We start from the raw sequence: 103,486 nt of genomic DNA on the forward strand, positions 1-103,486 counted from the left end.
ATGGAGAGTAAGGAAACTGGTAGGGAGTCTTACGTAGCTATGACCATAGGGGGGAGTTGAAATAGTAAGGAAATAGATCTGAGACCTCTTTTACATTGCCAGGAAACTGGCAAGAGTACCTTATCTCAAATTAATTTTTCCACTTATTTATCAATCATCTTTTGAGCGGAAGACAACCTTTTGGGACAATAGGGAAAATAAAGTTATAAATAATGATTTAGACAGTGCACAATCTCAGAGTGCTCTCCATTAAAATACACTACATTTTCCTCTGTCTCCCAAACATGAGGTATAATCTCATTGACTCTACAGCGAAAACTAAAAATATATGTGGGATTGGTTATTACTCACAAAAACAGAACACTTTCATAGATTAAAATATGTGTACTTCAAAAAGGTACAAAAACACACAAACAGCGCCCACATGCTTACAAAAGTTGGAAGGAAAATCAGCTTAATTGATTTTGAAGCGCAAACTGTTTGTTCTGAATGAAATGCATTTTAAATAGTGTGACCTACTCAAACATACAGACCAACAAAATCCCCAAACAACTGCTCACAATTACATTCTAACAATGCATGCCCATTTGTTCAAATAATTACCCTCTCAAAATCTACACAAAATGTTCCCCAATTGTTTTGACAGAATTGACCCCCCACCCACCCATATTTGTCACTGTGACTCTCAATTGAGTCATGTTTTTATTGAAATCAAACCATACAATAGGGTGCTTTACTTTACTTTTGATCAGACATACAGAAAACAGTGTACATACAGTAGACATCACACCAGAAATTCAATACCACACACACTGGTTAAAGTCCTAAAATGTATCCTCTATTCTGTGTCATTTGAAAGCCTCTTACTGAATTATACAGCGCACGTCATTAGTGCAGTACCACTCCCGTTACAGATATTGCTTTAAAACGTCCAGTGTGACTCACTCAATCATTTGCCTTGGAAAGAAAATATTTGATGTGAAAACATAGCTGTACATTACATTGCACTGCTGTGGTGGGTTGCATTGTCATTGCGGTTAAAAGAATCACTGATTCTCAGGCGTTGTCGAATCAAGATTCTGCATTTCATGTCTTACAAGAGCCCTGTCCCGTCAAAGAGACGGCGTCAAAGAGACTGTGAGATGTCTTTACTGATGTCTACTGAAGAAAGTTGAGAATATCGCAAAAAAAAGAAAACAGATCAACTAATAGTGGCATAATATATATATATATATATATATATATATTTTTTTTTTATTATAAATTGGAACACTGAGTATTACCCCCCAAACAGCTAATCATTACTGTCTTCATCTATCTCAGCGTTTCCCAAACTCGGTCCTCGGGACCCCATGGTGTGAACGTTTTGGTTTTATGCCCTAACACTATACAGCTGATTCAAATGATGATTAGTTGATTGTTTGAATCAACTGTGTAGTGCTAGGGCAAAAACCAAAACGTGCACCCCTTGGGGTCCCGAGGACCAAGTTTGGAAAACCCTGATCTATCAAACTAAATTTCAAGGAAAAAATGAGTGATGGATATCCCGTTTATTTGAGATTTTCCAAGAGATTACATTTCTATAGGCAAGCTATCGGTTAAATACATATCTAATTACATAACTAATCATTTCCTGACACCAAGGCTGAGTTTAGACAGGCAGCCCAATTCTGATTTTCTTTCTCACTAATTGGTCTTTTGACCAATCAGATCATCTCTGAAAAAGATCTGATGTGAAAAGATCTGATTTGATTGGTCAAAAGACCAATTAGTGGAAAAAATATCAGAAATGAGCTGACTGTGTGAACACAACCTCACCTGTCCAGTCAACAACCACTCTAATCTGTCGGTGTTAATGTGTTTGATAAAACATGACACACGGTGCTTTAGTTGGGACTCAGAAACAGTGACATTTCCTTGTTAGCGTAGACTTCACCAGTGTATAACACGCAATGCCATCTCCAGTGTAGATACTGAAACTCACCAGTGGTTACCCCCTTTACAAGCACAGTGTCCATTCAGACCCTCTTCCTGACATTCAGATTCATTGATGTCCTTCAGTCTTGATTCATATGGATTCATATGTCCTTCAATTCGGCTCCAGATATTCCAAGCATCTGAAAATCAGTTTAGCCACAAAGATCCTCAACACAGTCACAAGAGGCTGTGTGTGGAGAAGCTGTTGTCAGTTTCCTTCCATATAAGGCTTGAATTTTCTCTTTGTTCTGGATGATCCTTGCTTAAAAATGTGGGCAATCTTACCTCAACACTAATGCAAGCTGGTGACCTGTGGGAAAAAGTTCAAGCAGACAAAACAAATATGAAGACAAGTTAATATGTCTCATCAACATTATCACCTTGAAGTACCTCGGAGTCAAAACAGTAACTCTTGTTGTAATCAGACATTTCCTTACATGTTGCAAGGGTAAGAAGTTGAGAGCAATTGTGTTTTGACTGCTTGAAACGAAAGCAACAGGTACCTTTCAGTGTATATCTGTAATTGGCAGGACAGTCAGAGAGCTGTGGTAGTTACCTGGGTCAACAGAGTTTCATGACAAGATGTGTACGAAGAGAATGGCCAGGCCAATGTTGAGCAGAATCACCATGGTTATCATGATGGTGTTCGGACCCTGGAAAAGAGAGAGGTACAGTAGATACATTTAATGTTTTATTTAACCTTTATTTATACAGGTTTGTCATGTTGAGATAAATCTGTTCAAGATAGTAGCAGTCAAGACAGCAGCAGATGTTGTTAGAACAATTAATATACCAGTAAAGTACTTTTAAACTTCTATAGATCTATAAAACAACAGCAATATGAATGGGATGAATATAAAATCCCATTGATCCTTATGGTAACATTTTACATTTAAGTTGCATCTATTCCTGTGTAGCAATTATGTAATGACTCTAGTAACAACCATTTTTAAATATGGTGACGGGGAGAGAAGCTGCTGCATTATAAGAAACACCATCTGTCTACATCAGCTGTGGCCGACTGGTAGGTTCTCATTTGCAGTATGCCTCTTTCAACACAGGGGGCCTGAGCTATGGAAAAACCTCCCCTAGAGTACATGCCTTATAGGGCAGACTACTTAGGGCTCACGTACCAGACAAACCCCTAGTCTGCACGGCATCTAAAACCTCCATAATAATTCAGAACAAACAACTGTTGCTATGTAACAGTCACCTACGTATATTTCCATATTTTCATATATCGGAATTGGTCATCTGGATGACAAAATATGAATTTTCTTAGCTATACTTAGAGCTACTGATGGTAGCTGTTGGTTGCTAGAGAAAAATGTACACTACCGGTCAAAAGTTTTAGAACACCTTCTCATTCAAGGGTTTTTCTTTATTTTCAATATTTTCTACATTGTAGAATAATAGTGAAGACATCAGAACTATGAAATAACACATATGGAATCATGTAGTAACCAAAAAAAGTGTTAAACAAATCAAAATATATTTTATATTTGAGATTCTTCAAATAGCCACCGTTTGCCTTGATGACAGCTTTGCACACTCTTGACATTCTCTCAACCAGCTTCACCTGGAATGCTTTTCCAACAGTCTTGAAGGAGTTCCCACATATGCTGAGCACTTGATGGCTGCTTTTCCTTCACTCTGCGGTCCGACTCATCCCAAACCATCTCAATTTGGTTGAGGTTGGGGGATTGTGGAGGCCAGGTCATCTGATGCAGCACTCCATCACTCTCCTTCTTGGTCAAATAGCCCTTACACAGCCTGGAGGTGTGTTGGGTCATTGTCCTGTTGAAAAACAAATGATAGTCCCACTAAGCCCAAACCAGATGGGATGGCGTATCGCTGCAGAATGCTGTGGTAGCCATGCTGGTTAAGTGTGCCTTGAATTCTAGGCCTCCCGAGTAGCGCAGTGGTCTAATGTACTGCATCACAGTGCTAGCTGTGCCACTAGAGATCCTGGTTAGAGTCCAGGCTATTTCACAGCCGGCCGCGACCGGGCGACCCATGGGGCGGCGCACAATTGGCCCAGCATTGTCCAGGGTAGGGGAGGGTTTGGCCGGCAGGGATGTTCTTGGCGCAGTGCACGCTGACTCGGTCGCCAGGTGTACGATGTTTCCTCCGACACATTGGTGCGGCTGGCTTCCGGGTTAAGCAGTGTGGCTCGGTTGGGTTGTGTTTCGGAGGACGCACGACTCTCGACCTTCGCCTCTCCCGTGTCCGTATGGGAGTTGCAGCGATGGGACAAGACTGTAACTACCAATTGGATACCATGGAATTGGGAGAAAAAAGGGGTAAAATACCAACAACAACAAAACAAAAAAGTGTGCCTTGAATTCTAAATAAATCACAGACAGTATCACCAGCAAGGCACCCCCACACCATACAACCTCCTCCTCCATGCTTTACGGTGGGAAATATACATGCGGAGATCATCCGTTCACTCACACTGCGTCTCACAAAGACACGGCGGATGGAACCAAAAATCTCATATTTGGAATTCCAGGACAAATTTCCACTGGTCTAATGTCCATTGCTTGTGTTTCTTGGCCCAAGCAAGTCTCTTCTTCTTATTGGTGTTCTTTAGTAGTGGTTTCTTTCCAGCAATTCGACCATGAAGGCCTGATTCACACAGTCTCCTCTGAACAGTTGATGTTGAGATGTGTCTTTTACTTGAACTCCGTGAAGCTTTTATTTAGGCTGCAATTTCTGAGGCAGGTAACTCTAATGAACTTATCCTCTGCAGCAGAGGTAACTCTGGGTCTTCCATTCCTGTGGCGGTCACAACACAACTGATTGGCTCAAACGCATTAAGAAGGAAATAAATTTCACATATTATCTTTTAAGAAGGCACACATGTTAATTGAAATGCATTCCAGGTGACTACCTCATGAAGCTGGTTGAGAGAATGCCAAGAGTGCGCAAAGCTGTCATCAAAGCAAAGGGTGGCTATTTGAAGAATCTCAAATATAAAATATTTTGATTTGTTTAACACTTTGTTGGTTACTACATGATTCCATATGTGTTATTTCATAGTTTCTACAATGTAGAAAATAGTAAAAATAAAGACAAACCCTTGAATTAGTGTTCTAAAACTTTTGACCGGTAGTGTATGTCATGTAATCTGTTCATAATTTAATTGTACGCTCCCAACCAGAAATGGGAGAATTGCCTTGAGTGTGGTCGTCAAAAAGGAAATGCTGTTGAGAATATGTACAAACATAACTAGAGGGGTAATTATTAACATAATGAAGGAAAGGAGGAGGGGATGTTACTGAGATAGGGAGTCTGGTTAGTGTGGTTAAAAGGACCAACACCAACGGCAGTAAACAGTCTCCAGAGTAACATCTTGTTACAAATTTGCACTTAAGAGGAGAGAGAGGACCTACTGTATGTTTTGAGTCTACTTTTAGAACTCAGGTCATGGGAGAATGTACTACAGAACATGTAAGAACAGTCTTCATTTGACTGAATCTTTTGTCAAAACATTACATAAGATATTGAGTGTTTGAATTGCCTTACCTGCTCAAATTCATTTAGCGCTGTAACTTCACTTGTACATGGGCTCTTTACCATGTTCTTCATCAGCTTGGCCTCCGCTTTGGGTTCAACCTTAGGTGCTGGTTTGGGTGCAGGTGTGTCAGGTTTTGAAGCCGGACTGGCCTCTCGTTTTGGCGATGGCTTGGGTGACGGCGATGGCTTGGGTGACACTTTATTGACAGACTGAGCGCTGGACTCTGGTTTGCTCTCAGATACGGCGGACACTGGTCGTTCATTGACCGACTCTGTTCTTTGTTTGGGCTCTGCCGCATTAAGCTCGGGGTTGACGGCAGCTTTGGAAGACACTTTGGTGGCGGGATGAGGGGGTGGTTCTTCTTCTTCTGAGTAGGCGACACTGGTTCTTACCGAGGGAGCAGCGTCGGGCACTTTAGCCTCAGAGGCCGTCTTCTCCAGGGGCTTGATCTCCAGGTCGGAGCCCTGCTCTACCTTGTTGCTCAGGCGGCTGGAGGCACGGGAGTTCCCCCGGCTGCTAAGGATGGGGGCAGAAGTGGGGCACTCTTCAGGGGGAGCAGTGGGAGGGGCGGGAGTGGTGGTGGCCACATTGGACGAGGGGGTGGTGGGTCGGCTGTTGGTTCTGCTATTGGGACGGCTGCTCCCCCTACTTCCACCACCTTTGTCCCCGTTCCAGCCAGCAGGGCCGAGCAGATGGGGATCCTCTTTGCTGACGCTGCCCTGTTTGGAGTGCCTGGATGCTGGAGGGGTGACGGCTGGGCTGGGGGAGGGCGTGCGGGCTGGAGTGGAGCCAGGCCTGTCGTGCAGCATTGGGCTTTCAGCAGGTGTCAGTGGCTGCTCTGCTAACAGTGGCTCATGCATTATAGGGTCTGTGTGCTCATTGGCCTCTGAGATCTCCTGTAGTGCTCTCTTCTTCATGTACTCTGGGCCTGTGGAACAACATGAATAAATATTATGTTTGATGAGATTCTAATCTCAACAACAAGGTAACACCCTGACTAGACCGGACATTTTGCGTGCGTGAGCGTTGCAAAATAAATGTACACATACATGTTATTCAATCATATTATCAAAACTGCTCGCGGGCAATTGCGTATCCAGGAGCTAAAATAGAACTTGGTTCTATTTGAGACGCTTGACAAGCTGCAAGTCCCACCTCTTCCATCTACTCATTGGTTTTAAAGAGCATACTAACCCACGTGGGTGATTGAAAGATGAACAAGGAGAGATTAATTAAAGAAAAACTAACTACGTTTCCTCTTTTATCTGTGGATTAATTGTCGGAGTAGAAAACACAAGATTTTGTATGACTCAAAATGGGTCACAATTCTACAAAGATCCAGCAAAAAAAAAGGACTATATACATTTCAGGTAAAATAACAACCCAATAAATTAGTTAGCAATAGCAAGCTAGCTAAATATCCACAAATGTTTAATGTGTGTTTCGACCTGTCCCCAAATTAATATAGTTGGTTCACAGTTGTTTTTGGTATTTTAATCTTCTTGCCATGAACAAGTCTGGTAGGGACAGACAAAATCAACATGCGCACGATGGTGCACGCGCAGTGCTGGTTTGGCCAAGGTGTAAGACTAGATCAGACTAGATAAAGATCAGACTAATTTGTTTAGCTAATCAAAAATGTATTACTGTGAGATATTTTGGAGGTTATTAGCTAAGAAGTGCAGACAGTGAAGGATAGAGTTTCCGGGGTATCACCAAGGTCTCTATTTGAGGGGTACCACCAAGGTCTCTATTTGAGGGGTTTCACCAAGGTCTCTATTTGAGGGGTATCACCAAGGTCTCTATTTGAGGGGTATCACCAATGTCTCTATTTGAGGGGTATCACCAAGGTCTCTATTTGAGGGGTATCACTGAGGTCTATATTTGAGGGGTTTCACCAAGGTCTCTATTTGTATTTGGAGCCACTGTCTGCTTGTAACACAGTCCTGTTCCAGTCACCCCAGGAACGTCTTGCTAGAAAACCTAATGTGGGGTGATTACGGCTGAACTGAGAAAACAGACCAACTACTGATCCCATTAAAGATCCCATTAAGATTGATTATTCATAGTTCTCATTTTCACAGTCTGATTAAAAAACATGGTACTTTAGGCTGTAAATATCACAGAGTGGACTTTTAAACTTAACAGCTGAATTGCAATATGCCAAACCAAACAAGTTGAGTCTGTAATATAGGCCTAATGAAATATGAACTGCTAGCTGGTTCTTGATGTACAACCTATAACAATTCTGCATGGTAGGATTTGAAATACTGACTTGACCCAGAGCCTTCTATTTACAGGCTCTGATGTAACCACTTGCTATCTGACCTAAAGTGCAGGCAAGCAAACATAGACACAGACAAAAATACTAATAGATGGAGTGAGAAAAGATCGATCACATACTGTTGTTTAGCCCCCAATTTTTCATTCAAGAAGATCCAGGAAGATTCTTGCAGTGTCAGCTTTGTGTGAGTGATAGTTAATTGTGGAATGCACAGTGGGGTATGCCCATTTGTACCATAAGACAGACATTTCAGGCAGACACTCAACAGTCAGTGACAACTTGTTATCAGTGTCTTTTTAGATCTGCTAAGCACTCCACAGGGTCCTGGCTGGGTAGTGAGTGACTGAGAGGGGAAAGAAATGCAGGGGCACACTGAAGGAGGCTTTGGGGCCTGACTGCGTGGGCAAGGGCCCCTGACAGACCTGTAAGGAAACTGATATGATCTCTCTACCCAAGTAAGACGGTCCTTTTTTTAGACATTCAAAGGTGACTACCCTTGTGGAGAGCCTACTTCAGCCAAGCAAAGAGCAGTAGCAACAGCAGAAAGACAGATCTATCTATCGGTCTGTACAGCAAGACGCAAGATACCTTGTAATATCGTTCAATTCACTTTTCAATACTGTTCTTGAAAGTATTGCATTACTGTACTTCCAAGTCTTGTACAGCACGTGGCTATTGGAAGCTATGTGAAAAAGCCTGGACATCCAGGTTCTTGTGTACTGTATCTCTTGTCAGTATCATGCCCTGGGTCCTACAGTTGAGAAGTCCACTTCACATACCTGGCTGATAGAAGGAAGGGGACAGTTCCCTGGCCACCACCCTGGCGACGCTGGACTCCTGGTTGGAGGCCTGGGAAGCCTGATCAGCAGCATCTGACTTGGCCTTAGCATGGGTCGTCCTGCAGGGAAACAAACAAAGCCTAATTTACTCAATATCCACAAACCCAACCTTACAATGAGTTACTTGACTTATTCCTTCTCCTCCTGATATACTATATACAGTGCATTCGGAAAGTATTCAGACCCCTTGACTTTTTCCACATTTTGTTACGTTACAGACTTATTCTAAAATTGATTTAATAAAAATGTTTCCTCATCAATCTACACACACTACCCCATAATGACAAAGCGAAAACAGGTTTTAAAGAAATGTTTGCAAATGTATTACAAATAAAAAACAGAAATGCCTTATTTACATAAGTATTCAGACCCTTTGCTATGAGACTCGAAATTGAGCTCAGGTGTATCCTGTTTCCATTGATCATCCTTGAGATGTTTCTACAACTTGATTGGAGTCCACCTGTTGTAAATTCAATTGCTTGGACATTATTTGGAAAGGCACACACCTGTCTATATAAGGTCACACAGTTGACAGTGCATATCAGAGCAAAAACCAAGCCATGAGGTCGAAGGAATTGTCCGTAGTGCTCCGAGACAGGATTGTGTCGAGGCACAGATCTGGGGAAGGGTACCAAAAAATGTCTGCAGCATTGAAGGTCCCCGAGAACACAGTGGCCTCCATCATTCTTAAATGGAAGAAGTTTGGAACCAACAAGACTCTTCCTAGTGCTGGCCGCCCGGCCAAACTGAGCAATCGGGGGAGAAGGGCCTTGGTCAGGGCCTCTGACAGAGCTCCAGAGTTCCTCTGTGGAGATGGAATAACCTTCCAGAAGGACAACCATCTCTGTAGCACTCCACCAATCAGGCCTTTATGGTAGAGCGGCCAGATGGAAGCCACTCCTCAGCTTGGAGTTTGCCAAAAGGCACCTAAAGGACTCTAAGACCATGAGAAACAAGATTCTCTGGTCTGATGAAACCAAGGTTGAACTCTTTGACCTGAATGCCAAGCATCACGTGTAGAGGAAACCTGTCACCATCCCTACGGTGAAGCATGGTGGTGGTGGCAGCATCATGCTGTGGGGATGTTTTTCAGCAGCAGGGACTGGGAGACTAGTCAGGATCGAGGTAAAGATGAATGGAGCAAAGTACAGAGAGATCCTTGATGAAAACCTGCTCCAAAGCACTCAGGACCTCAGACTGGAGCAAAGGTTCACCTTCCAACAGGACAACGACCCTAAGCACACAGCCAAGACAACGCAGGAGTGGCTTCGGGACAAGTCTCTGAATGTCCTTGAGTGGCCCAGCCAGAGCCCGGACTTGAACCCGATCAAACATCTCTGGGGAGACCTGAAAATACCTGTGCAGCGATGCTCTCCATCCAACCTGACAGAGCTTGAGAAGATCTGCAGAGATGAATGGGAGAAACTCCCCAAATACAGGTGTGCCAAGCTTGTAGCATCATACCCAAGAAGACTCTAGGCTGTAATTGCTGCCAAAGGTGCTTCAACAAAGTATTGAGTAAAGGGTCTGAATACTTACACTACCAGTCAATGTTTGGACACACCTACTCATTCAAGGGTTTTTCTTTATTTTTACATTGTAGAATAATAGTGAAGACATCAAAACTATGAAATAACACATTTAGAATCATGTAGTAACCAAAAAAGTGTTAAACACATCAAAATATATTTTATATTTGAGATTCTTAAAATATCCACCATTTGCCTTGATGATAGCTTTGCACACTCTTGGAATTCTCTCAACCAGCTTCATGAGATAGTCACCTGGAATGCATTTCAATTAAGAGGTGTGCCTTCTTAAAAGTTAATTTGTGGAATTTCTTTCCTTCTTAATGCGTTTGAGACAATCAGTTGTGTTGTGACAAGGTAGGGGGGTATACAGAAGATAGCCCTATTTGGTAAAAGACCAAGTCCATATTATGGCAAGAACTGCTCAAATAAGCAAAGAGAAACGACAGTCCATCATTACTTTAAGACATGAAGGTCAGTCAATATGGAACATTTCAAGAACCATCAAGCGCTATGATGAAACTGGCTCTCTTGAGGACCGCCACAGGATTGGAAGACCCAGAGTTACCTTTGCTGCAGAGGATAAGTTCATTAGAGTTACCAGCCCAAATAATTAAATTGCAGCCCAAATAAATGCTTCACAGAGTTCAAGTAACAGACACATCTCAACATCAACTGTTCAGAGGAGACTGTGTGAATCAGGCCTTCATGGTCGAATTGCTGGAAAGAAACCACTACTAAAGGACACCAATAAGAAGAAGAGACTTGCTTCGGCCAAGAAACACGAGCATTAGACCGGTGGAAATGTGTATTTTTGTCTGGAGTCCAAATTGGAGATTTTTGCTTCCAACCGCCGTGTCTTTGTGAGATGCGGTGTGGGTGAACGGATGATCTCCGCATGTTTATTTCCCACCGTAAAGCATGGAGGAGGAGGTGTTATGGTGTGGGGGTGCTTTTCTGGTGACACTGTCTGTGATTTATTTAGAATTCAAGGCACACTTAACCAGCATGGCTACCACAGCATTCTGCAGTGATACGCCATCCAATCTGGTTTGGGCTTAGTGGGACTATCATTTGTTTTTCAATAGGACAATGACCCAACACACCTCCAGGCTGTGTAAGGGCTATTTTACCAAGAAGGAGAGTGATGGAGTGCTGCATCAGATGACCTGGCTCCACAATCCCCCAACCTCAACCCAATTGAGATGGTTTGGTGTGAGTCGGACCACAGAGTGAAGGAAGAGCAGCCAACAAGTGCTCAGCATATGTAGGAACACCTTCAAGACTGTTGGAAAAGCATTCCAGGTGAAACTGGTTGAGAGAATGCCAAGAGTGTGCAAAGCTGTCATCAAGGCAAAGGGTGACTATTTGAAGAACCTCAAATACAAAATATATTTTGATTTGTTTAATACTTTGTTGGTTACTACATGATTCCATATGTGTTATTTCATAGTTTTGATGTCTTCACTATTATTCTACAATGTAGAAAATAGTAAAAATAAAGAAAAACCCTTGAATGAGTAGGTGTGTCCAAACTTTTGACTGGTACTGTATGTAAATTAGATATTTCAATTTTTTTATTTTTAATAAATTTGCAACATTTCTAAAAACCTGTTTTTGCTTTGTAATTATGGGTTATTGTGTGTAGATTGATGAGGGAAAAAACAATTCAATCCATTTTAGAATAAGGCTGTAACGTAACAAAATGTGGAAAAAGTCAAGGGGTCTGAATACTTTCCGAATGAACTGTATATATATACCTTTTTTAAACTTCACATAAATGTTTGGGGTGAAAAAAACATATTACAAAGAAAAATAAATTGAAAAAATATTTGTATTAATTTTTTATTGTATTGGCCATTAGGACTCAGTTGATGGTAATTATGAAACATTTAGCATTACAGTAAATGGGGACAGTGAGTATAAAACAATAGTTAGCGCATCCTGATGTCCACTACAGAGGACATTTATTAACAAGCTCTTATTAAGCCCTTTTTAATGTGAAAAAAGTATTACACTGCTCTGAAAACTCACCAAACTATTGCTGAGATATTTACCTATTAGAAACAATTTGACTCACAAAAAAAAAATTACACAAGGTGCCACCCCCACACATGAGATATCAATGAAAAGCCCAGAATGTCCTCTCAAAAGGTACACAGTGGCACGTGTGGCTTTAGATATACGGACCAAAAACGAATGTCCACTAGAGAGGACAAAAATGTATTGCTGGGTCTCAGGAGGTTAATTAAAGCTCCTAGCGGAGCAAAGGACCTCAACAGTGCATCTTCAGTGAACCCTGTCTGTTAAACTTTCCAATGGCATGCTAAATCTGTAGCTACTTATGTCATCGTGATCAAATATTCAAATATTCAAATAAACAGATCTGACCTAAAAGTTGAAACATTGTTAATCAGATTCTGATCGTTGATCATGACAATATTTGTCTGTGAAAATGATTGGGAAATTCTGCTACACTTTCACTAGGTTTTAGGTGATCACTGTTGTCATTGCAAACCCAAGCACCCCATAGACCTCATTCCCCTCCTATTTATTTGGAAAGATACTTTGGCACTTTGTCTGGATTATATAAATCATAGAGAACATCCCCAACACTGTTCCTATGCCTTATAGCCAGCTAGCCCTCTAGTCCAAGAGATGAATACTGGTACGAACCAAAAGCACAAACCAACTCAGGGGTTGTGCTGTAAAAACCAACGTTACTGTAACAAGCCAAAACCAGACTCAGATGGACCAAAATACTACATAGATTATTGTTTACTAATCATTTAAAAGGCTATAGGGCTGTTGTGTGGAGTTGAGTTGGTTACATGGTTTATTATTAGTATTAGCTGGAGAGGGTGTCCTATTCTGCCGTTGGAGAGCTGGAACAGAAATAAATTACTCTTTTAACACGTCGACCCAGACAACGAGATACTGCCAGGGGGTTTGCAGGGGCCCTGTTATCCTGTACTGTATGTTATATTCACAGATTTATTATTATATTAATTTATGTTAATTAATTAAGTTATTTATTAATTAGAATACTGTATAAGAGGCAAATGTAATAAATTAGTATTCACAGTCTGCTGGTACTGCATTAAACAAGTTTACCTATTTGCTGTGTACTACTTTAAAAATAAATAAAATGCATGTACAGAGGTTTGTGAAACTTTTAGAATATACAGTATATCGTGTCTGCACAATGTGTCTGTGTGGCATAATGGCTACATAATATTGCATTAAATAAATGTATATCAAATGTTGGACCTTGACAGCACTTCAAGATGTATACTGTATTTAAACATACTTTACAGAGACTCCTCCTCCTGCCCAACACTTTCTCTTCTATTCTTCTCTGGTTACCTCACAGGGTTATTATAAACCCTAGTGAAGGAGTGAGTGTGTTATTATAAACCCCTTGTGAAGGAGTGAGTGTGTTATTATAAACCCTAGTGAAGGAGTGAGTGTGTTATTATAAACCCTAGTGAAGGAGTGAGTGTGTTATTATAAACCCTAGTGAAGGAGTGAGTGTGTTATTATAAACCCTAGTGAAGGAGTGAGTGTGTTATTATAAACCCCTTGTGAAGGAGTGAGTGTGTTATTATAAACCCTAGTGAAGGAGTGAGTGTGTTATTATAAACCCTAGTGAAGGAGTGAGTGTGTTATTATAAACCCTAGTAAAGGAGTGAGTGTGTTATTATAAACCCTAGTGAAGGAGTGAGTGTGTTATTATAAACCCTAGTGAAGGAGTGAGTGTGTTATTATAAACCCCTCGTGAAGAAGTGTGATATTATAAATCCTAGTGAAGGAGTGAGTGTGTTATTATAAACCCCTCGTGAAGGAGTGTGTTATTATAAACCCTAGTGAAGGAGTGAGTGTGTTATTATAAACCCTAGTGAAGGAGTGAGTGTGTTATTATAAACCCTAGTGAAGGATTGAGTGTGTTATTATAAATCCTAGTGAAGGAGTGAGTATGTTATTATAAATCCTAGTGAAGGAGTGAGTGTGTTATTATAAACCCTAGTGAAGGAGTGAGTGTGTTATTATAAACCCTAGTGAAGGAGTGAGTGTGTTATTATAAACCCTAGTGAAGGAGTGAGTGTGTTATTATAATCCCTCGTGAAGGAGTGAGTGTGTTATTATAAACCCCTCGTGAAGGAGTGAGTGTGTTATTATAAACCCCTAGTGAAGGAGTGAGTGTGTTATTATAAACCCTAGTGAAGGAGTGAGTGTGTTATTATAAACCCTAGTGAAGGAGTGAGTGTGTTATTATAAACCCTAGTGAAGGAGTGAGTGTGTTATTATAAACCCTAGTGAAGGAGTGAGTGTGTTATTATAAACCCTAGTGAAGGAGTGAGTGTGTTATTATAAACCCTCGTGAAGGAGTGAGTGTGTTATTATAAACCCCTCGTGAAGGATTGAGTGTGTTATTATAAATCCTAGTGAAGGAGTGAGTATGTTATTATAAATCCTAGTGAAGGAGTGAGTGTGTTATTATAAACCCCAGTGAAGGAGTGAGTGTGTTATTATAAACCCTAGTGAAGGAGTGAGTGTGTTATTATAAACCCTAGTGAAGGAGTGAGTGTGTTATTATAAACCCCTCGTGAAGGAGTGAGTGTGTTATTATAAACCCCTCGTGAAGGAGTGAGTGTGTTATTATAAACCCCTAGTGAAGGAGTGAGTGTGTTATTATAAACCCTAGTGAAGGAGTGAGTGTGTTATTATAAACCCTAGTGAAGGAGTGAGTGTGTTATTATAAACCCTAGTGAAGGAGTGAGTGTGTTATTATAAACCCTAGTGAAGGAGTGAGTGTGTTATTATAAACCCTCGTGAAGGAGTGAGTGTGTTATTATAAACCCCTCGTGAAGAAGTGTGATATTATAAACCCTAGTGAAGGAGTGAGTGTGTTATTATAAACCCCTAGTGAAGGAGTGAGTGTGTTATTATAAACCCTAGTGAAGGAGTGAGTGTGTTATTATAAACCCTCGTGAAGGAGTGAACCTGAGTGTGTTATTATAAATCCTAGTGAAGGAGTGAGTGTGTTATTATAAACCCTAGTGAAGGAGTGAGTGTGTTATTATAAACCCTCGTGAAGGAGTGAGTGTGTTATTATAAACCCTAGTGAAGGAGTGAGTGTGTTATTATAAACCCTAGTGAAGGAGTGAGTGTGTTATTATAAACCCCTCGTGAAGGAGTGAGTGTGTTATTATAAACCCTCGTGAAGGAGTGAGTGTGTTATTATAAACCCCTAGTGAAGGAGTGAGTGTGTTATTATAAACCCTAGTGAAGGAGTGAGTGTGTTATTATAAACCCTAGTGAAGGAGTGAGTGTGTTATTATAAACCCTCGTGAAGGAGTGAGTGTGTTATTATAAACCCTAGTGAAGGAGTGAGTGTGTTATTATAAACCCTAGTGAAGGAGTGAGTGTGTTATTATAAACCCTAGTGAAGAAGTGAGTGTGTAATTATAAACCCTAGTGAAGGAGTGAGTGTGTTATTATAAACCCTAGTGAAGGAGTGAGTGTGTTATTATAAACCCTAGTGAAGGAGTGAGTGTGTTATTATAAACCCTCGTGAAGGAGTGAGTGTGTTATTATAAACCCCTCGTGAAGGAGTGAGTGTGTTATTATAAACCCTAGTGAAGGAGTGAGTGTGTTATTATAAACCCTAGTGAAGGAGTGAGTGTGTTATTATAAACCCTAGTGAAGGAGTGAGTGTGTTATTATAAACCCTAGTGAAGGAGTGAGTGTGTTATTATAAACCCTAGTGAAGGAGTGAGTGTGTTATTATAAACCCTAGTGAAGAAGTGAGGGTGTTATTATAAACCCTAGTGAAGGACTGAGTGTGTTCAGGGTTCAATGCTACATATCTCTACCCCAGGCCCAGGCTCAGGCTGGGGCTGAGTCTTACTGATTGTGATTACTCTGTGAATACTTTACATATTGTAACGTTACACTGGGGCTTTAAATAGATCCATCCACTTGAAGACTTTGAGGGGAAGGCAGCACTGTAGAGATCCAACCTGGACTCAGGGGTAGATGTAACATAGTAAAAGTACATCCGGGACACTACAATTAGTGTGATATGTTACGTTTCATATGGTATGTGTTAATTTGTGGATGTCCATCATCCATTTCGTATGATATGTTTATTACGAATTACAATTCGTATGATACTTTATGTTACAAATTGCAATTTGTACAATGTGTTACGAATTTGCGAAACGTATGATATTTTACGAATTCCAATTTGTTGTGGCTGATGTTAGCTAGATGGCTAACATTAGCTAGGTGGCTAACATTAGCAAGGCTAGGGGTTAGGGGTTAAGGTTACAGTTATGATTAGGGTTAGGTTAACGGGTTAAGGTTAGGGGAAGGGTTAGCTAACATGGCAAGTAGTTGCAAAGTTGCTAAAATGCAAAAGTTGTCCTTGATGAGATTCGAACACGCAACCTTTGGGTTGCTAGACATTTGCGTTATACGCTCACCCATCCACCCCGACCAACCACCCTACTTTTGTTTTTGCCTTAAGTAACCATACCAAACGTAACATATCATACTAATTTGAGTGTCCTGGTTTTAGTTTACTATGTTACATCTAGTCTATGAGACCAGGTTGAGAGATCCTATTAAATCACTAGAGGGACTATGTCATAAACCCTCAAAGTTCCAGAATGGTCCGAAGATTCTAGTATTCTAATTCCTAATTCTATGGGAAGCACTTCCCCAACGGAACAATTAGGCTGAGGAGGCTGTCTGCTCTTAAGTCAACAATCCCACTTTTAAGGGCTTCTTCACTGCTTCTTATACAGTAGTCTCAGACAGGCTGAGATTTTGATAAAATGGCAAACAGAGAGGCAGGGAGTCTGCTCGATTGAACAGCTGACAAGCCCATCTGCCGTTTACAAGCTTAAGAACTAGGATATGACGTAGCTTAATATAAGACAAACTCTTGAACACTAAAACTCAAAATGAATACTCAAACAAATACAATTCTTCACACAAACCATTCTTTTTTTTTGTGTGGGTAGATCAGCTTTAATATTGCAGACAGATTGTAACTTCCATCAATGTAATTGTCTGCATCACTTCCAATCCCCCATATACACAATCTGTTAGCAGTGTTTAGAATGCAAGGCTTGGTCTCGAGACTCACTAGAATGGCAGAGACTAGAATGGCAGTTATAAAAGTATAGCAGTTATAACAGTATGGTGAGTGTAGTGGGACTTCAATGAACAAACAGTATGTGCCTAAAATGTCAACATTTCACAGATATGACGGGCTCCTTCAAGGAACACATAACAAACATGATCTGGTATGTAGTGTTTAGAGATTCCTAAAATGGCCGTTCTGTTGCGTTGCCAGGCAGTGCCGTGCCGTGCCGTGGGAGGAGTGTCACGACAGATGGTGCTTCTTGACTACCTGCAGTACTCCTCACAGTCCTCTTAGATTGCTTGTAAAGTAAACCATCAGTGTAGGCCCTGGTCCCAGATCTGTTTGTGTGAAGTGAACCGTCGAGGAGAGGGCCACCAATGCTAGTATATTGTTTCTGGAATACAGATGGTAGCCTGGTCCCAGATCGGTTGGTGCTGTATATGTAACGATTCCGGCAGTCTGAGTCGGTTCCGTCTGTGTATTAGTTTTTCTGCTCGGGATCTCCAGTTTCCCAAGGGTTCTGGAACGCTCCCTGCCTGGTTGCCGGGCTACGTTGCTAGGCGGGAGCTCTCCTGATTTCCACACCTGCATTCCATCAGCAATCTGCACACCTGGCCCTGATCATCACCTTCATAAGCTCTGACCTGACATCCATTCCCTGCCGGATCGTTAGCCATGAACAGTATGTTTGTCCGTGTATCAGCCTTGGAACTTCTAGCGTTAGTTTTGTTGTTTTGCACCTTTTTGACTTGCTGTATACTTACCTCCGTTTTGTTCTATCTGCAGTCACTCACCCGGAACCTTCACCCAACCTCTGCCTGATGGTCGGCGGCTGCCGAGCCATTACTGGACCTACCACTGCACCCTCAACAACCCATCCACGCCACCCGCTCTGTTCCCTGGATTATTCAGCCTCACTCGTGGATCTATTAAATAAACACTCACCTTTGTTTCAACTTACCTTGTCCTGGTCTGCTTCTGGGTTCTGGCTTAGTAAACCGTGACAGAACGATCCGGCCAGTAATGAACCCAGCGGACCTGGACTCTGTTCGCCATGCCATTACCCATCAGGAGAAGATGTTGGGCCATCATAGCACGGTACTACAGGAGATCGCGTTGTCAGTTCGGAACCTTTCTACCGGTCTGACGGAGGTCCAGAACCAGCGCAAGTTTCCGGTGGAGGATCCACTACCGGTTTCACCCATCTCGCCTGCCGCTTCTGGAGCCGTGTCCTTCCGTGAGCCCAAGGTTCCGACGCCGGATAAATATGAGGGGGAGCTGGGAAGATGCCGTTCCTTCCTTATGCAGTGTGGGTTAGTGTTCGATCTACAGCCCTACTCTTATGCCACAGACAAGGCTAGGATAGCCTTTGTGATTGAGTTGCTGCGTGGTCGAGCGCTGGAGTGGGCTTCAGCCGTTTGGGGAACGACAGGATCCCTGCATGGCTTCATACCAGGGGTTCACGGCCGAGATGAGGAAGCTCTTCGACCATTCCGTCCGAGGGAGGGACGCAGCTAGGCGCCTGTTTTCGCTTCGCCAAGGAACTCGCAGCGTGGCCGACTTCGTGATCGAGTTCAAGACGTTGGCTGTGGAGAGTGGGTGGAATGAGGAGTCTCTGCAAGCGGCCTTTTACCAGGGTCTGTCGGAGCAGCTCAAGGATGAGTTGATCTCCTATCCGAGCCTAGTGACCTGGACAGCTTGGTAGCCTTGTCTATTCGGGTGGATAATCGAGTCCGAGAGCGAAGGAGGGAGAAGCAATGGGTCCCGTCCAACCGATCAGCTTCTCAGGTTCCAGTCGGGTCAGGGATTGGACCAGAATACGTCGATCATCGTCCACCACACAGGATTAGTGGAGAGGTCCTGTCTCCCGATTCTGAACCCATGCAAGTGGGGCGGCACGGGTTAACCAAGGAGGAGCGCCAACACAGACGTAGGACTAACTGTTGCCTCTACTGTGGTGGTTCGGGACATTACCTCGCCACTTGTTCCCGGCGGTCGTCAAACTGCGCGGCTCGCTAAAGTTGGGAGGACTTTTAGCGAGCCAGTTTCGACCTCTCAATACCTCTGTCAGACCCCGTTTCCCGGCTACCCTTATGAACAGGAATCAGAGCTTAGCGATTAACGCTTTATCGATTCAGGTGCCGATGGAAGCTTTCTTGATGCCGAGTTGGTGGAACAGCTGGGGCTTTCCAAGGAGCAATTGCCGGAAGCCATTGAAGCTACCACTCTGGACGGCAGTAGTCTGGCACGTATCACGATGAGGACTGAACCGGTTAAGATGCTGTTGTCGGGGAATCATTCTGAGATGATTTCATTCTTCATTCTGCCGTCTTCCCATGTTCCTCTGGTCCTTGGATACCCCTGGCTGAAGGAACACAATCCCACGTTCGATTGGGTGACGGGCAAGGTAACGAGTTGGAGCCTTGATTGTCATGCTAACTGTCTCAAGACTGCCTGTCCCCATTCGGTTCCCAGTCAGGTGATTGAGGCTAAACCCCCAGATTTGTCCCTGGTTCCCGAGACATATCACGATTTGGGGGAAGTGTTCAGTAAGCAGAAGGCTCTGTCACTCCCTCCCCCACCGACCATATGATTGTGCCATCAACCTGTTCCCTGGAGCTGTCTACCCCAAGGGAAGGTTATACAGTATCTCCCGACCTGAACGTGAGGCTTTGGAGACCTACATCAAGGAGTCCCTAGCTGCTGGTCTCGTTCGTCCCTCGTCATCACCCCTGGGGGCAGGATTCTTCTTTGTGGGTAAGAAGGATGGCTCTCTTCGACCGTGTATTGATTATCGGGGGTTGAATGACATCACGGTCAAGAACAAGTATCCCCTGCCCTTGATGAGTTCTGCCTTCGACTCCTTACAGGGTGCTACGGTGTTCACCAAGCTAGACCTACGCAATGCGTATCACATGGTCCGGATCAGAGAGGGGGACGAGTGGTTGACGGGTTTCAATACACCCGATGGGTCACTTCGAGTATCAGGTGATGCCGTTTGGACTGACCAATGCTCCAGCGGTATTCCAGAGTATGGTGAACGACGTCCTGAGAGATATGATCGGTCTCTTTGTGTTTGTTTACCTGGATGACATTCTGATCTTCTCGAAGGAACCTTCCGACCACGTCCAGCATGTCCGGCAGGTTCTGCAGCGATTGTTGGAGAATCGCCTGTTCGTGAAGGCCGAGAAGTGCGAGTTCCACGCCCACACGACATCCTTTCTCGGGTACATCATCTCCAGGGGAGAGATTAGGATGGACCAGGAGAAGGTTAGAGCGGTTCTGGAATGGGCCCAGCCCGGTACGAGATTGCAGCTCCAGAGATTTTTGGGGTTTGCGAATTTCTACCGCAGATTCATCCGGGATTACAGCCGTGTGGCCGCTCCGTTAACTGCCTTGACTTCCAGTATCAGGACCTTCAAGTGGAATCCGGAGGCGGATCGAGCGTTTCTGGATTTGAAGAGGCGATTCACCAACGCACCGATTCTCTCTCAACCGGACACGGCCCGTCAGTTCGTCGTTGAAGTGGCCGCGTCTGATGTGGGAGTTGGCGCCATCCTGTCGCAGCGATGCTCCACGGACAGTAAACTCCATCCCTGCGCCTACTACTCTCGTCCCTTTCGCCTGCGGAGAGGAACTACGATGTGGGTAACCGGGAGCTTCTCGCGGTGAAACTTGCCTTGGAGGAGTGGCGCCACTGGTTGGAGGGGGGCGGAGCAACCGTTTATTGTCTGGACTGACCACAAGAATCTTGCTTACGTGCAATCGGCTAGACGTCTCAACTCCCGTCCAGGCCAGGTGGGCGTTGTTTTTCGGACGATTCAATTTTTTCCCTGACGTTCCGACCTGGATCTAAGAACGGCAAGGCGGACGCCTTGTCCCGGATGTTCTCCAAGACGGAAGAGAGTGGGTCCAAGACCGAGACAATTCTCCCCCGGAACTGCGTCGTGGGAGCAGTTATGTGGAAGATTGAGGAGGAGGTGATGGCGGCCCTTCGGACGCAGCCCGGTCCCGGTAACGGTCCACCCGGTCGGTTGTTTGTGCCTGAGTCGGTTCGTCCTGCTGTCCTCAAATGGTCCCACGCCAGCAAGATGGCTTGTCACCCTGGCGTGGCTCGGACGATGGCGTTTCTTCGCAGACGTTTTTGGTGGCCTGCCATGGCCGAGGATACTCGGGGTTTTGTTGCTGCCTGTCCAGTGTGTGCGCAGAATAAGAGTACCAATCGGCCCAGCTCTGGACTACTTCACCCCCCTTCCTATTCCCCGGCGACCATGGTCGCATCTGGCCCTGGACTTTGTCACTGGGTTGCCCGCTTCTGAGGGGAACACGGTCGTTCTGACTATCGTGGACAGATTCAGCAAGTTCGCCCACTTTGTGCCAATTGCCAAGCTTCCCTCTGCCTCGGAGACGTCCGAGATCCTGGTTAGGGGAGGTTTTCAGGGTCCACGGTTTGCCCAGTGATATCGTTTCCGACCGTGGCCCTCAGTTTACCTCTGCTGTCTGGAAGTCCTTCTGTTTGGCCATTGGAGCTACAGTCAGTCTCACATCTGGTTTTCACCCCCAATCTAATGGTCAGGCGGAGAGAGCCAACCAGAAGATGGAATCCACGCTACGCTGCCTTGTCTCTTCCAACCCCACCTCCTGGGTCTCTCAGTTGCCTTGGGTTGAGTATGCCCACAATACTCTCCCTACATCTGCCACTGGGATGTCTCCCTTCCAGTGCCTGTATGGCTACCAACCTCCCTTGTTCCCTTCTCAGGAGAAGGAGCTCTCAGTGCCCTCTGTTCAGGCCCATATTCGTCGTTGCCACCGGACCTGGCATCGGGCCAGAAAGGCACTCCTTAGAGTTTCGGACCGGTATCAGCTCCAGGCGAATCGTCGCCGGATCCCCGCTCCCACCTATACCATCGGAGATAGGGTCTGGTTGGCCACACGGGATCTTCCTTTACGGACTGAGTCTAGGAAGTTGTTACCGAAGTTCATTGGTCCGTTTGTGGTGGAGAAGGTGATCAATCCGGTGGCAGTTCGACTCAAACTTCCGAGGACGCTCAGAGTCCATCCCACCTTTCATGTCTCCTGCCTCAAGCCTGTTTTCCTCAGTCCTCTGTTGCCCCCTCCGCCTCCTCCTCCTCCTCCTCGGATGATCGGAGGTGGTCCTGCCTACACGGTGCGACGCATCATGGATTCCAGACGGCGGGGCCGGGGTTTCCAGTATCTCGTGGACTGGGAGGGGTATGGTCCTGAAGAGAGGAGTTGGATTCCGCGGCGACAGATCCTAGATGCTGACCTCATTCGTGACTTCTACCGCCTCCATCCTGGCGCTCCGGGAGTCCGCCCGGTGGCGTTCGTCGGAGGGGGGTACTGTAACGATTCCGGCAGTCTGAGTCGGTTCCGTCTGTGTATTAGTTTTTCTGCTCGGGATCTCCAGTTTCCCGAGGGTTCTGGAACGCTCCCTGCCTGGTTGCCGGGCTACGTTGCTAGGCGGGAGCTCTCCTGATTTCCACACCTGCATTCCATCAGCAATCTGCACACCTGGCCCTGATCATCACCTTCATAAGCTCTGACCTGACATCCATTCCCTGCCGGATCGTTAGCCATGAACAGTATGTTTGTCCGTGTATCAGCCTTGGAACTTCTAGCGTTAGTTTTGTTGTTTTGCACCTTTTTGACTTGCTGTATACTTACCTCCGTTTTGTTCTATCTGCAGTCACTCACCCGGAACCTTCACCCAACCTCTGCCTGATGGTCGGCGGCTGCCGAGCCATTACTGGACCTACCACTGCACCCTCAACAACCCATCCACGCCACCCGCTCTGTTCCCTGGATTATTCAGCCTCACTCGTGGATCTATTAAATAAACACTCACCTTTGTTTCAACTTACCTTGTCCTGGTCTGCTTCTGGGTTCTGGCTTAGTAAACCGTGACAGTATAGCCAACTCCTATGGTTCGGTAATAACCATAGGAGTTGGCAAGAAAGATAGCACAAACAGATCTGGGACCAGCCTACACTGATGGTTTTACGTAGCCTGGTCACAGATATTTTTGGGCTGTATAGCCAACTCCTATTGCACGACAATGACCATAGGAGTTGGTAAGACAGCGCAAACAGATCTGGGCCCAGGCTACAGAATCATCAGTTTTATCACACATAGTGATCCTCTACTCATTGGTTAACTTCAAAAGGTTTGTTGAACAAAGTCTGATATATGAAGCTGCGACCTAAATACCTATGCACTTTTAGACTCCCCCAAAGGATACCCCCCATATTCTGAGGGCAAGAAGCCAGCGAATGCAAGACACTCAGTCAGTTGTCACAAACTTGTCATAGACAGAAATATTCCTCAGCACCACCCCCCTCTCCTCAGACGATCCCGCAGGTGAAGAAGCCAGATGTGGAGGTCCTGGGCTGGCGTGGTTACACGTGGTCTGCGGTTGTGAGGCCTGTTGGACGTACTGCCAAATTCTCTGAAACGACGTTGGAGGCTGCTTATGGTAGAGAAATTAACATTCAATTCTCTGGCAAAAGCTCTGTTGGCCATTCCTGCAGTCAGCATGCCAATTGCACGCTCCCTCAAAACTTGAGACATCTGTAGCATTGTGTTGTGTGGCCTTTTATTGTCCCCAGCACAAGGTGCACCTGTGTAATGATCATGCTGTTTAATCAGCTTCTTGATATGCCACACCTGTCAGGTGGATTAATTATCTTGGGAAAGGAGATATGCTCACTAACAGGGATGTAAACACATTTGTGCACAACATTTGAGAGAAATAAGCTTTTTGTTCGTTTGGAAAATCTCTGGGATCAAAGGTTAGATTAGAAAGTGTTATCCCAAACACTCATATTTACGAATCTTATGATTGGCTGCATTGAGGCAAAACCCCTGGGCACAGGCGTCATTTCAATGTCCCGTTTTGATTTACATTTGGTTGAGTTGTCAACTAACGTGAGTTTAACGTGAAATCAACATTAAATGTCACCATGTCATTAGATTAAGGTTAAAAGACGAAATTCCCTTACATTGATGAGTTTTTACAAATCCAATCAGTTTTCCACTTTGATTCAACGTCATCACGCTGAATTATTTTTGATTAAATGACGTAGAAACAATGTTGATTCAACTGGTTTTTGACCAGTGGGAATTAACATATCAGCACTACCGTCTGTAAGTCTAGGAGTGGTAAATGTATACGCCAACATCTTACCTCCACATACTTATGAGCTTGGTCATATTTAGAACCAAGAAACCATTCGACACCCCTGCTGACGCAAGGAGGGCTGCTGTAGTATCCATGATGTGTTGCCTGTCCGCTAGGCTACTGACTGCTGTGGTGTCCATGATGTGTTGCCTGTCCGCTAGGCTACTGACTGCTGTGGTGTCCATGATGTGTTGCCAGTCCGCTAGGCTACTGACTGCTGTGGTGTCCATGATGTGTTGCCTGTCCGCTAGGCTACTGACTGCTGTGGTGTCCATGATGTGTTGCCAGTCCGCTAGGCTACTGACTGCTGTGGTGTCCATGATGTGTTGCCTGTCCGCTAGGCTACTGACTGCTGTGGTGTCCATGAGGTGTTGCCTGTCCGCTAGGCTACTGACTGCTGTGGTGTCCATGATGTGTTGCCTGTCCGCTAGGCTACTGACTGCTGTGGTGTCCATGATGTGTTGCCTGTCCGCTAGGCTACTGACTGCTGTGGTGTCCATGATGTGTTGCCTGTCCGCTAGGCTACTGACTGCTGTGGTGTCCATGATGTGTTGCCTGTCCGCTAGGCTACTGACTGCTGTGGTATCCATGATGAGTTGCTAGGCTACTGACTGCCCTAGTATCCATGATGTGTTGCTAGGCTACTGACTGCCCTAGTATCCATGATGTGTTGCTAGGCTACTGACTGCCCTAGTATCCATGATGTGTCGCCTGTACGCTAGGCTACTAACTGCCCTAGTATCCATGATGTGTTGCTAGGCTACAGACTGCCCTTGTATGCATGATGTGTTGCCTGTACGCTAGGCTACTAACTGCCCTAGTATCCATGATGTGTTGCCTGTCCGCTAGGCTACTAACTGCTGTGGTGTCCATGATGTGTTGCTAGCAGACCTGGGTTTAAACACTATTTGAAATCGTTCAAATACTTTTATTGTTTGCTTTAGCCTGCCTTCAATGCCAGATAGGTGAGGTTTGTATTGTGCCAGGCAAGCTCATTTAAGCCCAGCTACAGTCCTTTAAATTATTTCAAATACTATTTAAACCCAGGTCTGGTTTCTTGTCCACTAGCTACCAGTCAGTAAGTGCTAAAACCTGTTTGAGAGCCTTGTCACTGCATGGGGATTGGTTAGCAAACTGTTTCAACAGGCAACAAAGTTGTCTTCAGGTTTAGTCAAGGTTTCTAACACAATAAACGTATTACATTTTTAGGTCTTAAGAAGCAAGCCTGTGGTCATTTAAGTAAGCAAGACTTGGTTGTTTTAGTTCATTGATGAGCTGTTTTACAGCAGTACTACTTCTACAGTAAACTATGGCGTGACGTTACTAGTCTACCGTGTCAGACAGAGTGTAGACTATTTAGCAGAGAAAATATCCTTTGGCTGTGGCTGACTGTGACTGGGCAGGAAAGTTGATGGAAGACGGGAGAGCAACAGCAATCAGCTGTTGCCTGCATTCCCTTGTGATTGTGATACAGCAACAGTATGTGCCTGCCCTTATTTAGTCAGCCAGTCAGGGCTCCGGTTCGTACTGAGTACTGACACTAGGCCTCTCTCTCTCTCTGTGCGTCACTTACACCCAGACAGTCCCAGACAGCCGTGGCCTCTTCTGCCTTCAGATACTCTGAAGAGACTCAGCCCACATCAGACACACACACACACACACACACACGCACACACACACACACAAGACCAGGGATAACTCAAAATATTAACTGAAAGTCAGGGCAGGGAGGCATTGGGGGCAGAGAGGGAGCATTAGCTAACCTAACCTGAGGGCAGCTGGGTGTCTCAATAAACCAACCTCGTCTCAGAGCATTTCATATTATTCTCTGCGTAAATCCCAGACACCCATTTAGTATATGTTACATTTCGTATGGTACGTATTAATTTGTGGATGTCCATCATCCATTTCGTATGATATGTTACGGATTGAAATTTGTACAATATGTTATGAATTGCAATTTGTTCTATATGTTATGAATTGCAATTCGTACAATATGTTACGAATTTGAAAAACGTACAATATGTTACAAATTTGCACAACATATGTATGATATGTTACGAATTCCAATTTGTTTTGGCTAATGTTAGCTAGGTGGCTAATGCTAACATTAGCTTGCTGGCTAACATTAGCAAGGTTAGGGTTAAGGTTAGGGTTAATGTTAGGAGTTAGGTTAAAGGGTTACAGTTAGGGTTAGGGGAAGGGTTAGCTAAAAGGGTTAAGGTTAGGATTAGGGTTAGCTAACATGGTAAGTAGTTGCAACATAGCTAAAAAGTAGTAAGTAGTTGAAAAGTTGCTAATAAGCTAAAATACTAAAGTTGTCCGTTTTTGCCTTAAGTAACCTTCTGTCTTATGTAACCATACCAAACGTAACATATCTTACTAATTTGAGTGTCCGGATTTACATTTACTATGTTACGTCTACTCTATGAGACCAGGTTTAATAAACAGGTTGTATTTATAAACCCCTGACTTAATCACAATGTCTGCTGGTTGTTTGGCCCTGGCACCTTGGCTGTTGCCTGAGCAGTGGACAGGGAGCACTGCTGCTCTGCTGTCAGGGACATGGTTCACATCATGCAAAAGGATACCATCCTGGCTAGCTGCCCTGCCCTGTCCTCCACCCCACAACAACAGAGCAGAGGGCTTCAATGGAAAACTCCTCTGGATATACGGGTGATTCAATCACTTCCCGGTTGTGTGTACTTTTCTATTTCTCTAATAAAAGTGACAATCTTCTCATGACTGTTTACAGAGTAGCAATATGATTAACTAGCTAAAAATATTTTGCATCAATATTGCATTACTGGCTGTTGGAGGTTCCAGATACCACTAAAATGAGCTGGATGTATGGGACAATCAGATTTGACCTCATCCATTGATGAAAAAGTGAAGAGACCAGACAGGTTATAACCACTGTGGTGTCCTTAATCCACTAAGTGTCGGTTTTCACAGTATGTCCTCAAAAGGCTTCTGGTTGTTTCAGATGTCTATTCATGGAGTCTTCGGGACTAGGCCTGTCTGTAGAAGATGTATCTGAACCTTAAAACAATACAAAACACGTTTGTCCCATAATTCTTGTAATACGGCTTGTCTCTATGGTAAAATATTTAGATTTCCATCTGCCTAGGAGTCAGCACAGGATCTGCAGTTCATCAGCCAGAGCCTAAGTATGTGTCTCAAATGGCAACCTATTCCCGATATAGTGCACTACTTTTGACCAGAGCCCTATGGGCCCTGGTCAAAAGTAGTGCACTATAAAGGCAATAGGGTGCCATTTGGGATGTAGACCTACTGTTGTAAACACAGGGCTTATTTCAGGTGCTGCTGTGGCTTACAGTAGATCTAAAAGCTGCTGCCTTCTATGGTGAGGCACGAAAGAAACCTCTGTCATCTTGAAAGTCAGTGACTGGGTTTCTCTGTGTCGGTAGCCTAAGCATGTAAGGACAAATTAGGTCTAGGCGGCCTACAGTAAACAAAGAACAAAATCATATTCTGATATGCTTGGTCAGATATCAAAACTTAATTGTAAAGAGATGCCTCAGAGATTTCCTTCCCTATCAGCTTAAACAAATAGGGGAGTCTCAACCAACACCCTCTCTCAAAAGTGTACTGTATCGATCTAAATTGAAGTGCACTGCAGATAAGTTCCCTTACTGCCAAGTAGTGGTGGCTCATAGTGGAAGGCAATAGAATATAAAATATATACTTTTATTGTCAATTTTATGACAGAAAACGATTGATTTCCTGTCACAATACCTAACGTCACACACGATGCAAACGACAGAGGTAAGAGGGATGTCAGGGAATTAAACATACTTTTTAGAGAAAGGCCCACGTCACCATTACACCAAGGTCCTTGATATTCGGGATCCTTGGTACATCCCCACCCTAAACCCTAACCTTAACCCTTACCCTAACCATAACCCTTACCTAACCATTTTAAATGTCAACTTCAATGGGGTAGGGACGTCCCAAAGATCCCAAATAGCAGGGACATTGGTGTAATGGTGACGTGGGCCTTTCTCTAAAAAGTCTGTTTGATTCCCTGACATTCCCCTTACCTTGCCAAGGGGGCTGCACAATAAACTGAAACCATTTCATTGCTTCCCCTGTGGAATTTGACAGTCATTTCTGTGTGACATGGCTGACTTTGACCCATACACTGCAGGAAGAGAATGGCCTTCATGGTCATTGTTTGAGGCACCGTGCTGTCAACAAACAGTGGTGCCAATGTATCAATGAACAGCCTTCTACTACAACTGTTGCCCACTGTATAGCACACAAGAAAAGCAGGAAAAATAGCTGCAGAAGAATTTCAAACAAGACTAGATCAGACAGGGTGGCACGCAGACATTGTCCTTTTCTCTCCAGTCTGTTACAAGCTGTATATAATGACTCCACACAGAAGAAGGAACCTTTTCCTCTCTGTCCTCTTTGGCTCCTATTGTGACCGCAGCCAGAGAAGTCACGGGAGCAACACCTGCAACTGCTGATTCTGATCTAACTCAATGGCGTCTTTATTTTCCATCATCAACCTCTTTTTACCATTCAGTGCCATACAGTAGCCCTCTTGTCCATGTACTGCTATGCAGAGGTAGGCATCCGTGTCTAAAACATTGAACATTGACATTGAAGCAGACCCTTGCTCTTGTGGGTGCATTTATTGGTGAATTGTTAAAGAGAATAGTGGAAGGAGAGGCACAGGGGAAGTTGTTATAGAGAACAAATGTGGTGTACTTGAAGGATTTAAAAATGTTTTTTGAAAGTAGGTAAGTGATAGTTTATACATAGACAGTAAATAGGTTGAAATAGTGTGATTGTTATTTTGGTGCTACTAAAGTGTTACTGAAAATGTGTCTGATCATGATCACCTAGTCTATCCCAGTGATGAATATGTATGTGTATGGTCTATTCCATACCTGGAGGCAGCGATCTCTGCTTTCTGTTTGGCGATGGCCGCCGCCCGCTGAGCTCCCTCCACACTGCGCTCCACCTTCTGCCTGATCTTGGTGCCCTTCAGTTGGATAACCCTCTTCTTCATGGCCTTCACCAGCATGTTGTTCATATACTTTCCTTCCTCCTTCCCTCCTTCCGCAAAGGTGGTGCATCCATAGCCGTGTCGCTGGTTGTCTAGCCATTCACCTTCATACTTTAGCCCACTGGAACGTTCGCTTATTCCATAGCCTGAACGCTTGTCGTTCTTCCACTCCCCCATGTAAACCTCTGTGGTGGTGGCGTCGATGTCGGCCTCCACAGGGGGGAAATCCTCTGCCCCGGCCAGGCTCTCGTCTCCCAGACTGATGGTGGAGTTGGCATCGCTGGCCACATCGCTGGCCGCCGAACTCAACGCTGACTCGCTCCTCGCTCCCAGGAAGCTTAGCTTGCTCCTCACACTGGATAAGGAAGTACGGGAGTCAGACTTCTTCAGTTTCCCCAGGAGAGACCCCCTTCGGAACAGGCCCTTCTTCTTGGGCTTGACAGCATCTGGGTCCACCTGGAGCGTGAGGGCGAAGCCGCCCCGGGAGGGTCCCAGCTGGGTGGGTGTGGAGACTCGGGCCTCCTGGCCGGCGGCGTTGGTGGCAATGATGACGGGGACGTCCTGCTGAAGCAGGGTGCCATTACTTTGCTCGCTGCGGAGGGAGGTGAGGGAGGTGCGGAGAGGGGAGCGAACGACCGCCGCCATGCCGTAAGGCACGCTCTGACGTACTCCATACCCGTGTCGCATGCCGCCAGTAAACTGGCCCTGAAATGTGCCTGGAAAGACAAGAGAGGGAATTGATAGATATGTTAGCATCTGGAGAAATAGGCAATAAGCTTCACCGGCCTCTGATTTGATTGAAAATGTTTGGGCTGGCTCTTTAACTCACACCAAATGATCACTCTTATATAATTGCAAGCACTTCAACAGTGAGACAAGATGAGTGGTTTTGTTTTGAAAGTAGAATAAAGTAACCAGAACTTGGCACAGTCAGCCTATATGGTTTGATACAGAAGGTATCATACACTGAACTAAAATATAAACACAACATGTAAAGTGTTGGTCCCATGTTACATGAGCTGAAATAAAAAATCCCAGAAATGTTCCATATGCACAAAAAGCTTATTTCTCTCAAATTTTGTGCACACATTTGTTTCCATCCCTGTCAGTGAGCATTTCTCCTTTGCCAAGATAATCCACCCACCTGACAGGTGTGGCATATCAAGAAGCTGAATAAACAGAATGATCATTACACAGGTGCACATTGTGCTGGGGACAATAAAAGGCCACTCTAAAATGTGCAGTTTTGTCACACAACACAATGCCACAGATGTCTCAAGTTTTGAGGGAGCGTGCAATTGGCATGCTGACTGCAGGAATGTCCACCAGAGCTGTTGCCAGACAATTGAATGTTCATTTCTACCAAAAGCCGCCTCCAACATTGTTTTAGAGAATTTGGCAGTACCTCCAAGTGGCCTCACAACCGCAGACCACGTGTGGGCGAGCGGCTTGCTGATGTCAACGTTGTGAACAAAGTGCCCCATGGTGTCGGTGGGGTTATGGTATGGGCAGGCATTAGCTACAGACAATGAACACAACTGCATTTTATCTATGGCAATTTGAATGCACAGAGATACCGTGATGAGATCCTGAGGCCCATTGTCGTGCCATTCATCTGCCGCCATCACCTCATGTTTTATCAAGATAATGCACGGCCCCATGTCACAAGGATCTGTACACAATTCCTGGAAGCTGAAAATGTCCCAGTTCTTCTATGGACTGCATACTCACCAGACATAACACACATTGAGCATGTTTGGAATGCTCTGGATCAACATGTATGACAGCCTGTTCCAGTTCCCGCCAATATCCAGCAACTTCGCACAGCCATTGAAGAGGAGTGGGACACAGGCCACAGGCCACAGACCACAAGCAACAGACTGATGAACTCTATGCGAAGGAGATGTGTCGCGCTGCATGAGGCAAATGGTGGTCACACTGGATACTGACTGGTTTCCTGATCCACGCCCTTACCTTTTCTTAAAGGTATCTGTGACCAACAAATCCATAGATTAGGGCCTAATGAATTTATTTCAATTGACTGATTTCCTTTTATGAACTGTAACTCAGCAAAATCTTTGAAATTGTTGCATGTTGCGTTTATATTTTTGTTCAGTATAGTTGGAAAGACTGTAGTTCAACTAAAGTTATTAATGTGACCCAAACTAATCATGGGTCTCTCATGCAAAATCAGACACTTGTCTGGATGCCATTGGCTGTAGCTGGACCGTCAGGCCAAGAGGACACAGCAGTCTGCTGGGCTATTATTACTTCCTGACACATGGTGTCAGAACCTCCCTATCAACCACTCAAAAGGGCCCAAATCTGATGAGTCAGCTACTGAGGGCACCAGGGTCTTTAAACAGACAGCACTGCCACCGATAGTATTGGTGTGATCTCTCAGCAGGTTCAAGTGTACAGTGACAGTATGAGAAAATATAGCTTGGTCCTAGATCTCTACTGTATGTATGTTTGCCAACTCCTCTGACTATTCATTCATTCAACAGTAGAGCAATCAGTGTTTCTCCTCCTGTTCCTTTCATTTCTCTCACCGGTTCTTTGGGGCCCCATAAAATGTCTCAGAGTAGGAGTGCTGATCCAGGATCAGTTTTTCCTTTTAGATCATTACATGGACAGCGGGGGACCTGATCCTAGATCAGCACTTTTACTCTAGGCCCATGACATCTTGTGTGTGTGCGTGTGAGTGTGTGTTTGCGCGCGCGTTCATTCGTTCGTGTGACAGCAATTAAAACAATATCTTCCACGTAAAAACACAGCTTAACATTCCACATCATAGCACACACTTTCGTATTGACACACACCGCTAATGTGCCATCCACTGCCACTATCGTTTGGCAAGAGGTCCTTAGGAATGGGCAAGATCCTAATGGACCATCTGCAGCAACACTTGGGTTCCTCTCCTTGTTTCACTGCTGCAAGCTTGAGTCACTCATTCGCTCATAAAACACCCAAATGGAACATTAGTATTGTACTGTAGTGTATAGCCCATTGTGCTTTGTAGATAATCCTCTCATATCCCTGCTCTTATATTCTCAGATGCATCTGGATATATCAGCATAAACCAAAAATGCATACCTGTCCTATGTAATTAATTACCTCTACCCTTTACCTTCTTCAAATGTTAAATGTCAGGTAAGACAGATGTCAATGATGCTAATGGATGTGCAAAGATGTCATAACAGTGTTATTACATATTACAAATGCAAGATTCCCATGATGTGTATAGGAAGTACATGATTAAGTGAGGCTGAACAAGCCCTGGCTCCACCAGATTCAGGACAACATATACATAAAGGAATAAAAAACATACCACCATCAGCATAGGTCTCTGTGCCATATCCATCTTGCAATCCATTATTCCACGTTCCTTCATACTTTGCCCCACTACCAACACTCAGCCTCAAGCCATATCTCCCCTTGAAGCCATGAGTCCATTCTCCCTTGTAAACCCAATGTCCTTTAGTCTCAACTCCTAGACCATGGCGCTTCCCTTGCGACCAGAAGCCTTCATAGGCGTTTCCGCTGGGCCAGGTGTAGACTCCAACCACCTCAAACCCGTAATTCCAGGACCCGGAGAACTCGCCCTGTCCTTTAGGTCCGGTGCAGATCCCATGCCCATGGGCTTTGCCACCTTCCCAGCCACCACAATAAGCTCCACCATCATCAAATTCAAAACGACCTCCACTCATACCTTCCCTTCTGTGACTGCAGACAAAAAATATAGTTTTAAAGGCAGAGTCAAATCAATGACTTAAAAAAAATCTTGGTCAAGATAAAATATCAGAATGGATCCGCCTTCACCTGTCATCAAAAACGATTTAGGAGATCCTTGGCACTGTGCTTAGAATCTGTTCTTTGTATTTTTCTTGAATATTTTTGGGGTCTTTTCCATGTAGCCTTGCACTCTATAGACACGTCAAAGCAATTTGTTTCAGGCGCGCATTTTAGCCTACTTTATGATCTCTCATTCCCTTGGATTACTTCAGTACTCTTCTTCTGTTGATCGCCGTTCGATTTCAGAGTCATGAACTTCAGTCTGTGCTGACTTAGTAAGATTTGTTACGGTTGTTTTTTCCCCCAGAGGTAAAACTAATATGCGATTATTTAGTTGAACTGTTTTTTGGATGTCTTCTTTTTTTCTGGTTGAGCCAGGGATCTTTCCAAGGTGGCCATAGAAAAGCCCCTTTCCCCTGTCCATGCCTCCCGTCACTGGCGCTGCTATCACCAAACAGTTGGTGCTGTCGGAAATGTTTTAGCAGACCTAACAAGGCGACCAGATCCACACACACACTGTTCCAAAAATACAACCCAATCCTTACTCTGCTGCGAGGAGTCATGCCAGATCACTTGCCACTTCGGGGTTGGTCGTGCATATGGTCTATCTACAGTCACAGACTCTAGTCTAGTGCATTTAAAATAGGCCCCAATCTTCTACTTAACGCGTCAACCAATTGTGCACCATCAACAACGTGTGGTGAAAGTAAAATGTCAAAATATTTAAAATTTGGCTATATAGCTTAGTAATTGCTAAATAGTAGGTAGCACTGCTAGAATACGCTAAGTATTTCCTTTACTGGGACCAATAGACAACGAATTGGATGGGAAATAAGTAAGCTATAAATAATCAACCAAATTGCACTAAAACTAAGCTGCAACCACACTCTTATTCCTTATTCATTTGACCCATCTTAAAACTTGAATTTCTGCCATTTACAGTAGCCGAATTTCTCTTGAAACATTTCATATTCTGCACACCCCTTCGTTCATTATGCACTTGATTTGCGCACTTAGCTTTACGCCGCCTTGCGGCTTGCTTGGGATATCTTTTGGCAATATGGTACAGCGACTCGGATCCTGATTGCTCAGCCCAAACATGTTATGTCGCCCCCTCTACTGTCACGGATCAATCATTGCAATATTTGCTGTTCAAAAACACACACAGAAAACATAACAATTGCTTTATACATGCGCATTCATTCTGGTTTTTTGTGTATGTGGAATTAACACATGAATTGCAAGAAATTCAATGGAGCTATATGGGCTATCATCTGTGCGACTGGGATGTATCGTATTTTCACATAAACAAATTTTCCTTTGGGTGCGTTTTAATACAACTATCAACGTCGGACACTATTATTTATTTGTTCAAAAATATTTTGAAAAACAAAGGTCTTTCATTAACAGCTCTCCGACACCCTGTTCTCATAGAGAGCACTTTGACCTTCTTGTCAAATGCTCCCTCCTCCCATCACTGGCAAGGGGGTTCCACAGCGCATGTTTGTGCCTGTGTGATGTAGCCTACACATTGATTTAATCGTAAGCGTATTTACATGTTTGAGTTAAGGGTAAGCGTTCTATGGATTACGCGGTAAAATTTTTGCAAGCGACCTTTATCGAAAGAGATCTAGATTTCAGCACGGGCACTGTCCGAAACTGATTCTGCCACGTCGCGTTGAATCGATGATGCTCAGTTCGTGGTGCTGAAATCCTTTGCGCTTTCGGTCTTTTCCTTTCCTGTCTGTCCCTCCCTCCCTCCATCCATCCATCTCTCCTCTCTCCCTCCCTTGGTTCTCTCTCATACGCACAAAACCCTCTGTCATGGCGTCTTCCAACAATGTTACCCCCACCAACTGTAGCTGGTGGCCCATCTCAGCCATGGATGAAGACGGCGAAATTACAGACGGGGAGAAAAGCGAAGAGCCAGCTATAGAGTCGAAACCTAATTTCTCTAAAGACAAGCTTGTTTTGTATCACTGGACGCAGTCTTTCATCTCTCAAAAGGTAACACACAGACAGCATGCAAACGAAATGGAGGTGTACCCGGTCTCTCTCTTACATGTCATATCTGCTATAGGAGCTCAATGTGTTATTCTATAAGAATTATTTGAAATATAATGTTATAGGCCTACACGTTTGTGTTAGAAATTATTTAATTCTGGCAATATTTCCCATATGAGACGTTATGAATCGTCTGCAGCATGTGTGGACATTTTCCTTGACATTGGTTTATACGAGTTAGATAGGCTATAGCTGGATTGGTGATCAATATTATGTAACAATGGATGATTCGGCGAGAAAAAGATGGTGTCTAATTCTATTAAGACGTCTGTTTTGACAGTTTTCCCCTCATGGATGAGAAATCAGGCTACACCTCATATGTGGTCCGACGTGACAAATCTAAATAATTGATGTAAAATGAGGTATCTCTGTGAAAAGGCAACATTTCAACCCTCCCTGTGTCTTTCTCTCAATGCAGCGCTTTTAAGTTATTCTGAAATATATTAATAGACTTGGCCATTTTTATTCAAATAGTATGTAGAACCCACATGAGTATTTATGATACAGAGATCTTTCCCTTCAGATGTGTAGAGCATGATCTTCTTCATGTTGTCTGCAGACCACCATAGCGCAATGCCTTGACATCTCGGCGTTTTGAGTTAGTGCCACTTAAACCATACAGCCTTGGAGCGTCTGTGAGAGATCTTGCATTATAACAGCTTACATTCTCCTGTCATTATTATTAACAGCTCTCCAGATTAGGAGTTAACTGTAAACCTAACCAACAGGCAGATGACAAAGTCTGAGGTTATTGCATCTAACATTTTCTGTGAAAAAAATTATGTCCACCTCATTTGATCTTATTCTATCCTCTTTGCAAGCACTTTTCTATTTTTTCAATGTATATGTAATAGATAGGCCTACAGTATAGATAGGTATACAGTATGTTCTGATACTTGGGCTTAACGCTTACATTTCAAGCACTGAAAGACATGGAAATTGGCAATGAAAGGTGTAGACCGAATCTATATTACGCATTTTGAATGTAGAGACAGAATTCTTTACCTTTCCCTACATGCAGATATAGTGAAACCAGGATCGACACCTAGCATCAATATGACATAATATGGTAAATTACTAATCATTGTGAAATATCATGCAATGCAGACAACATGTTGCTCTGCACCTGATTAGACATCCACTCTTCACAGCTGTTGGACTGTGCTCAGCTAGCTTTGCTCCACGCCCCATGTGGCAAAGATGTGGGATTTAGTCTGTCAACCATTAGGATATTGGCTACGAGCCTCTCTGGAAGCTACTGCTGATCTGTGCCTGTTGTCACTCAACAGTATGTTATGATTTAACTGGATAGAACCCAAATGCAGACAAGTACACCAAGCCAGAGAAGTTTTAACAGGTTTATTATAATGTTCAATAGTCCAGGTTTCCAATAAATGGGGAAGAGCAAGTCCAGGTTACAGTGAGGGTACAGATCCAGGTCAGGGCAGGTGTGGTACCGTAATGTCCTAGTGTCCGTGGGGAGTCCAAAGGAGAGGTCCGATAGTGGAGAGCAGGATGGTGGTGGCAGGAGTGAAGCGGAGGCAGGAGTCAGGTTCCAAATATATGGGTTGTCTTGACTATGATCTGACGATGAGTGGCAAGTATGACCGGGTCTTAAAGGGCTGAGGTGATTATGGTGAATGAGCTGCAGCTGGAACCCTGACTCCGCACACCAGACTTCACTCCTGCAATCAAGGACAAACAGAGGGGGAGGGGAAGAGCAGAGAGAGAGCTACCTAGCAGCAGTAGGCCTAACAGTACCCCCTCTCACGGACGCCACCTGGCGGCTGACAGGGTCTATCGGGATGTAACCGATGAAATTCACGGACCAGAGCAGGATCCACAATGAAGCTCCTGGGCACCCAGGAACGTTCCTCAGGACCATAACCCTCCCAATCCACCAGGTAATGGAAACCACGACCCCGGCGGCGAACATCCAGAAGTCGCCGGACAGTGTAGACAGGACCCCCACCCACGATCCGGGGCGGAGGAGGGGACGAGAGGGCGGGCACAGAGGGCTGACAGACACAGGCTTGATCTGGGATACATGAAAAGTGGAATGAACCCGTAGGGAGGCAGGAAGCTGTAGCTTAACCGCGCAGGGGTTAACAATAGACAGTATCTTGAACGGTCCTATAAAACGCGGCGCCATCTTCTTAGATTCTACTTTCAATGGAAGATCACGTGACTTAAGCCATACCTCTTGACCAGGAGAGTAACCGGGAGCCTGGGACCGGTGACGGTTGGCTTGCCTCTGCATGTATGACGAAGCTCGGGACAGAGCTACCCCTGGCCTTCCTCCAGACCTTGAAGCAGCGGCGCATGTGGGACTGCACCGAGGGTACCGCCAGTTCCCTCTCTTGAGAAGGGAACAGGGGAGGTTGATAACCCAGAGCACACAGAAAGGGAGACAAACCAGAGGAAGCGTTAGTCAAGGTGTTATGAGCATATTCCACCCAGGGGAGCATGGAGCTCCAAGACCCAGGGTTAGACCCTGAGGACACAGCGGAGAGCGGTCTCCATCTCCTGGTTCGCTCTCCGGCTTGCCCGTTGGTCTGGGGGTGATATCCAGAGGACAGGCTGGATGTGATGCCCAAAGCTTTACAGAAAGCTTTCCATACCTGGGAGACAAACTGGGGACCCCTGTCGGAGACAATATCAGTGGGCAGACCATGAGAGCGGAACACATGTTCAACCAAAATATCAGCCGTCTCTCTGGCAGTGGGCAGTTTAGGTAGGGCCAAAAAATGAGCAAACTTAGAAAAACGATCAATCACAGTAAGAATGACAGTCTTTCCAGACGAGGGGGAAGTCCAGTGACAAAATCCAAAGCAATGTGGGACCAGGGCCGACTGGGTATTGGCAGAGGTCGTAGATGACCAGCGCTGGCCTGGGTGGAGTTCTTACTTCGTGCACAGACCGTACAAGCAGCAATGAAGGCTCGAGTGTCCGCCTCCATCCTGGGCCACCAGAACTTCCGTCGCACAAAGTCAAGGGTCCGAGTAACTCCAGGGTGACAGGTAAGGGGAGACGAGTGAGCCCACTGAAGTACCTGGGAGCGAACAGACTCAGGGACAAACAACCGGTTAGGAGGACCGCTCCCAGGGTCAGCTTGATGATGTTGAGCCTGTCTAACAATCCCTTCGATGTCACATGTAGTGGCCGCAATACTGCAGGTAGGAGGCAAGATGGGTTCAGGGTTACTACCAGTATCAACAGCAGAATGAACACGAGACAGGGCGTCAGGCTTGACGTTGCGTGACCCAGGACGGTAAGACAGAGAAAAATTGAATCTCCCAAAAATAGTGCCCACCTGGCTTGACGGGGATTGAGCTGCTTAGCTGACTGGATGTATGCCAGATTCTTGTGATCCGTCCAAACGATGAAGGGTTGTTCCGCCCCTCCAACCAATGCCGCCACTCCTCGAGAGCCAGCTTAACGGCGAGCAGTTCACGATTGCCAACATCATAATTCCTCTCTGCCTGAGAAAGCTTCCGTGAAAGAAAAGCACAGGGATGCAGTTTGTTATCTTCAGGAAAACGTTGCGACAAAACCGCACCTACCCCAGTGTCGGATGCATCCACCTCCACGACAAACTGGCGGTCTGGGTCCGGCTGCATCAGAATGGGAGCCGAGGCGAAGCGATGTTTCAGTTCTTCGAACGCTGATTCGGCCCCTTCATTCCAAGCGAACGGTAGTGAGATGGAGGTGAGACGGTGAGTGGTGCCGCAATGCGGCTGTAGTCCTGATGAACCTCCTGTAGAAGTTCATAAACCCCAGGAATCGTTGAAGTTGTTTTGCGGGTGGAGGGGGCTGGCCAGTCCGTGACTGCAGAGATCTTAGCTGGGTCCATCCGCAACTCCCCCTGAGCGATTATGTAACCCAAAAAGAGGTCTCAGACACATGAAATTCACATTTCTCCATCTTCACAAATAGTTTGTTCTCCAACAACATTTGCAACACCTGGCGCACATGTAGTTCATGTTCCTGGGAGGACTCTGAGAAAATCAGGATATCATCCAGATAGACAAAAACAAAACGATTCAACATGTCCCGAAGGACATCATTCACGAGTGCCTGAAAAACAGCAGGGGCATTAGACAAACCAAAAGGCATGACCAGATACTCAAAATGTCCCAAGGGTGTGTTGAAGGCAGTCTTCCATTCATCACCTTTACGAATGCGCACCAGGTGATACGCATTTCGTAGATCAAGTTTCGTAAAGATGGTAGCACCATGAAGGAGGGGAAAAGCAGAATTAATCAAAGGCAGAGAATACTTGTTCTTAATGGTGATATTGTTAAGTCCACGGTAATCAATACAGGGTCTGAGGGTCTTATCCTTCTTAGCAACAAAAAAAGAATCCTGCTCCTACAGGTGACGAGGAAGGACGCATAATACCTGCCGCCAAGGAGTCCCGAATGTAGTTCTCCATAGCCTCCGTCTCCGGCCGGGAGAGATTGTACAGGCGACTGCTGGGGAGCGGGGCTCCTGGCTGGAGGTCAATGGCGCAGTCATAAGGCCGGTGAGGAGGAAGAGAAGTAGCTCTGTGTTTGCAGAAAACGGATGCCAGGTCATGATACGCGTCAGGAACAGCAGAAAGATCCATGGACTCCAGTGGAGGTTGAGGCACAGTACTGGCAGGAGTCTGAGCAGAACACAAACAATTCACATGACAAAAAGTGCTCCATGAAACTATGCTACCTGTCACCCAATCAATGTGTGGATTGTGTCTTATGAGCCAGGGGATACCAAGGACCAGGGGGTCTGTGGGCAGTCGATAATATGGAATTGAATGTTCTCCTGATGATTTCCCGACACTCTAAGACACACAGGAACAGTCTGATGGGTAATACGGGTCAACAATTGTCCATTTAGACCCTTAGCCTGCAGCGGACAGTCCATAGGAACAGTCTCCAAATCCATCTGTTGAGCCCACTCTCTATCCAAAAAGCTTTGCAGTCGGCACCAGAGTCAATCAGCGCACTAACCGAGAAATTCTGAGACTGCCACTGGAGGGATGCCTGGAGCAGAATGCGGGGAGAAGAGGAAGAATCCGCTGCTCGGCTCACCAAAACTTCTCCCATTAATGATGAGCCGGGCCTTTTCCCGGACGAACTGGGCAGGAAGGAACTAAATGACCAGCTTCTCCACAATACAGGCAGACCCGAGCCTGAATACGACGTGCACGCTCCTCTGAGGACAACCGTGCACGACCCACCTCCATGGCTTCGGGTTCAGTGCTCCTCGTATCGACTTCCGGGAAGACACGGCTTTCTCCGTAGGGAAGATGCAGGAGGAGTTTGTTGATGACAGACACTCCTCTCCCGGCGGCGCTCCCGAATCCGATTATCCAACCTGATAGTGAGTGAAATAAGATTATCCAGCGTAGGCGATTCATCATATGACACCAATTCATCCTTTAAAGTCTCAGACAAAGCATTGATGAACACTCCTTGTAATGCCTCGTCATTCCAACCACTCACTGCTGCTAAAGTCCGAAACTCCACTGCCATCTCCGCCACACCCTACGAACCCCCCTGCCGAAGAGAAAACAACCGTTTCGCAGCCTCCTTGCCTCGTACGGGGTGGTCAAAAACCTTCCTCATCTCCGTGGTGAAGGCCACGTAAACGTTGCAAATGTCCGACTGACTCTCCCAGACCGCGGATCCCCAGGCACGAGCGGAACCGCTAGTAGAGTTGATAAGGTAGGCAATACGGGCTCTTTCTGAGGCGTAGGTGAGGGGCTGTTGTTCAAACACTAACGAGCATTGAGTCAAAACTTCGCCACAGGTTCCCATGTTCCCGTCATAGCGCTCTGGAGCAGGAACAAAAGGCTCTCTGATCTGGGCTGAAGGGGTAGTAAGGGCAGACACTTGATTGGTGAGTAATTGAACCTGATTAAGCAGCACCTGACTGTCCTCAGCAATCGTCTTAAACAGGGTATCATGTCGGCCAAGTAAAATGCCCTGATTGGCTATGGCAGTCCAAATTTGAGTGCACTCTGGGGTGGTATCCGAGCTACTGTCTGCTGGGTTCATGTTGGTCAGATCATACTGTTATGATTTAACTGGATAGAACCCAAATGCAGACAAGTACACCAAGCCAGAGAAGTTTTAACAGGTTTATTATAATGTTCAATAGTCCAGGTTTCCAATAAATGGGGAAGAGCAAGTCCAGGTTACAGTGAGGGTACAGATCCAGGTCAGGGCAGGTGTGGTACCGTAATGTCCTAGTGTCCGTGGGGAGTCCAAAGGAGAGGTCCGATAGTGGAGAGCAGGATGGTGGTGGCAGGAGTGAAGCGGAGGCAGGAGTCAGGTTCCAAATATATGGTTGTCTTGACTATGATCTGACGATGAGTGGCAAGTATGACCGGGTCTTAAAGGGCTGAGGTGATTATGGTGAATGAGCTGCAGCTGGAACCCTGACTCCCGCACACCAGACTTCACTCCTGCAATCAAGGACAAACAGAGGGGAGGGGAAGAGCAGAGAGAGAGCTACCTAGCAGCAGTAGGCCTAACACAGTACCAGTAAAACATCAGGCTCATTATCGTGGTTCCACTCAATACAGGATTTAGAGAGGTTGCATTCCTTTAGGTTAAACAATGCGACGCCTTAATACAGTAGCCTATAACTGTCATTAAGCAAAGTCTACTCTGTCTTCTCATTGAGGTTGGTTTTAATGATGGTTATGGATATTCATGTTGAGATAATGAACAAGGAATGTTAGGATCACCTGGTTCCTCTGTCCTCTCAGCAGCTGTATATGTGGCCTACAGGAAAATACAGTATATATTATGCATACACTCTTAGAAAAAAGGGTTACAAAAGGGTTCTTCTGCTGTCCCCATAGGATAACCCTTTTTGGTTCCAGGTAGAACCCTTTGGGGTTATATGTAGAACCCTTTCCACAGAGGGTTCTACATGGAAATGTCTGCCCTGCTAGAGCTGCCCCAGTCAACTGTAAGTGCTGTTATTGTGAAGTGAAAGTGTCTAGCAGCAACAACGGGTCAGCCGCGAACGCCGAGTGCTGAAGCGCATAGCGCGTAAATATCGTCTGTCCTCGGTTGCAACACTCACTACCGAGTTCCAAACTGCCTCTGGAAGCAACGTCAGCACATTAACTGTTCGTCGGGAGCTTTATGAAATAGGTTTCCATGGACGAGCAGCCTCACACAAGCCTAAGATCACCATGCGCAATGCCAAGTGTCGGTTGGAGTGGTGTAAAGCTCGCCGCCATTGGCTCTGGAGCAGTGGAAACGCATTCTCTGGAGTGATGAATCACGCTTCACCATCTGGCAGTCCAACGGTCGAATCTGGGTTTTGCGGATGCCAGGAGAACGCTACCTGCCCCAATGCATAGTACCAACTGTAAAGTTTGATGGAGGAGGAATAATGGTCTGGGGCTGTTTTTCATGGTTCGGGCTAGGCCCCTTAGTTCCAGTGAAGGGAAATCTTAACGCTACAGCATACAATGACATTTGAGACGATTCTGTGCTTCCAACTTTGTGGCAACAGTTTGGGGAAGGCCCTTTTCAGCATGACAATGCCCCTTGCAGAAAGCGAGGTCCATACAGAAATGGGTTTGTCGAGATCAGTGTGGAAGAACATGACTGGCCTGCACAGAGCCCTGACCTCAACCCCATTGAACACCTTTGGGATGAATTGGAACGCAGACTGCGAGCCAGGCCTAATCGCCCAACATCAGCGCCCGACCTCACTAATGCTCTTGTGGCTGAACGGAAGCAGGTCCCTGCAGCAATGTTCCAACATCAAGTGGAAAGCCTTCCCAGAAGAGTGGAGGCTGTTATAGCAGCAAAGGGGGGACCAACTCCATATTAATGCCCATGATTTTGGAATGAGATGTTCGACGAGCAGGTGTCCACATACTTTTGGTCATGTAGTGCATGTCCCTGCACAATTCACATGATCCATATATGGATTTTTATCAAACTAAGGAGGACTAATGCGGATGTCCAACATGCTGCAAATATAGATGAGACCGACAGAAAATGGCTGTGTCATTGCACTACCCTGTACAAACATGTTTTTCTTGCTGTCTTTAGAAAAGCATCAAGATATCTAAACTACGTCTGAATAGTTATTTTGATAACTGATCCCATCTGTCATACAGTTAATGATGGATTGTGCACACGAGGAATGATATACTGTTGTGGGAGTTTGATAACTTAATGTAACAGCATATTTGGAAGTCATTGAAGATCGATACTCCGCTGTCTGTCATTCTAAACTGCTACAGCAGGTTGGAGATTTACACCTTCGTTCACGACAGTATTACCCAGAGCCTGTAGGTCTCAACACTCAGGTGTCAGTGGGTCAAGCTCAGGTGTCAGTGAGTCAAACTCAGGTGTCAGTGAGTCCAACTCAGGTGTCAGTGAGTCCAACTCAGGTGTCAGTGAGTCCAACTCAGGTGTCAGTGAGTCCAACTCAGGTGTCAGTGAGTCCAACCCAGGTGTCAGTGAGTCCAACCCAGGTGTCAGTGAGTCCAACCCAGGTGTCAGTGAGTCCAACGTAGGAGTCAGTGAGTCCAACCCAGGTGTCAGTGAGTCCAACCCAGGTGTCAGTGAGTCCAACCCAGGTGTCAGTGAGTCCAACCCAGGTGTCAGTGAGTCCAACTCAGGTGTCAGTGAGTCCAACTCAGATGTCAGTGAGTCAAACCCAGGTGTCAGTAGTTCCCTGAGTCAGATATAGAGATCTCTATAACTATCTGTGACTCTGGTGGTTCCAACTAAAATGTCAGAGGTTGTCAGTGGATCCTTGCCAGTTTATGTCAGTTTATGATGAGGAGTTAATGTTAGGGTGCCATTAATTGTCTGGTTAGCAGTGTTAGATTGGTACAATTGCTGCAACCTGAGATTATGTCATTGATTAAGACATAAATATTTTTCATTGTTGAATCACTTGGTCTGGTTGATTGTATGCCCTAATCATTCTCTACAGTCATCTACTCCAGTCACTGTTTAAGTTTAGGTTTCATGCTAATACATAAATAATCAGTGATGGGAATTGTTGCAGTATTCTTGGTAAAATAATAATTCTACAGTAAAATGAGCGAGCTACAAGGTCTTCCTGTTCTGTCTTGCGCACCAGACTTCCTCCCTCTGTGCACAATAGCAAGGTTATCCTGTACTAGACAGGAGTGGTAAAAATTCCTACACTAACTGTTTACGCAGTCGGTGCACTCACACTTTGTGATGTTTTGTTACAAGTTGTCTGGCCATTTGTCTGGCCCTTTACAACAAAACTCCCATGTTTCTCGCTCCATAGCTCCCTCACCTCCATAGTGTGATCTACTGTACACAGTGCTTGACTTTGACTGAAATAGATGCCAGCACTCAATTTGGGTGCCGGTACTGTTTACATTTAGGTTCAGGCGCTCCACAATACTTTTGAGCTAATATTCTATGAGAGGAACAGGAACTCAAACTGTAGAAAATGTGTGGTGCCGATACTCAGCTCCGGTGAGCTCCTGCCCAAGTCAAGCACTGACTGTACATTCATTAATCTTATTTCTGCAAATAACCCTCCATGGATCTCCATGGAACTTGGCAGGGCTTTTAATAGACACTGAAAATGGATACTGTCTGCCTCACAGAAGCCATTTTTGGTTCATATTGAGCTCAACAAAATATAATTTTGCATGACTATTACTTTTTCTAAGGCCTTTTAATGGCCTGTTTTATGCCTGTCTGTGCTTGGGTTCCCTGCTCTAGGGTGTGCTGTTTGTTAGAAATAGAGATATCATTGTTTTCTTTTTAAATTGTTCTTCAACAAAACATTGTAGCCTACAAGTAGCAGCAATAAGCCAAAGTGCGAAAAGCAAAATACAATTTGCTTTTGAATATTAACCCTTGTAGACCTGAAGGGGTTTCTCTATCAGAATAACTTCTAGCACATATATTTGTTCTAAGATTGTAATAACATAGACCATTAGAGTACTGATTGCACTAAAACACAAAAACACATATAAACAAGAGTCAAACTATGAGACGAATATGTAACTTGTGTCTCTGTTCCCTGTGTTTCTCTGCGTTTTTCTTCCTCAAGGTGCGCCTGGTGATCAATGAGAAGGGTCTGCTGTGTGAAGAGAGGGACGTGAGTCTCCCTATAGCTGAGCACAAGGAGCCCTGGTTCATGAGGCTCAACCTGGGGGAGGAGGTGCCTGTCTTCATCCACGGAGACACCATCGTCTCAGACTACAACCAGATCATAGAGTACCTAGAGGCTAACTTTGGGGGAGGTATTGACTTTTAGGCTACTTGATTTCTTTCCATTATGTTAGTGACTGCACATGCTCTTTTTAAGGTTAATTTAGGAGAGGTATTGCCTTTCAGACTACTCATCTCTTTTCATCCATGATGTTACAGTAGTGACTGAATAGCAGACAGTATCCAATCAGATAATAGAGTATACACTCTTAGAGATTTTTTTTTTGCTATCTAGAACCTAAAAGGGTTATTCGGCTGTCCTCATAGGAGAACTCTTTGAAGAATCCTTTTTGGTTCCAGGTAGAACTCTTTTGGGTTCCATGTAGAACCCTGGCCAAGTCTACTTTGGATGAGGTACTGCTGCAGTATTTAGCAGGTTATTGAATATGTATAGAGACTGAATTTGGGGGAGGTATTGCTTTTGACATTACTATTGATCTATTGTCATTTTAAGTTTGCTATTACAACCAGATCATTGAGTCCATAGAGACTAACTTTTTTTTTTTGGGGGGGTATTGCTTTACAGACTACTCATCTCTTTCGGTGTCCATGATGTTTAGTGAGTGACTGCATAGTAAAACAGTATACCGTCTTCACGGTTACTTTGGGAGAAGTATTGCTTTTCAGACTAACTTGATCTCTTTTGTTTATTATGATAGTCAGTGAGGGACTGCATAGGAAACAGTATGCACATTTGAAGAATACTGATCTCTATCAATAATTTATTTCAATCAATCATCATATTAGGTGCAGTTGTGAACAAAAGCCATGTCAGAGATAAATCTAATTGGCATATCATATGGTTCACTGCAGCTCAAGGATCAATGATCGCCCATGAAGTTAGTGACTGGCTGGAGGCTGCATAGCAAAGAGGATGAATATTTGAAGGTTTCTATTAAGCCTAAGGTTTCTAAACATTGGTAAGGTGTTGCTGTTTTTCATCAGGGAAGTGTAATTCAACCCAGAGTCTATGAACTATATACTGTGTTTTTCTCAGTATGTCGTTTGTCCTATCATGGTCGTATGGGTCATTTTAGGTGCTGGTGGTTGTGGGTCGTTATGTAAGGTCCTGAGAGGATGCCCCAGGAAGGCTGGAGGGGATATTGAACATGGCCAATGGATGAAGGACTTCCTCTCAGTTTGCTTATTTGACAAGTTCACACAGTGGTATACCTCCCCGTTTCACTTAGTTGGAAAATGCTCTCTCCCTACTGAACACGACTCAGACCTCATGCTCATTCTAAAGAGGATGTTGTGTCATTCAGCTGCTTGATTTAGGAGAGGTATTGCCTTTCAGACTACTCATCTCTTTTCATCCACGATGTTACAGTAGTGACTGAATAGCAGACAGTATCCAATCAGATAATAGAGTATACACTCTTAGATAATTTTTTTGTTGCTATCTAGAACCTAAAAGGGTTATTCGGCTGTCCTCATAGGAGAACTCTTTGAAGAATCATTTTTGGTTCCAGGTAGAACACTTTTGGGTTCCATGTAGAACCCTGGCCAAGTCTACTTTGGATGAGGTACTGCTGCAGGTCTGAGTCGCCTTAAGCTCTCCGTATGCTCTCCTTATGCTTTCTCAGGGAGAATCTTGTTTTGATATTTTGTCAGCTGTATCCCATTTGCTTGATACACTCTTCGAAAAAAAGGTGCTATCTAGAACCTAAAAGGGTTCTTTGGTTGTCCCCATAGGAGAACCCTTTGAAGAACCCTTTTTGGTTCCAGGAAGAACCCTTTTTGGGTTCCATGTAGAACCCTTTCCACAGAGGGTTCTACATGAAACCTAAAAGGGTTCTATCTGGAACCAAAAAGGGCTCTTCCTAGAACCAAAAAGGGTTCTCCTATGGGGACAGCCGAAGAACCCTTTTGGAACCCTTTTATCTAAGAGTGTAAATGTGATTGAGCAGTAACACAGTCAGAGACCATCGGGTTCTCTCCTGTGTGACATTTCATTGTGCACCATCACCATGTTGGTGCAAGGTGCAGCAGTATTGTGTACCCAAGCCAAGGCCATGCCCCTGTTTGTGCTAAGGACTGATTTAAGGAGCCTGCTCTGATACTCACACCCCTGTGCTGCTTAGCGCTGCAGCAGAGCGCACCAGCAGATCTCCAGAGCCAGGCCACGTACGGCCACAGCCATGCCCAAGTCGATGTGTTGGGCCTGGACTGATTAGTCAGCAGTCTGGCCCTCTGCCAGGTGCAGCTCCGGGCCTTCGGCTCCACCCTAGAGCCATGTGATCGGAGAAACAGCACAGACTGGAATATCCCTGGGCCCTTCCTGTGTCCCCACTCCCCATCATCAGTCATCATCAGTAAGCCCTCTCTAGCCCATAGCCTACCTTTATGGTGTCCTAATCTAAAGTCAAAACACAGAGCTATCTGTTAATATTGTGAAACATTTGCTTCTATTTCTGTCTATTGGCCTATGGAGCCCATTCTCAGAAACAGTTTTGTAGCTGAGTGTACTCCATTCACAGGAAAATACCCCTAATGCACCATTGTTATCCTTTGTGATATGTTAAGTGGACTGTTGCACATCAAGTAAAGGCTGAAGTTGGTATACAGTGCTATGTCTTTATGTTACAGGCCTAATATGTTAGAATGCTGTATACTCCTATATGTGTAATTATGTCACAGTGCTGTACGAACCTCTGTCTGTTTGTACCTGGTGTCTTTGTAGAAACGGTGGCCCAGTTGATTCCCGATGCTGGCTCTCCTCTCTACGAGCGTGTGCAGCAGTACCGTGAGTTGCTGGACGGCCTGCCCATGGACGCTTACACACACGGCTGTATCCTGCACCCAGAGCTCACCACCGACTCCATGATCCCAAAGTACGCCACCGCTGAAATACGTAGTAAGTCATGTCAGAATTCAGTGTTTTACAGTGGGAATACCCCATTCACAAGAAAATATTGACGTAGTATATGCAGGACATGAAAACACACATGTAAGTCGCATATACATTGTAAATAACATTCAATATAATATGATATTGCATATCATTATTCAATATACATTTGATTGATAGTATCTGCAATTTCCCATTAAAATGCACTACTATTCAGCGTTCTCACAACATTTTCGTATTAACATGTTGTCTCTCAACCAAATTATGCTGTCCAATTTGACCTTAATCCTTATCACAGCAAATGTCATGGAAGCAATGTCATTAATTCCTTGTAGGAGATATAAGGTAATTGAGTCTGCAGGCACTGCATTGCTCCTTCATGGACGTGCATGTATAAATCAAGAAAAAGGCTGGTCCGGCCAAAACCCTGCAGTGGAATAAATTAACCAGTGAGCCCCCTGCCCAGTGTGATGTCTGTTAAATCAAATTGATGCTTTATTTGTTGTTTATTTGTTTGTGGCAGTTCACCAATGATGTTTATATTTTAATCAGAGTCATTAATGTGTTTTTATGAACAACACTTTATTGATTTATCTCTCACATTTTATAACTGAAATTGGTTGTCGCTGGGAAATTAAGATTTAGCAGGAAAACAGAATAGTCTATGGGGCCTCTGCGCATTTGTAAATTGTGTATTTCTAACACATTATATTCTTGTCAGATAGGAACGTATACACTAGTTACAGTATCATTTGTTGTTATTGAACATCCACTCTCTGTTTTTGGTACTGCTTTAGACCACAGAAGGGTTTAAAAGGAGTATTTCCTCCAATAGTCACTGACTATTGTCTCTTACCTCAGAGCAGTATTTCATCCAGGAGTCAGTGATGTCTCTGTTTCTCTGTCCTTAGGACACTTAGCCAACGCTGCGTCTGAGCTGATGAAGCTGGACCACGAGGAACCCACGCTGACAGAGCCATACCTCTCCAAGCAGAAAAAACTCATGGTGAGACTGGTAGCATGGCACCACACAGAACGAGAAGCCTAAAAAGAGAGAAACAGTGATTGATATAATGCAATACCAACAATTGACCTTTCCAGTCGCCCTATATACCATTTGTGTGTGTGTGTGCGTGCGTTTCTGTGTGTTAAGAGGCATATTTCATTAATGGCCTCACAAGATTGTTAAGATGAGCTGATAATGGTCCTACTCATATTGTCACACCAACATCAAGTATATGAGTTATTGAGTAAGTTATTACTAAGCAGAGCAATTCCAACGTGGTTGTTGTTTACGTTTTAGTGTGATGTAGGATAGATATAGCAAAATTACCCTAATTGCTTGTGTCAGGGTCGGTGCTAGTTCTGTATCGACCCATCATGCATCAACATGGATAGCTGCCACTGCCAGGGCCAATCTACTGGCTAAAACAAATGGTTTACTTTTAACGGCTTGGCTCGGCCTATCTTTAGTCAGTACCTGTATTTTCGACTATTATTAGTTCCACTGTTACAAATAGGTTTATTTTACTCTGTTATTGTATTTCAAGGGGACATAGAGATGCTTGCTTACGCCAGACAATGACATGCTACAGCTCTCTGTGGTGCTGATCTGAGACCAGTCTCTTGGCAGATGTTGTCCACCATGTTGTTTTCTGTGGTCTTCCAAGAGGTCTTCACCTATGAGCGGATAGCGACAATACGAGACTGCATAGACAGACATATATGCACATATGTGACATGGGCTTGTTCTTGTGCTTACAGGCAAAAATATTGGACCACGACAATGTGACCTACCTAAAGAAGATCCTTGGCGAGTTGGCCATGGTACTAGATCAGGTGGAGGCCGAGTTGGAAAAGAGGAAAATCGAGTATGAAGGTGAGTGCAGATTATTATTGATGTTTATATCGTACAGTTCATTAACATTATCAAACATGGTGGCCTTGTCCGAATACCCATTCTACCGCACTACATACCTAAACGGCATACTCATTTAGACCATTTGATCTAGTAGAATTCATTCCTCTTTTCCGACTCACGTGTTTGACAACAGCTGATAATCAGATAAATTGACGCGCTATACCAAAATGAATGAATGGTGGGAGTCAACGCAATCGCGCATTAGATGACGCATTCGGGGTGTACTATAAAACGTTATTTTTTCCTATACTATTTAGTACTCTATTATGGGTATTTGGACATGACCACTCTGTTTCATCTTCCTAGCCTGGTCCCAGATCTGTTTGTCCTATCTTATATGACCATAGGAGTTGCAGTTGGCAAGATAGCACAAACAGATCTGGGACCAGGCTACTTTGTACCACACCGCTACAGTAGCATGTTTTATTTTGGCAGGTCAAAAGTGTGAGTTGTGGCTATGTGGACCTGAATTTACACTAGCTGATGTCTGCCTGGGAGCCTTGTTGCACAGGCTTAAGTTCTTGGGACTCTCAAAGAAATACTGGGAGGACGGCAGCCGACCCAACCTCCAGTCCTTTTTCGAGCGGGTGCAAAAACGCTACGCTTTCCGCAAGGTTCTGGGCGACATCCACACAACCCTCCTGTCAGCAGTTCTTCCCAATGCATTTCGAATGGTAAAAAAGAAGCCGCCATCTTTCTTCGGGGCCTCTTTCCTCATGGGCTCTCTGGGAGGGATGGGGTACTTTGCCTATTGGTTTTTAAAAAAGAAATACGTGTAGTGAACGCCCCCCTCCTTGTCTTAAATGTCTGTGTATTTGTGTGATGTTTCAATTTTTCTGTAATGTTTTACGACAGCAGGAAAATATGAATCTATATAGGGAACACTATTACAAAGAATATAAGAACATTCCATACACAAAGGAATTCTTAACAGCACATTTTTCTGGTATTCCAATGCCTTCATCTATCAACCTACAGTATTACTTTCTAATTAGCTCATTTTGGAGGCATGCATTATCCAGTTATATTAATTAAGGGAACAAACTTATTTGTGTTTTTAATGATCATTATGGTCATATTGCCTACACACCAGACAATGTTTTGACATTGCATCGCCATACCCAAAGTGGGGCTGATCCATACCCTGCATGTCACTATAGTTTTATTAAGTTGTTTTGGCATTCACCTATTGCCCTTCACGCCTCTGTTGGCCATTGGTTTATTTTATGAAATCCTTGTGATACTTCCTGTGCTGCCAGATGAGAAGATAGGATAGCGAGACGTCCAGTCGGTCCCAATTCATTCCCTTTCCTTTTTCCCTTGACCAGAACTCTTGTTTGCGGATCTGTGAGGTCCTCCACTGTTTCTACCAATCCAGACCCTTCAGATATGCAAACATCGAAGGGATCTGGCCAAAGGAAAGGGGTAAGGAGTGAATTGGGACTGTATACAGACACTCCCTTGAAAGCACTATGAAAGCATATGCACTCCATCAATTCATCAAAATGTGATTGTCATTTCACACACCTCAGCACCACTGTCTTGAGCTGATCATAAAGTGATCTCTGACTTTCAAGTCAGAAAGGATGGGTATGACAGAGAAATACTAAAAGGGTCAATTGAGCCCTCCGCAATATTGAGCGAGGAATCAGTCAGTGGCTTTTGACAGTGTCCCTATAGAGTGACTATGAAATTATACATTGTTCAGTTAAAAAGTCACATAAATAGCTGACATGGTTGTTGGCTTGATTCCAGGAACATTGAGCTCCACCAGTTTTAGTTCAATAATCCAAGCTTTTTGGGGGGGGTTTGTTCCAAGACTAGTATGACTAGCCATTCAAACTAAATCCTTACAATCTAAACCTCTTAGAAAACTGTGACTAGGGTTGCAGAATTCCGGGAACTTTCAACACATTCCCTGGTTTTTCCAGAAAATTCCAGTTGGAGGATTCCCGGAATTAGGAGAGAATAAACAGGAAATCCGGAATCCTCCAACTAGGATTTCTGGAAAACCAGGGAATTTATTGAAAGTTCCTGGAATTTTGCAAACCTAACTGTGACCCAAATTCTCTGGAGTCTTACTGACCTATACAATGTTCCCCTCTGTTCAGGAGTGCTAGCATGTACAAAGCTGACCGTGGAACGTTAATAGGGTTTACATTGTATAACTACAATGATTTATTGCCATTTAAATAAGGTCTGGGTAAAAACATGAATCAACATACAGTAACTTGACGCTCAATGCATAACTACAAGACAACATACAAGACAGGAAGTTCTGGTTTCCCACTGAAATAGAAGCTCTTTCTCAATAGTCTTTCCTCATGTCCTCCTCCCATCCTTTTCAAAATGGCAGAGGGAAGCGAGGTGACAGGAGAGCATTAAAGGAGAAGATAAGAGGAACCTTGGATCTTCAGCTCCATCTCATTGTGAAGTCATGGGCAGCACAGACTTTGACAAAGAACATTTTTCTTCAGTGTGGTTTCAGGAAAAGGAAAGATTTTTGAGTGAACAGAGTAACCGTGCGTATGGTTGTTAACAGACTGCATAGCTGATTACTGCTGGGATGGGGCTGTGGAGGATTCTTAACCAAAAAAGACAATGATCAATGTTTCATTAACAGCGTGTCAGCTGTGTGGGACATCTATATTTGAGTCCTAAATGGCACCCTATTCCCTATGTAGCGCACTACTTTTGATGAGGGACCATAGGGCTTTGGTCTAAAGTAGTGCACAATGTAGGTAATAAGGTGTCATTTTGGATTCACAAAAAGGTTTCAGTTTGAATACTTGTCAAGACACACCTGGGACCGGTTTCTGGACACATATTAAACCTAGTCCTGGACTAAGAAGCATGCTCCATGGAGAATCTCCATTGACATTACTTTTTAGTCCAGGACTAGGATTAATCTTTGTCTGGGAAACCGGTCCTACAAGTTTGTCTGAAAACAGGAAGTTGAGAAGTCACAGTTAATCTCATCACCTTGTGTTGGTGAGAAGAAAATATTCACAACAGAAGAACTGTAAAAACCAACCGTTTGGAGTTGGCTTCATGTTGAGCTTTCAAATCAAATCAAATCAAGATCTATGTAATGGAAAGAACATTTGACTCCAGTAGTCGCCTGTGTAAGAACAATAACATAAAATGGCACAGGTTTGAACATCTTAAGTTTGAGCTTTTTCTTTAGTTGGAAGTAAGCAAGTTAACACATTTTACATTTAGCATAGTACTCAACTAATACACTGGCTTTCATTATTAGCCATACAGTAATTCAACTCAAGTGTGTCTACAATCCACTTTATTTTGTGTTTTTTTTCCTGGGACTTTCACTGATACATAAACTGTAACACTGTCTGGGTGTAATGTCAGAGACCAATTGAGAAATCACATTTCCATAACCAGCCTATCATTGTAAGTGTTTGTCTAGGTTTCATTATAACAAGCACCATTGTTACCAATAATTCACTGCCTCTTAAAACTGAGTCCCTGCAAATTAGGTATTTATTCCATATGGCTCACAGAAATCTCAAGACAAGGAATTCAACAAGTTGAGTAATCCTAGTAGTTATTTGTGGCCATTATATTTCACAATAGTATTTTTTATTTTTATATTTATAAATATGCATTTATTTAGTGCTTTTTATGATGTTTGTTCATAAGCCTTAATTCATTCAGTTGCCATCAATGAAAAATAAATTATGAAAATGAAAAATGTAACTTGCAGTTTACAGAATTATTTCAACATGATTGAATGTAATGCATTTTCTCTATTTTATACTATATGGATTTTCTCAATGCCAAACAAAACAGAAAAAAATCTCCTGGTTATTAAGTTTTATAGTGCAGAGTCGGGCAACCTACTAAAAATACTATTAATTTTACTTGCACATCATGCTCAATATTCCCTAGGTAGAGCCAAGAATAAACACACCTACAGCTTGTAGTAGCCGTAATATGATTTGAATCCTTTGGTTCCGGAAATAATTGCATGTTGTCCTTGATGATTTGTAAACAAATGAAAATAAACGATTAGGATATAATTTTGGCTGACTGTATGTAAACCTCAATATTGATTGAGAGCCGCTGGACATTCAAGACATTTGGCATTTGCATTTTAGTCATTTAGCAGACGCTCTTATCCAGAGCGACTTACAGTTAGTGCATTCATCTTAAGATAGCTAGGTGGGACAACCACATAAGAACTGATCTAATTTTTATTTGGAGGGTTGTGTTACAATAAAATTAGTTGGCAAAGCACAAAATAATTCAACATACCTTACACTATTTCATTGTAAACATTCTCAAGTGTTCCCCACTACATTTGCCACTAAAATGGATTACTTTATATATTTCTCTCCATTGCTCAAAAAAATAAAGGGAACACTAAAATAACACATCCTAGATCTGAATGAATGAAATACTTTTTTCTTTACATAGTTGAATGTGCTGACAACAAAATCACACAAATATTATCAATGGAAATCAAATGTATCAACCCATGGAGGTCTGGATTTGGAGTCACCCTCAAAATTAAAGTGGAAAACCACACTACAGGCTGATCCAACTTTGATGTAATGTCCTTAAAACAAGTAAAAATGAGGCTCAGTAGTGTGTGTGTGTGGCCTCCACGTGCCTGTATGACCTCCCTACAACGCCTGGGCATGCTCCTGATGAGGTGGCGGATGGTCTCCTGAGGGATCTCCTCCCAGACCTGGACTAAAGCATCCGCCAACTCCTGGACAGTCTGTGGTGCGACGTGGCGTTGGTGGATGGAGCGAGACATGATGTCCCAGATGTGCTCAATTGGATTCAGGTCTGGGGAACGGGCGGGCCAGTCCATAGCATCAATGCCTTCCTCTTGCAGGAACTGCTGACACACTCCAGCCACATGAGGTCTAGCATTGTCTTGCATTAGGAGGAACCCAGGGCCAACCGCACCAGCATATGGTCACACAAGGGGTCTGAGGATCTCATCTCGGTACCTAATGGCAGTCAGGCTACCTCTGGCGAGCACATGGAGGGCTGTGCGGTCACCCAAAGAAATGCCACCCCACACCATGACTGACCCACCGCCAAACCGGTCATGCTGGAGGATGTTGCAGGCAGCAGAACGTTCTCCACGGTGTCTCCAGACTCTGTCACGTGCTCAGTGTGAACCTGCTTTCATCTGTGAAGAGCACAGGGCGCCAGTGGCGAATTTGCCAATCTTGGTGTTCTCTGGCAAATGCCAAATGTCCTGCACGGTGTTGGGCTGTAAGCACAACCCCCACCTGTGGACGTCAGGCCCTCATACCACCCTCATGGAGTCTGTTTCTGACCGTTTGAGTAGACACATGCACATTTGTGGCCTGCTGGAGGTCATTTTGCAGGGCTCTGACAGTGCTCCTCCTGCTCCTCCTTGCACAAAGGCGGAGGTAGCAGTCCTGCTGCTGGGTTGTTGGCCTCCTCCACGTCTCCTGATGTACTGGCCTGTCTCCTGGTAGCGCCTCCATGCTCTGGACACTACGCTGACAGAGACAGCAAACCTTCTTGCCACAGCTCGCATTGATGTGCCATCCTGGATGAGCTGCACTACCTGAGCCACTTGTGTGGGTTGTAGACTCCGTCTCATGCTACCACTAGAGTGAAAGCACCGCCAGCATTCAAAAGTGACCAAAACATCAGCCAGGAAGCATAGGAACTGAGAAGTGGTCTGTGGTCACCACCTGCAAAACCAGTCCTTTATTGGGGGTGTCTTGCTAATTGCCTATAATTTCCACCTGTTATCTATTCCATTTGCACAACAGCATGTGAAATGTATTGTCAACCAGTGTTGCTTCCTAAGTGGACAGTTTGATTTCACAGAAGTGTGATTGACTTGGAGTTACATTGTGTTGTTTAAGTGTTCCCTTTATTTTTTTGAGCAGTGTATATTTCCACACAAATCAAATAATGAGAATCGAAGAAAAAAAACTGAAAATGAACTAACACTAAAATGACAGCTCTCTCTAACCATACACTACCAGTCAAAAGTTTTAGAACACCTACTCAATCAAGGGTTTTTCTTAATTTTTACTATTTTCTACATTGTAGAATAGTGAAGACATCAAAACTATGTAATAACACATATGGAATCATGTAGTAACCAAATAAGTGTTAAACAAATCAAAATATATTTTATATTTGAGATTCTTCATATAGCCACCCTTTGCCTTGATGACAGCTTTGCACACTCTTGGCATTTTTGGTTACAACACGATTTCATGTGTTATTTCATACTTTTGATGTCTTCACTATTATTCTACAATGTAAAAAATAGTAAAAATAATGAAAATCCCTTGAATGAGTAGGTGTTCTAAAACGTTTGACCAGTAGTCTACATACACATATTGCAAAGGCTTTCACAACACAATTGGCTTTTTTAAAAATTATGCAAACAAAAAAATAACACGACCACCAGAGTTGTGGTGAATTCCTTTTTCTTTAGGTTAGGGTGAATACCTTTTTCTTAAAATCTTTCAGTTTACTGCCTAAATTCAAATGAAATTGACCCCAACCCTGGGGACGACTAGCTAGTGGATAGGCCTAGGCCTATACGTCAACGCCATGCACTGCATTGATCTAAGACTTCAGTGTCATTTTAAGAACACAAGCTGCCTACAGCCACATAGGGAGTCGAGACCCGCAAGTGCAAACCGACCCTGGCCCGCTGTCCAAAATGACCTTTCTGAAGGAAAGAAAACTTTTTAAATGGCAACAACGGTCAACTTGGAACCTGAGAAGAATATCAATGTTTTTAACTTGAGTGTTTTGAAGGTGGCATTCAAACATGTTACAGAGCCAATGCAGTACGAGAGAGTAGGAGGTCTAGCCTAGTGCTAAGTAGTGCTGGTTTTAAGCTAGTTCGCTCTGCTTTTTTGGCTGAAGTGGGAGACCAGGAGATAAGGTCATTGGATACCATATCCGATATGTGACAAACCATGGCAGAATTCCAAAAACTGTCCCGAGAAACTTCTCAGAGAAATCATGAAAATACACAGAGGTACACACAAACATCCATATCCAGATGACTACTATCCAATTAAGGGAAACGTATAATAAATCCAAAACAGTATTCCTGTTCTTCTTCTCCATGTTCACCATAGGTGCCATTTCTTCGGCAATGATGAGTGCAGAGTACGACAGAATGAACGAGTGTCCTGAGATGGCATAGCCATCCCATTGACCCCCAGCCTTCCTGCAACTCCACTTTGAGGTGATTTCATCATGATGAGGGACTTGATCCATGGCTTCAGGTTCAGGAACGTGACATGTACCTGTGGTACCTTCGATGTAGGAAAAAGCCTCGGTGAAGGTGTACCAAATGGCTGTGGCCACCACCAATGAGCTCAGTCGCCGGAGGGCAAAGGTCAACCTCTTGTATGATGTGAAGAGGATGAACGGGGTCAACAGCAGCAAGGTCCAGCCCCAGGACACTTTGACAAAATACCTGGAAGAGATATAGGAAGTGGTCATGTAGGTAGCACTGGTACACACAGTTGAGAACCAGACTGCAGGTGTCGGTAAATACATAGCAACAGGCTATAAACACTCTGGCTGACATGTGTCTAACGTGAGCCTAGAAGAGGAATTTGGTAAGTGGTTGTTGTAGCTAGCTATCTTAGCCCCATGTCGCTCCGTCTTGACAATGTTAAGATGGTGCGTCAGCCCAACACACCATCGCGGGCACACTGCCTGCCCTCCAGGACATCTACAGCACCCGGTGTCACTGGAAGGCCAAGCAGATCAAGGACCTCAGCCACCCGAGCCACACCCTGTTCATCCTGCTACAACCGAGACTGTTAAACAGCTTCTATCCCCAGGCCATTAGACTGTTAAACAACCACCACTAGATGGCCTCCGTCCAGTACCCTGCCCTATACCCGACTTTGCCCCTTAGTCACAGTCACTAGCCGGCTACCACCGGTTACTCTAGCCGGCACCTTAGGGACTGCTGACCTATGTACATATTAATTGAACACTGGTCACTTTAACAATGTTTACATGGTTTTTATATATCTACTGCTGTGCTCAATGTTTTATTATTGTGTGCTTGTTTGACATTTACTGCATAGATTGATAGGAACATACTACCCCATTAATAGATGCTAAATGCTTTAGTTCCTATTAACAATAGTATCTTCTGACCGGGAGAGCCCCTGCACTTAGAGGACTTCACAGGTCCAACAGAACCGAAATTCCAAGATCCAACCCGGGTCCTAAATTCTGACTGCCTCAGATCTGGGTCGGGTCTGATATAATTGCCAAGAGTTTCAGGTATGAGCAATTAAAATTGATTTACCGACTGGACCCGATTGGCCCTGTCCTCTGTTAATTTCATGTGTGTGAGTTGATAAGAACTGCGTGAGCTTGTTATCTGTGTCAGCCATTTGGAACACAATAAAACGTATTGCTCACGTCACGAGAGAGAGAGAGAGAGCGGAGCCTTGGCTACTATTGATAGTGAAGACAGAGGCCTTTTTCATTGAAGTAAAAGAAGGAGAAAGAGTAGAGTGGAATGTCCTCAGGGACAAGTTTTAGTGGACAAAGATAAGAACATTGGTGTGGCCAAATGGACTGTGTGCGCAACTCGCTATTCAGGTTTGATGCAATTTTCTAACTTTATTTATTTTTGTATTAATTAATTAATTATTCTGATTATTATTGTTATTATTCTGATTATTATTATTATTGTTGTTGTTATTATTACGGGCCTATTCAAGAATCTAAACCAGTTCTTTATATATGCAAAAAGTGTGTCACTTTGTTGATACATTTTTGTTGGCTAAATTAAGTTCGAACTGTCTTTAATTTTGTGCTATATTAGTTAGAGATAGGTTAAAAATAGGTCTGTTGTAAAATAAATAGAATTAGCCTATTGCTGTCATTTGTTGGGTAGGTAGGCACTCGCCTTTGTTGGTAATTTTTCCAATATAAGCCTGTTCAAAACTTTTGTGAAGGTTTAAACCAGTTGTTTAAAAATAGGCTATGCAACAAGTGTTTTGTTTTATTCTGTTGAGTCATTTTCTTTGGCCAAATTAAGTTCATGTTGTGTTTGCCACAATATAATACAATTACTAGTAGGCCTATAGGGCTACTCGCACTCAAACCATGAAAAGGAAAAACCAAAGAGGGCGAGATGCAAAACTTAATTTAATGCTGCAATATAATAGCCTGTTCGTATTTTCCCTATAAACAATGACTTGACTTAGGCCTACTTTTGATATTATCCTAATAAAGTTACAAAACTTTTGATGGTTTGGTATCACTAATATTAGGCTTAGTTTTGCAGGCCTATAAAGGCAATGCGCACCAGCGTTCCAAATGTTTTAGGCATACCAGAGTTACTCCTTTACACTTACAATATAATGCTCATCAGCTATAAGTAGCTGGCTAGCTAACTGACAAACACAGACATTTGGCGTTAAGTAGCCTATCGGTTAGAGCGTTTGGCCAGTAACCGAAAGGTCACGGTTTCAAATATCCCCAAGCCAACTAGGGGTGAACGACTCCAGGATTTGGAGTCGACTCTGACTCCTGTGGTTGGAGTCAACTCTTCCTCGACCAAAACGGCTGCGCACATGTACACACCACATCATTATTGAGACTAGGAAGACTAATTTTGCGTTATAGAAAGGACTGTCATGAGTCTGACGCTTCCCATTTGCTCTTCAATTTAGCCTATAAAAGGCCTATTTTGTTTGAATATAGAAGGTGATGTGTAGGAACTAGAATATTGTGGTGATATTTCTGCTGTGCGCAGCCTTGACAGATCCCATAGGATGATGCGGCTCACTCTATGCCGATAAGCCTATTCTTTGCCATGTTATATAGCCTTATTTGGACGGGACTAGTATTAGAGGCGTTGGTTATGTAATTATTATCTAAGCATGTGCGTTATTCCAGAGGACGATTCACACTGGATTTGTTTTTCCAAACTGCCCCATTTTCCATTTAATTTCCATTTTATGACGGAAGCCTGGAGGTTTTTATTCTAAGCCTGAAGGTATTTCAACGTCGTGTGTCTAGATGATAATAGGCTCCACTGATAACGCGTGCTTGGCTGCCAAATGTAGCCTATAGTTGTCCCCGCAATATTTAAAGCTGCAATATGTCACTTTTTGGGCGACCCCGACCAAATTCACATAGAAATCTGAGTTTATAGATCGGTCATTCTCATTGAATGCAAGTCTAAGAAGCGGTAGATCTGTTCTATGTGCGATATTTCTATGCTTTCCGTTCTTAAGTTTAATTTTTGCATCTTTTACTTTCAGTTTTGTACACCAGCTTCAAACAACTGAAAATACAATATTTGTGTTTATGGAAAATATGTTTCACAGCGGTTTAGATGGTACAATGACTCTCTACGTGCTTGTTTTGTCACATAAACTGAAATTAGGCTAACTATTAGAATTTTAGCATGATGACACTAATTCAAATTCTGCATAGTGCAGAATTTGAATTAGTGTCATCATGGTATTTTAGCGATCCATGGTAGAAGTCCTTCCTAATATAAATGCACCCCGATACAGCTGATTTGAGCTGCTGAACAGTATTTGCACTTGAGATGCGTGTATGGATGAGAAACTGAACTTGCCATTTCCAAAAAAATTTACGGGGATGCCCTGCTTTGCGATCTATTGCTTTAGGACACCAACAGCCAGCCAGGGTGTCCATTAGGGCCTAATTAATATGACGCATTTGGCGATGTTCAACTTCAATCCACTGGCACTATGTATTATAGCTTAGCCATACTCATTGATAGCCTAATCTATAGTTTAATATACTTTGGTGAATTTACAAGGCACTGCAAGACAAGACATTGCGAGATACAGATTATCAAGATATATAGCCTATGCTCACGGTTCTGACTGTCTGTCTACCTGCCACTCCTCTCTCTCCCTTCCTGGCTCACCTGCTCTTTCTCTTTTCTATGAAATATGTGTGTGTGTTCAGTCACAGAGTTTCTAAAATCGCAACATTGCAAGACTTCTGGGAACGCTTGCGAAACAGACCAAACGGACCAGGCCGAGGTTTGAGAAGTCAATGACAGAGGTAAAAAAAAAAGTATTCCCTAGTTGTTCATTTTCTTGAAATCTGAAGGCACAACCTAGAGTCGGGCCAATGTCTTAAGTAGTTGAACATGTTATTACTCCAACTTCGTGAAAGTGACAAACTGACACCTTTTCATTTTTGTCAAAAACAACTTTATATCAAAGGAGTGCCTTTGATTTGACAGCCTGCACATGCGCAGTTTGGCGTGAGATGACTGTTAGACCCGATGATGTGTTTCTATGCATGAGCTTAGCTAGCCAACGTTGCCATGACATCGCCTACAGGCATGATCTGGGATTTTTATTGGCGAAGCAGATTTATCCTATCTTCATACTATACTGTCTTTGGTTCAGTCTTCAGTCTGTTGCGTGTAGAATATTTCAGCCTACTCATTGATAGCCCCTACTTTAGTGAATTTGAGAGACATTGCAAGCCGAGAAATTGCGAGATAGGCTATCGCAATGCTGTAGGCTATACATATTTTGATTATCGCACAGTTCTGACTGTCTGCCTGGTGGCCGACCTGCCTACCTATGCCTGGCTGTGCCCCTCTCTCCCTCTCTCTGAATCTTAGGAGTTTCCGTTACTTGATATTCAGATATGGGAGTCGACGGGCAAGGAGATGAGGAATCGATTATTTTGGAGTCGACCCCCCCACTAGAGCCGACAAGGTAAAAAAATCTGTTGATGTGCCATTGGGCAAGGCACTTAAACCAAATATGTTTTATAACTAACCCAAGATAGACCAGAGCCTGTCATTTCCAATGGGAGCAAATGAATCATAGTTGGCAGAACACGTATGGAAGTGGGATGAGCCAAGCACAAGCTAGTGAGATCCTATTGGCGCGTTTTTGCATTTATTTGATTATTTCCATCAGGGAACGCCTACTCTGTGAAGTGCACGTGTGTAATAACTCAATTCGCCCTTGCACTCCTAAACAACGCAATCTTTTTTTACAACTTTGGCAAAGGGTAAATTCTACAAAACGCTGTCCACTCTGTTTGTTACAGATTGTAGTTTGGAAAACAGAAAACTGTATGGAGATAAAATGTTTAATCGGTGAGAAAATTAGTAGAATGTCGGACAAAATCCATCTCGCTCCATCTTTTTTTTTTTGTCATTTAGCAGACGTTCTTATCCAGAGCGACTTACAGTTAGTGAGTGCATACATTTTCATACTGGTCCCCCGTGGGAATCGAACCCACAACCCTGGCGCTGCAAGAGCCATGCTCTACCAACTGAGCTACACGGGACATCTTCTCCCACTGGGCATCCTCTAATCACCATATTTGGTAGTGAGTGGAAACGCCAACCAGATGCTTCACATTTATACATCTGGTGAAATATCTGGCTCATTGTTCTGTGGTAGCACCACGGCCGGCCCGCTTCTTAGGCAGGATTAGGCAGCCGCCTATAGCGGAAGATTGACGAGGGCGGCATTTACCCAACCTCCAACATCAACACATAAAACGCCACATAATTCTGCCCCAAAACAATGACAATTTCTCTCAACCAGTGGCATAAGGGCTTTTTAGGTGAGCGTTGATGCCGCCCTGTGATAAGCAGTGCCCACTTTGTCAAAGGCAGTGGCTCAAAATATTTTGCTTGTCCATTCCCAGCACGCCTCTCCAGGGTGCTGTTGGGGAGACGCTCCACCAACGTTCCGTCAAGTTTTTTGGTTGTTGCATAAATCATGTAGCAGATATAGGATATGGTAGAAAGAGTATGTGGCATTTTCTGTATCAGGCTGGAGATAAAATGTATAACAATGTAATGAAACGGACACTTTTTACATCATGCATGTTTCTCCGATCAAAAAGCCTAACCTAAATGGTGCCCAATCAAATAAAAAATCATGTTAACAACATATCCTAAAATCAGGACAGGTCAAAGTAAAATGGATAATATGGAATGGACAATCACAACAGTTGTCCAGGAGTTTCACCCCATTGTCATGATCAGTGGTTTCAAGTTTGTATCTGTCCATTTTTGACAAGCTGATCATATCAAAAAATATGTAAACACATTGAAAAATAGGCTCATGATAACTCCTGATAAAATTGGGTAGCTGGGTAGTATGAAAAAAGTATTAAAGTGTATGCACTCACTACTGTAAGTCGCTCTGGATAAGAGCGTCTGCTAAATGACTAAAAATTGAGAAAAAATATATAAATAATGTAGCTGATATTCAGAGCTTCAATAGCCAAATTGATTAGTCACAGGAATCAGGACTAATAAAGCCAATGCAATGGCCTGTTTTCCAAACGGTAGGCTTACCACATGGATGGGCATTCATAACATTCAATTTCTGGCAACACTGTAGCCCAGTCCGGTCCGGACCAAATCTGAACCAATCATAAACGTCTATGTTTAGTTCAGATTTTGTCAGGTCCAGCCTTGATTTGGCCCAAACATAGACGTTTATAAATTATGTATTTTCTACTTTCATTCAGTAAGCTATAAAAATAAAGAGAGTCCCACACTCCATATGTATAACCTCCCAGAACCAACATCTGGAAAATAAGTATTTTCGACATCTGGAAAATAAGTATTTTCAACTTTCATTCAGAACCGAAAATGAACCTGATTTCAACGTCCTGGAAAGTATGTATTTTAAAACGAACGGAAAATACATATTTTCACCTTTCATTCATAACCTAAACTGAACCTAACTTCAACCTCTGGAAAATACTGTAATGAAACAGGCAGGGAGCAGGTCTCGAACCCTCAACCTTCTAGCCCGAAGTCCAGTGCGCCATCGACTGTGCCCCAAAAGCATGCTCCCGTGGCAGAGTCGATATCCGCGCTTATAAACCCAGGGTCGTTACAATACGTATTTTAGACGTACTTCCAACGTCATTTTGCTTACTGGGACTATTCTAGTTTTGAGTGGGTGGCAGAATGTCAAGGATCGGCCCTGGGTACTACTATGGCTGACCCTGTAAAAACAACACATTTCACTGCACCTATCCAGTGTATTTGACAATAAAACATACATATACATATATATAATACACACACACACACACAGTGGGGAGAACAAGTATTTGATACACTGCCGATTTTGCAGGTTTTCCTACTTACAAAGCATGTAGAGGTCTGTAATTTTTATCATAGGTACACTTCAACTGTGAGAGACGGAATCTAAAACAAAAATCCAGAAAATCACATTCTATGATTTTTAAGTAATTCATTTGCATTTTATTGCATGACATAAGTATTTGATACATCAGAAAAGCAGAACTTAATATTTGGTACAGAAACCTTTGTTTGCAATTACAGAGATCATACGTTTCCTGTAGGTCTTGACCAGGTTTGCACACACTGCAGCAGGGATTTTGGCCCACTCCTCCATACAGACCTTCTCCAGATCCTTCAGGTTTCGGGGCTGTCGCTGGGCAATACGGACTTTCAGCTCCCTCCAAAGATTTTCTATTGGGTTCAGGTCTGGACACTGGCTAGGCCACTCCAGGACCTTGATGCTTCTTACGGAGCCACTCCTTAGTTGCCCTGGCTGTGTGTTTCGGGTCGTTGTCATGCTGGAAGACCCAGCCACGACCCATCTTCAATGCTCTTACTGAGGGAAGGAGGTTGTTGGCCAAGATCTTGCGATACATGGCCCCATCCATCCTCCCCTCAATACGGTGCAGTCGTCCTGTCCCCTTTGCAGACAAGCATCCCCAAAGAATGATGTTTCCACCTCCATGCTTTACGGTTGGGATGGTGTTCTTGGGGTTGTACTCATCCTTCTTCCTCCAAACACGGCGAGTGGAGTTTAGACCAAAAAGCTATATTTTTGTCTCATCAGACCACATGACCTTCTCCCATTCCTCCTCTGGATCATCCAGATGGTCATTGGCAAACTTCAGACGGGCCTGGACATGCGCTGGCTTGAGCAGGGGGACCTTGCGTGCGCTGCAGGATTTTAATCCATGACGGCATATTGTGTTACTAATGGTTTTCTTTGAGACTGTGGTCCCAGCTCTCTTCAGGTCATTGACCAGGTCCTGCCGTGTAGTTCTGGGCTGATCCCTCACCTTCCTCATGATCATTGATGCCCCACGAGGTGAGATCTTGCATGGAGCCCCAGACCGAGGTTGATTGACCGTCATCTTGAACTTCTTCTATTTTCTAATAATTGGGCCAACAGATGTTGTCTTCTCACCAAGCTGCTTGCCTATTGTCCTGTAGCCCATCCCAGCCTTGTGCAGGTCTACAATTTTATCCCTGATGTCCTTACACAGCTCTCTGGTCTAGGCCATTGTGGAGAGGTTGGAGTCTGTTTGATTGAGTGTTTGGACAGGTGTCTTTTATACAGGTAACGAGTTCAAACAGGTGCAGTTAATACAGGTAATGAGTGGAGAACAGGAGGGCTTCTTAAAGAAAACTAACAGGTCTGTGAGAGCCGGAATTCTTACTGGTTGGTAGGTGATCAAATACTTATGTCATGCAATAAAATGCAAATTAATTACTTAAAAATCATACAATGTGATTTTCTGGATTTTTGTTTTAGATTCCGTCTCTCACAGTTGAAGTGTACCTATGATAAATATTACAGACCTCTACATGCTTTGTAAGTAGGAAAACCTGCAAAATCGGCAGTGTATCAAATACTTGTTCTCCCCACTGTAGGTACACTTAAAAAAATATAGCTTTTTGGTCTAAACTCCACTCGCCGTGTTTGGAGGAAGAAGGATGAGTACAACCCCAAGAACACCATCCCAACCGTAAAGCATGGAGGTGGAAACATCATTCTTTGGGGATGCTTGTCTGCAAAGGGGACAGGACGACTGCACCGTATTGAGGGGAGGATGGATGGGGCCATGTATCGCAAGATCTTGGCCAACAACCTCCTTCCCTCAGTAAGAGCATTGAAGATGGGTCGTGGCTGGGTCTTCCAGCATGACAACGACCCGAAACACACAGCCAGGGCAACTAAGGAGTGGCTCCGTAAGAAGCATCAAGGTCCTGGAGTGGCCTAGCCAGTGTCCAGACCTGAACCCAATAGAAAATCTTTGGAGGGAGCTGAAAGTCCGTATTGCCCAGCGACAGCCCCGAAACCTGAAGGATCTGGAGAAGGTCTGTATGGAGGAGTGGGCCAAAATCCCTGCTGCAGTGTGTGCAAACCTGGTCAAGACCTACAGGAAACGTATGATCTCTGTAATTGCAAACAAAGGTTTCTGTACCAAATATTAAGTTCTGCTTTTCTGATGTATCAAATACTTATGTCATGCAATAAAATGCAAATGAATTACTTAAAAATCATAGAATGTGATTTTCTGGATTTTTGTTTTAGATTCCGTCTCTCACAGTTGAAGTGTACCTATGATAAAAATTACAGACCTCTACATGCTTTGTAAGTAGGAAAACCTGCAAAATCGGCAGTGTATCAAATACTTGTTCTCCCCACTATATATACAGTGGGGAAAAAAAGTATTTAGTCAGCCACCAATTGTGCAAGTTCTCCCACTTAAAAAGATGAGAGAGGCCTGTAATTTTCATCGTAGGTACACGTCAACTATGACAGACGAAATGAGAAAAGAAAATCCAGAAAATCAAATTGTAGGATTTTTTATGAATTTATTTGCAAATTATGGTGGAAAATAAGTATTTGGTCAATAACAACAGTTTCTCAATACTTTGTTATATACCCTTTGTTGGCAATGACACAGGTCAAACGTTTTCTGTAAGTCTTCACAAGGTTTTCACACACTGTTGCTGCTATTTTGGCCCATTCCTCCATGCAGATCTCCTCTAGAGCAGTGATGTTTTGGGGCTGTCGCTGGGCAACACGGACTTTCAATTCCCTCCAAAGATTTTCTATGGGGTTGAGATCTGGGGACTGGCTAGGCCACTCCAGGACCTTGAAATGCTTCTTACGAAGCCACTCCTTCGTTGCCCGGGCGGTGTGTTTGGGATCATTGTCATGCTGAAAGACCCAGCCACGTTTCATCTTCAATGCCCTTGCTGATGGAAGGAGGTTTTCACTCAAAATCTCATGATACATGGCCCCATTCATTCTTTCCTTTATACGGATCAGTCGTCCTGGTCCCTTTGCAGAAAAACAGCCCCAAAGCATGATGTTTCCACCCCGATGCTTCACAGTAGGTATGGTGTTCTTTGGATGCAACTCAGCATTCTTTGTCCTCCAAACACGACGAGTTGAGTTTTTACCAAAAAGTTATATTTTGGTTTCATCTGACCATATGACATTCTCCCAATCCTCTTCTGGATCATCCAAATGCACTCTAGCAAACTTCAGACGGGCCTGGACATGTACTGGCTTAAGCAAGGGGACACGTCTAGCACTGCAGGATTTGAGTCCCTGGCGGCGTAGTGTGTTACTGATGGTAGGCTTTGTTACTTTGGTCCCAGCTCTCTGCAGGTCATTCACTAGGTCCCCCTGTGTGGTTCTGTGATTTTTGCTCACCATTCTTGTGATAATTTTGACCCCACGGGGTGAGATCTTGCGTGGAGCCCCAGATCGAGGGAGATTATCAGTGGTCTTGTATGTCTTCCATTTCCTAATAATTGCTCCCACAGTTGATTTCTTCAAACCAAGCTGCTTACCTATTGCAGATTCAGTCTTCCCAGCCTGGTGCAGGTCTACAATTTTGTTTCTGGTGTTCTTTGACAGCTCTTTGGTCTTGGCCATAGTGGAGTTTGGAGTGTGACTGGTTGAGGTTGTGGACAGGTGTCTTTTATACTGATAACAAGTTCAAACAGGTGCCATTAATACAGGTAACAAGTGGAGGACAGAGGAGCCTCTTAAAGAAGAAGTTACAGGTCTGTGAGAGCCAGAAATATTGCTTGTTTGTAGGTGACCAAATACATATTTTCCACCATAATTTGCAAATAAATTCATTAAAAATCCTACAATGTGATTTTCTGATTTTTTTTTCTCAATTTGTCTGTCATAGTTGACGTGTACCTATGATGAAAATTACAGGCCTCTCTCATCTTTTTAAGTGGGAGAACATGCACAATTGGTGGCTGACTAAATACTTTTTTTCCCCACTGTATATATATATATATATATATACAGTATCTCACAAAAGTGAGTACACCCCTCACATTTTTTTACATATGAGTATATCTTTTCATGTGACAACACTGAAGAAATGACACTTTGCTACAATGTAAAGTAGTGAGTGTACAGCTTGTATAACAGTGTAAATTTGCTGTCCCCTCAAAATAACTCAACACACAGCCATGAATGTCTAAACCGCTGGCAACAAAAGTGAGTACACCCCTAAGTGAAAATGTCCAAATTGGGCCCAATTAGCCATTTTCCCTCCCCGGTGTCACGTGACTCATTAGTGTTACAAGGTCTCAGGTGTGAATGGGGAGCAGTTGTGTTAAATTTGGTGTCATCGCTCTCACACTCCCTCATACTGGTCACTGGAAGTTCAACATGGCACCTCATGGCAAAGAACTCTGTGAGGATCTGAAAAAAAGAATTGTTGCTCTACATAAAGATGGCCTGGCCTATAAGAAGATTGCCAAGACCCTGAAACTGAGCTGCAGCACGGTGGCCAAGACCATACAGCGGTTTAACAGGACAGGTTCCACTCAGAACAGGCCTCGCCATGGTCGACCAAAGAAGTTGAGTGCACGTGCTCAGCGTCATATCCAGAGGTTGTCTTTGGGAAATAGACGTATGAGTGCTGCCAGCATTGCTGCAGAGGTTGAAGGGGTGGGGGGTAAGCCTGTCAGTGCTCAGACCATACGCCGCACACTGCATCAAATTGGTCTGCATGGCTGTCGTCCCAGAAGGAAGCATCTTCTAAAGATGATGCACAAGAAAGCCCGCAAACAGTTTGCTGAAGACAAGCAGACTAAGGACATGGGTTACTGGAACCATGTCCTGTGGTCTGATGAGACCAAAATAAACGTATTTGGTTCAGATGGTGTCAAGCGTGTGTGGTGGCAACCAGGTGAGGAGTACAAAGACAAGTGTGTCTTGCCTACAGTCAAGCATGGTGGTGGAAGTGTCATGGTCTGGGGCTGCATGACTGCTGCCGGCACTGGGGAGCTACAGTTCATTGAGGGAACCATGAATGCCAACATGTACTGTGACATACTGAAGCAGAGCATGATCCCCTCCCTTCAGAGACTGGGCCGCAGGGCAGTATCCCACAGACGACCACTGCCTTGCTAAAGAAGCTGAGGGTAAAGGTGATGGACTGGCCAAGCATGTCTACAGACCTAAACCCTATTGAGCATCTGTGGGGCATCCTCAAACGGAAGGTGGAGGAGTGCAAGGTCTCTAACATCCACCAGCTCCGTGATGTCGTCATGGAGGAGTGGAAGAGGACTCCAGTGGTAACCTGTGAAGCTCTGGTGAACTCCATGCCCAAGAGGGTTAAGGCAGTGCTGGAAAATGTTGGCCACACAAAATATTGACACTATGGGCCCAATTTAGACATTTTCACTTAGGGGTGTACTCACTTTTGTTGCCAGCCGTTTAGACATTAATGGCTGTGTGTTGTGTTAGTGAGGGGACAGCACATTTACACTGTTATACAAGCTGTACACTCACTACTTTACATTGTAACAAAGTGTCATTTCTTCAGTGTTGTCATATGAAAAGATATACTCAAATATTTACAAAAATGTGAGGGGTGTACTCACTTGTGTGAGATACTATGTCTGTGTATATATATATATATATATATATATATATATATATATATATATATATATATATATATATATACACACATACACACTTTTTTAAAATTATTATTTTTACTCATTGCTGTGCTCGAAAGGTTTTACAACTTCGCAAGCTAACTAGCTAGCTAGATAGGCTTCACCCCCAATGATTATCCAGCTGTCTAAATCAAACTGTCGTACGTGTGATTGTGGATAGCTAGCTTGCTAAATGGCTAACCGGTACTTACATATTGACAACATTTCTTCTGTTGCTGAAATATGTCTCCGGAACGATCTGTGTGTGCTTTACAACGGATCCCACTATTGAAATACCCAAGAAAATCAACGGCAATGAAAGACGGATATACCGTATCCTCCAAAGTGCCGCAAACTTGTTCACGATGACATCCACGGCTGCCATGTTGAAATGCGGAGACTTGGAAGAAGAATGGTCTGGGGATTGGTAGCTACATCGTGACATCAGCCCTCTCTAGCCAATGAACTCTGAGCGTTGCATTTCCGTGTTATGACAGGGGGAGCGTTCGTAAATTCAATCTGGAGTGCCAGAAACGCTCTGAGTACCATTTGGGCGTTCGTAAATTCAGAGCGTTGTCAGAATGTCGGTTCGTGCTCTTGGAGCGTTCAGAACGCACACTAGACGCTCTGGCCGAGGAGTAGGTTTGATCCGAGCGTTCTGGCCTCACAACAGCAGTCAAGCACCCATCTAACTGGCTAACGTTGGCTAGCTTGCTAGCTACTTCCAGACATATGAGAGAACACCTCACTCTGACTGTTTTACTTGCCCTAGCAGAGCTGGTTAGGCTGTTTTCATATTATCCAGAGCGTTGGTGACTGTAACTGTGCTGCTGGCAACATTTTAATTACGCTTTTTTGCCGACGTCTACTGACACCGGTCATATTCAACAGGTGTCGCGTCGAGCGTTCGTAAATTCGTCAGTTATTCTGTGCTCTGGCACACGCAGACGAGAGCGCTCACAAATCAAGTAGATAGCCAGAGTGAATTTACGAACACGCCCCCTGGGGATCGGTAGGTACATCGTGACATCAGCCCTCTCTAGCCAATGAACTCTGAGCGTTGCATTTCGGTGGTATGATAGGATGTCTTCTTCTCTGGAATGTTCCACGCGGTTATGCCTAGGTGGAATAGAGCAGCATTGGAAAAAAGTACATGATTGTCACACTTGAGTAAAAGTAAAGGTACCTTAGTAGAAAATGACTTAAGTAATCACCCAGTAAAAAATATTACTTGAGTAAAAGTTTTTGGTTTTAAATATACTTAAGTATCAAAAGTAAATGTATTTGCTAAAATATACTTAAGTATCAAAAGTAAATGTATTTGCTAAAATATACTTAAGTATCAAAAGTAAATGTATTTGCTAAAATATACTTAAGTATCAAAAGTAAAACTATAAATCATTTAAAATTCCTTATATTAAGCAAACCAGATGGCACATTTTTATAATTTTTTATAATTACAGATAGCCAGGGGGATACTCCAACACTCAGACATAATTTACAAACCGAAGCATTTGTGTTTAGTGAGTCTGCCAGATCAGAGGCAGTAGTGATTACCAGGGATGTTCTCTTGATAAGTGTGTGAATTTGACCATTTTCCTGTCCTGCTAAGCATGAACATTTTTACGAGTACTTTTGGGTGTCAGGGAAAATGTGTGGAGTAAGGAATGTAGTGAAGTAAAAGTTTTCAAAAAATATAAATAGTAAAGTAAAGTACAGAAACCCCCCAAAAACGACTTAAGTATTTTTATTTAAGTACTTTCCACCACTGGAATAGTTCTACGACCGGAAGTGACTTTTTCGTAACGGGTTAGGAGAATTTACGCAGCATGTTAGGAGAATTAACATTGCAGGTTAGGAGACTGAGGTTAAGGTTAGGAAAAGCGTTAGGGTTAGCGAAATTGCTCTCCTAACCTGCTACGAAAAGTCACTCCCGGTCGTAGATGTATGCCGGGTTCAAATACTAGTCGGAACTAGGAAACAATGAACTAGGAAACTAGGCTTCCCCCCCCAAAAAAACAAAGAAAAAAACATAAAATAATGTATCTTTTGTCTCTCTGTGTTTTCATAATTTTCCTTCAATTTGCAAGAGGCTGAATGTATCTCACTGGAGAAAGCATCCGAGCGAGCGAAACAGCTCTCCTCTGTCTCTGTATGTGTAGGCCATACACTGTTGCAGCCTGTAGCATTGAATGCAAGAGAAGCCAGTGAGCATTTGGCCACCCTTGATAAAAAAAGTATAAAATAATAGCCAATCAGCATTGAGATCAAATTATTGAGCTCAACTGTGAATGGTCCTGGCGCACCAAAAAAAAGTGTAAAGGGAAGCCAGTTTGGATTTGGCTTCACTCCTATCACATCGCATCAAGAGAAATGTCATTGACAGAAACAACTTGAATTGTTGCATCTTGTTGTGTTGCTGTCCTCCAGTGTCTAGCTAGCTAAAATGGGCCCTTTCCTAAATTAGCCATGGCTGGAGATAGGGGTTTGGACTTGTGGTTTTACTTAATTATCCGTACTGGCCAATGATTATAACGGCGATTCTGATCCAACCATAAATTCATACATTGTGCCCCTGGACTGAGAGGATGGAAGTTCAATATGTAGTTAGATGTAGAAGCCCAATGTTAACTAGCTAATGTTGCCCATGAAAGATTGTCAGTTTAACGAGCAAGCATTTTAGCCAGGTAGCCTAGGACAACAAAAAATAAAAGTGTGTACTGTATGACAGAGTCCTAGACCGTTTCATCAACATGAAAGAGAGGAGGCATTGGCGTCAAAAACTCCTGTTTTCTTTGCAACCTGCGGAAATAGTTGTTTAGTAGTCCAAAAATGTTGGAAACATTAACTCGCTTGACAATGCTGTAGGTCATGTAACAGTTTGTTACACGCAATATGCTTTGTGGACAGAGGTTGCTCTCCGGTTTTGTGATGAAACAAAGATGTGGTTGAATTTATTCTGCCACTGTGTCTTATTATTGTTTTTGGCCTTATACCTTGGCCTTGTCTTGGCCTTATACCTATATATCACGGTCGCAAGGAATATGAACTAACAGGTAATAGAGCAAACAACGAAATGATCACAACACATAGGTTGTAATATGGCTTTTTTTCTGGCTTGACTTCCCCAGTGAATTTACCCATCACTGCTTCTGGTTGCTAACTGGTTGTAGTTATACACATGCAGCGTTCAACTAATCAGCAAGTCGGAAATTTCAGATTTTACTAGTTCCGACTAGCACGTGAACGCAGCAAAATGCCATCCTAGGAACATACAGGGAAGGAACTGCCAAATGCGTCATAATACCCCGGAAGTAAAGCCGCACTGGGAGCCACATTTGAAAAGGAATACATTGAATACATGGAGCTGATGGTATTGGGGAGCTACACTATATATACACAAGTATGTGGACACCCCTTCAAATTTGTGGATTTGGCTATTTCAGCCTCACCCATTGCTGACGGATGTATAAAATCGAGCACACAGCCATGCAATATCCTTAGACAAACATTTGCAGTAGAATGGCCTTACTGAAGAGCTCAGTGACTTTCAATGTGGCACCGTCATAGTATGCCACCTTTCCAACAAGTCAGTTCGTCAAATTTCTGCCCTGCTAGAGCTGCCCCGGTCAACTATAACTGCTGTTATTGTGAAGTGGAAACGTCTAGGAGCAACAATGGCACAGCCGCGAAGTGGTAGGCCACACAAGCTCATAGAATGGGACTGCCGAGTGCTGAAGCGCGAAACGCGTAAAAATCGTCTGGAACTGACTACCGAGTTACAAACTGCCTCTGGAAGCAATGTCAGCACAAAAACTGTTTGTCGAGAGCTTCATGAAATGGGTTTCCATGGCCGAGCACCCGCACACAAGCCTAAGATCACCATGCGCAATGCCAAGCGTCGCCTGGAGTGGAGTAAAGCTCATAACCAAAAGTACAAATCATTCGGAAAGTATTCAGACCCTTTCACTTTTTCCAGGTTTCCTCGAGACGTGACGCTTGGCATTCAGGCCAAAGAGTTCAATCTTGGTTTCATCAGACCAGAGAATCTTGTTTCTCATGATCTGAAAGTCTTTAGGTGCCTTTTGGCAAACTCCAAGCGGGCTGTCATGTGCCTTTTACTGAGGAGTGGCTTCCATCTGTCCACTCTACCATAAAGGCCTTATTGGTGGAGTGCTGCAGAGATGGTTGCCCTTCTGGAAGTTTTTCCCATCTCCACAGACGAACTCTGGAGCTCTGTCAGAGTGATCATTGAGTTCTTGGTCACCTCCCTGACCAAGGCACTTCTCCCCCGATTGCTCAGTTTGGCCAGGCGCCAGCTCTAGGAAGAGTCTTGGTGGTTCCAAACTTCTTCCATTTAAGAATGATGGAGGCTACTGTGTTCTTGGGGACCTTCAATGCTGCCCAGATCTGTGCCTCAACACAATCCTGTCTCGGAGCTCTACGGACAATTCCTTCAACCTCATGGCTTGGTTTTTGCTCTGACCTGCACTGTCAACTGTGGGACCTTAAATAGACAGGCGTGTGCCTTTCCAAATCATGTCCAATCAATTGAATTTACCACAGGTCGACTCCAATCAAGTTGTAGAAACATCTGAAGGATGATCAATGGAAACAGGATGCACCTGAGCTCAATTTGGAATCTCATAGCAAAGGGTCTGAATACTTACGTAAATAAGGTATTTCTGGTTTTTATTTTTAATACATTTGCAACATTTTCGAAAAACCTGTTTTTACTTTGTCATTATGGGGTATTGTGTGTAGATTGTTGAGGATTTGTATTCATGTAATACATTTTAGAATAAGGCTGAAACGTAACAAAATGTGGAAAAAGTTGAGGGGTCTGAATACTTTCCGAATGCACTGTAGGCCTATGTAGCCTATACTGTAGATAGTCTATCTATATTTTAATGCACTCATCACAGTTTTCATTTGAAGCATAATTTTATCCTTCGCTTGTTTGTAACAATTGCAAAGACATTGGCGACTTTGTATTTATAGTCAACTTCGTTGTGAAGCTATCAGCGGTCACAGAGAGATCAACATCTTGGTTCTCTGTTTAGCAGAGATCTTCTGTGTATAAAGTGACTCGGTAGGGAAAAAACTAATCTAACAACGCTCTTAGCTGTTCTTTGTGTGGTCTGAGGCAGTCTTTAGTAACCATGGTTTTGGGAAACAGCTCAATTTAATGATGCTCCTACTAAGGTTCTAACGATGAACTTAGCCTTAAGATGCTTTTGGGAAACCAGGCCCTGATGCTTGACACCGCGACCTCTTTCATCCAAACAGGGCACTCAAGGAAGTCCAGAGTATGATCCCCACCACAGTTGCAACATTTTCTATTCACAGATTCTTCAATAAGATACAGTACTTCTCCCGTCTGCAAACTGAGACGTGGCCATATATTTTGCAATTCCCACACTGTAGTGGTTTGGACACAAATGCTCTCACCGCATACCTCACATATCCAAGCTTCACATTTGTAGGTAGAGTCTCCTCAAACAACAATAGTGATGATAGGCTTTTCTCCTTCTTTCCATTTACCATACGGGTCAGGCGACGTGAACTAACCACTCCTGGGATTTTCTGTATGAGGTACTCGTCATCTAGATCTAATGACACTCCAGATCAGGGGTGTCATGCACCGCAAAAATGTTCCATTCATTGTCACACACTTCACTTGCCACACTTTCAGATTCAAACAACATTTCCATGGACGCTGCCATTTTGGAACCATCGACTCCTCGGTGCTTCTCCAGTCCGGTCTCTCGCAGAAGGCTATCAACCATTGACGGTCATTCGTTCACCGTGACAGAATGTCATCATTGGTCCAGAATTATAAAACGGGTTGTTTGAATCCTTGGATGATGATTGGTTGATAGCAGGGAGTTATTCACAATAATTCCCTCAAAATGCCATGCCATAATGCCATAATTCCATTTCAAGTATCAATGCGCATCCAATGTCCCGCAGCCGAGGCAGGCATTCATAAACTTAATCTCCCCCAGGAAAAAGCTTCAAGAGATTATTTCCCCATGCTTCTTGCCTAGCATTTGTTTTTTGTTTTTTTTCGATCCCTACCGTGCCATGCATATGAACGTGACAAGATTTACAGCTTCTCTGAGCCAGGCGAGCTGAGGAGTATTTCTGTCTGTAATAAGGCCCTATTGTGGGGAAAAACTAATTCTGATTGGCTGGGATTGGCTCCCCAGTGGCTGGACCTGGCTCCCAAGTGGGTTGGCCTATGCCCTCCCAGGCCCACCCATGGCTGCCTGCGCCCCTGCCCAGTCATTAGGGTCTAATTAATTTATTTCAATTGACTGATTTCCTTCTATGAACTGTAACTCAGTAAAATCTTTGAAATCGTTGCATGTTGCATTTATATTTTTGTTCAGTATATAAACGCAGGTAAAACAAACAAAAATGCAGTTTGCTGTCATTTCAACTGCTTGATGTGATTGTGTGTAGTTGCCTAGCTATCCTCCATAACTAACGTTAGCGTTGTATTATTGACTTTATAATCAGCTGGTTTTTGCTTATTTATACATTATTTATTAAATTATTATTTATTGAATCAAATTTTGTCACGTGCCGAATACAAAAGGTATAGACCTTACCGTGAAATGCTTACTTACAAGCCCTTAACCAACAATGAAGTGTTAAGAAAATAGAGTTAAGAAAATATTTACTAAATAAACTAAAGTAAAAAATAAAAAAGTAACACAATAAAATAACAATAACGAGGCTATATACAAGGGGTACTGGTACCGAGTCAATGTGCCGGGGTACAGGTTAGTCGAGGTAATTTGTAACATGGAATGAATAGAATGAACAACTGGGTCAAAACATCTCAAAATAATTAATGACCAGCCTGTTTGGTTAGCAACTTCAGAACCTCATAACTAACAACTGGTGGAAGGATGAAATAAAACAAATTTACACATTAAAATAAATGTTTTAATGAAAACATGTCGTTAATCTTTTTAATGAAAACATGTCGTTAATCTTTTTCTCTAATGTTGGCAACCGCACATCGACACCATGCTGGCTTCATTCCACTTCACATACAGCAGGTTGCCTTCCCTCCTCCACCTTATGGATCCACTCTGGGATTTCATGGTCAGGGCATTTGTCTCGACGTGAGCAGGGTCATCAAGCACCAATTTTCTGCAATAATAAATCCTGGAACAGGTTTGGACTTTGAAATTGTCACAGTAGAGATGGTAACCAGTGCCCAAGTAGGAAGGCTGAATGACACTCATGACAGCGTCGTAGGCGTGTCCGTTGCCAGAGGAGAAGTTTGACTTTTTAGTGTACGCACTGAAGTCAATAGTTTAGCCATTGCTGGAGTCAGCCAACACCAAGAGCTTGAAGCCACACTTGACTAGCTTTGCCTTCATGCACTGAGGCTTTTGAGATTTAGCCGTGGATGCCACCATTTGCTCATCGATGGACAGATTTCTGTAAGGATGGTAATACGCTCAACTTGCAATCTGCATGGCACCCATCAAAGGCTGTCATACTCAGGTGTTCGCCTTTTTGCATCCTTGACACAGTCTTTCTCGGGGTCGGTCATGTGGATGTTCACTAGCAACATTTGGAATCTATTCCTGGACATGACTGTCCCTGGATAGGACAGGGAGAAAACGCGGTTCACTTTCCAGTAGTCTCTCATACGTTTCAACTTGACCACAGACATGTAGAACAGAAGCCCTAGGAATTTGTACAACTCTGGAACAGTGATGCCCGTCCAGGCGTATTTTCTCGCTCTCGCTTGTTTGTTGGTGTTGTCACATAAGATCCTCATGGTCTGTTCACTGAAGAACAGATTGAATAAGCAAAAATGGGTTGAATCAGTGTTGTTTCCATGTAATTTCAACCCCAAAAATCTATGTGATGACGTTGAATCAACGTGGGAAACTAATTGGATTTCCTATTTTTTTCACCCAACTTTTAACCCAAACCCAGTGACATGGTGAAATTGTTTTTGGATTTCACATTGAATTCACATTAGTTGACAACTCAACCAAATGTAAATCAAAACTAGACGTTGAACTGACATCTGTGCCCAGTGGGTAGGGTCCAGCTGCACCCCAGGCGGCCTGGCTGGAATGAACCCCAATTGTTTGGGAACCGCATCAGTGTCCCTTTCTGTCTTCCACACATGCTCAACTGCACTGTTAGCAGAGGAGAAAATGATTATTTTCCTTTTCCCACGCAATTCTAACCTGTGTGGCAAAGAATGATCATAAACAGAAGGATTAGAATTCGGGGCGGAAAGACTTCTGCTCTTCTGTGGAGAGCAAGACCTGGCCTGAGAGGAGGAGGAGGAGGGCTGGCCGTTTACGCACAGAGTCCTTGGGTTCCAGGACAAAAAACGTAAATGAGCCGGGCTGGGCTTCTGTATCCTGGACTTCCTCCTCTGACTATTTCACTTCAAAATATAAAAAAGCCTATCAGCAATCCAATGAGAAGAATAGTTCATTTTTTTCGCTCTAAATGACCCAGTTCCATTAGCTGCCATGGTAGAGGAGTAAGGCTGCACCTCAGGATCCTCGTCTTCATCCTCTGACTTCACAATCACATCACTGAAAAAAGTGCACAATTAGCCCATCACAAACCAAATGACAAGAATAGTTCAATTTTCACTCTGAATGACGCCATTGTGTTCGATTCATAGAATAGTGTATTCTACATGTTAGTACGATTTCAAGCTCACATTTTCAACCTCAACCCCTAAGAGATATGCAGGTGCTCAGATTTTCATGCCACCTAAAGAGGTACCAACCCATTTTGATCATTTTCCTCTTGTAGAATGTTGCAGGTCAAATAGACACTCTCGGGTTCTGACAGATCACTAAATACTTCATTGTTCTGATCCGTTCCTTCTTTATGATGCAAGTTGTCATCCAACAAGATTCCCTCTGGTTCTGACCAATCACTGGGTGCGGTTACATGCACACAAAAATGTGATTATTGTGGAGTGTCAGATTAATATAATAGTTTGATTAAAAGTTTACATGCATTGCAAGAACAAAGATTTCCCTAATAATCTCTGTTTACATGGACACATCTGAAATCTGGCTACCTAATGGCACTCTAAAATGTAGAAAATCGGCAATAAAAATAAACGTTCTACTACAGCGAACATGTTATTTTTGGGAAGCATATTTGATTCTGAGTTCGGACATATACGTCTGCTAAATGACTAAAATGTAAATGTAATATACAATTTGTATGTGAAAACTACTTCTAAAAGACACATACATTCAGTTGTTCCGAACACACTTCACTCGCGCAAAAGAGAGAGGCTCGCTCCGCTGGTGCTAGCACATGCGCAGAGAAATACACAGTTGGAACGCCGATTAAGCCGTTCACGTGTGCTAATAATTCAAAAGGATTGCTCAGAAACCAGGTGTTTTAATCGTCATATGCTTACTTCGATTTTGACCTTACGCCGATTAAGATAAGCAGAGTAAGGTGTTTACATGCCTCAGGACTACCTGGCCTGATGACTCTTGGCTGTCTCAGTCCCCAATCCACCTGGTCCTGCTGCAGATCCAGTCTCTGCTGTTCTGCCTGTGGCTATGGAACCCTGACCTGTTCACCGGTCATGCTACCTTGTCCTGGATCTGCTGTTTCGACTCTATCTCTCTCTCTCTCTTTACTTACATTTACATTTACATTTTCGTCATTTAGCAGACGCTCTTATCCAGAGCGACTTACAAATTGGTGCATTCACCTTATGATAGCCAGTGGGACAACCACTTTACAATATATATATATAAATAAAAACAAAAAAACTTTTTTGGTGGGGGGGTAGAAGGATTTATTTTATCCTATCCCAGGTATTCCTTAAAGAGGTGGGGTTTCAAGTGTCTCCGGAAAAATGGTGAGTGACTCCGCTGTCCTGGCGTCGTGAGGGAGCTTGTTCCACCATTGGGGTGCCAGAGCAGCGAACAGTTTTGCCCTCATTTGGGTGTAGGGACTGATCAGAGCCTGAAGGTACGGAGGTGCCGTTCCCCTCACAGCTCCGTAGGCAAGCACCATGGTCTTGTAGCAGATGCAGGCTTCAACTGGAAGCCAGTGGAGTGTGCGGAGGAGCGGGGTGACATGAGAGAACTTGGGAAGGTTGAACACCAGACGGGCTGCAGCGTTCTGGATGAGTTGTAGGGGTTTCATGGCACAGGCAAGGAGCCCAGCCAACAGCGAGTTGCAGTAATCCAGACGGGAGATGACAAGTGCCTGGATTAGGACCTGTGCCGCTTCCTGTGTAAGGTAGGGTCGTACTCTGCGAATGTTGTAGAGCATTAACCTACAGGATCGGGTCACCGCTTTGATGTTAGCGGAGAACGACAGGGTGTTGTCCAGGGTCACGCCAAGGTTCTTTGCACTCTGGGAGGAGGACACATTGGAGTTGTCAACCGTGATGGCGAGATCATGGAGGAAGAGCAGCTCCGTCTTGCCGAGGTTCAGCTTGAGGGGGTGATCCGTCATCCACACTGATATGTCTGCCAGACATGCAGAGATGCGATTCGCCACCTGGTTATCAGAAGGGGGAAAGGAGAAGATTAATTGTGTGTTGTCTGCGTAGCAATGATAGGAGAGACCATGTGAGGATATGACAGAGCCAAGTGACTTGGTGTATAGAGAGAATAGGAGAGGGCCTAGAACTGAGCCCTGGGGGACACCAGTGGTGAGAGCACGTGGTGCGGAGACAGATTCTCGCCACGCCACCTGGTAGGAGCGACCTGTGAGGTAGGATGCAATCCAAGAGTGAGCTGCGCCGGAGATGCCCAACTCGGAGAGGGTGGAGAGGAGGATCTGATGGTTCACAGTATCAAAGGCAGCAGATAGGTCTAGAAGGACGAGAGCAGAGGAGAGAGAGTTAGCTTTAGCAGTGCGGAGAGCCTCTGTGACACAGAGAAGAGCAGTCTCAGTTGAATGACCCGTCTTGAAACCTGACTGGTTTGGATCAAGAAGGTCATTCTGAGAGAGATAGCAAGAGAGTTGGCTAAAGACAGCACGCTCAAGAGTTTTGGAGAGAAAAGAAAGAAGGGATACTGGTCTGTAGTTGTTGACATCGGAGGGATCGAGTGTAGGTTTTTTGAGAAGGGGTGCAACTCTTGAGAAGGTGTGCTCTCTTGAAGACGGAAGGGACATAGCCAGTGGTCAAGGATGAGTTGATGATCGAGGTGAGGTAAGGGAGAAGGTCTCCGGAAATGGTCTGGAGAAGAGAGGAGGGGATAGGGTCAAGCGGGCAGGTTGTTGGGCGGCCGGCCGTCACAAGTCGCAAGATTTCATCTGGAGAGAGAGGGGAGAAAGAAGTCAAAGCATAGGGTAGGGCAGTGTGAGCAGGACCAGTGGTGTCATTTGACTTAATAAATGAGGATCGGATTTCGTCAACCTTATTTTCAAAATGGTTGACGAAGTCATCCACAGAGAGGGAGGAGGGAGGGGGAGGAGGAGGAGGATTCAGCAGGGAGGAGAAGGTGGCAAAGAGCTTCCTAGGGTTAGAGGCAGAGGCTTGAAATTTAGAGTGGTAGAAAGTGGCTTTAGCAGCAGAAACAGAGGAAGAAAATGTAGAGAGGAGGGAGTGAAAAGATGACAGGTCGGCAGGGATTCTAGTTTTCCTCCATTTCCGCTCAGCTGCCCGGAGCACTGTTCTGTGAGCTCGCAATGAGTCGTCAAGCCACGGAGCAGGAGTGGAGGACCGAGCCGGCCGGGAGGATAGGGGACATAGAGAGTCAAAAGATGCAGAAAGGGAGGAGAGGAGGGTTGAGGAGGCAGAATCAGGAGATTGGAGGGAGAAGGATTGAGCAGAGGGAAGAGATGATAGGATGGAAGAGGAGAGAGTAGCGGGAGAGAGAGAGCGAAGGTCGCGACGGCGCATTACCATCTGAGTAGGGGCAGAGTGAGTAGTGTTGGAGGAGAGCGAGAGAGAAAAGGATACAAAGTAGTGGTCGGAGACTTGGAGGGGAGTTGCAGTGAGATTAGTAGAAGAACAGCATCTAGTAAAGATGAGGTCAAGCGTATTGCCTGCCTTGTGAGTAGGGGGAGACGGTGAGAGGGTGAGGTCAAAAGAGGAGAGGAGTGGAAAGAAGGAGGCAGAGAGAAATGAGTCAAAGGTAGACGTAGGGAGGTTAAAGTCACCCAGAACTGTGAGGGGTGAGCCATCCTCAGGAAAGGAATTTATCAAGGCGTCAAGCTCATTGATGAACTCTCCAAGAGAACCTAGAGGGCGATAAATGATAAGGATGTTAAGCTTGAATGGGCTAGTGACTGTGACAGCATGGAATTCAAATCAGGAGATAGACAGATGGGTCAGGGGAGAAAAAGAGAATGTCCACTTGGGAGAGATGAGGATTCCTGTGCCGCCCCGCTGACCAGATGCTCTCGGGGTATGCGAGAACACATGGTCAGACGAGGAGAGAGCAGTAGGAGTAGCAGTGTTTTCTGTGGTAATCCATGTTTCTGTCAGCGCCAAGAAGTCGAGGGACTGGAGGGTAGCATAGGCTGAGATGAACTCTGCCTTGTTGGCCGCAGAACGGCAGTTCCAGAGGCTGCCAGAGACCTGGAACTCCACGTGGGTCGTGCGTGCAGGGACCACCAGGTTAGAGAGGCAGCAGCCACACGGTGTGAGGCGTTTGTATGGCCTGTGCGGAGAGGAGAGAACAGGGATAGACAGACACATAGTTGACAGGCTACAGAAAAGGCTACACTAATGCAAAGGAGATCGGAATGAAATTAACTAAACATCTGGGGAAGCGAGGCCTCCCTCACTAACCTTTCACTGAAACACTCAAATACAACTCTTCCAACTTCCACTTTAGAAATTATAATTGCTGTAATCTACAGTAGTTTAAGGTTTCCAGGAATAGACTAACTTAGTTTATTCAGCTAGCTAACTTGGTACAGTATTCTCCTGTGAAAACCGCCCAGGGCACCATATCCTATGACGCCATAGCTAACTAGCATGCTAGCATCCAATAACACACGGTTTAGCAACAATACTTGGTTACAACAAACTACCAATGGATCATTCATGTCCGTGTCTAGTTCCTTTCATAATGCAGAAGTAATTAAACGTTGGCTAGCTAGCACAAAGTCAGTCATGCTAGCTACACAAGTGGACTACACATCTCGAATGTTCAGAAAGTGAAGCTTACGTTGCAAAATTCTCATTGACTAAAATGATACAGTACTGCTAGCTGGTAATGTTGGCTAGCTAGCAGTGGCTGCGGTGTTGACTGTTTGAAAATGTAGCTGGCTAGCTAACCTCAATAGTTTCTCTATATTACGCCTTTGTCTTTGATACCAAGACAACTATGTAGCTAGCTAACTTTACACTAATCAAATCGTTCCGTTGAAATGTATTTAGTTGCTACAGTACTGCTAGCTGGTATAGTTGGCCAGCTAGCAGTGGCTGCGGTGTTGACTTAGTATGGAAAACGGCGTCGCTGCGAACTAATGTAGCTGGCTAACATTACACTAATCAAATCAAATAGTTCCGTTGTAATGTATTTGGTTGCTACAGTACTGCTAGCTGGTAAGGTTGGCTAGCTAGCAGTGGCTGCGGTGTTGACTGCTAGCTGGTAAAGTTGGCTATAACTACCTAAAATAACTACCTAGAGAAACGATCTACAATACCTACAATACCTACCTACAATAATTACAGGTACTCTTAAGCGTGAAATAACATTTGAAACCACTATCCACAGTTGCTAACAGTTACCAAATTACCAGTAGCTACCCGCTAGCTAGCTATCTTTATTGGTCCAGGTAGTGGGTTAGCTAGCTAGTCTCGTGCTTCACCGGGCTTAGCCGAATACACTACAATACTTACCTACAATAACTACCTACAATAACTACCTGGATAAACTACCTACAATACCTAACTACAATACCTACCTACAATCTAAATGCATGGTTTAAGCTTTACTCAACACATATAAAGAAGATGCCAAGCTTACCTCCCCGCTTAGAGGAACACAACCTCACCTGCTGTCTCGACCTCTGAATGCTCGGCTATGAAAAGCCAACGCACATTTACTCAATGTGTTGCACATTACAGCAGACACCGCAGTGCTGACCTGTTGCACCCTCTATAACCACTGTGATTATTATTTGAACCTGCTGCTAATCTATGAACGCTTGAACATCTTGAAGAAGGATCTGGCCTCAATGGCCATGTACTCTTATAATCCCCACCCGGCAAAGCCAGAAGAGGACTGACCACCCCTCAGAGCCTGGTTCCTCTCTAGGTTTCTTCCTAGGTTCCAGACTTTCTAGGCAGTTTTTCCTAGCCACTGTGATTCTACATCTTCATTGCTTGCTCTCTGGGCTCTTAGGTACTTTGTGACAACTGCTGATATAAAAAGGGCTTAATAAATACATTTGATTGATTGATAATACAAATTGCCCTGAGACCACGTTGTCCTGTCAGTATAGCCATATCTGAAATACACAGAATTCAGATTGTATTTCGTCATAGATAAGGCTATATCTAACAGATCAGAGACTTGTAGAGTGACCACCACGATGCAGTCATTTCTAAAGTAAAATGTTCTGAAATTTGTCTTGCCATGCATTTTCTTTTACCTTTTTTGTTCGCAAATGTAATAAATCTGCTTCATTTATTGTTACAGAATAATTAGTAGTTTTCAGTTATTTGGTTATATAGGTTATTGTTATATCAGTGTCCCAACAGTATGGGACCAGGCATCGCATGGCCCCTAGGTGGCTGTCTAAGCATGAGGGAAATTGAACTCTAGGGTTCAGAAGTGGGTTATCCTTCAGTGTAGCTTGATGCACTTGATGCACTTTGACTTGGCGAATAAGCTTCTCTTAGAAATCACATTTCCTCATCAGTGTCTTGTGTTTGGCTGTTGTTCTTGAAATCACACTGTCTCAAGAATCCATGCCTGACTATAAAGTCTGGGCTGGGTTGAGGTGAAATACTGGTGTTTGAAATGAAATGGTTACAGTATTTCAATAACGTCTGGCAGAGGCAGATTTTGGAGGGAATATGCTAGTTACATTTGGACATGCAATTGTAATCTTGAGTCAAATCTTTACCATGTGTTTGTACAAGATGAGTTATAGAAATTTTTTCAATGTGTTGCACATTACAGCAGACACCGCAGTTTGAGATTGACATCTCTTTATAACAGTGAGATTAACATATTTTACTAAACCTACTTTACTGTTGTTCAGAGGCCATTGTAGTCTAAATTCTCCAGGCAAACCCTGTGTCCTTAGCAGAATTATAAAGGCGGTTCTGATATCCGGCTCAGTCATTTCTGATAATTTGTCAATGTAACATTTTCTGGATTGGTAAGCAGCCAGAGATTACACATGTTGGCTGGATCCATATGTTTGCCAAGCAAGAGCAGGCGGCTTTTACATAATTTTTGTTGGCCTGTTTTCTGCAAAATGCCTGATATGATACATTCGATCACATATTGAATGCCTCAACAAATCAGTCATTGTTCAGATTGAGTGCAACAAATCATTGCAAACTAATTTAAAAGTCAGTTGGCGAGAATGGGGAGGGAGACCCTTTCCAAGTTTCTCTGGAGTTTCAAAATGTTGAACAAATATTGTGCAGGAGAAAAAACATTGGATGCTGTCCTGCAGACATTTTGGCCCAATGATCAAGAGGGTCTGTACTTACCCAGAGTACAAAACTTAGACTGTACATTTTTTAAACAAACTCCCCTGACCTGGCCTTATAGGGTGCCAACTCTACATGCATTCCCCCACAGTGACGGGCATGATGTCTACTGTCTGTTTTATTGTCCATGTGTTTATTGACTTCAAGCTGAAAAACAAAGCAGACCCAACTTTGTCTGAGACCTTTCCCTGATTGACATATGTAGCAAGTACTATTATCAAGTTTGTTTCTTTATTTGATCTCCTTGCTTGGAGAGCAAGGTAGCAACAGTGTTCTTTTTCCCTTTGACTATGGAATATATTTGCTGTACATTCTAGACTGTTGAAGTGTGTCTGCTGTGACACAGAGGTGGAGCCTTTATGAGCCTATATTTCACCTGCCAAACCTCTTCCCTCAAGGCACCAGCTGCTAATGTAGCCAGGGTGAAGAAGAACTAGCTGGCTGACAATTGAATGCTGTGGATAAGGGACCTCAAATACAGTTTTTGTAAGGTTTATTTTATGCTCCCTGAAGGTAAATACGGGGTCCATTTAGTGCGCAGGGATTTTCTGTGCTGTGCGTTTGGCACTACCTAGACACTACGAGGTCACAGTGTGCTTTTGTATGCAAGGCCACAGTCAGCTCCATCTAGACCCAGACAGATGATGTCATATTGCAGGGCCAGGGGGTGGGATTGTCTCTGGCCTGATTGTCTGGTCTGGGTGTCATCCTCCCAGGCTTCAGTCTGACCTACTCCAAGCTTTCCCGAAGAAAGGTCTGGTCAGATTGATTGGACAGTTAGCAATGCTTCAGCAGAGTTCCAAATGATAAATCACCAGTCCAGACCTGGGTTCAAAAAGTATTTGAAATCATTTCAAATACTTTAGCTGTGCATGATTAAGCTTTCCTGTTGCAATGTAAGCAATAAAGAACTCCCAAAAGTGCAAACCCTGCCTAACTGGCACTCCAGGCAGGCTAAAGTAAACTCTCAAAGTATTTGAAAGATTTCAAATAATTTTGACCCAGGTCTATACCAGTCTTAAAGCCTGGCATTATTCATTTGGTGTTTTAGGTGATCGGCTATTTGAATACTAAATGACATAATCTTCTAAAAGAGTAGGCCTAGTTGTTTTAGCTTTAGGGATCGTGTAGTTTGTGATCATGTACAGTATATGCCAAATAAATACATAGAAGACTGAGTGAATGCTGTGCTGAATTTCACACAGTTTACACTTTTTGGACTATTCCGTTGGTTCCATTGTACCAGGCCAATTAAATCAAGCACAGATTGATTATTTGAAGTATTTGACATAATGTATTTTACCCAGGTCTGGTACACATTATATAGCACAATATTACGCTGATTATTTCAAGTCCATTACTAATGTGGCCTTCAACAACGTTTCCTCTCTACAATGTTTATAACAGCCATTTTCATTTTTGAGGTCAGTCTTAACACACACACAACCACACTGTTTCTCCTACTTGCGGTGCTGCGAATAACAGTGCCTTGTCTTTCTAAAGGTCACTGACTTACGTAAAACATACACAATAAACATTCCAGAGGTAGGCCTAATTATGAAGGATTAAATTATATAGCATTGTCATTTTTGGACCTTCATAACACCTGTCAAACCATTAATTGTGTCTAAATGCCCGGCTGAAAGTTTATGCTAGAAAGCCGAATGTTCAATTCTTTCAATTCCTGTAAATTCAGCCAGGAACGATGACCCAATTGTCACTGTCTCCCTCCATCTCACTATGTTTCACTGGTCGGTCCGGGAAGGGCTCGCTGCTACGTCACTGGGTACATTTGTTTTCTGGCTGCCAAAACAAAGTTTGGACAAAGTTTGCTGACATGAAAAAAGCAACGTCTCATTACACCCAAACGAGGGCATTGCGTTCATCCACCTCTGGCCTGCTGGCCCCCCTACCTCTGCGGAAGCACAGTTCCCGCTCAGCCCAGTCAAAACTGTTCACTGCTCTGGCACCCCAATGGTGGAACAAGCTCCCTCACGACACCAGGACAGCAGAGTCACTCACCACCTTCCGGAGACACTTGAAACCCCACCTCTTTAAGGAATACCTGGGATTGGATAAAGTAATCCTTCTACCCCCCCCTTACCCCACCCCCCCCCCAAAAAAAAAATATATAATATATATATAACATTTTGTAAAGTGGTTGTCCCACTGGCTATCATAAGGTGAATGCACCAATTTGTAAGTCGCTCTGGATAAGAGCGTCTGCTAAATGATGAAAATGAAAATGTAAATGTAAAAATTCCATGGCAGCAGCAGGAGCATAGAGAGCAGGCCTCTTTCTTGGATTTATGCTAAATGACGTGCTTCACACAGAGATAGCTAGGCGTTACTCCACCATTTCCTTAACTGGGAGGGGAGGGGAGGGGAGGGGAGGGGAGGGGGAGGGAGGGGAGGGGAGGGGAGGGGAGGGAAAACCACACAGCCGTGCACCTCTTGACATTCATGTCTACAGATCCCCAAACAATTAGTTGTTATTCAAAATCCAAGTGTCCTGGGACTGGGAGAGAACAAAGAAATATCACTACTGACTGCTCATATGTACTGACTCTTGAGGCAATGAGTTTGTCTGAGGAGGAGGAGGACATTTTTTCACGAGCTTGTTGCCTACATTACACCCAAACACACCAATAACACCATCACCCAACATGTCCAGTTCCATCTCATAATGTTATATAATTCATCTAAATCTTGCATGATAGTCCATGTCCTCCTCCTTGTAGGCTAATACTGTGCAGGTTTGATGGATCCATTTTATATTGCCACAACATTTTCCTTCTCCTTTGATGTGTGATGACAGAACTGGTAACTATGTGGCAGAACTGACATGGGTGTGCTTGTTGCTATATTTAAATGCTAGCCCTGACAAGGCTCTGTTGTCAATCGTAGACCTGGCACTCCATGTCTCATGGTCATCCTTCATTCTATCATAACCAACACCAAAACATTCCATTGATGTAACTCTAAAGATAACAGTTTGATTCTTCAGGCCAGTGTCACTGGAAAAAGCCAATTGTTTAAAAATGGTGTCAGCAGCAACTGTGTCTTTATGACACACCACTGAGAGACCAATAGGTCAGTGTCTATTATATAATCATGCTGGTTGGCACATATATCCAATATATTAAAGTATACAAACATGTTAAGGGGAATAAAGTATTTCTCTCTAAAAATTTTTTATCATAACAAGTAATTCAAACAACTGTCTAAATAAAGTATATTGTGGTACTACCACTGCAAATCAGTCAAGATTGAAGACCACCAACAAGACCTTGAGGGTAAACCTTGACACAGACATGGGTCTATAGCTTTCTGGTGACCTCCTATGCCTTCTTGAGCTTACACAGACTCTTTGAAGGAGCTCGCTGTGCATTTTAGACACTCAATCACAATGTCTGACAACCCTACTAGACTGTGTTGAGGTATTTTTGAAGGCTTTGAAATTGGGGCATATAACTGAGTGATCAGGTTTTAAAGGCATATGAAATTGGCTTTTCTTCAAGATTGATTGTTTTGTATGCATTTGACCATGCTGCATGGACATCCTGCCAATCTTTTGAAAATGTTTAATGAAGCAACAAAGACTGTGGCTGGCAGGGAATGAATGCACCTTGCTTTTCATAACCTACATACTAACATAAATCCCAAGAGCATGTAAAATGTAACTCAAAAGGGCAAAATGCTTGTGTGTCCACTCAGGTGCCTACAGTTAGAGTTCCAGAACTCTCTGGAACCTATTCCTGAACCTAATCACAGTCACCATGCTGATCCAAACTGGACTAGGTCGACCTGGCGGTATGTCTTGATTTACAGAATACAAACTCCACTGAATCCAGAGTGCTGATTCTGCTTTTTGGTATTGTACCGAATTCTGCGATATACCCTGTGTTTTCATCCTTTCACATACCATTAACGCCGAAGTTTACACAGACAATCTGTCAGTGAATTATATAAGGTTTTTATGAGTAACGGCTGTACAATTTGGTGTTTAGATCAGGGCTGTTCAATGTCACTCCTGGAGGGCCGAAACACTTGTTTTCATCTTCTAATAAGGGACTAATTCTGACCTACACTCTTAGAAAAAAGGGTTATTCGGCTGTCTCCATAGCGGAACCCTTTTTGGTTCCAGGTAGGACTCTTTTGGGTTACATAGAACCAAAAAGGGTTCTTCAAAGGGTTATTCTATGGGGACAGCCGAAGAACCCTTTTAGGTTCTAGATAGCACCTTTTCTCTAAGTTTGTAGGACACCAGGTGAGTGCAATTGACCTCCAGGACCGGAATTGGACATTCCTGGTTAAGGTAGTAACCTCAAGTATCTGAAACTTCACCAGAAAGATCCCTCTTACAGGTTCCAAACATCTTGTGCAGACCTAAGGTAAAGAGGGAACAGATATTCCACAACAGCTTTACTGTAATGTGGTTTCTAAACACCGTGGCTGTGTGGAATAGAAAGGAAAAGGGGGATGACGTATATGCAGGCTGTGTTGCCATGCTCCTGTACAGACTGTATACCTGTTTTTATGATACCAACAATCTTCTTTCTCAAGCTTGCTTTATTGAATTTGAGGTCCCACATACACTCACTACTCTCTCACACTGTCCGGCCTATTCCTTTTGCCAGGTCATTAAAAAGGGAAAGTCTATGTCCATATACCATAAATACTCAATATAAAAATAGAAATTTATTTTCATTTCCTATTCATTTTTTCATTGTATGATCTGGCTACTCCTTGTTCCATGAGTGTGTCACATTCCTCTCATACCAACATGATGTCAAGATTAGCCAATGAAGCCAAAGTTGAGGGAATGTCGATAATGTCACCACACAGTTGACTAGCATAGGTCTAGTTAGTACTTACAGCAGGCATCAGTACAGTTGTACATGAATGATTTATTCAAAACAGGATGCTTTTCAGGAAGTCTATTATATTTTACTGACAAAATGATGGGTTTTCATTTGCAAGAAAAATGTACACTTATTCCAGTTTGCATTTAGGCCAATTTGACTGAAATCCATTCAACTCTCCACTATAACTGGGCTAAACAAATAAGACTGAGATCCTGAGCTTTCCCTATCCACTCAATGTGAGAGAAAGACTCATTGGAATGCCTAAGTTAAAGAGTGCTGGTCATTCTGTACACAGACCATGTTTCTCCTGGGACATGGCATGGAGGCAGAGCAGTGTTTCCCAAACTCGGTCCTGGGGCCCACCCTGGGTGCACGTTTTGTTTTTTGCCCTAGCACTACACAGCTGATTCAAAAAATCAAATCTTGAATCAGCTGTGTAATGCTAGGACCAAGTTTGGGAAACCCTGGGGTAGAGAATGGATGGAGCCTCCACAAAGTAAAGACGTTTCCATAGGATTCTATGGCATACATCCAGGTTATTTCCTGACTGTGGCACATTCATTATTCATTCCACCATACATTCAGAGGTTTGGGTGGTCAATGGTTAGACTATGATGGTTTTTTTTTCTCCATGTTATTGAAACTAAAGTACAGTATAGTGCCTCATGTATACAGTACACACAGTCTTCTAGAGAAACATAATATGCAATTGTAACTGTTTGACATGCCAACTGTATGTGTAACTATATATGGTATCAAAACCTTTTGATTTAGTCCCTAACCACTGATTTAATCAGAGTGCTCCCACTGGATAGTTACCTCTCCTTTGCCATATACAGTTTAAGTGTTCCACTGATGATGCCAGTGTCTTGGCGATCTTTTTGACCTCACGCTGCCGGTAGAGCTTTGCCAGTTGGTGCCGTGTAGTGTACCTTGGCAGTGCCATGGCAGTCTAGAAGTATAGTATATTACAAATGGCAGATGTTCTAGGAACCTTCCTTCCTAGAAACCACCAGGACAGCTGGAGACGAATGCTGATGCCGCAGTGTCAGGGACTTTCAAAATAGGACCGTTAATGCTTAATATGCATTCTTTTCTCTTTTCATTCCCAAAGGCATTCTGATTATTTATTTAAACATTTTAGTCTGTTTTATTGAAACAACCTGGGGATGGCTGGGGAGGTAGAGGGCTAGCCAAAGCATGTGTTCTACGATTACAAACAGCTCTTTAGGCAGACCTAAGCACTCAAATTAAATATAGGTCAAATAAACATGTCCCAAACCCCAAACGAATTGGAGGGTTTTTTATAACCGTTTTCTCCCCTGAATAATCTGTTCCTTCTTTTGATGGAAAAATCTCATTGTATAGTTAATGTAAATAGAATGATGAACCACACATTTTAATAGAAACCAATCTTAATTATTCAGGGGTACTCTTTTTCCAAGTAATATTAGCAATACATCTTAACAAGAAAATACGGCAATGTTGAACAATTATATAGAAACAGAAGATAACTCATGAAATACAGTATATATTACATTTTAGTCATTTAGCAGACGCTCTTATCCAGAGCGACTTACAGGAGCAATTAGGATTAAGTGCCTTGCTCAAGGGCACATCGACAGATTTTTCACCTAGTCGACTCTGGGATTAGAACCAGTGACCTTTCGGTTACTGGCACAACGCTCTTAACCACTAAGCTACCTGCCGCCCCGTAATAATTGAATTATTACTGGAAAATCTTGTGTTTGTGTTTTTTACAGGACTGGCAGTGAGTTTACATAATGAGTGTATTGAGAAAGCTAAATTGCCTATCAAATTGTTTTCTGGCCCCTGGGACGGAACATCTCTGTGGGAGAAGAATAGGAAGAAGAAGAAGAGGGTGAAGAAGAAGAGGGAGAAGACAGGAGGGCTTGTGAGTGCGTCAGATATCCTGTGAGAGAGTTGGCCCAGTTAAATTTCCCTGCCACAGATGTCAAACGGTCTTGTTTGCAAAGCCTAGTGTTTAAGTGTGGATCTGCTGAGCTTCTCTTCTCCTAGCTGGCTGCTCTGCTTTGCTCTACTGGGCTAGAATCACTGATGAAGGTATGTACTGTCTGGGTCACTGTTACAGCTGCTTTTTCATGCTGCCTTTTTATTTATTGAATATAAATGAGATTATGTGATAACTATATGAGATCAATTAAGCAATAAGAAAGTTAATAGTATTTATTGATGTTATTAGATGTGTGAGAATGAATGGCTACTTGTTCAACAGACACATTTGTTTTAGTCAAATTGAATGAATATTATATTGATTGCAAATAGTTGTTTATAAGTACAGTTTGAGTAATACTTTTCATGATTACATTCTGTCTGTGCAATTGACATATTCATTCAATATGGTTGAACTATGGTTATTTGTCTCTATATTAGGGTCTAGCTACCGGTATCTATATTGTTTGCCCAACTACAGACAATACGTTAGGAATTGAAACAATTTTATTCTCTTTGTCTCCTGTGTAAACTTGATTCTGACTTCTAATCATTAAGTTGTTTATTAATTCTTAATTCCAGCTAACACTTTGCACAGGAATTAGAAAAATTACGAGGCAGTTAGCCGAGGGGTTGCTGTAGAGAAGCTTTCCCCCAACCATTCTTTTTAACATTTAACATTCTTGCCCTCAATGCCTCTGCTCTCCACAGAAGCCTACTAGAACCCTGTGCTGCCAGAGCCCTACCCAGAGACTAGAGAAGAGGGTCGAGATGGTTCCTGCTTGTGCTCAGCTCCTCTTCGCTGCCATCTTGTGGTCAATGCCTTACACTGGAGCTGCTGCTGTGCGGACCATATCCAAATCCAACCAGACCGACCTTCTCCACCTAACCAGACCTGGCTTCGATGCAGACCCTGACTCTGACTGGAGTAATCTGAATCTTACCAGCATCAACGTGCCTCGTAGCCGAAGGAGGCGAGCCATCTCTTCCAGAGAAATGAATTCCTTGTTGGATTATCACAACCGTGTCCGCTCCCAGGTCTTCCCTCAAGCTGCCAATATGGAGATCATGGTGAGGCCCCTGCATCTACTGAACCAGGGGAGGAAAACAAGGGACTGCTCCTCTGTCACATTCTATGGCTGGGCTTACTAACACTCAATCAAATCTGAAACATAACTGTGGTGTTTTTGCTCTACGCTAGAGTTAGATTTGACATTTTAGAATTCATTTTTTTTCTAAATGTTTAATTATGTATATTTATTGAATAAGTCAAACCTCACATAGGTAAGTACAGACATAATCAAACATAATGTGACAAAGAGTCGCTAGAAAGATAGGACCAGTGAATATCTGTAAAGCCTTCCTTATGCCAGGGACAGGGGCAGGGTGAATGTATTTTTATTTTTATTTAATCTTTGAAAAGTGTTGAACAGCTGCTCTCTCTCTCTTTCTCTCTCTCCATGCTTTAGGTGTGGGATGAGCAACTGGCTAAATCAGCAGATTCCTGGGCTTCCCGCTGCATATGGGATCATGGACCGTCACAGACCATGAGATATATGGGCCAGAACCTGTCCATCAACTCTGGCAGGTATTGTTGAACTGCCCCTATTCTTTCCATGTTTACAACGATTTTGTATTGCTGTTGTTTATGTGATTGTTGGAGATCTGGTGTGTTTTTTGTTCAACCATGACTGTTATAGGAACACTATCTAACGGTACAGTATATCTGGTAAAATATGAAGTAGGGTGGTATTTTAAGAAACATAAAACGCTGAAAGGTCTCTTCCTTCTCCTAGATACCAGTCAATCATTGAGCTGGTGAGGTCCTGGCAGGATGAGAAATACTCCTTCTCTTATCCCAACACATGCAGTGGACCAGTTTGTTCCCACTATACACAGGTGTGTAGCTTAGATATTGCACTAAATGCGAATGTACAGATGTAGGATCTTAATTTGAGCCAGTTTGCTACAGCAGGAAAATAATCCTGCAGCAACAGGAAATGTGAATTATTGTGTGGATTATAATTAATGGATATTTTTGTAGGGGTTGATACATTTTTTGTTAGGGCAAATCAAGTCTGAAATTTCTAAATGGAAATTACAAACTTTAAAAGCCTTTTAAAAAAACAAATATATCCAACAAAAGAGTGATCAAATTAAGATCCTACTTCTTTATTGTGATATGTACTATACATGGTCTTCTATTTACAGAAGATAAGTGCTTTGCTGGTACAGTTTATATTTGTATTAGTAAGAAATTGGGTGACTGTGTGTGAGAACTGTCTGTGATTGATCATGTTGACCATGAGAACTACACATTACATCAACAAATTTCAGATGGTCTGGGCCAATACCAATAGGATGGGATGTGCCATCAACAAATGCTCAAACATGAACGTGTACGGGAGCTCTTGGAGGACAGCAGTGTTCCTGGTTTGCAACTACTCTATCAAGTAAGTACACACATCTCTGTTCATGGCAAGAGCAAGCCATCTTGTTATAATGAACACATATACATTTACAGTACATACCCAATATTGATTAATACATTCCTTTTTTATTGTATGAGCTAGACTCATCAGAGCCTTATATTTAATGTAATATCCTTTATAATGACAGGAAACAAACAAGCAAACAAGATTAGCAGTTAACCATGTTTTATTGCTCTTCCAGAGGGAACTGGGTTGGAGAGGCTCCCTATAAGAGTGGCAAACCGTGCTCTGCCTGTCCATCAAAATATGGAGGTTCATGTAACAGAAACCAGTGTTCCTTCAGTGGTTCAAAAGCCAAAGCCAAGAAAAGAAAAAGGTATTAAAAACACATCAGTCATACTTTCCCTGTTATAATGGAAGGCTTTTAAGAATGAATTGCTTCTGGTGAACTATTCCATTCCATTTATCTCATCAACAAACAACAACTGCAAGAGAGGGTAAGTGTGAGAGGTGAAGGATTTCTAAATTTAAAAAACTAAACAAAGCACAAGACCTGCTTTTACAAAGTCGGAAACAACAAAAATTACAACAACAAAAAAATCTGCGATTCAATTATAGTACCACTATTTTTGTGTTTTATCATAAACGAATGTTTGATCCATCCACTGAATGTTTGGGAAATAATGTTTTCCCCCCCTTGGTCATGATGATGTCGATTCTCCCCTCCGCATGGAAATAAGCCTAATTATAAGCCTAATGAACTTAAATCTATGTAAACTATTGGGTTGCAAAGCTCCATTTGGGGCCAGGACATACAGAAAGAACCAAGCTACCAAAAACCAGACAGGACTTCTGTTGTATTCATTTCATTATATCCCTTTTTTGAAAATGTTGAGAAGATGAGTGCAATGTACATTATATATACAAAAGTATGTGGACAACCCTTCAAATCAGTGGAGTCAGCTATTTCAGCCACACCTATTGCTGACAGGCGTATAAAATCGAGCACACAGCCATTTAATCTCCATAGACAAACATTGGCAGTAGAATGGCCTTACTGAAGAGCTCAGTGACTTTCACCGTGGCACCGTCATAGGATGCCACCTTTCCAACAAGTCAGGTCTTCAAATTTCTCCCCTGCTAGAGCTGCCCAGGTCAACTGTAATGATGTTTGGATCTCGGTAGTGAGTGTTGCAACCGAGGACAGATGACGCGGTACGCGCTTCAGCACTTGGCGGTCCCGTTCTGGGAGCTTGTGAAGTCTAGGAGCAACAATGACTCAGCCACGAAGTGGTAGACCACACAAAGAAAGTTGGTTGCAATTTCAATTTAATCCTCCAGAAATGACAGAACAAATAATGCAACATATATTGTGGTTAAACTCGAATATAGTAATTGATAAAAAACCATTCTTTTTTTATAAAAAAAAAAGAAAAAGTATAATCTTCGTAATTTATATCATAGGTAGGACTGGTGCAGTTATGTTGCAAATGCAGCTAACAAAAACATATGGAAATGTCTGCTCTACCCAAAATTACAACCAAATAATTGCAACATTACCGCAAAAATGGAAGAGGAAAGTGGAAGGGGGAAAAAGTAAGTAACTTGTCTGTCGGCCCTGCATTAAAGATCATAATTGGTTAAAGAAAATTGTGATAAATAAAAAAGTATACCAGTTTCATTTAAGGACGAAAGGATTGACAGCCGTCCCATATAGATTGCGAAATAGTTGGGAAGAGATTTTTGACGTACCGATTCCATGGCATAGTGTTTATGAACTGATAGGCAAAACGACACCGGATTCAAAACTTAGAATTTTTATATAGATACAATCTTCCCAGCTCTGCAGACTTTGCTATGAAGAGACAGAATCATTAGATCATTTGTTTTGGTACTGTCCATTTGTAGCTTGTTTTTCGACACAGGTCAGGAATGGCTGAAGGATTGCAATATTTACCTGGAGCTAACACTGCAGATAGCACTACTGGGTGATCTAAAAAGTATATATAATAATACTTTTAGCAAAAATGTTTATTTTCAATTTACAATCTGTAGAAACAATGAGAATAGAAGGGTTCAGAACTTTTGTAAAACATCACAGTACAGTTGAAAAATATATGGCAAATAGAAATCCAATATGGATGGTGTTAAGAGATAGATGGGAGGTGTTGAATGGAGCTGAAGGATGGGACTAATCACAACTAACAACAACTAATAACAGCAAGATAACTAATGTAAAGCATACTGTGTCCATAATAAGTATATAGGTTATTGGTTGAGAGTTTTCGTGAAAGAGCACAGTTAGAAAGATATTGCATATAGAAGCAAACAGGATGGACATCATGAAAATGATCGGAGAGGTTGAGGGTAGAGGAAGTTCAGGAGTAAAAACAAACAAAATATGATGATTGTAAAATTGACTGTGTCCATAAAATGTATATAGTATGTATAAGCTGGAAGTAGAGGCCTAAGCGTTGTTGTTCACTAGTTTACTCCAATTAGGGAAGGGGTGGTGGGGTTGGAAAGTAATAAAGGGAAATATATTTTACAAAAGGATATGTATATACACTACCGTTCAAAAGTTTGGGGTCACTTAGAAATGTCCTTGTTTTTGAAAGAAAATCAATTTTTTTGTCCATTAAAATAACATCAAATTGATCAGAAATACAGTGTAGACATTGTTAATGTTGTAAATGGCTATTGTAGCTGGAAATGGCTGATTTTTAATGGAATATCTACATAGGCTTACAGCGGCCCATTATTAGCAACCATCAGTCCTGTGTTCCAATGGCACGTTGTGTTTGCTAATCCAAGTTTATCATTTTAAAAGGCTAATTGATCATTGGAAAACACTTTTGCAATGATGTTAGCACAGCTGAAAACTGTTGTGCTGATTAAAGAAGCAATAAAACTGGCCTTCTTGAGACTAGTTGAGTATCTGGAGCATCAGCAATTGTGGGTTCGATTACAGGTTCAAAATGGCCAGAAACAAATAACTTTCTTCTGAAACTCGCCAGTCTATTCTTGTTCTGAGAAATTAAGGCTATTCCATGCGAGAAATTGCCAAGAAACTGAAGATTTCATACAACGCTGTGTACTACTCCATTCACAGAACAGCACAAACTGTCTCTAACCAGAATAGAAATAGGAGTGTGAGGCCCCGTGCACAACTGAGCAAGAGGACAAATACATTAGAGTGTCTAGTTTGAGAAACAGGCGCCTCACAGCTTCTCAACTGGCAACTTCATTAAATAGCACCCGCAAAACACCAGTCTCAACATCAACAGTGAAGAGGTGACTCCGGGATGCTGACCTTCTAGGCAGAGTTGCAAAGAAAAAGCCATATCTCAGACTGCCCATCTTAATATTTTCTTTTTATTGGCCAATCTGAGATATGGCTTTTTCTTTGCATTTCTGCCTAGAAGGTCAGCAACCGGGAGTCGCCTCTTCACTGTTGACGTTGAGTCTGGTGTTTTGCGGGTACTATTTAATGAAGCTGCCAGTTGAGGACCTGTGAGGCGGTAGGCCACACAAGCTCACAGAACGGGACCGCCAAGTACTGAAGCGCGTACTGCGTAAAAATCATCTGTCCTCGGTTGCAACACTCACTACCGAGTTCCAAACTGCCTCTGGAAGCAATGTCAGCACAAAAACGGTTCGTCGGGACCCATGAAATGGGTTTCCATGGCCGAGCAGCCGCACACAAGCCTAAGATCACCATGCGCAATGCCAAGCGTCGGCTGGAGTGGTGTAAAGCTCGCCGCCATTGGACTCTGGAGTGATGAATCGCACTTCCCCAACTGGCAGTCCTACAAACAAATCTGGGTTTGGCGGATGCCAGGAGAACGCTACCTGTCTGAATGCATAGTGCCAACTGTAAAGTTTGGTGGAGGAGGAATAATGGTCTGGGGCTGTTTTCATGGTTCGGGCTAGGCCCCTTACAGTGAAGGGAAATCTTAACGCTACAGCATACAATGACATTCTAGACGATTCTGTGCTTCCAACTTTGTGGCAACAGTTCGGGGAAGGCCCTTTCCTGTTTCAGCATGACAATGCCCCCGTGCACAAAGCGAGGTCCATACAGAAATGGTTTGTCCAGATCGGTGTGGAAGAACTTAACTGGACTGCACATAGCCCTGACCTCAACCCCATCAAAAACCTTTGGGATGAATTGGAACGCCGACTGCGAGCCAGGCCTAATCGCCCAACATCAGTGCCTGACCTCACTAATGCTGTTGTGGCTGAACGGAAGCAAGTCCCTGAAGCAATGTTCCAACATCTAGTGGAAAGCCTTCCCAGAAGAGTGGAGGTTGTTATAGCAGCAAAGGGCGGACCAACTCCGTATTAATGCCCATGATTTTGTAATGAGATGTTCGATGAGCAGGTGTCCACATACTTTTGGTCATGTAGTGTATTTGTAGGCCTATGGCAACGTGTTTGACGTCCACAAACTGTTTGCACTGCTTTTGGTTGATTATTTGGCTCTTGAGTGACATTTTGTGAAGCTAATTGTATTGAAAAATAAGCACTTTTAGAGTTCACTGTTTTTTATTAGTTTATTATTATTATTATTATTGTATAACACATTTGTTTACTGTAGATTTAAAGACATGTTGGTTATTTGTTCTCTTGTAGACCAATTCTTTTTTTTTTATAACATTGTAATACACTTACTATAGCTCATGATTGGCCTGAACGTGCCATCACTGTCAAGCATTCTTTGAATAAAAAAGAAAGGAGTTTAACTCAGCAGTGTTAATAAACCTTACAGTTCCAGGTTGCTTTTTCACTTATATCTGTATTAAAAGGAGGACTTCAAGAGACTTCAAGTACTTTTACTTGAATTTTCTTCCTATTTTCCTAGAATGGGTGTTTGTTACTAGCAACAGCCAATCCCATCTTAGAATTCATATATACCTAAACACAGCATGTCAGCATAGATATTATAAAATGGACACAATGACTGGCATAGATATTATAAAATGGACACAATGACTGGCTATCTGTGCATATTATCTCAAATGGCCCCTGGCCTGCATCTGAGCTTATTTAACTAGGAGGCTAGGGGAGGCTAGGGAGACTAGGTGAAGCTAGGAGGGGCTAAGGGAGACTAGGATAGTATAGGAGAGGCTAGGGGAGGCTAGGAGAAGCTAGGGGCGTCTAAGGGAGGCTAGGGGAGGCTAGGAGAGGCTAGGGGAGGCTAAGAGAGGCTAAGGGAGGCTAAGATGGGCTAGGGGAGGATAAGGGAGGCTAGGGGAGGCTAGGGAAGTCTAAGGGAGACAAGAGGAGGCTAAGGGAGACTAGGGGAGGCTAGGGAAGGCTAAGGGAGACAAGGGGAGGGTTAAGGGAGACTAGGGGAGGCTAGAAGAGTTTAGGGGAGGCTAAGGATGGCTAGGGGGGCTAGAAGAGGATAGGGGAGGCTAAGGGAGGCTAGGGGAGGCTAAGGGAGGGGAGGCTAGAAGAGGCTAGGGGAGACTAGGGGAGGCTAGGGGAGACTAAGGGAGGCTAGGGGAGACTAGGGGAGGCTAGGGGAGGCTAGGGGATCTGCTCTGCTGTCTTGTTTTCACCTCATTGATTCTCCATATTCATCTGGAGAGAGAGTCAATCGCTATTATAAAACTGGACTCTAATGCAGCTTTTCTGGTCATAATTATAGGGAAATCTGCTGCATCAGTGGACCCTCCTGAACTATAAGATTCAATTGGTTTATATCCATTAACAATGAGTGACTGGGAGGAAAATATGATTTGTGTCTTTTATTCCGTCCAAAATGGTTCACATCCATAACACAATAATCTACAATATAGTCTTAATATGTACTGCATGCATCCCTCTTTACATGTTCATGCTTGTAAAATATATTTGAAGAGTGAAATTATATGACACCTACTCAATCAATGAACATTTCAAAGTTTTCAGAGGATATCTGATTCTGTGGGAAATGGCCAACATGGGAAATTCTTTTTCAGGACAGCAACTGACCCATGCATTCAACCAAAAGTGAAAGTTACCACAAGGAAAACTAATGAACTATTTTGTAACAATATCAGTGTGAGAAGAAAACTTGATCTGTACCATGTTATCAACTTGCTGCTATTCGCAGGGATATTTGTATCATATTGTATTTGTCCAGTGTTTGTCTGTTCATAACCTGGAGAGAAAATGTTTTTTTTCTCAACCAAAACATTAGCTTGAAACTTCATTCAGCATCTGAGGTGGTGCGGTGACACCCTCTCCAGTCCTCTTTCTCTTTCATGCCCCTTTCTCCGCCTTCCCTCTCACAGTCTCCCATTCTTCCTTCCTTCCTTTACTCAATGCACATCAATAAAAAGTTTGTCTACAGACAAGATTTCTGTTTCTACCATCTTGTTGCTATAGTGACAGCTTCCTGACATATATATGTGGTCTCTTTATGAGCCTGGTTACTGTTTAACCTCTCCACCCACATTTTCCCAGATTAGGAAAATCAATAAGATAACAGCTAGTACCTACCTAATGCTGGGGCCTTACCTTGCACCAACACCACCTTCCTCATTATAACGCAGCCGGTGGCTAACTTCCATATTTTAAACCCTAGAACTTTAGGAATACAGAAGAAAAAGAAAAATACATGAGAAAGAAACAGGGAGAGGAGAGAGATGGTTAATGTGAACTCACAAGTCAGTACAAGCATGGAGTTTCCATTCGCTGGTGGTGAGTACACAGTTTCTGTCTTTTATCACCTCACGGTTTCGGTGCATATGGTGGAGCTCACACCAGCTGTTGACTTTTGTTTAAACCGTAGTATGCAATACACACTGCAGAGGGATTCTCTTATGGCAGGTCCATTCAATGTAGAAAATATCATTGCCATTCTTTTGCTCTGGGTTTTTTGCCACGACTGTAATCTAGGAGGTGTGGCGAAGATATGAAGGTTGTTAAAAAGGGCCCCATAATAAGCTGAGACTGACTGATGAGCCTGATGTCAGCCTGGCATGTCAAAGCGTTGGCAGTGTTATATAACATGATAAGTAAAGGACCACTATCGGCACTGGACTGAATGTCCTGTTAGAGTGTCAAGCACTTTAAAAGACTGAGTCAGAGTGAATCAGGGTGGAATTGTAGCCAGGATAGTGGAAAGGTGTGGAGAGCAGCCTCAGACTCTGTGTCAGACGATAACACTGGACTTTCACCTGAAAAACACATGGGAACCACCTGGGAAAACTAGGAAAACACCTGACAGCATCAGCAACCTGAGTGTGACTCAGTTACACTACAAAGTGCCAGAACATGCCTTTTCAGAAGTGTACTGTGGCCTATTGTAAATGGCTTGGGGTTTGTTTTCATTATGTCATTGATCACACATGGTATGATTTACATATGAGTCAGGGAGATGCAAAACATATTTGACCAACCAAACTAGCGATATTAGTTGCTCTAAGAAGGGCACACAAGAGTAGCATCATTGTTTATTCAAAACTGTTGGGGTCTTCTGGTTTTATTATACTGTACCATCTTTCCTTTATAATACAGTCAAATGTTCAAAGCACTTTCACAGGTTTCAGTGAATAAAACCTAGCGGTCAAACAGGGAAATGGTTCGAATCGTTTTTCCACCATTCATTTTTCCCATAGGGGATTTTAGAAACACTTCAAATAAGGGCTGTGTTTCTTGTAGGCTTAACCTGGCATGACGTTTTGGTAACAGTGTAAATCTCTTTAGGGCAAGGTGACTTTTATCATAAAGAACTACAAAAGCCATGATGATCTGGACGAGACTGCCGAATCAAGGCAAAGGTAAGAATCTCTGAATGAACTATCTAATTCTAGCTAAATGTAGTAGCTAACATTTCTGTGAACTGTCTTGTGTTTTAATTTAACACAATACCTGTTAACAAAGGTGTCAGCTAGAGATGACGTGCAGGTGATTGCAGGGATTTGTAGTTTTGCATGATGTCTACTTTGATGCTAATTAGCATTTTCGAATCTGAGAGTAAATAGAGCCGAATATATTGATAAAAGCCACCTTGTACGAGAGAGATTTACATGGTTATCAAAATGTCATGCCAGGGTAAGCCTACACGAAACACAGCCCTTATTTTAAGTGTTTCAAAAAATCCCCTATGGGAAAAATGAATGGTGGAAAAATGATTGGAACCATTTCCTTGTTTGACTGCTAGATTTTATGGGTATTATGACACCTCCACTGTGGTGCTCTATATGGTGGAACACACCAGCTGTTGCTATGTTTCTTTGTGCAGACACAAGAATGCTGCAAATCACTGTTGATGAGGGGTCTCTTCTAATTCCAAAGTCTCTCATGCATCAGGAGACTTACAAATACTGACATTAGCGTGTCACAGGCATGACCTGCAGTTATGAG

The 103,486-nt window shown here is 43.4% G+C and overlaps 4 protein-coding genes across 4 annotated transcripts; 2 read left to right on the plus strand and 2 right to left on the minus strand.

The window, feature by feature from the left end:
- Window positions 1–667: 667 nt before the first annotated feature.
- LOC121537946 (junctophilin-2) lies at window positions 668–33,863 on the minus strand. The gene is made up of 6 exons (XM_041845616.2): window positions 32,879–33,863; window positions 29,429–30,263; window positions 8,564–8,682; window positions 5,509–6,428; window positions 2,534–2,630; window positions 668–2,287 (listed from the first exon to the last, which is right to left on the minus strand). Exons 1-5 carry the CDS (start codon window positions 33,255–33,257, stop codon window positions 2,550–2,552), a joined length of 2,334 nt encoding a protein of 777 aa, XP_041701550.1. The 5' UTR covers window positions 33,258–33,863; the 3' UTR covers window positions 668–2,287; window positions 2,534–2,549.
- A 960-nt stretch (window positions 33,864–34,823) lies between these two features.
- LOC121537947 (ganglioside-induced differentiation-associated protein 1-like 1) lies at window positions 34,824–54,124 on the plus strand. The gene is made up of 6 exons (XM_041845617.2): window positions 34,824–35,349; window positions 45,475–45,667; window positions 48,319–48,492; window positions 49,398–49,492; window positions 50,251–50,365; window positions 50,843–54,124. The coding sequence occupies exons 1-6, from the start codon at window positions 35,167–35,169 to the stop codon at window positions 51,184–51,186; spliced, it is 1,104 nt and encodes a 367-aa protein (XP_041701551.1). The 5' UTR covers window positions 34,824–35,166; the 3' UTR covers window positions 51,187–54,124.
- A 2,561-nt stretch (window positions 54,125–56,685) lies between these two features.
- Window positions 56,686–70,828, minus strand: LOC121537949 (acyl-coenzyme A diphosphatase FITM2). The gene is made up of 2 exons (XM_041845618.2): window positions 70,388–70,828; window positions 56,686–57,875 (listed from the first exon to the last, which is right to left on the minus strand). Exons 1-2 carry the CDS (start codon window positions 70,618–70,620, stop codon window positions 57,281–57,283), a joined length of 828 nt encoding a protein of 275 aa, XP_041701552.1. The 5' UTR covers window positions 70,621–70,828; the 3' UTR covers window positions 56,686–57,280.
- A 21,704-nt stretch (window positions 70,829–92,532) lies between these two features.
- r3hdml (R3H domain containing-like) lies at window positions 92,533–96,100 on the plus strand. The gene is made up of 6 exons (XM_041845047.1): window positions 92,533–92,804; window positions 93,405–93,764; window positions 94,163–94,281; window positions 94,490–94,592; window positions 95,031–95,146; window positions 95,367–96,100. Exons 1-6 carry the CDS (start codon window positions 92,799–92,801, stop codon window positions 95,506–95,508), a joined length of 846 nt encoding a protein of 281 aa, XP_041700981.1. The 5' UTR covers window positions 92,533–92,798; the 3' UTR covers window positions 95,509–96,100.
- Window positions 96,101–103,486: the final 7,386 nt, after the last annotated feature.

Source organism: Coregonus clupeaformis, chromosome 24 (assembly GCF_020615455.1).
Source record: "Coregonus clupeaformis isolate EN_2021a chromosome 24, ASM2061545v1, whole genome shotgun sequence".
Taxonomy (NCBI): domain Eukaryota; kingdom Metazoa; phylum Chordata; class Actinopteri; order Salmoniformes; family Salmonidae; genus Coregonus; species Coregonus clupeaformis.

Bases quoted from the DNA above. Each gene is read 5' to 3' on its own strand.
- LOC121537946 (XM_041845616.2), bottom strand. From the start codon at position 33,257: ATGAGTGGAGGTCGTTTTGAATTTGATGATGGTGGAGCTTATTGTGGT. The intron at 6,429-8,563 runs GTATGTGAAGTG...GTTGTTCCACAG, and splicing joins CCCTTCCTTCTATCAGCCAG to GCCCAGAGTACATGAAGAAG. The intron at 2,631-5,508 runs GTAAGGCAATTC...TCTCTTTTCCAG, and splicing joins CGCTAAATGAATTTGAGCAG to GGTCCGAACACCATCATGAT.
- LOC121537947 (XM_041845617.2), top strand. From the start codon at position 35,167: ATGGCGTCTTCCAACAATGTTACCCCCACCAACTGTAGCTGGTGGCCC. The intron at 49,493-50,250 runs GTGAGACTGGTA...TTGTGCTTACAG, and splicing joins CCAAGCAGAAAAAACTCATG to GCAAAAATATTGGACCACGA. The intron at 50,366-50,842 runs GTGAGTGCAGAT...TTATTTTGGCAG, and splicing joins GAGGAAAATCGAGTATGAAG to GTCAAAAGTGTGAGTTGTGG.
- LOC121537949 (XM_041845618.2), bottom strand. From the start codon at position 70,620: ATGTCACGATGTAGCTACCAATCCCCAGACCATTCTTCTTCCAAGTCT. The intron at 57,876-70,387 runs GTAAGTACCGGT...TATCTCTTCCAG, and splicing joins AGAAGAAATGTTGTCAATAT to GTATTTTGTCAAAGTGTCCT.
- r3hdml (XM_041845047.1), top strand. The intron at 94,593-95,030 runs GTGTGTAGCTTA...AACAAATTTCAG, and splicing joins TTTGTTCCCACTATACACAG to ATGGTCTGGGCCAATACCAA. The intron at 95,147-95,366 runs GTAAGTACACAC...TTGCTCTTCCAG, and splicing joins GTTTGCAACTACTCTATCAA to AGGGAACTGGGTTGGAGAGG.